We start from the raw sequence: 144,179 nt of genomic DNA on the forward strand, positions 1-144,179 counted from the left end.
CCCGAGGCTCGGGGAGGAACACACGGTTCAGATCCGAACGGAAGCGGGCCCCAATGAAAACCATGTCCTGTGACGGCGTCAGCTGACATTTGGGCAAGTTGATCAGAAACCCATGGGCCCGCAACGCCGAGCACACCACCTCTCTGGCCTCCAGCAACAGGACCCGAGATGGAGCATGGATCAACCAGTCGTCTAAATAGGGGTACACCATCACCCCTTGGAGATGAAGCCATGCGACCAAAGGCTCCACCACCTTTGTAAACACCCTTGGCGCCGACCGGAGACCGAATGGCAACACCATGAACTGGTAATGACGCCCCTGAACACAAAACCGCAGAAACCTGCGGGATCGAGGATGGACCGAGACATGGTAATACGCATCCTGAAGATCGAGGGTACACATGAAGTGACCCGGCAGCACCAATGGAATTACCCTCTGCAAGGTCTCCATGCGGAAAGGAATCTTGGCCACCCATTTGTTCATAACCCGCAGATCCAAAATCAAGCGGAAACCCCCCGTGTTCTTTGGAACCAGAAAGACCAGGGAATAGAAACCCAACCCCGTCTCCAACGGAGGAACCTCCTGAATGGCACCCTTCCGAAGAAGGTCCAGAATCCCGAGAGAAAGATGAGACCGCTTCACACGACTCGAAGGCCAAGGAGTCAGCCGAACACCCGAGTCTGGAGGAGGAGCCGTAAACTCCAGAACATAACCCTGGCGAATGATGTCCAACACCCAGACGTCGGAACAAGACTGAACCCAGGCATCCAGGAAGAAGCGCAGCCGCCCTCCAACCAACAACCCGGCAACCACCGCCAAAGAGTCAGGAACGTGGCTTGGCAGGAGGAGGGGACTTAGCCTTACGGTCCCGACCACGGCCAGAAGCAAACCTACCCTGGCCTCTCACAAACTGCCTACGAGAAGCAGGGCGAAAGAAAGATTTGGGTTTAGAAGTGACAGGAGCAGTAGCGGAAACTTTAAAAGAAGAAGAATGCTTCTTTTCCTTAAATAATTTGTGTAATTTCGCCTCCAACTCCCCCCCAAACAACATTGTACCCTGAAAGGGCAACCTCAAAGCGCATGCTTTCTGCGCAGAGTCCGTCTTCCAGTCCTTAAGGACAAGACTGCGACGGGCAGCCACACAAGCCCCCCCGGACAGAGCAGAAGCACGCACAACGTCAAAGGAGACATCAGACAGCAGCTCCACCTGACGCTCAATCTGCTCAAGCAAACTAGAACAGTCCGTGGCATTATCCATAGACTGATAGAGAGACTTCAGGTCAGACAACAGGGACTGCGACACATAAGTCCCGTAGATGCCCGCCCTCAAGGCCAGGTGGGAACCAGAATACACCTTACGGAGCGCCACATACGCCTTCTTGTCAACTGGATCCTTCAGCACAGCATCTTCAGCAAGGGAAGTACGCCCCACCAAACTAGCCACAAATGAGTCAATAGGAATTGTATCAGGCAGTTCAGTAGCCATATCCTGCAGAGGATAGAGTTTAGCCATGAATCGAGGAATCAGAATGCGATCAGGATCAGCCCACTCGCGCTTCAAAACATCCTTGATGAAGGGATGGACAGGTACATCGACAGTGGCAGCACTCTGAAATTGTCGCAACAAAGGGCCCCTAGAGGTACTAGGCGCGTCCTCGTCAGGGAACCCCATGTTCTCTTTAACATGCTGCACAATAATGGTCATAGCATCCTTGTCCACATATTTGCCCTTCAACTCTTCATCCCCCAAACCAGCAGACTCATCGCCACTAGAGGCCGAAGAAACAGGAGCAGGACACCTGCGACGGGAACCAACATCACCCATCTCAGTCAAGGTTTCCCTGATCAAGCGCTTAATATGCGCATCAGCACCAGCATCACGGCGCCTGGACCTGGCAGGTGAGGGAGACCTGGAAGCACTAGAAGAAGAGGAAGACCTCTCCCGGTGATGTCTTTTCCTGGAATGCTTTCCCATCGTAAAGAACACACCAACAACAGCAAAATCGCCAGAGATAACAACCGCTATGCGGTACTCACCCCAAACGCTTGTTATAACGAGTTTCCCAAAGCCGGTAACCTCGAGGCGCCTGACTTCCGTCCACACGATCAAAAACCGGAAGTCAGGCATGACGACTTCCGGCCGGGGAAGGAGCTCCAACCAATCCAGAGGAGCAGCTCGGCCGCGCCCCCCAGCAAGCCCGGCAGGCCAGGGGAGGCGGCATCGGGCCAAGAAGAAACCAACGCGGTATTACACCGCCGCGAGGTTTACGAAAATGGAGAGGCCCGCGCCACTCCCCCCAAGCCCAGCAGGGAGGGAGAGGCCAACAACGAAGGGCCGCCGGCACCAGGTAAGAACCAGCAGCCACAATGCGATATCCAGAAAGAAGGCAGGAGCGCCCCCGCTCCTGCCGCGTCCTCACACCGTCAGGAAGACAGAAAAAGAACAGGAGGAATGCTGGGACGGTACTCCTTAAGTACTTCCAGTGGGAGGGGGAAGGGTAGGTCCAGCATTCCTTCGTTCTTTTTCTGTCAGTGAGATAGTTACATCTCACTTGTCCATGACGGTGTCGAGGACGGAGGGACCTGGGGGTAATAGTCTGCAGTTACGTGAGGTACATTCTCACTGTCATGATACCTTCCTGTAAGATCGGCTACTGCATGGTATGTACCTAGAATTGACTCAGGGCCTTAATAAAAGTACAACGGTCCACAGGACTGACGTACTTGCACTGGCGGTCCAACCACCGCCACGCTGCGGGCCTGCCTGCAGTATTATGACTGGGGCTGTCGGACCACCAAAGGACCTCTGTGTCCGCTGGGGATCCAGGATCCTGCAGCGTCCGCGCAGTGGTCAGGAGCAGGAATATGCTGGCATATTCTGCGTGGCCCTCTCACCGCCCTTTTCAAGGCAGTGAGCTGCCATGAAAGGGGTGGCAGAGAGACAACTAAAAGGGCCCTAACAAGGCCCCGTGCCACTCCTGGGCCTGGGGGGATCATGCATGGAGGCACATACTGTGCCCCCTGGAATTGTACCACTGTTTCTGCACGGTGTGGCATGCATACCACACATTGCAGGTATGTGATGCAGGCGGTGTCATGGCGTAAGGCTGTATGTTAGGTTCTTCTATGAGCCTAACAGCCCACCGCCATGAGACCGTCGCAGCCTCACCCACCCGACCAGGATTAAACTCCTAATCAGGTGGGAGGGCGTACCATGGCATTCGAGGTCCTCCAGCAGATGGCGCAGTGGTGACACCGCTGGAGGACCTACAAAGTTGTAATAAGGCACTTTTACTAAAAGAAGCTTTTGTTACTATTCACTGTAGAGTCAGTACTAGCCCAAATGTATTGCTAGTTCCTCAACCAATGTTAACCCCTATGGTGTCTTGGTTTGTTAGTTGATAATATATCAGTTTAAAAGGACCATCACTGAGTGATCTAACAACAGGTCTGAAAACTGTGACCCCACTGGCTGCTGGACAGGGTTGCTGCCACATGAGAGGGATAAGAGGCCTCTATCCTGAACACGTCAGCGCTGACCAGACACACTGCCAGAGAGGGTTGCTGCCACATTAAGGGGACACCAGGCCTCTATCCTGACCAGGTTAGCGCTGACCCCTTATGCTGCCAGAGAGGGTTGCAGCCACATTAAGGGCGGTCTAAATACAAAAAGAGGGGGGGGGGGTGAGGAGCTAAAAAAAGGAGGTCCAGTACCTGTGCACCCAAGATCATACAATGAATTCACTGAAGGGTAACTGGTCCTATAGTGAGAATCCAGACAACTAAGTTGAGGAATGTGTAGGAAGTGAAAAAAGTTGAAAATCACTTATCTAGAGTAGACCGGTGTTAAGTTGGATAGGATAAACAAAGGGAACTTCCTCTAATTTGAAGACTTATCATCACACACCCATTAAGGTGTCATGCTTCATCATAGGGAGTTTTTGCTCCTCGTGGGGTTGGCGCTTCAGTCCCCCACGAGCCCCACTAGAGGGCTCTTTAACAGAGATCTTTTAAGTAAAACCCCGTGTGCGGGTATGTGGGATCTGTATGAAGGTGAAATTAAAAATATTAAAAATGTTGTTAGCTGTTCCCCTAATAGTATTTTATTCTTGGATCCGTTCGGTATGGGTAAAAACAAGAAAGAACTGTCAGACCTTCCAAGGGGGATACCAGGCCTCTATCCTGAACACATCAGTGCTGACCTCAAACTCTTCCTGAGAGGGTCCCTGCCATATTAGGAAGAAAAGAGCCTCCCTCCTGAACGCATCAGCGCTGATCCCACATGCTCCCGGAGAGGGTTGCTGCCACGTTAAGGGGGATAAGAGGGCTCTCTCCTGAACAAATCAGCTCTGACCCTGAAACACTACCAGAGAGGGTTGCTGCCACATTATGGGGTACCAGGCATTTATCCTGAACAGGTCAGCGCTGACCACGCATGTTGCCGGAGAGGGTCCCGGACACATTAGGGGGATACTGGGGCTCTATCGTGACCAAGTCCGCGCTTACCCTGACACGCTGCCGAAGAGAGCTGCTGCCACAAAGAGAGTATACAAGGCCTCTATCATGGACAAGCAAAGCTAAGAGTGAGAAGAGGTGTTAAAGGGCAGTCCTGAGTAACACAAAAAGGTACCCGTAGCGTAGGCAGTGCTGTAAATGGGCCGGTACTGTCCGGTACGGCGTACGGGCACTTTTTTATTTTGAGAGGGAAAGTACCGGCACATCTCTAGGGTGACATAATACTTTTAATTGGAGAGGTCCGGCCGGCACTTCTTAGAAACAAGCAGGGACTCTGGTACAGAGTACCTTCACTTATATTTTTCCATTTCAAGCTCTGCCCGTAGGAGGTAGTTATGAGATTGCTGCAGCTTTGGTATCCAGAATCCCCGGTGAGTTGCTAGAAGGAGGCTAAAAGCACTATCTCCAGAGCCTTCTCAGGTACAGTAAGCGCTATATAAACGCCATTCCAGCAGTAGGATGTAAATTCCATTTGAGCGCCCACTGGACTGTTGACAACAGTGTGCAAGCCGTGCACGTGAACGTGGTCTCCCCAGGCCAGCATTCCCTTGGGACGGGAGCATCGATTCTGAATTCTTCGGGGACAGCTCTAACACTCAACAGAATCTGAGCTCATCGGCGTGAGATTATCCAGCGCGCGCTGCGCAGCCAGCCTGTACACAACGTGTACAGCGCGCGCTGCCCCGTGACGCCATTGCTAAAGGTGATCTGCAGCGGCACGAGGCCATGTGATTTATGGCGTCGACACGCAGAGCGTCACTTCGGCGGGAACAGCTCATCAGTTACCCTGCGCACAAGTGATCACGTGACCCCGTCAACACGCACGCAGCGGCTGCCAATGCACAGCTGTTTCCAGTTTATTTAAAACAAAAGCGAAGTCTCCAAGGACGGTCCGATCTAGAATGAGTACAAAAACTTTCCGGCTGCACTTGCCAGGAGTGTTGCTAGCTTGAAAGTATTGGTTAACATATTTTCTATTGCACTGTGACTTAACCCCTTCCCTGCTCATGACGGAACCGTTCCGTCATGAGCCACGGTTGTCGTGTGCTCATGACGGAACGGTTCCGTCATGACAATCCTGCCGGCGGCCGCTCCGCCTGCGCGGCGCTGTTTCCCCGCCTGTGCGGGGCGACAACGCAAATGGGCGGAGTCATGACGGAACCGTTCCGTCATGAGCACAGCTCAACTGTGGCTCATGACGGAGCGGCTCCGTCATGAGCACAGGCCCGCCGCGCTGCCCCCCTGCCCCCCCCAGCGCTGCAGCGGAATGTCCGCAGCAGCGAAGGGGTTAATTTGGTGTTTGAAATGTTTTCATTTCACAGCACATCACTAAACATATTTAAAAAGTAAACATGTCTGCACCCGGAAGCACCAGTTCTTTCTGTGAACACTGACAGTCAAACATACAACGTCCTGTAAAACAATATTAACGATGCAGCAAGTTTCTGGATTAATTCAATACTTACTTTAAGTGTAGAGACTCAGGAAAACTGGGGAGTGTGTAAAAGAAAGTTTAAAACATGGTAACAGAAAAGGCCTATGTTCACTGAACGAACAGGGTCTGTTCTGTCTGCAAACCACCCGACCCACAGATTGGTCCATGTACTCATCACCATACCTGCCAAATCACACTGTGCCACCGTGTGAAACACAATACCAGCTCCCATCAGGCGCGCAACACCCATTGGACTCACAGGGCTTCATTCCCCCCCCCCCCCCCCCCAATGCCCCCTCGTGTGTGGCAGCCCGAGATGAGACAGCTTCCCCGACACACACACAGCCGCACCAGTCAAAACACTTCTGTACCCCTGAGCCGAGCCCCCGCTGAACTATTCCACGTGGGCTCATTTGCATGAAATCTGGGTGTTCACCATCAATTTCTGTTGAAATGCATCGAGGCAGCCCGGTGACAATGTAATTGAGAAAGCCATGTGAGGTAAGGAGGTTAAAATGGCTTTAAACCCACCCGATTCTTTTGTGCAAGTGTCTGTTTATGTGTGTCTGTTACCTGTGCGTGGTTTTGCGTGAGAGAAAAGAGGGAGGAAATCGAGACACTATTGGGTGAATATTAAAGGAAATGTGTGGAATGCTTTGTGTGCACACATCTGTTCGTTTCTTTCTGTGTATGTGTCTGCATGCTCAAGAATTTATAGTATTGTGCCAAGTAACAGCAAATAACAGTATTCAAGCTACAAATATTACAAAACAAGGAATTGTTAAAATATCACTGCGTTTGTCTTTTGTTTTGTGTAACTATTTAACCTATTTTGTTCATAGAAACCATTTCTCATGTGTTTTGGTATGTGCTACAGCTAGTATAGAAGTCAATAAGTATGTCATGCCTTGCCTTTGGCCACTCCCCTAGCCCCGCCCACTCGCCACATTTAAATGAATACCTGCACTAATTTCTTCCCATTTAAAGCACTGCCGGTGGGGAGCTGTTGTCACACGGTGGCGGGGAAAACAAGCTGAAAAACACTGTAAATAGTGTTTTTTCAGCTTGTTTTCCGAGGCTTTGAACTGCCAACGTTTATTTAGGGGTGTGAAAACAAACCCCAGGACATGGACACCAGATGCCTCAAGCTTTCTGGGAAGAGGTGTCTCGCGGGCAGGGTAGGATTCAAAAGTGCCTTGCAGGTACTTCTCGGCACGAGGCCCCGCCCCCTTAAAGACCCCACCCCCTCACACAGTGAGATTGTCCTTCAAGTTGGCAGGTATGCATCATTCCTTATCAGACCCCCCAGTGGAGGAGAGAACGTGGGTGCTCCTCACCTGTACGAAAGCTGGCGGTGAGCGAAGGTGAGCGGGATAAAGGATGTTTTTGAAGCACCGCAGGCCCCTGTACTCTACCATGGAGCCTATCGTGGTGTAGCATATCTTAGTGTGGGATAAAGTAGCTTGTTAAAGCCAGTGTGTAGCCAGCTACCACATTGTCACATTTAAGCCATGACTCTACTAAACAGGTGGCTGAGCAACAAGACTCTCCCGTTCATCCATGGGACCCATATGAACACATACAAGAGAAGCGTACCCCTGGATGTATGAGGTGCCTGCCTGGGCTCAGCAAAGGCTTCTGGGACTTGTAGATCCAGTCTTGTGTTCGAACCAATCCTTATCAGCTCGAATGTGTGGGCAAGAGGGCATTGGGGCTGAAATGATTTTCAGGTGTCTGATTGATGTCATAGTGACTGTGAAAAATCTAAGCAATGCCACACAAACAACAGTGTTTGCAAATGTGGAATGCCTATTCCACAGGAGAGTGGTAAGGGTGTAGTATGTAGCCGGTGGTTCATTTTGGAGCACATTTTCCCAGATATATGCCTACAGCATGGCGCGATAGCACAGCGTCATTGACAGACAGCATATTTTATATTGAAATGGTCTCCTGAAATAGCCACCAAATTTGCATCAGACAAGCAGTTTTAGTGAGAAACCTATATGATGCACAAGCAATGTGGATAATCGGGTTTCAGCTAATATTGATTGTTTGCAAAACACACAATTAAAGTGTCTTGATTTGTTTGGTCCTATCAAATCTACCATTCTTCACAATTACGAAAAAAACAATGTTCCCAATTTATGCTTTCCTTGATATATTTTGAAATATTTGAAAAGTTCAACGACAACGTCACCAGCCGACTGGACTACGGAAACACCCTCTACGCCAGAACCACAGCCAAACTACAGAACAGACTCCAGCACATACAGAACGCCTCCGCACGACTCGTCCTGGACATCCCCCGACACAACCACATCTCCGGCCACCTGAGAGACCTGCACTGGCTCCCCGTCAGCAAGAGGATCACGTTCAGACTCCTCACCCACGCACACAAGGCTCTTCACGACCTGGGCCCCAAGTACCTCAACAACCGCCTGACTTTCTACACGCCCACCCGCCAGCTACGATCGACCTGCCTCGCCCTCGCCGCCGTACCACGCATTCACAGAGCCACCGCTGGAGGAAGATCCTTCTCCTACCTGGCCGCCAAGACATGGAACTCCCTCCCCATCTGCCTTCGAATGACCCAGGACCATCTCTCCTTCAGAAAGCAACTCAAGACCTGGCTATTCGAGCAGTAGCGGCCCCCTCCCCCCAGCGCCTTGAGACCCTACCGGGTGAGTAGCGCGCTGTACCAATGTAAGGATTGATTGATTGACAAGTATTTACATTTTGTTGTGTTAGAAAAAATGTGACTTCCTGTAACCTTTTCTTTGACACCCACTGCACCTCAGCAAGATTGCCACAAAGCTCACATTACAAAATCCTCTTTCTTTGTAGTCAGAGAAAGTAAAGAAAACTAAATACCAATCTCCATCTTAAAACAATAGGAAGCAATTTACAAGAAGACATCGCCTGGCATTGGACTTCTGTTTTAGATACATGTGTCAAAATGTAAAGGCCTCTTAATTGCTCATTCACCTTCCGAACTCCATCATTGCTATTTTGGGGGTGCTGCATCCCTCCTGCACCCCTACTTCCAGCTACTATGCAAGACAGAGTCGACGGTGCCGATGGTGTAGGAAGACAGAAAGATGTTGGTACCAGTGGTGGAGGATTAGACTTTAATCATGATCATCATTAAAACTTTATTCAGTTAATAAAAACCATTAAAGTACACTGCACATATTGAAACAGTATGATAAAACAAGTGCAATTCATCAGGGAAAGAGTAACAGATCACATATCATAGATGGATTAAACGTCACGGGGAGGGGGCACATTATAGTCCAATCAGGCGTGGAGATCAGTTCAAGCCCTTTCCGGGTCACTAGGGTGGCTTCCAGCACGAAAGAAGCCTTCTCGACATAAGAGACTGATTATAAAAACATGATAAAAATACAGTACAAAGCTAAGACATCATAAAACCATAGATGAGGGAAGAGCTCAATGTTCAACTATCACTTAGGACAGATAACTGTGCAGAAGTGCATGGACACTAAAGTGCAGGTGCATATACATATTTACAAAAAACTACAACCATAAGGAATTTTAGAATTACATTTAAAAAAAGTGCCTGTTTATACCATGCACCCTGCAGATATTTCAAAATATAGTATACAGCAAATGGGTGTTGACCTTTCTTAAAGGCCAGCCACGCAGATGTTCGATCAAGTGGACCCAACTAATGACATGCAGGGATTATCCAAGAGAACATGTTCCTCAGTCTCATTAAAGGAATCGCGGGCCCAGCATGCAGCAGAGCTCCTGGCGTTGGCTGGCCAACTGCTTGAACATGCTGAGAGGGGAAGGATGCTGTAGCGAAATTTTTAAAAAAAAGGATGCTGCAGAAGAAGGGCAGATTGTATCAAAAAAGTTTTCATAGAAAGGAGCACCTTTAAAAGCTATGGAAGATTGTGCTATCACACCTGCAGCTCCAGAAGCAATATGTTTGGCATAGTGCCTTTCCCAAAACCTTTTAACAGTTCCAAGGAGGCATGTCCGATGAGGTCAGGTGAGTTCCAGAAGTCTTCCAAACCACGCTCCATCAAGTTTGCCTTGATTTTTTTTTTTTTTAATAACACTTTATTTTTCCCAAATAAAGAAAGCAATTCACATTGCATTACATATAGTTATCGCACACTAAAAAAGGAACACATCGTACCTGACAGTGCATACTACAAAAATGGAAGGAAAGTATTGATTCACACAGTGGCCACGCCCATGGCACCAAATTTCAACACCCCTCCCTAGCGTCCCGCCCACCCTCCCCATACCATCTTACAAAGTTTAAACAGTCGCCTTCCCGTGGAAATACTAGGTCGCAACCCCACCACAGGCTTACGCCATGTCGTGTTGTGTGGAAGTGTGTGGCACCTGTCTCTCAGCCCACTCCCTCCGGCACTATGCCATCGTTCATTTGTGAGGCAGAGGCTAGCCTAGCCGTATCCAATTATGCTCGTAGAGGTCCCCATATGTCTTTGGGACGGGACGTTGGTGGCATCAAGCTGTCGTATAACTCTGCATTAGTGTTGCAATACACCAGGCTACGCAGCCAGTCTTGTAACTTGGGAACTGTTTTCCTACCCCAGTGGATGGCTACCTCCCTCTTCGCCAGCAGCAGCCCCAGGGATGCCAATCTCCTAGTCTTCTTGGGAATCTGAACTGTGTAGCCCAGGAGGGCGATTTCAGGAAGGGGGACTAGAGGGATCTCAATGATGTTCCCCAATACTTCGTGTATCTCCGCCCAATAGGTCTGTAAGCGAGGGCAGGTCCAGGCCAGATGAAGGAAACCAGCATGTGGGGCGTTACATCTCAAGCAATTGTGAGGTTTGGAAGCATTGATTTTGTGGGCCATGGCAGGTGTGTAATAAATGCTGTGGAGAATTCTAAAAGGTAGTAACTTATGACGACTGTTAAGTAAGATGTCCCCGGTGACCCCACAGCACTTCTTCCATTAGTCATCTGTGATCGCCCCGCCAACGTCCGTCTCCCACTCCCTCCTGACCCTGGAGTCGTCCACAGGAAGAATCTGAGCGCAAGTCCGGTACATTTTAGCAACTAGGCAAGCACCACCCATATCCTCTAGGACCAGGCTGAGCAAGGGGGAATACCTCCGGCTCTACGGGAACGAGGGAAACTCAGCTCGTAAGGCAGCCCTCAGTCTGCACATGAGGAAGCGGGTCATAAAATTGCAATCTAGGAATCTGCTGTCTTCGTCTATTGAGAAGACATGCCCCCCTGGAAATAGGTCACCTATCTTAGCCATGTCCGCTGTTGCTAATGTGCGCTGTATTATCCACTCTCCAGTAACTGGGAACCATCTGGTGTTGGGCAAGGGAAGGGTAGAGGAGTATAAAGATGTGGCCCCCATATGCCTGCGCAGTCTGTCCCAGGCCCAGGCAGTTGTTGACACTGTCTGAATATCCTGCTTTTCCCGAGGGAAACCACCTGGCAGAATCTAGCTCAATTTGTCTGGGAGAACCAAGTCTGCCTCCGGTCTAAGATACGGGATGCGGGCGTCGGGGTGAAACCAGGCATGCGCGTAGCGGCACTGTGCCACCAAATAGTACAATTGAAAGTCTGGGACACTGAAACCTCCTCTGTCATAAGGCAGGGTCAATGTGGTCCAGCGAACTCGGGGGTGTCTGCCACCCCACACCAGCCGAATCATAAGTGACCGTAAAGTGCGAAAGAAACCATCCGACAGGGGCACAGGGATATTATTGAACAAATATAGCAATTTGGGGAGCACCACCATTTTTATGATGGCCACTCTGCCAGCTAGAGACAAGGGCAGTCTTAGCCATCTGTCCACCTGCTCCTCTAGTTTCTGAGAGGTCTGCCCATAATTCAAGCGTATGATTTGGGTGGTGTCCAAGTGTATGTGAATGCCGAGATATTTCACCGAGTCTTGGCACCATTCCAGAGGGAATTCACAGTCCCATCGGGCCGTGGACTCTGTTAGTGGGAATATAATAGACTTGTGCTAATTGATGCCCGGCCCTGAGAAACTGCCAAAGGGGATTATTTCCCAAATTAAAGGAGCCAGATTTAGCTGAGGCTCCCGAACATACAGGATTGTGTCATCTGCGTATAGGGAGGCCAAAAGCGGGCCCGTCCTGAATTGTAAACCTCTATGCAGATGACGCTCTTGGAAGTGCCGGACTAGTGGGTCCATATCTAAAATGAATAATCGCGGGGAAAGAGGACAACCCTGTCTAGTCCCACGGTGCAGATGGAACGGCTGGGACAGAGTGCCGTTGAGGCGTAGTCGGGCCGAAGGGCACTGTACAGCAATGAGACAATCGCGATAAAACTATAAGGTAGGCCCATGCGCTGCATTACTTCCACTAGGAAAGGCCACTCTAAAGAGTCAAACGCTTTCTCAGCGTCCAGCAATACAGGAACTTCCGGTTGGATTCTGTGCAATACAGCGAACAGTGTACGGAGGTTCAAGGAAGTAGAGCGTTTGGGTACGAAACCCGACTGCATTGGGGAAATGATAAACTCCATCAGCTGCGAAAGTTTGTTTGCAAGCACTTTCGCCAGGATTTTGTAGTCCCAATTCAGCAGGGATAGCAGTCGGTAGGAGCCGCACTGTGTAGGGTCTTTTCCCTGCTTTGGAAACAGAATAATCACCGCTTCGCGCATCGTGGGAGGAAGGCTCTGATTTTCCAATTCCTCAGCGCACACTTCAATCAACTGGGGGGCCAAAATATCCCTAAATTCCTTATAGAAGTCCCCCGTGTAACCGTCCAATCCCGGGGCGGTGGAGCCCAGCATGGAATCTATGGCAAGGAGAACATCTGCCACGGAGATTGGCGCTGCCATGAAATCAATCATATGCTTCTCAAGGAAGACCAGTGCAATTTCGTCTAAGTATGCAGTCTGTGCCGTACCATCAGGGTTAGCCCTGGAAGTGTATAGAGTGGTGTAGTAATTTAGGAATTTATCTTGGATAGACTCCGTGGAAGTAAGGGTAGTGCCGCTGGCGGAGTGTAGTTCTGTGATATAGTTCTTGCTGTAAGGAGGCCTCAGCAGGACTCTGCCAGGCCGCTCCCCCTCCCCGTACCGTCTAGCCATGTTGTATTTCCCCATGTACAGGATCCAGCGCTCCGCTGTGTCCCTATACTCAGACAACAGGGTCAGTCTCGTGGCCCGAGCCACTGTGTCCGGGAGCATTGTAAGTTGGGAGTCTATCCCCGCTATTTCCTGCTCAATGCGAGACATCGTACGTCTGAGATCTCGTAGCACCCCCGCCTGCTTGGAAATGCACACCCCCTTATCGCGGCCTTGAAACCCTTCCACAAAACCGCCGCGGTGTCCACTGATCCAGTATTAATTTCGAAATAGTTTTCTATCATTTCCCTGACTTAGGCCTTGAACAGGTCATCTTGAAGGGCTCTACCCGCTCTACCCGGGAAGCGCCATTGCCTCTCATATCCCTCTGGGCGTGGGAGTTTTAAGTGTAATACTATCGGAGAGTGATCGGAGTACGTGCAAGGAAGCGTGGTGTGGTATGCAAACCAGTCCACAGCTGTAGGAGAGATCAACCAGTAGTTAATTCTTGACCAGGTGTCGTGTGGGCTAGAGTAATGGGTATAGGCAGTAAGAGCAGGGTTGCTCTGCCGCCAAATGTCAATTAAAGTGTGTTGTTCACAGAGGGCTCTCAAGGCACGTCGCACGCGTGGCTTGGCGTCCGATGCCCTGGAGGTGCTGTCCAGGGCGGGGTGAATCAGTAAGTTGAGGTCACCTCCCAGGAGTAATGAATGGGGACCTAATTTTGTAATCCGTGCGTTTAGGTCATGGAAAAAATCTGGGGCATCTACATTTGGTGCATACACATTTACCAAGGTGACCGTGTGTCCATGCAGGGTGCCCGTGACCATCACGTATCTACCCTCAGGGTCGCGGATCACGTCTGTGAGTGTGAAAGGGACCCTCCTATGGATCAATATGGCTGTGCCCCTGGCGTAGTTGCTGTAATTGGCAAAAAATCTATGCAGGCCTCAGATAGTGCCGAAATTTGCAGAATCAGTAACGGGGAGGTGTGTCTCCTGCAAGTATGCAATGTCAACCTTATGCTGCATGAGGTAGTGGATCACCTGCCGCCGTTTGCGAAAGTTATTAAGCCCCCTGATATTCCAGGACATAAAAGTGACGGCCGAGGTCCCCTGAATGTTACCTAACCGTGACATTTGGCCAGTGTATGAGCTCTAATCTGTCAGGACGTGTTCTCAGCGTCAACATAGCAAGCGATGTTCCAATAAAGTGTGCAATATAACCACAACAATGTGTATTTGTACTCCCTTCCCCCCCCCGCCCAGCCGCCCTCCATCCCGAAGGTGGCCTACCCTTTCAACATTCGCCTGCCCGTTGGTCATAGGGACCTTAAGGCTAACGACCTGGGGACCAGAAGGTGGACCCTTTGTATGTACTGAGTTAAACACTTAGGATACACTCAGAGGGGGTAGCAGCTCTCGAGTTAAGCCAACCAAGTGAAATAACAGCATGTAACGTTAAACCGTGCAAAATCCTCATCGCAAATAAGAAAAACAGTAAATGCAATAAGCAAGTCAGTAAATGCAATCAAACCCTCAACCAGTTCCAGAGTTCGAAAAGAGATCAGCGCTAGCATCTGATCCGCTGTGTGGAGGTGAGGCCTGTACGCCTTCCGCCGAGGTCTGTGTGTTCCGCGCCCTGTATGTGCGACAAAATTCCTGAGCTTCTGTGGGGGTATCGAATATTTTGGACCTGCCATCAAAATCTATCTTCAGCCTCGCCGGACATAGCATTTCATATTTCAGCCCAAGGTTGCGAAGCTTGGCCTTCACTCCCAGGAATTCCCGTCTCGCCTCCTGAACCATTGGGGTAAAGTCCGGGTAGAACAGCTTCGATCCCTGCCATTCAATTACTCTGTGTTCCCTCGCCATTCTTAATGCTGCATCACGGTCACGGAAATTCAGGAGCTGTGCAATGATAAGCCGCGGGAGGGGGGCCTGGATTTGGTCTTGGGCCGAGTGATCTGTGCGCGCGTTCTACGACAAATCCGGGCATGAACGCCTCGCTGCCAAACAGGTCTGTAAGGAGCTTTTCCACAAAAAGGTCCATCCGGCTTGTTGGTGTCGTCTCAGGAACTCCCATGATGCGGACGTTGTTGCATCGCCCGCGTGCTTCCAAATCCTCATTCTTAATGGCGACTTCCTTGAGCAGGCATTCCGTTCTTTCAAGGCGTTTCAACGATTGGGCGGTTCCATCTTCCAAATCCGATACTCGAGCCTCCACCACATCCAGCCGTCGGTCGTGGGCCTGGACCTTGGTGCCCAGCGATGAGATGGTGCGCTCCAGCGAGTCAAATCGAGAGTCCAGCGATTGAAAACCTGCCCTCATCTCGAGCAGCAGCGATGCTGTAGAGGTCTCAGGAGGCTCCGGGGCCTCCGCTGCATGCGTCTTGTCCGCCATCTCATTGGGGGGAGCTGTGGTGCCTTCCGTCGTCTTCCCAAAAGACAGGGTGCTCTGCCTGGGATCTTTGCGTCTCATGTCTTCAAGATGGTGCCGTGTTCGGAGTGAGCCCCACTGAACTAGAGGGTTGTGGATATGGCGTGGACTAGTTGCTCTGGCCCCGTACTCCGCGGGCTCCAGGAAGAATCTGGGCTGTGTGGCAGCTGTAGTGCACAGTCTATAAAGGCCTGGACTGCGGAAGTGCGCTGGAGGCCAGCTGGAATGGTATCCACAAGCAAACGGCGGGTGCACCACATGCAAAGTTCCCCTGTGAATTTTGGGCAGAGCTGCACTGTTCACCGTGGCGGTGTGGTGCTGTCAGCGGGGTGGTCCGATCCTAAAGGTGGTGTGCCGCAAGTCCAGTATTCCGCAGTCTGCGGTGCCACCGCCGCACGTGTGGGTCCCAGTGCATCTATTCCAGCGAGGCAGCTAGGGGCATCGCGTAGTCTCCCTCCTCACCCCCACCCCACCGGCCCGCCCGCTACCTCAGGCCAGCGCTCCAGTCCCGATAGGTCGGGCGCAGGAGCCCTGTCCCCCGCCGCGCCCGATTTGTGCTCCGTGTTGCAAGGGGGGGGAGGAGCCACCAGCCGAGAGAGTGACTCGGGAGTCAGCCGCCGGCCGGCAGAGGGGGGAACCGATGTAAGCCGCCTACCTCTTGCAGCCTCCAGAACGCTGAGCTCAGCAGCCGGCTGCAGGGGAGAACATACAATGCGGGCCTGCCCAGGCGCTCGAGGAGATCGCGCCGGCAGGCCCGGTCCCCGCAGCAGTCGGTGTTTGCGAACTGTCCCGCTGAAGCTGGAGCGCTGGTCTTAACTCCGGCGTCGCAGCGCTGCATCAGCCATCAGTACCGCTCAGAATGGGGCAGAATGCATCACCTGGTTCTGGGTCGGTCTAGCAGGGAGAGCTTCTCTAACAGGCAGCCATATTCGCCGCCGGCTTGGCCACACCCCAAGTTTGCCCTGATTAATCTTAACCAGATCTTGCTTGAAACTTCAGGCCTTCCAAGGATATCTGCTAGGCTCTCCCTATCTGGTTTAGTGCATCCAACTTCCAAATACGTACCAAATAAGCTAATGGGCGCAGCTTGGCTGCCAGGCCCAGGGGCTTTGATCTAAGGTCAAGTTGTACAGGTAGAAAAGAAAGACTCTGGGGGAGTGATAATAGTGACTGCACAAACTTATTTTCCTCGCAACCCCGCTAAGTCAAGTCAGAATGGGCCCATAACTCGCTTCCATAAAGTACTGCAGTTAAAATATGTGCCCTGTATATTTGAAGGGGCTGTTAATAGGGGAAGACTTGGCTAGTTTTGGAAATATAAGGAAGGCTCGTCCCTGTGATTTAATGTAGCAGCACTCTTGTGCAGGTCCTTCCACGAGTTTTAATCTGATATTTGAATATCAAGATAATCAAAGTCCCTCACTCTATTAAGGGAAACTCCTTGCAGCGATAACCTCCCCCTAAATGTTTTGCGGGTGTACCACGTACTTGGTCTTGGATGTATTCAACTCAAGCCCACGCTGTTTACAAAAGAGGGAGAATGATTGCAACAAAATAGTCAACCCTCCATCAGTCTTTGACAAGAGGGTGTCATCAGCAAACAACAAGTTGGGAGCCTCCGTTCCAGCTAAGGTATGGAAGTCGTTCTGGCAATCAAGTAAGAAATCCACACACCCATTGATGAATTATAAAAACAGGGGGGGTGCAGGAGACAGCCCTGACAGACCCCTCTTTCTACAGGAATACACCTCATCAATTCCCCAATAGGGCCCCATATAACTTATGCATAGTACCCTCATGTAATCTAATTAAATATCCAAAAGTTCATGGGGCAACCCCGCTCCTTAAATACAACCCACATTTTCTCCAGTGGCGTAACAAAACTTGAGGGCCCCCCCTGCAAGGTACGTGAAGGGACCCCCTCTGTACTCAATCAGGAGCTCTCTGGCCATGTACTGTTCTGAGGGGGCCCCTTGGAGTTTGGGCCCCCCCGCACTGCAGGGGACTGTGTTACGCCCCTGAATTTCTCTCTCTGGACCAAGTCAAAGACAGAGAGGAGGTTGACTAAGGTGACAAACAAGTTTCCACCACTGTTGTCCACCATCTTCCACTTGGCAACCAAGAATCTGAAGGTTTCAATCAATCAATCAATCAATCAGTACTCTTATAAAGCGCAACTACTCACCCGTGAGGGTCTCAAGGTGGTAAGTGGAGGGGTCTGAGGTTTAGTCAAAGAGCCAGGTCTTGAGGTCCTTCCTGAATTGTTGCAGCGATGGTGATTGCCTCTGGTCCAGAGGCAGGGAGTTCCAGGTCTTCATCGTGAAGTAGGAGAAGGATCTTCCTCCAGCCATGGTCCTGCATATCTGTGGTATGGTAATCAGGGCCAGTTGGGTGAAACGGGGATGTCTGGTGGTAATGTAGAAGGCGAGGCGGTGATTGAGGTATGCAGGTCTGGTGTTTTGGAGGGCTTTGTAGGCGCTTGTGAAGCTTGAAGGTGATTGTTCTGTTGACAGGTAACCAGTGAAGGTCTTTCAGGTGGCCGGTGATGTGATTGTGGCATGGGATCTTCGGGATGAGTCTGGCTGCGGCGTTCTGGATGGTCTGCAGTTTTTTTTGCAGAGTTTTTTGGGTGGTGCCGGCGTAGAGTGAGTGGAGTTCGTTGCCATAGTCTGCTGCTGATGAGCACATGGGTGACCGATTTCCTGGACTCGGTGGGGACCCACTTGAAGATTTTATGAAGGAGGCAGAGTGTTTGGAAGCAGGAGGATGAAACAGCATTGATTTGGCTGTTCATTAAGAGCGAGGAGTCCAGGATGATAGGGAGGTTTCATGCTTAAGACAAACTTAAGACAGACTTAAGACAGACTTAAGACAAACTTAAGGCAAACTTAAGACAGACTTAAGACAGACTTAAGTTAGGATTTTGTCTTGAGTTTGTCTTAAGACAAACTTAAGACAAAATCCTAACTTCTGTGAATACCAAAAGTGGTAAATTTAGGATTTTGTCTTAAGTTAGTTCTGTGAATCGGCCCCTATCAAACTAATGGGATGATATATGTATGTATGTATGTATGTATATATGTATATATGCACACATATGTTGGTGTGCTGTGTGGCAACATATGGCCACTCAATAAAGACGTGTGGTGTATAACGTTTTGATGATCCATAAATATATATATATAAATATTTTATATATATATATGTATATATATATATATATATATCAGTTAACGCTCATAGATGCATGCAGGCACCACAACGAGAGACAGACACTCCAATACGCTGATTCTGCTTATAAAGATTTCGTTTTTTATTTTTCAAATATTAGCGGAGAAAGCGGTCATTACGCGTTTCGGCCAACCCAGTGGCCTTGATCACATGAGCGCATGACGGGTAAGTAAAACAAATTTATTGGATACCAGTGTACCCCGTGATAGACTGTCAGCTGACACCATAGACATAGTAAAAATACTCAGTATGGTAAAGGCCATAAACAAAGAATGCACTTATGAAGATATTCACTTTAGCCAACATATAAAGATCGTAATCAAATGCTTAAACCAGGTAAATTAGGAACAAATGTATTTTCAAGACATTGGCAATATTACCATGACATAAAAAATTTAGTCATGGGTGTTGTATCTAAACCCAACCAGCCTATAAGACTTAAGCTGTAAAGTGCACAAATGCAGTAATAAATTAAGTAAAAGTCAAATACATATACATGTTACCCTTGAATTTAAAAACAAGTAGTGTTAAAAAATTCTAAAACCACCTGGTACTAATATTAATATGTGCAAATATGAAAGGTACAAATACTTCTTATAGTTAGCAACAAAAAATACACACAAAGTTTTCTATTTCAACTAAGTGCATAATTGATAAAACATTTGGCCGTTCTGAAGTGCAAAGTGCTGCCATTTCCAATATCAAGTGCAAAGTGCAAAAATAGTGCAAAGATACTTCTGGTGAAAATAAAAATGAAAGATCTAGTGGAAAAAGCAGCATATATAATAACGAATGTACATAAAATCCATATATACACCAAATTTGATTATGTACTGTCTGTCATTCTGCAACAACTATATACAATATAGAGTCTGCTGGAATCTGGGGAGCCCCCCATATATATCCGTAATGTCATTCTAGATAATGACAAGTCATTATGTTGAAGTTACTGCTGAAATCCTAACTCGTTGTTAAATGTAAAGTATTGAAACTGGCTTTATAACGTGATCAGTATTCAATCAGTGCTAATGCATTAATAAATCACTTAAAACCAAAAATTCATATGTACACACCTAAATTAATGGTTAAAAGTCATAAAATTGAATTGAATGAACTGCATAGTTAAAAGTTAAAAGATAGGCAAGCATGTGTAGTTGCTGTGCGGCTGGGCAACTACAGGTAATAATGCAGATCCTCACAAATGTTCAGACCTCGGGGAGCTTTAGTGTCGAGTTCGATAATGTACTGGGTTTCCAACTGTCTAAGCCTCTTCTTCCGATTTCCTCCTCGTTTGTTGATGGGCACACTGTCAATGACAAAATACTTGAGCACATTAAGATTATTATTATTATGATCCAATTTGATGTGTCTCGCTACGGGATACATAGGATCTGAATTGACAGTTGCCCGGAGGTGTTGCAATATACGTGTGAAAATGTGCAGTTTAGTGCTTCCGACATAATGTAACCCGCAGATACATTTTAAAACATTGACAGCGAACTCGGTGCGACATGTGAAGTGTCCATTGATCTTGATGGGAGTATCCGAAAAAGCAGTGGAATAGGAAGTGGTATTCACCCCGAACTTGCAAGCATGGCATGTGCTGTACTTGAAAAAGCCTTTATTCGGGGTGAGCCAACTGCTTTTAGTATCTAACTCAGGGCTAGTTTTAACTAAATCACTGCGCATTGAGTAAGCTTTACGATATGTAAAATTGGGTTTTCTGGGAAGTATCTGTTGAAGTGTAGCATAGGTAAGCACCATAGGCCATTGGGAATTAATGATGCTTTTAATGGCATTGGGCTGTTTACTATAAGTCGAGATGAACCTACAGGATACATCACTCGACCTACCATCATCTTCTGTGTCATCAGTATCTGGATATGGAGACATGGCTGCATTGCTAAGCTTATTGACAGGTTTCAATAGCTCTTGTCTATCTTTGCCATTGGCTTTTTTTATGGCTATGTCCAGTTTTTGGGAATCATAGCCTCTCTCCATTAACCTTTCTTTTGCGGCCTGCTGTGCTATCGCTAGAGTAGTATTGGAAATGCACGCCCTTTGGATACGCAAAAATTCGCTGTAGGGAAGACTAGAAATGGTGTGCTGAGGGTGGAAACTTGAGGCATGCAATAGTGGGTTGCCTGCTGTCGGTTTCCTATATAAACAAGTTTCAATAACACCCTTCTCAATATACACTGTGATATCTAAAAAATTGATGGTTGTGGGATCAATATGTGCCGTAAAATTGAGGTTATGATCGTTCTTGTTGATGAAATCAATAAAATTACAGGCTTCAGCATGTGTTCCCTTCCACACAATAAAAACATCATCAATGTATCTCCACATGTTAACCACATGCTTGTTAAAAAGTGCTCTGTGTTGGACCTTGAGGACATGCTCCTCCCACCAGCCTACGTAAAGACGCGCATAGCTGGGGAGAAGCATGCTCCCATAGCCACGCCCTGTTTTTGTTTGAAAATCTTGCCATCAAACATGAAAATTTTATTATAGAGACACCAGTGTATCATTTTTACCAACATTGCATTGTGCTTATACATTGAAATGCAGCTATGTTGTAAATAGTAACCTACAGCATTTATTCCATCGCTGTGTCTGAGGCTCGTATATAGAGCAGTAATATCTAATGTTAAGAGCAGATATTCATTAGACCATTGCACTAAATTCAGTTTCAATAAAAAATCATTTGAGTCACGTAGGTAGGAAGGCAAATTAACCACATGATCTTAGAGGTAAAAGTCTACATAGCTCGAGGTGCAGTCAAATGTACTGTTTTTGGCTGAGATTATCGGTCTTCCGGGCATGGGGTTTGTGCCCTTATGAACCTTGGGGATTAAATAAAATGAAGGAATGGTCAGAAATTCCTTGTACAAATATTTAAATTCATCTTTGGAGATGAGACCTTCCCTCTGCCATGCAGTGAGCTCATCCTTGAAATCTCTGTTCATTTTCCTGACAAAAGAAGCATTCGTTTGCTCATAGCATTCAGTGTTGTTAATATGCCGATAGGCTTCTGCTCTGTGTAGATGCTTGTCCCACAGAACAATGTTGCCTCCCTTATCGGAATTGTTGATGACCACAGTAGCATTGTTCTTTAGCTTGTCCATAAGTTGAAAATATTTGTTGGTCTTGTTGCTAGAATTGTTTCTGTACCTGATGGATTTCCGGTACAGTGTTTTCAATTTGTCTGGAATCCGATCATGGAAAATATCCAGAGCATCTCGCGGCATGATCGGCACAAAGGAAGACGGTGCTTTGAATGGACTGTGGCCAGGAGACAAAATGTTGATGTCTTCTGCTAGAGCAATGTCTTGTGTATTGAACTCGTCACCACTTGTTTCTGTGGCTTCATCTCGTAGAGCATGTAGTGTCGTTAACAAAGGTACTTCTCCAGCTGTGAGGCCACTGCCGGGAACTCGGGTATGAGGGACTTGTTTCGTTTTGCCATGGTTTTTGATCGTGAAACATTTCGGCAGTTTCAGCCTCCGAATAAATTTATAGACATCGACTCTTGTCTGCGTGTAGTTAAAATTGCTCTCTGGACAGAAGCTTAGACCAAGAGCCAAAAGTTGGTTTTCGACATCGTTAAGTTGGATGTCTGTTAAATTAACGATTGTTTGGTTTACTGATGTTGTTGTAAATGCCAATTTTTCTTTTTCTGCTGGCCCCTGCCTCTTGTGTTTACAACACTTGCGCCTCTCGCGCCTTCGACGATTTCGTTCTTTGTTGTGTAGGCGTGTTTCTCGGGCATAAGGATTGTTTTCTTTGCTCCCGGATAAAATCCAATTCCTCTGCATATGACAAAGCGCCCAATCTTGGTCTGGAATTGCCCTCTGCATTGCTACTGAGATCGGACTCTGTATCACTAGGTATCGTGCTTATATCTGAGGTAGAGTCAGTGGCATTATCGCGAGTATTCACATGAACCTGCTGGTTATGGGACTGAGTAAGCACTTTCTGTTTGTTCACGTAATCTTTTTTTTCGTGCAAACGTAAATACTTGCCCCTGCTCGTAATCGTTCATTGATCCGAGCAAACTTGAATACTTTTTTGGCTTTTATGACATCCTCCTGTTTTTTAATTCTGTCATTCATTTCCTTAATGCTTTTGTCAATATAGTCTTTGTTGTTAATGGTAGTGAGAAGCTCAAGTTAATTTTTGATGCGTGCTACCTCTTTGATGTTATCTTCCCTATCGATCCTTGCATATTTAACCAACAAACAAACGAGTCTCATGGAAGCTTCAAGGTTACTTTCTGCCCACTCTTTAAGAAGGACTCTCGAAACTGGGGGCAAGCATTATCCGCAGACCTCTCGGCACCCGGCCAGCCTTGTGGTATTTTTCTAAAGACTTCATTTCCCACCACTTCGTGAGCTCGCTTCGACTGTTTTTGTCCAAGGATTTAAGTAAACTTTTGACATCTGGGCTTTGTTCCGATTGTATAGATGTCTGGTTACTGTTATCAGAAATGACTGGCAAATTAGTAAAAAGTTCTTCCGCTGCCTTTTCTCTTTCCCGCAATGCCTCATCCGACATTGCACCCTTTGTTATTTAACTTTATCAAAAACTTGTTCAAGATCCTTCGTGGAGTTTAAACGTTCAAGCAGATTATAGCACCTACCCACCTGCAACATGTGACACTGTATTTCCTCGACTTACTGCGTGTTTCTAGGTGTCTCCACAAGTCCTCCAACCCTCCGGGGTCACACACGAAACTGCAAACGGGCTGATTCTCAGTAACGGTCGTACAGGGGGCTGTCCATGAGAAAGCTTCAACGAAGCTACCATTCCGTGCCGGCCTGAAAAACAATGGTCAGCCCCTTGTGAGCAAGGGGTCCGTTGGAGGAAAACCAAGCCGATTTTTCCAGATGAACATCAGTTAACGCTCATAGATGCATGCAGGCACCACAACGAGAGACGGACACTCCAATACGCTGATTCTGCTTGTCAAGATTTTGTTTTTTATTTTTCAAATATTAGCGGTGAAAAGCGGTCATTACGCGTTTCGGCCAACGCAGTGGCCTTGATCACATGAGCGTATGACAGGTAAGTGAAACAAATGTATTGGATACCAGTGTACCCCGTGATAGACTGTCAGCTGACACCATAGACATAGTAAAAAATACTCTGTATGGTAAAGGCCATAAACAAAGAATGCACTTATGAAGATATTCACTTTAGCGAACATATAAAGATCGTAATCAAATGCTTAAACCAGGTAAATTAGGAACAAATGTATTTTCAAGACATTGGCAATATTACCATGACATAAAAAATGTAGTCATGGGTGTTGTATCTAAACTCAACCAGCCTCTAAGACTTAAGATATAAAGTGCACAAATGCAGTAATAAATTAAGTAAAAGTCAGATACATATAGATGTTACCCCTGAATTTAAAAACAAGTAGTGTAAAAAAATTCTAAAACCACCTGGTACTAATATAAATATGTGCAAATATGGAAGGTACAAATACTTCTTATAGTTAGCAACAAAAAATACACACAAAGTTTTCCATTTCGACTAAGTGCATAATTGATATATATATGCTCCACACTTGTTCAGGATAACCCACTGCCTCCAAATCAAAGGGAAAATCAACATTGAGGTCCTCCCAAACACGGTCCAAATGAATTAACCACACTTCCAAAGCAGAAAAGTCAACGCCGTGTCTATGCGCAAAATATTTTAATGTCAGCTGGTGATGCTAGACGCATTTCGTCTGTCCTGCAGGCTTGTTCACCAACGCGTCTAGCATCACCAGCTGACATTAAAATACTTTGCGCATAGACACGGCGTCGACTTTCCTGTTTAGGAAGTGTGGTTAATGTATATATACTATAGACACTCACAGAACTGTTTATGCAGTGAACAAGGCGGTCCTGCCGCCGAAACGCGTCTGACCTTGTTTGAATAAATCGCCTCTGTGCCAGAATTATTCAGGGAGTTGGTGCCTGTTTGTTGAAAGACTGTCAGGATGGAAATATATATATATAGGTATATATATATATATATGTATTACGTACTGGCGGTCGTCAGTAGGTAGTTATAGTTAGGACCGTGTTTCTATTCAAAAAGTGTTTTTTCTTTTGCCAATATCTTTGGCGCCGTTTGACTAATCTTCCTGAAATTTTCAAAACTAATGGGGCTGTCAGGTCAGCTTCTGTGTTGAAAGTTTCCGGGTGATTCGTTCAGTGAGGGCCAGAGAAAAAGTGGATCTCAGAACGCGTTTTCTCAATGTTAATTTCCATTGTAAACTTTAGACACAGTTACAGCCCAAACTGCTGAACGGAATTACATCAAATTTGACAAAAAGGCAGCTCTTGGTCCATAAAGCACTCTTTCTGTTAAATGGTGTAACTCCGTTCAGTAGTTGCTGAGAAATTTAAACATTTCTTAGATATCCATATATCTCAAGCCTGCGATCTGATTGGCTATGAACAGTTCTAACCAGGAAGTCTCGGCAGCCATCTTGTGACTCGCTGTAACCAAGTCACAAGAAAAAAAGGTTAAAAAAGAATAAAAAACAAGAAAAGGGGCAGGGTAGAAACACCCTGAGCCCCTAGGACTGCTTAGAGGGCCCCCCAGGGCCAAAAAAAGGCATTTGAAAAACATTTCGATGGGAGTCACATAGGGTGTGAGAATCTTACCAAAAATGAAAGCTGCCAAAAATTTTACGAAAAACGAAGTGCTGGCTCTCACGCTTCGTTTTCCTTAAGTCTCCGGGTGGGCCAGATCCCTGGGGCAATGTCAAATAATAATGTGAGGGCCTGCGTGGGCCCCAGCAACTCCGGGGATCACCACCTCACCAGGGCTATGTACTTTAAATACGGGGGGGCACGTAGGCCACGTGGCCCCCACCACAGCCCAGGGGACCGCAACCTCCTCAGAGCTTTTTTTAAAATAACATGCGTGGGTGGGGGCATGGAGGCCTGCGTGGGGCTATATTCATTAAGTGTGGGCCCCCCAACCCTGGGGACCACCACCTACCCTGAGTTATCTTAAAAAGTGAAGTGCAGGGGGGCTCGAGGACCACCACCTCCCCGCGGCTACAAAGAAGATGCCAGGAGCCCTCATGGCCCTGGGGACCACCACCTCCCCAGGGCCGGCTCCAGCATTGTCCCGGGGTGCCACCCCCGGAACACTGCAGATTGCTACGGCATGGCGGGAGCACCGCTCCGGCCATGCCATAGCAAACACTGCTTCGCTTCATGTAAGCGAGAGCATGGAAAATGCTCCCGCTTCCATGATGCAAAGCAGAATTGCTTTTGGGCTGAGGGAGCTGCATGTTTGCAGCTCCCTCTGTCCAAACGCAATGCCGGCTCCTGCAGGAGGCGGGGATCTGGCAGGAACCGCAGAGCCTTGGGGATGCCCGCGTGGTCCCCAACGAGAGGCCAAGCCCCGGGTGATGGGGCTCGGGGACGAAAATGGGCCGGTATGGGGGCCACTCGCCCCCTCTCTATTTAAAAAAAAAAAAAAATTAAATAGCCGGGCCCGGGGGATGAAGTTCCCGGGGCCGAAATCGGCCTGGGGAGGGGGGCCGTGCGGCTCCCCCTCATTAACAAAAATAAATAAAAGAAATGGCCTAACCCTGGGGGATGGGGTCCCTGGGGCCAAAATTGGCCTGAGGAGGGGGGCCGAACGGTTCCCCTCCCCTTTAAAAAAAGAATACACATTAACCCCCCAGCCCTGGGGGATGGGGTCCCCGGGGCATATATCGGCCTCAGGAGTGGAGCCACGTGGCCCCCACCCTTTTTAATTTATTAAAAATAAAAACACTGGGCCAGGCCCCGGGGGATGGGGTCCACAGGGCCTAAACGCGCCATGGGAAGGGGGGGCCACACAGTCCTCTTTCCTAAATTAAAAACAAATATATGAACTGGCAATTCGCCGGAGGCCCTGCCCCCTTCTTTCAAATACTCTGAAAACGCGCCTTCTGGCGCTCTCGTGGTTGGGGGATGTGTGGTGCTTACTGGAGGTACCTGGTGGGCTAGTTGGCCTCTAAGGACCCCTAGCAGCGAATGGAACTTCATCCCCCAACCAAGAGCGTGCCAGTAAGCCTGTTTACAGAGTGGTGGACAAAGGGGGCGTGGCCTGCTATCAGAACTCAGCAATCCTGCTGTGTGGGACTTACTGGAGGTATTAGGAGGGGTAGTTGGTCCCCAAGGACGTCCTTGGGGGGCAACTAACCCTCCTGTTACCTCCAGTAAGTCCCACACAGTGGGATGGCTAAAAGGTCTTCGGAGGCCACGCCCCTTTGTCCACCACTCTGCAAACGTGCCTCCTGGTGCACTACTGGATGAAGTCCACTTTATTCCAGAGGGGCCTTGGGGGCCAAGAAGCCCTCCTGATACCTCCTGAAAGTCCGATGCAACAGAATTCCTGAGAGCTGGTCGGATGCCCAGAACCCTTTCTCCACCATTCAGCAAACGTGACTGCTAGTTAAAAAAAAGTCGATATTCACTGAAAAAAACACAGGTTTCAGGGATGTTATAGTTAGAAATTAGCATTTAAAAAAACCTTAGAAATTCTTTGAAAAATCACAGTTCTCAGGGAGGTTATAGTTAGAAATTAGAATTTAAAAAACCTTGGAAATTCACTGAAAAAACCCCATAGGTTTCAGGGACGTTATAGTTTGAAATTAGCACTTAAAAAACCTTTGATATTCATGAAAAAAACAAAGTTTAGAAGGACGTTATAGTTAGTCTGACATTTCACTCATACAAAACCAGAGAAATTCAGCCGTTATAGTTAGCTGAGGTAACTATAGCTCGCGCCCCCGCAATGCACTGCTTATTACCTCATATATTACATCACTCATGACATGGTCAGTGACATCACTGATGATATCACTGATGACATCTCAAATGACATCACTGATGACATCAATGATGATATCATCCACAGCATCTCTACCGCACCCACTCACACCACTGTAGAATCTTTTATACACCCACTGCCGCTCCCATACAACCATACACAAACCCGTTCACAGAGCCATACCAGTACTTACACACACACCCACTCACTGATTCATTGATCTATATACACATCCAGTTGCTCACTCATACTGCCACTCATAGACCCACTCACTCAATCACTAATACAGCTATTGACATTTCCACTCATACAGGCATACAGGCGCTGACACACTGAGTGAGTCAGCCATAGAATTACTCACACACCTAGACACTCACCCATACAGTTAATCATACAGCCACTTAATCGCCCAAACAGTTACACACCCACCCACTTACTTACTCATACAAATAGGAACACATACTCACTCAGCTATACAGTCACTGACGGAAGCATGCACTCATCTATATAGCCACTCTCACATTCACACACTCGAGCATACAGTCACTCATATACCCCGTCACTCATGTATACTGCCTTTCACAAACTCAGTTACTCACCCATGCTGACACATGCACTCAATCACCGACACAGCCATAGACACTCATTCAACTTTTCACACAAGCACAGTACCTCATGCAGCCACTGACTCACCCACTCACTGATCTATACAGTCACACACATCCTCACCCACAAACAGACACCCAGACAACCATAGATGTAGTCAGACAACCAATCAACCACCCATATAGCCATTCACGTATCCACTAACACACTCATACACCCACTTAGACATTAACTGACAGACAGATACATACATTCACACAACCAGTCACTCACCCATACATTCTCTGAGACACCTAATCACTCACTTATACAGTCAGTCACACACCCAATGAGTCATCCATACAGTCACTCATAAACCAACTGATTCACCAACACAACTTGGTACATATATTGAATACTCCTAAACTTTTAAAAAACACTCACAGACACTGGATGATGTCATCACTGATGTCATCAGTGATGTCATTTGAGATGTCATTAGTGATGTCACTGACCATGTCATGAGTGTTGTAATATATGAGGTCATAAGCAGTGCATTGAGGGGCGCGAGTTACAGTTACCTCAGCTAACTATAACGGCTGAATTTCTCTGGTTTTGTACAAGTCAAATGTCAGACTAACTATAACGTCCCTCTAACATTTGATTTTTCCGTGAATATATGTATATTATATATATGGACAATCTCTTCACCTTTCCAAGTTTCAGGAATAGGAACATACAGATTAGATCAAAAAAGGTTCACAGGGATTTTATCCTGACCAGCAGCCTCACTCTTCCTTTGTATGGTCACAGCCTTCTTCGTATCAATTAAAGAAAAGTGTAGAAAAGGTTTGGGGTGGGAGCCGCTACACTCAATTCAATCAAAGGACTTGAATATGTACCTGAAACTACATGTAGATCATAAGTCGGGGAGCAGGGGTGCTATTTCCATATAAGGATTTCAAGCGATTCTCCACTACTTAGGCCTGTATAGGGATTTCTGGGCGCATTGCAATGTGTGAGGAGCCATGCTTGACAATATGCCAAAATGTTTTAGCAATTTTGCTAGGTACAACATTTAAATATTCAGCCCATAATTTATCATTCCAATTTACTTGGGCTGTCCTGGATGCAGTTTTATATTGTGCTCTATCTAACGGAATCACGCTTCTAGTACCTTCTTTGATAGCTTTAAGTAGGGCATGCTTAGCTTCCCTGCATGCAGAGTTAAACCAGAGAATGGTTTTAGCTGGTTTCCTAGCAGACTGAAGTCCTTAAAAAAAACCTACTCGAGCTCAGTGAAGCAAACTTTATGGCTAGCTAGAAGGAGTTCACCATTTTCTAGCTTATCAACTACTGGTTTTAATGTGAAAAACTGACTGTAATCATCCAGGACTGGTCACTACAACTGGACATGACTTGAAACCAGGCCAATTAAAGCCTCAAAATTGCCTGGGGTTACTGACTACATGGCAATGCACTGTAATAACCACAGAAGATACCCATAAACCTAAGGGGCTTGGATATACAATAAACATTGAGCAACAAGTGCTCCTTTATGTTTTATTTAGCAACATAAATGTTTAAAGTATTTACTAGGCTGGGTGGAGTTCGGCTACGCGGCACTCTGCGAAGTACCGAAAAAGTTCTAATGTTGGGGCATCGCATGTTTACACAGTATAAACATTTTAACGAATAATCATAATAGTTTACATAGTTCGGCATTGGATATGAGTATGCAATACATTATTCACATTTAAAGTAGTACTCTGAAATAGTCTGTTGAGCACTATTCTGATTATACCATTTATTTCTCGGAGCCTTCCTCATGTCGCCTCAGGGTTGTGTCGTTTTTGACTTATCAATGCCTGGTGTAGGGGTTTGCATGACCAAGTGTCCAGAATAATGTCAATTGGGTATGAAAAGATATATGTTTGAAGAGGGGTCCGTATATCTCTGGGGTGCGAAGTTAGTGGAAGGAGCTCAGCGTAAGTGTGTATTTGATATTGCCAGAATATCAAGGGGCATATTATCAAGAACGGCGTTACAATTATCGGCGCTTTAGCGGCAGGAAACTGACGCTAAAGCGGCGATAATGGGCTTGATAATATGCCCTTGAGAATTCCAATAGAAGCCCAGGTTCACACCAGAACATGGGCTTCTATTGGAATTCTCAATGGCATATTATCAAGCCCATTATCGCCGCTTTAGCGGCAGTTTCCTGCCGCTAAAGCGTCGATAATTTTAACGCCGTTCTTGATAATATGCCCCCATGTCTCTAATCCAGTCCTTAAACTAAGGTGCCCTCCCACGTCCCCATCTACATGCAACTTTCCGTTTGGCTAATAAGAGCCCCAGGGAGACAAAGCGTCTATATCCATCTGTTATATTTGCTGAATATCCCAGGCTTTCAAATCTACTTAACATAGTCCAAGGGTATACTACCAATAAAAAGATTTTTTTTTTTAAACATAGTCCAAGGGGGTTAATGTGTGGGCCTGCCTCTATTGAAGATGTTGTTACATCTCCAATGATCTGCAATACCTCTGTCCAATAATCATATATGCACAGACAGTCCCAGGCAAGTAAGTTGGCAATCTGCAACTATATTAATTGATTATATTTACCCAGTAAATGGACCACAGAACCTAGTGCTGATCACTTTTCATACTCTGTACTCACTTGCACTGTGGGATCAGGTCACATCATATAGCACCATTGTTGTTTAATGTAGATCCTTTGTGTACACTATCTGCTTAATCTTGATACATAAATGACTCTAGTACTGGATACAGTCTTCGCTGAAATTCATTTATCTGAAATTGTACTTTTTGCAATTGTAAATACTTCAAATATTGATGTTCCTAAATGAAACCTAGAGGGGTATTTGTTGTTGAATGTCTATAAGCCAATGCAGGCAGCTTGGTCAGCTGACATAACTAGCCCTGTGGTGTCTTCATCCAACTTGTTCCATCAGATGGGTGAATATAACTTTGATCTGTGTCTTGCAAAAGCAATTACAGCCAGCTGGCAGGCTGGCCGCCATCGGCTTCAGCAAATGCCCAATAGTCGGTTAGTGGGGCCGCACAGGGCTCTTTTTTTTACTACCTCTCCTGTCACTCATTGGCTTTATGCTTGTCTCTTACCCTGTGTAACACTTTGATAACTTTTGACTAGGTTCCTGCTACAGAAATACCACATACATAGACACATTCAGAGGGAGCATATCCGCAGAGTGCCAAGAAGCCATCTCAGGAGAGCTGTGTAGGTCAGCAAACCTTACCGGAAATGAGACCGTGTCAGCACACCGATGCAGCTGATCTGGGGCACTGGACATACGTTAGGAGGTGGGATTACAGACCACCATCATGGATGGTTGGTGAGCCATGGCAATGAACTCAACACCTGTGTAAGCACAAGAGGTGAACTGGGGGCAATGTGAGGTCAAAGGTGACTTACGGGTTATTGAAGGGGCATATCCTTAGTCAGGTCACTACTGCCAACTCCTTATGTTTATTAATGCTTGTTATTGCTGAGTGATGACACGTAAACTACACAATAATGCTACAAGAATGTGCTTCCTACGCCATCACTGGTAATTATAAAGATATACTTACAAAGCTTCATAGAAGCTACATAGAATCAAAAACAACTGGTAAATGCCCTCGAGCACAGCAGTCAGATACTAGACCCACACACCAGACACCGCCACCCATAAACAGACAACTAGAACACAATACACAGCTCATTGAACGACACTGCCTTCCAACTACAGACAACACAATAGCCAGCACATTGACCATAAGAGCATCATCTAACAAGGTAAAGATCAGAACACAATACCCAGCTCTTTCAACATAAGAGCATCATCCAACCAGACACAGAACACAACACCAGGCTCATTGAACTGGACACCACCACGTGACTACCGATGACAACACCATACCCAGCACATTGAACATAAGAGCATCATCTAACAAGGTAAAGACCAGAACACAATACCCAGCTAAATTGAACATAATAGAATCACCTAACCAGATACAGACCAGAGCACAATACACAAGTCATTGACCGACATTGCCACCTAACTACAGACGACAACACAATAGCAAACATTGAATATAAGAGCATCACCTAACAAGATAAAGACCTGAATACAATACAAGGCTCATTGAACTGGACACCACCACCTGACTATAGATGACAACATCATACCCAGCACACTGGACATAAGAGCATCACCGAGCCAGATACAGACCAGAGCACAATACACATCTTATTAAACAGCCACCCAACCAGAGATAGATCAGAACAAATAACCAAGCCTATTGATAACAGAGACTGAGAAGAACGTAACGCCCAGAACACGTCATCCCAGGACGCTCCAGACTTGGGTCTGCGATGGAAACGATGCCACTGCTGCCTAGGACACCCCGACAGCCGAGTGCAGTCCAAGGCCACACGAACAGCAGATTGCCGATGCCAACAACGTATGTATTCCACTCGGGCATATTTTAGTGCGTTGCTTATATTAGGGATATATTATATACAGTGCATATATTATAGCATTATGCATTGCGAGTAATAAATAAATGTAAGTATGAAAGGGGTTAAAGTGCTATAGGTTTTGTCATTATGCTGGGCAGCCGGAGGGGCCCTCATAAATATATCCTTGACTGGCCCCTCACATTAAAGCCTGAAGCTTGTTCAACGATGCTCGCAACCCCAAAATCAGATTTCTTTTGGGGTTTTCTTGCACAGCATTGAAGTCGTCTCCAGCACACAGTACGAGTTTGATTAATCCTCCTCACATTGTCAAAAGCTTTTTTAGAAGAGTTACAAAAATCTGCTGACAGAGGAGGCCCCTTGCCTCGTCAGATGCGGAGGCCAGTCGGTGAGAAAGGCGGGCCCCCTGGCCCCCGCAGCGCGTTTCACAACTCTCGCGGCCAGTAATGATGCGGTCAGGACCGTGAGTGGGTAATGATAGCGCAGAGGTGACCAGGCCTCTTCACAGCGCACTAACAAACACAAACAGATGTTCCTGTGGTTTCTCTGGGAAAAAAAACAAGCACTGGCCTAGCCCGCAGGACTCAGAGATTGGCTTGACGATGTTTTTTTCTTAGCATTAATATGCTGAATGGCCGCCACTGCGGCTTCACGCACAACAATATGCAATTGACTGTGTCCACGAAAGCGAACGCATGGCTCGCTATTTCAGACTGGGTCTTTTACTCAACAAAAGCTATTCCAAGATGGCTACCCATGCATCTCAACTCACGCAACCTTGCGTGACCCTGTGTGGCTTCATAAATATGGAGTAAAGCAACGCAGCGCAAATAGCTGCATTGTCTTACTCTGCGCAATGGCGATGCTCCTTGGGTGTTGCTTGGGTGTTCTCATACCACTCCCATGGTTTTTGACATATTCCCTGATTTACCAGAACTGATAAACCTGGGAATGCTCCAAAAAGATATGCCTTCCTCGGGGAGGCGTAACTAGGAGAAATATCGTAAATTCTCCTTGTTACTTCCTCTTTCTCCGTAGGAGATTCTGTTAGGAAACCACTGACCCATACATATTATGTTTGGATGATGTACAGTACTGTTTGGAATATGGTATAGTGAGCTACGAGGGAGTCTGTTGGTATTTTGGTTGGTATCGGTTAGGTTACTAGAAAACAATGAGATTGGCAAAGTTGGTAAACAAATGAGATTTTGATGGCAGTTTTGTTAACGACCACGTGATGTCATGGAGTTTTTCGTAAGGGACGCATTATAGGCACGTTGGTGATTTGTTCTGATACATTTGTTGGCACACCATAGTTTTGTTAATGACCACGTGATGTCATGGAGTTTCGTAGGGGATGCATTATAGGCACGTTGGTGATTTGTTCTGATACATTTGTTGGCACACCATAGGCTTCTTTTGGAGATGGTACTGGCATACTGTAGGACCTACCTTCTGTTGGAATCGCATAGGGTTTTGAGATGATGTTCTCTTGGAACCCATTGGGCCCTAATAACATTTTGCTGGAACACTGTGGAGTATAGATGGAGACTGAATAGAGATGCCTTTGAGATACTTTTAATATGCTTGGTAGGGCTTCGTTCAAGGGTCTGCTAGGATATACGAGAGCTTCATTTGCATTTCTTTTGGTAAAATATCGGGTTCTGTTGGAGATTGTGCTGGGTGTCGACAGTTCCTGTTGTGATATGATAGGGTCTCAGGAGATATTTTACATGGATACTATTGAGTTTCTGTAGACATTTAATAGTAATGCATAGAGTTCTGCCGGGATATGTATGTTCCGTATGGATGTGTTCAACATATTGTCGTGATACACTCAGGTTATGTTAGAGATTCTATTGGGATACTGTAGTGATCTATACGAGATTCTAATGGGCTAACCTAGTGGTCTGTAGATTTAATCACAACGCCAGTGGTTCATTTGCAGATTCTGTTGCGATAACGTGGTTGTACACATTGTGTCAGGATAACTTAGGGTTTCCTTGGGGAGCCATACATATTTATAGAGATTTGATCTAAATACAATAATGTTCTGTTACAGATTGAGTTAGGACACTGTAGACTTCTGTCAGAATATCTTATGGTGTTATGGATATTCCTTTGCAATACTGTACAGTTTGGTAGAATTGTTTTGCGGCTACTGTTTGGTTTAGTGCAGGTTGTACTGGAATACTGTACAGTTTGGAATAGATTTTATGGGGATACTCTTCTGCTTGCTGCAGATTCAGTTGGGATATGGCAGAATGCGGTAGTGATTCTGTCAGCATATCATAGAGTTTTGTGGATAATCTGTTTGGATACTTTAAAGTTTGGTTGCAGTTTTCCGGGGATAGTGTTTGGTTTGTTGCAGGTCGAGGTGGGATGTGGTAGAGCTTGGTAGAGATTTGATCACAATACCAATGGCTTGTTTGCAAGCCATTCGGATATCATAAGGTTTCGTGTAGATTCTGTACAGTTTGGAAGAGTCTTCAAGGGGATACTGTTTGTTGCAGATTCAGTTGGGATACATAGAATGTGGTAGATATTCTATCACGATGCCACAGTATTTTGTGCGTACTCTGTTGGGATATCCTACAGTTTGGTCGCAGTTTTATGGTAATGCTGTTGGGATACGGTAGAGTGTCAGGGATCTGATCACAACACCAATAGTTTGGTTGTAGATTCTGTTGTGATGACGTGGTTGTACACATTCTGTCAGGATAACATAGGGCTCTGTTGGGAAACCATACTTTTTGGTAGAGATCTGATCTCAATACGTAAGGATGCTGTTACAGATTCTGCTAGAATACGGTAGAGTTTAGTAGACATTCTGTCAGGATATAACAGGGTTTTTTGCAGATTTTGTTGTGATACCGTACAGTTTGGGAGAGTTTTTATGGGAATAGTCATCAGTTTGTTGCAGATTCTATTTGAAGGAGTACAGTTTGCTGAGTTTTTCCGGCGATACTGCTTGGAGTGCTGCAGATTCTGTTTGGACACCATGGAGTTTATCAGCGATTCTATTGGAATACCTTAAGGTTTTGTGGTTCTGTTGGGATACCATGTATTTTTAACATTTTATTGGGGTAGTGTTTGGTTTGTTGCAGATTCTGGTTTAATACGGTAGTACATGGTAGAGATTCTTTTGGAATACCATACTGAATGATTGTGCTGTGGATGGCTGACCAAAATATTGAGGGGCACATTTATCAACAAATCACGCAGCGCGGCAAGCCACCTTGCTGCAGTGCAGTGCGTGATTGGGAAAGGGCAGGAAAGCACCACACTTAACATTATACGCCACATTCCTGTCCTTTCCTTTCGCTGGTGCACAATGTGATTCCTAGTGCCATTGGTGGCACCCTTGCACCATGGTGCAAGGAAGCCAGTGTTGTAAGTAGGATTGTTTTTGCGCAGGAAAGGGTATCTTCCTTCACAAAACAATCCTCTGAGGCATCTCCCTCTTTCTATGTGTGCTGCAGGATGCAACACACATAGAAATAGGAAACAACGAGGAGAAATAAGGATATTTCTCCTCGTTATGTCTCACCAAGGAAGATGTAGCATATTGATGCATCCTCAGGTGTACCAGTGTTGGTAAATCTGGGAATGCGCCAAAATCCATCTGTGGATGCTTGGGATCACCCACGCTCCACCCATGGAATGCTTCCCTAGGGCAAAGTAACACAACGTAGCAATTTGCGCTGCGTTGCATTACTCTAGATTTATCAAGCCAAGCATGGTAGCCTTGAGTGGCTTGATCAATCTTAATTAGTAGGTGCATCGCCCTTATGCCCCGTTGTGTGGCGCAAGGGCGACACAACTACTTGATAAATATGCCTGTTTAAAATTTTGCTTTTGTTGAAGAAAAAATGGTCTATGTTTTTAACGCTGATCTAAAGCCACTGGGAGCACTACACCAGCCAACTTTTCAATAAATGTGATTTGGGTATTTCTTGACTCAATAAAAGATTACTGGGTCGTAAGCAGTGCTGGAATGTTGTGGGAACACGCAGGATTCCTGTTCCAGCAGGAAATATTGCTTGGAACCGGGGGCCTCATTTCTGAGCAATTGGTTTAGGGCAAAGCCGCAAGTCTTCTTACTGCACTGCCCTATGCCAAGGGGAAAGGGCTGGAATGCACCGTATTTCTGGGTGCATTCATGTCCTTTCCCCAGCGCTGGCACCCAATTTGCTGCCTAGTGCCAACGTAGGCACCATGATGGTGCAATAATGCCCCTATTCATGCAGAACTTAGCGTGAAAGTGGTGGGCAATGGGTGTTGCAGTGGGCGTTCTGCTGCACCACCCATTGCTGCGCCAAAAATACCGCCAGGGAATACCTGGTCTTAAGCAGGCGATACAAGGAGAAATGTTTTATTCCTCCTCGTATTTTGCTCTTTCCACGTGTGCTGCATTCTGCAGCTCACATAGAAAGAGCAAATCACCTGTAAATATTGTTTAGGTGCAAGAAAGTGTCCCTTCCTGCACATAAACAATTGCCCATTGTGAGAAGCTGGCCTGGTATATGATGTACACTTATGTAAGTGGACACCATGCACCAGTCCAGACAACCCTTATGGTGATTTAAGAGGTCCTATACAACCAACAATAGCTCCCTAAGTGGTAGCTGTGGAAAGCAGCCTTCAGGCTTAGTCCAGAAGGAGTGTAAAACAGCTTGTTTTACCAGAATGCAAGCTTATATGTATAGATTAAGTGAAAAAGAACCACACAAGGTATTTTTAAAAATATGTATTTATTACATACTACTCTCTAACACATACAGATATCTCCGACCTGGAGATATGCACATTGTACACAATACTTTGCAGAGAAATCAAGTAAATAGCACAGAATACACAGTGGACCCCAGGGTGGGACCAAACTATATACTAAGAAAGTGGTATAAGAACCACGACTCGGGTGAAAACAATGTTGAGAGGAGGTAGAACTGCTGGGGACCCAAGGAATCACCCACGGTGAGTGACTAGGAAACCCACAGAGAGCATGTGCAGTGTAGGAACAAGACTGCATTCTCCGTACAAATCAACGTGTAAGTCGCAGTTGGAATTTTAAAGATTAAGGACCCTTCCCAGTGGACCCTGAAGAACCCCTTGGAAGACAAAAGGTTGGAGAGCCACCCCACCCTGGATACCCTAGTACCCACATAACCTACACCAGGGAATCTGGGTGCATAGGTGTGAAGTGGTGTCGAAAACCGCAATCGAACCCAATGGAGGACTTCAGGAAAGTGCTGCTGCTAGAGAAGGAGGAAGTGTCCAGTGGAATCCGAAGGTGGATTCTAGTTAAGAGGTACCTGCAAGCAGAGGGGACAGAGTCTATGTCACTCAAGAGTGACTAGGTGATCTGGAAGACAAATGCCCGCCGATGTAGGGAGTTGCAGGAGAGGTGACAATGACCTTGACTCTGCAGCTGTGAGGACCAGGCGATGCTGAGGAAGACCAGGAGACGTGCATGAGCTGTCTCATGTCGGATATAGAGAGTTGAGGGGTCGTGTCCAGCGGGAGCACCAACAAGCCTTGGCAACTGCAACAAACATAGAAGTCAAAGAAGGTGCAATATCAGGACCAGCAAGGTACAGGAGACTCACCACAAGCGGGGGGAGGGGGGGCTAAGCAATCAGGGGAGCCCAAAAGAAACAAAGGTGACCCTCAACAGGGCCCACAGGCCAGAGGCACTGGAGTTGCAAGAGGACCTCGAGCAGCTCACCAAAACATGCAGGCCATGGTGCAAACGATGTGGTGTGGAGGAAGACTTTGGTCACTGGAGATGCCTGTGGATGGGGCTATTCGGAGCCCGAAGATCTTGGTGGAAGGAAGCTAACAAGCCTTTTCAACTGCAAGTCGAGCTGTGTACAGGGGTTCCGGTCCTGCAGCTCCTACGAGGGATACTGGCCTCAAACTTGGAGTGAGGGCAGGGCAGGCCTTGAGAGCTGTGGAGAACCACCACATGTGCTGCAGAACCTTTTGGAGTCCGTATGAGGTCAGGATCAGCAGATTGGTCAGCTTAGTTATGATGCCTGCGAGTGCAGGGAAGTAACTCCTTCACTTCAAGGGAGATTCCTTCAGGTGTCTCTGATACCCACAGGCCTTGGAAGGTTCCTTTATGGTGCACAGGCATAGATGATGCAGCAGACTGGAAGGGAGACGAAGCCGAGCCAAAACAAAGTCCAGAGTGCCCAGACGGTGGAAGTAGAAGTGGTGTCTGAATTGAATCTTGTTCCACGACGAATCTAGGAACCTACAACCAGGTACGCCCTTAAGTACCCTAAAGAAAAGGTTGGGACAATTCAGGGGAGCTTCCCAGGGGAGGGTCTGGACAGGGTGGAGGTTACTCCCATGTCCTTTGCCCGGTTTCGCGCCAGAGCGGGAGCCAACAGCTCCCAGAGCTGATTTAAGCAGGACTATGCACGGAGGCACCAAATGTGCACCTCATGCAGAATTAGTAGCGCTGGCAAGCACACCCACCCGGCTCTAATACACTAAATCCTGTCTGGGAGGTGGTTACACCTCTCTGTGGCAGGATACCTATTTCTCTGCCTTTCCCTGCTCAAGCTTGGATCAGCAGCAGGAGGGCAGAATCGTGTCTCAAGTTGGTGGCAGCCATGTTGTGCTGTCCGGTTCTAGAGGACTGGTACTGGTAACACTGAGAGCCTAACAGAGGGCTCTTCCAGTGCTTGGAATCATACCTCTCACACTGTTTACAGTGTGGGGGTACGATTCCAACATGTTTGATACCAAACATGATAGGATTTGTTGCAGCTAATTTTGCGATGGTCATCACGTAATTATGCTGTGCCCCTCTATATGGTATATGGCTGCTGTAGGAAGGTGGAATATGACTGCATGGTTACCCCCACATTTTTTCCTGGTGTTTTGCTGGTTTTTGACTAGTCTGACTGGGATCCAGCTAATCAGAAACCCAGTTTATCTGCTTTCTCCTCTAAATTAATTGCATGTACTTTAGGTACACTCCAGATTGGATTCTGGGGTACCCTTATCAGTCCCTGGTATATGGTATACTATGTGTCCAGGCCATAGGTACCCCAGAGGCCTCCCAGGGGCTGCAGCATGTATTATGCCACCCCTGGGAGACCATTCAAAATGACACCACAGGTCTGCTCCTGCAGCCTGTGTAAGGTGGGTCATGCACCCCTTACTTACATATAGGTTCACTATATCTATTCTAAATCACTGCACATATAAACCTATCAGTCACCCCTATGGCAGGCCTTATCAATCCTGAAGGCAGGGTGCTGGGTTTTATGTGAGAGTGAGCAAAGCCTCTCTACAGCCTTCGGAACCTATTTTCTGGGGTTGTTTGTGATGCAGCCAACCATATATATTTAAGTTCATTATAACCTTGCGGTAAATGCTAACTTTAAAACGGCTGCATAGAAACATGTCGTGATTGGTGTCAAACACCTTGGAATCATACCTCCCCGCCAGTAACTGGCGGGGAGGTATGGTTGCATCCTCCTAAAGGGACATATGAGACACACCGGTATACCCAGTACCAGCTTTCTCGACCTGGGAATCACAAAATGGATGCTGCCAGCCACAGACACGAGTCTGCCCTCCTGCTACTTAACCAAGCTCGAGCAGGGGAAGGCTTGACAATAGGCTTCCTGTCACAGGGAGGTGTACCCACCTCACAGACAGGCTTTAGTGTATTGGGGCTGGGTGGGTGCACTCTGAGAGTGCTTTGATGTCTGCACTGGGGGCACATTTGGTGTCCCTGTGCATAGTCCAGCTCAAACCGATTGCAGGAGCTATTTGCTCCTGCTCCGTCATGAAACTGGACAAAGGACATGGGTGTAGCCACCTCTCTGTCCTGACCCTCGCATAGGTGGGTCCCCAGAGTTTGTCCCAACCCTTCCTTGGGTATAAAGTTGGAACCCCTGACTACAGGACTTTAGATTTTACCTGGACTAAACTCTGCTACAGAAATCAAGTACTTCGACAATCTGCACGATGCTGGATGACTGAAGAATCTCCATTGGAGTAAAGGAGTTACTCCCCTGCAAGGCAGGCACCTAAAACCCATCTAACTGGTTTGCATCTCCCGAGCTCCGGAGGACTCCAAATATTTCTGCAACACAAGAGGTGGGTTCCCGAGGTCACTGAGGTTGATCTGCGCTCTCAGCAATTCTGAGGCCCGTATCCCTTGTGGGGACCGTGCAACCCGAACCCCTGTGCACCGCGTACTTTTGCAGCAGCATATGCTTTTTGGTAATCCCTGAGGCTGTATTTTGGGCTACTTGTAGTCCAGACCCCGAGCAGTATTTCCACTGACGATTTCCGGCCTACACTCCACGAGTGATCAGTGGGCTGGTATTTCGTGATTCAGCCAGCGTGGGTTGCAGTTGCCAAGGCTTGTTGATTTTCAATCCGGAAACTGACCCCCCAGCACTCGACATCCTTCGTGGGGCAGCACACCTCCAGACTTTGGTCATCGTCGACGTTTCCTGGTCCCCGTGGCTGCAGAGTCAATCTTCACCTCTTCTCACCTGAAACACCCAACATCGGTGGGCATTCGTCTATCGTGCCCCTGGTCTCTGTGAAGTGACCCAGACTCTGTCCCCTCTGCTTTCAGGTTCTTCACACCTCGGATCCAGGTTTGCATCACACCGGACAGTTTTCATCTTCACAGCAGCAGAACTTTTCTGCATCACTCCATTGAAAACAACGAAGGTTTCCGACATCACTTGACCCATATGCACCCGGCTCCTCTGGGATAGGTAAAACGGGTATCTCGGTACTCTCAAGGGTGCTGGCCTTAGAACCTTCTATGTTTAACGGATTTGCTTAAAGTCCTCTCCGAAGTGTCCTTAATATTTAAAATTCCAACCGCGACTTTCCCATAGGATTGTACGGAGCTTGCGCCTGTGTTCACACACTGCACCCGTCCTCCGTGGGTCCCCTGTGTCACTACCTTGGGTGATTCCTTGGGGTCCCAGCGATTCTACGTGCTCTAGGCACTGTGTCTAGTCAAGTCGTGGTTGTTTTACCACTTTCTTAGAATATGGTTTGGTCTCCCCCTGGAGCCCACTGTGTATTGTGCTATTTACTGTCATTCTAGTGATTTAATATTGTGCGCTTTGTTCTCTAATCTCATAAAGAGGTTAGTAGACAGTGTTTAGTAATAAATACATATATTTTATATATTCCTTGTGTGGTTCTCCTTTCATTTGGTCATTCAGGAGGTTCTAATCTGGTAAAATAAGCTGCTTTACATTCCTTCGAGACTTAGCCTGAAGGCTGCTCTCTATAGCTACCACCAGGATAGCTTTCAATAAAGGTTGTCTTTAACCTAATCATCAATAAGGGTTGTTTGGACTGGTACAAGGTGCCCACTTTAACTAGTGGACAGCATATCCCAGGCCAACTTCTCACAGCTGCTTCACTTACAACCCGGAAGGATGGACTGCGTTGGCTGTAGAGGTGTCCTGCTCATGCAGGGGCACCCTCACACTTAGAACCAAGCACCCTGCCTTCAGGATTGCAAAGGCCTGCTATAGGGGTGACTTATAGGTTTTAAGTGCTGTGACTGTAGATATAGGAAACCTATATCTTTCATAAGTTTACACAGGCTGCAATGGCTGGCCTGTAGTTACAGTTTGCATGGTCTTCCATGGATGGCATAATGCATGCTTCAGCCCATGGGGGACCTCTGAGGTACCTATGCCCTGGGTACCTTACTACCATATACTAGGGACTGATAAGCGTACCCCTGTATTCAATCTGGGATGTACCCAAGTACTGACCACAACAATTTTAAAGGGAGAAAGCAGAGAGACTGGGGTCCTGATTAGCTGGATCCAAGTCAGACTAGTCATTACGAGCTTAGGTAAAAAGGGGGGTAACCATGCAGAAGGATGCTACCTTCCTACACCCCTGCAGCGCGGGCACCCTAGCAAAATGCCGCTAGGGTGCCTGTGCTGGTGCCAGGGGTAACACCCCTGCATTCTGGTGAATACGGCGCATCCCTGCGTTTGGAAACTGCCGGAGCGCGGATTATCAATTTTGGCATAACACCGTGCTCTGCCAGTTTCTTGTAAATATGCACTTAGGCTGCATAACTTCTGACTGCCGGGGCTGACTCTGCCTCCTTTAACTCCACGTCCACAATGTCCCTATTTTAGGGTTCCCACAGTTATTGTTTTCCAATTCCAGCACTGGTCGTAGGAATACTTCCTTGTAGGCTCGGTGGCAGGGAAAAAAGCTGCGCCCCGTTAAAGGGCGTCAACATTATGATGTGTTATAAACACACTTGCAAAGCCCTAAATGTCAGCCCCATAAGGGCGCATCCCTCCGCCATCGGGAACAAAGCGGTTTTCATTACACAGAATGTTTATTTCATTACTGGGTAAAGTAAACTCGCGCCTCGCTCCGTGGCAGTGTTTATTTGAAGAGTCGAGCTCTGCGATGCCATTTTTAAGTGCGTTATAAGTTAGATGCGCCTCCTGTCAGCTGTTTGCCCCGAGGACGTTTCATTTCCGGCCTCTTTTGGCCATGAAGTATGTGCGGCCATGTTGTCGATGGAGAAAATTATGACTATGCAGATTTGGTGTCGAGGCGCACAGCTGATCTTGGCAATGCTATGAAGGCGCTTGATAACGTGGAGAGTGCTCTATGTTGCAAACGCCTCTAGGCGCTGCAGTGATAGTGTTTATTATGGGACCGAGAAAAGCCAAGGTACTCCAGCATGTGTGAAACACTTTCGTATAGCGCCAACCCATTTGGCCTGTGGGCACTATATACGGTTTTGTAAAGAAACAGCTAATTCACAAGTTTCACTCAAAGTGTTTCCGCTTACATAGCAAGAGAGGTTTTGACAAAAATGTTGCGTGCCAGCTAGCCCAGCTTGCTATGATGACAGTGTGCAGCCAATGGCATATATTTTTTGTTTTATTAAATATTTAGGGGAAGTAGGAAAAACGAGTTCTTGTAATGCCTCTTTCCAGAGCCAGCTGAACTCATGCTCTTTGACCTGTCTTCCACATAGGATGCTGGCTCTGCTAGGTGGCATTATGACGTCATAACAGCCTGCCCTTTTAGTATGAAAAAGGCCGATTTATGGATAGGACCTCTTTGTGAGTAATTAAAATCCACACAAGACAAGGTTCAGGTTTGCAAACTACAACGGTTTATTAAAGTTTAAGAATCATTACAGAAGACAAAAATCAATGGTTAGTCAATCATTTCAAAATGCTCAAAATGCAATTATATGTAAATCGGCAATGGCAGTGTAAGCGGAGCCCTAATCTGTCAATATGCAGAACCAAATATGGCCTTTCACATAACCAATCATAGTCAAAGAACTAAAGACTGTTCAATAACGGCAGGAGGGAAGAACATGAGAAAATATTGTAAGTACAAATCATTAAACAGACTAACGTGGAGTCTGCTCTCTAAGGGGACTGGGAAAGAACGTGTCTTATAAAAGGAGAGTTTTTATACATTTGTAGAAAGAGAATTTGCAGTCACTATGGTTCATCATAAAAGTTGCCTATTATTAACCAATAGTAAAACAGAAAACCAAAGACATCACATGGTAAAATGACTCTTGCCCTACATCTATTCAATAATCCCTTATTATGAGTTTAACAGAAAGAAAAGCATATTCACAATATAAACAGCCTCTCCTTTCAGCCAAAGGAAGTTGCCTTCAATTGCATGCAGTTGAATTCCGTCCTTTCCTCAGGAACAACATGACCAGAAAATTATGTTTAAAAGATTACAGTGCAAGCTGCACTGAAGAGCTAATTGAATTTTGTATATTAAATAGAAAACTGAAGGTATGTTTTAGGATTGATGCACAGGCTGAGAAAAAGAAAACTTGAGAGTGTGCTCTGCATCTCACAAGCATTTGAAGTGTGACTGAAACTTGACTAGGCATACCCATCTCAACTATGAGTCCTTCATTATATTAATACACTATAAACATTGCATTTACTTCTCTCCAGTGTTAATTAAATGCACATAATAGCCAGCTGTGGAATTTGCTTCCTCAAAACTGAACTGTAATATCTTACTACAGTAATTTACAATGTTATTTCATTATTACGAGTGACTAGAGATGTTACAACTTGCCTGTAATAAGTACATTAAAGATGAGTCTTTATACATGGATTGCATGCTCTCATGAATTATAAACCTCTAAAGTGGAGGGCTTGTTTATGAAAAGCAATAAATCAATGCCTGGGAGTTTTTCCAGGGCTTGTGGGGCCATTACCCACTTTTTTTGTACCAATGCTATCCGTTTTGTTGCTACGGAGGGTAAACAGTGTTGAAATCCCAGCTCTAAATCGAATGGGCCTTCCAACACCATTGAGCTGGTTGTTATGTGGAGTATGGCATGTACACAGATGGTAAACTGATTTTTGGTACATGTAATGTTAATTCCCACCCTAGATAAATGTAGTTATCTAGTGAGCGACCAGAGATCTGGTAGATTCTGATGAAATTTAGTTATGCTAAAACCTAGTTATGCAGCCTACAGTAGCAGTTATAATTACATCTTACTAGTGTATTTAGCAGAAGCCCTTGCGTCAGACTGGGACGGGGTTTTGCGATAGCAGCATGATTTTGAAAATGTCTGCGCATGTAGAATAATGATCGTGCCAAGCGACATGTTAACCTGTACCTGAAAGACCCTTGCTCGCAGTTTTGCTGCTTCTCATGACGATTTCATTCCTGCACTAACTGCTTGGGGTATTGAAAATGCTAACCATGTCACCTTATCCTAACAGCTTATGATGATGGCAATAAATGTGTGTGGCGAGTGCCAGGGAGACTGCGGCTCAATTTGTGTATGATCACAGGTTTTAAATAAATACAGTTTTCAGACTCAACCCAAAGTCAAGTTTTCTCTGATAATCTTGGTGTCATGAACAAATGGACGGTTCTCCTAAAAGAGCATGCTAAAGCCCTAAAATAGTGTCAAGAATTCCAGATTGGAGGCCATAAAGAATCCAGACAAATCCAAACTACAGGATTAGCCACAAAGATTAGAACTACAGTTACCTGTCCAACTGCACTCCCACCTTTGCACCTTTTAACCCAGGTTACTGAGGAGATTAAGGAAGACGATGGCAAAGATCGCCTACATGTGTTTTCTGATTCCTCCTCGACTGTGATTTCCTACCTAATCGGGCGGCCAACTACTCCATGCACATTTTTACCATGGTATGTAAAACAGGGTCATTGATCCAACATTATATTCATGGTACACCCTCTCCCTGTCGTGTAGATAACATCTCTAGCGAATCATCTTTAAAGGTTTCTGATATCTCTTTCCTTCCTCTCTCAGGCAAACTGGTTAATGCATTTGGCATTACTATGCAGAAAGTACCCCAAATCTTTACCTGCCCAGCACTGGCCCTTGCAAATCATTTAGGATCATTTGTAGAAAATTAAACTGTACTTTGCACTGTTCTCCTGATGGTGTCTATTTAAATGCTCCTGTTGAAAAGGAAGATGCTGTTTTAGCTTTGTGAAGTGATTGCCCTCCATCCGATGTAATTGGAATTGCCCCGCCCCCTTCTGAGGATTTAGCCACTCTTTTAGAGTAGGATCCCGCATCCCTCTGGTTCCATCATTCTAGCAGAGTGGAATGTATTTTCACTGCTGATCCTCTCATATGAACCTCATGAAAAAGCTTCCTGTATACTACTATACCCTGAGCTCATGATCTGAAGCTGAAAAATGAACCCTCTTTATTCTGTATGCACATTATTAAAGAAGGTATGAAATGAAACAGAGCCCTAATAATTTCCATTAGCTGAGATTAATTCTGGCATTTCACCCATCACGTTTTAGTTTACCTCGGTGTAACACCCTATGTGCGACAGGCCATATTTGGGTCCCTTGTTCACTACGTCACTGGCACTATGCTGCACCCAAGACGAGGCCCATATTGACTGAAACCAGTTTGGGGTCGCTCGTGTTCCAATACAGAGGGGAACTTACCTGGGAGTTCAGGCTGTTCCTATTGAGGCAGTACCAGAGGCGCAACTAGAGCCAAATTTCAGGGGAGGGGAATGATGAAAATTTCAGGGGGGGGGGCTGATTCTTCCAGCCATAGGCAGAGCCTCGTTAACAAGTGAATGGTCTTTTAAAGACCTGTGAAGTACTTGGGTGCGGCTGGCAGCTCAAAAACTGTCAGTGTGTGTGCCGGGAAGCTGTCTCAGCCGGGGCTGACACACACAACAGAGGGGCTGAAGCCCGTTGATCCCAATGGGCGTTGCGCACCTGAGCAGTACCAAGACTGATTTGCGAACAAATGATGGACTGGAATGTGGCTTTAGTAATTACCAGTGGCTGAGATTAATTCAAGCTTTCCACCAATCACTGGATAAATCCTGCACCATTGTTTCCCACCTCGGAAGAGAGTGAATCCCATGATTGATCGCCTCTGCCCGGCTCCCTAAGCTCCAGAATGACCTTAGAGATGCACTGATAATGAACTTTGATACTGTGCATTAAGTTGACAAGTACCACAGCAGAAAGAAAATGTTGGAAAGCTGGTGGCAGGTTATGTTGTGTGTATGCAAATTCAAGTAATGGGAATTAGAACATTGAAATGTTGAGTGCTCCATTGAAAGCAATGGAGTGCTTCGGGCTTCTAATGGATGGTAGAAGCCCAGAGGATCAACATTCCAATGTTTAACAAAGGCCTCACGGCGCTGGAGGGGATTTAAATCCCCTTGGTCTCTGTGAGGCTTTTGTTTTATAAATTAGTAAATTTTGCGCTCTAGGGGCGGAATGTTCTAATCTCCTTAGAGCCCTTCGTAGCAGGCTCTACCGGCCATTGAAGGCCCGTTCCTGTGTTAAAGGCCTACACCTTTGGCTCAGGTATTTAACGCTGGAGCGTGCCTTTGATGGCTGGTAGAGCCAGCTACGGTGGGCTCTACCGGCCATTGTAGATGTCTTTTTCAGGTTTACTTTGCCCAATGGGCGAACTTATTGCCCTTACTAGAGCCTCTGTCCTACCTGAGATCAAGAGTGTCACCATTTTTACTGATTCAAAATATACGTGATATGGAGACTCATGACTATAGGGAGCTCTGTCTGTAAAGGGGTTTTCTCTAGGGGTGTGTGATATGTGCTTTCGGAAATACAATGAAATTAGTCTGGTGTAATTTATATTTTACCCATGCCTAGTTTCCTCCCATGTGATCGAAAATTCCAGCTATATAAAAACCTACACCTTGATTGATGTTTTGCAACATACGAAAGAGGTAGCTGTGGTACAATATGCTGCCCACCAGTCACTGCAAGTTGAAGTGTTCTGCGGGAATGAGTTTGTGTCTTGAGCTCCTAACAATGCAGCCATGTCGCCCAATCAGAGTGTCACACGAAGCCCCGATTTCCTTATGCCCATACTGCATGATCTTGACGTCCTGTGGCCCAAGCATTAGAGAAAGAGAAAACATTTTGGAGAAAGCAGTGGGTGCCTCCTGCATCAGCAAAATAGTGGCAGTCAAAGGATGGTAAAATAGTGCCTCCCCCCTCTGGGCTCGAACATGTAAGCATGGATGGAATGATATAGGCTGTTATCACTCATTGGTTTGCTCCTCATACTCCTCCGTCTGTCATGCATGTGCTGTCAGGTATACAATGCTGGAATAGATGTAAACAATTTCACATTAGTTCCATCCAGCCCATGGGTCCTTAGATGACTGCTCAGATACAGTTTCTTCAGATGCCTCAATGCTGTTCATACCAATATGTATAGGTCATGGGTAGGTCCTGTGAGGAATTCAAGACTCATCCTTGGTAGATTTACTCAAGCAGTAAGGCTTGCTTCGGAAAAAGCAATGTGGCACACGTGGAACTAGCTAAAACAACACTACAGTTAAGAAATGGATTAAAAGGGTTAAGTGAGGTATTATGATAAAATGTAATGACTAAAACATCACAAAATAGAGAAAGTTCTATGTTTTGAGAATATATTGTATCAAATGCAAAAGCCATCCTATAAATACATTAACCTGGATACCCTTTGTGGCTGGGCAAAAGTTGCTGGTTTTACCTCATCAAAGGTTTTGTGTTCAGACTTAGAAGCTTTTCTGGAAGATGCACATCTTCAGTGAGACATGGCTGAGTTCTATGGCTGGGAAGGGCACAATTAGGTCAGATATACCCGTTGACTGGATGTCAAACTTCACTCCAAAAAGTTCCAACTAAAAAAATGATGCTATGATGACCCTCTTGAGCTTATCTTTTTTCGGTTTGGCGTGTGAGGGGAGGTGCCACAGAAAGTAGAAAGGTTCAGTCCCTTTGAGCTCCTCTATGGCCATCTTGTTAGGGGACCTCCAAGCCGTACAGGGTTTCGGCTGAAGCATAGCACTGAAACGCTCTATTGGCGGTCGTGGAGGAGGCTAAAATAAAACTGGATCTGGGAGTTACTGTAGCAATCATCCTCTTAGACATCAGTGCTGCCTTTGACCCAGTCAACCACAGGACCCTTATTTAGAAGACAGGAGTGTCGGGTCTGGCTCTTAACTGGATCAGCTTGTTTTTCGAGGACAGATTCTTTCAGGTCTTTGACAAAGCCTCCACCTTGGATACTTTTCCTTTGACATGTGGGGTTCCACAGGGTCATCTCTTAGCCCCACGTTGTTCAACGATTACATGCGCTCATTGACCAACATTGTATTGCACTAGAGGATCTCATGGGTTCCCTACGCAGAAGATACCCAACTGGTGTTCTCCTTCACCCCGGATGGCAAACACTGTGCCCCCTCCCTTGAGACTTGCCCGGAGAGTGCAGCCAAATGGATGGACAACTCATGTCTTAAGCTCAATGGTAATAAAACCGAGCTGATGATACTAGGGAATAATGTCCATCCCCACATGTCCATGGGATGGCCCGCGTGGCTTAGCCCTTCCTGCCTCCTAAAGTGGCACTGAAAACTTTGAGAGTATGGCTGATCATAACCTCTCCTTGGAGACACCAGCCACAAAACTTTCCTTCAGCTGTTTCCGGATTCTAAGAATGCTGAGGAAAATCTTGCCCCTGATCCCTCCAGTCTCTAGGCAGCCAATTGTCCAGGTGTTGATTCTCTCTCGCCTGGACTACGGTAACTCCCTCTACTTGGGAGCTTCCAAAGCTGTGAATGGCAAACTTCAGGTGGTACAGAACGCGGCAGCAAGGACACTGTTAAACATCCCCAGACATCATTCGGCACGTCAGGCCCTGTTTCACCTTCATTGTCTTCCGATCAATCAGAGAATCATTTTCAGGCATTGTGCAAAGCACATTAAGCCTTACCTTTCAAGATCGATGTCCCTCTATCACCCAACAGCTAATTACACCTTACAAACCTGGAATATCTCTTATGTCCTCTCATACCATGCTGGCTGATTACCGCCCGTGAAGAGGGCTAGAAAGGGAGGAAGATCTTTTAGGTACAATGTGGCTAAACTGTGGAACGACCTGTCCCTCTCCCTGAGAACAATTGATAATGAACTGGCCTTCAGAAAATGACTAAAAAACCTTTCTGTTTGTGAAGTAACCCTCGGGAGTTTAAGTCTACAGTCTGTGTCCTCAATCAGTGCTGGGATGCCTTCGGGTGACCACACAGTATACAAATTTCTTTAGCATAAAACAAAAAGCTTGAAACATGTTCCTGATCCTCTAAAGATGAACATTGTCTAATCCTAACTTGTACAGCACAACTGTGGCACTGATAGCATGATGAAAGGTCTCAGAATCTTGAGGACTGGTTCTTTATACCCTGGCCCCTGAGTTTTTCCACAAGTATAATACACATTCAGACTGTTCAGTTCCAACATATCCTTAGGATTTCACTGCAGCACAGAAAATGTCCTCTTTCCACGAGACCTTCTGAACCCTCAAGCCACTGCTTGGAAGTTCCACCGGGAGGCAAGCAAAAGAAAATGTTATAACAGGCCGATAGTCTTCTTACAGGCAATGCCTTCCTCTGTTACTGACTCATCTGCAACTTCCACCCACTGCTGAGATGTTCCACAGGGGCAAGTAAAAGAAACAGGTAGGCAAACTCTTCCTCTGTTATAGTACTTTCTGCACCTTCCAGGCATAATATTTAAACTCCATATGCCAAGTAGGCTTTTATGTTCAGACCTCAAGCCCCTCGAGTCAGTGATATCAGCCTAAGACAAGTGCCATTAGACCCGGAGACAGTATTCGGCCGAATAATACAAATCAGTAGCTGGAGATGGATCTCTCCAAAGTTCAGGCAGGAGTCCTCCGATGCAGCAATTGAAATGTCTTTTGTTGACAGAGCTTTGTTTCCCCTGCTATTTTGCGCCTATAGGTATTGGTGTTGATTTTAATAATGTTATAGGCAGCTCTGACCTGGAAGTAGGCCAAGATGGGTATTTCAAAGAGAAAATCAAGTACCTGATTAGTGATGATTCCTGGAATAGAGTCCCCAGGCTTCCCTCTCCTATTTATTACTTCAGTGTGCTCCAGTTCTGTTCTCAGGACTACGCCTTCTGGGAAGGGTAATCCCGACATGCTCTCATTAGCATAGGGAAATTAGTGATAGATAGGAGTAACCTTAGTAACATTATGAACAGTTAACATGGTTGATTTTTTAATAATTCTAACAATGATGTGTCTCCTCATCCTCATAATAGCAGTTCATGGTTGCCTCAGAACACCAGATGGACTGTCACGCAAGCCCTCACAACCAGCAGGCTGGACTACGGCCCCACTATGCACCAACATCACACTGCACCTCAGGAAGCTTCACTGGCTCCCCATTCACAAGCGCAATAAATTCAAACTTATCACGCACGCATACAAAGCTCTACACAACCTAGGACCAAAATAGCTGAACAGCACATTACACGTTCACCAACCCACCAGACGCCTATGCTCTGCCTCACTCTCACTCGCACACATTCCCTAGAACAACAAAAGCAAAAATGCGTGTTGCTCATTCTCTTACATCGCACCCAAGACATGGAACGAGCTCCCTCAACACATCAGAGCCTCCTAATCACATCTTGAGTTCCGCAAGAAGCTGAAGACCTGGCTCTTCATTTAAGCACCTTGGGGAACTCACACCTACACACCTGCCCAAGCGCATGGATACCCTTCTCTGTGATTAGCACGCTATACAAATCAATAGAACATAACATAGCATGTTTTATTTAGAAAGGTTATAGCTTTTCAATAAACGTTTGAAAATGCGAGATTGTATTTTTTTTTGTGGCACTTGGGCACGCAAAAGTGATTAACAAAAGGGTTAAATCTGTTTCCACGATTTCCTTGGAAATCTAATGGTCATGTTCTAGGTTACTGACAACAGCTGTAACTCTGCAGGTTTAGGGGTTCGACGTGTGGTACTGGGAGCTAGCCAAACAGACCAATAATTACTAATTATATATGAAAACTCAGTCTCTGTATTATAAAGTTTTGTCGCTCTATAAACACAGTCCTACTAGATTTGTAGGAACCGTATAAGAATATGTTAGATAAAAGAGCTACTTACAGGGCTGTTTTCCCCCCAGGTAGATCATAATTCTTGTTAGCCAATTTGTTGAAGCTCATATTTTTCTTTTTGCATAGTATGAGATTTTGTAACAATTGAACCTCTGGAAAATGTGTGTTATGATACACGTGCAGTATATGCACTGGGACATTTGTTTACGAGCAAACCTGGGTATAACAAACATTGTTTGCGCGTCTCCACTATTGGAAATATACTAATGTTTACGAGTGATCTCAACAACTCACTTCACTAAAGCTCTCCACTAGCATGCACCACCACCACCAACTATCAAGGCGTGAACACAGTGGTCTTTCCTCTCCTTTTTTTCTGATGGACTGAAGGAAAGAACACCCTCGTGAATATGGTGAAAAACACATAAGGAAAAAGCTCAAAGATATAAAAGCCTAGACACAAGATCTAGGTGAAGACAGTGCAAACCAGAAGGAATCAACGAACATCATGAGAAATTGTCAGCAAAAAAGACTCAACACCGCAGGCTTCGCAAAAATGTCCCGGCACTGACCGGAAGATAAAGCAAGAAAGGCAGTAGGGAAGGTACAAAGATCACTGAGGGAGATTTGGAGACAGAAAGGCTGGAGATATACGATGACTGCAGAAACAAAGAACTAGAAGAATTTTTAATAAATTATTGTACATATTTTTCTTTTATATTTGTGAATAGGATTTCCCTCATGAAATGGTGATGACGTTTGAAGAAATCCTTCTTGGTATGGTATCCTTTCCTAATGCATAGTCATTTTGGATGCCTAGGAGCATGGCTCCATGACAAATTACAATTATTATGAAAACCACCAACAGATACCCTAAATGACTGCTCCTCGAGGACCTCAAGAACAAATTGACATGACTTCAGCTGACATATTGGGTTATGTAGAGCAGAAAGCCTTGTGCTGTGAAAAGCAGCAGCCCCTTGATCATGAGCATGTTGGCACTTAGCACATACCCTGCTAATATCCTGCCGGACACCATAACACCAGTATATGTATTTGTTTGTTTAGTTATTTGAGTATTTATGTGTTGCAGGCCTAGCTTCATGGACAGCAGAGCACTTTACAGGTAATTAATATGATGAAGAGAGGGGATATCACAAGGGTTTCGGATAGGGTAGCACTTGATTACAGGGTAGTGCTGAGTTTCCCATAGATGTGAGTATAGTGTCACAAACAGAGGTGAGTGTTCAGGTTCCTCTCCTGTGATAGTAGGCTCTCAATGATCCTTCTGTCCTCAGGCAGGCCATTCCAGCGTCCAGCGGTCAGACAAGAGAAGACCTGGTTAACTGTCTTGAACTTTCTTACTTTCGGGATCCCCAGAATCAGTCACGATGGTTTTTCTGGGGCCAGTGCACTGTGCAGCCTGTGAACAACTGCACCATTTTGTGAAAACAAAAACAAAATATTTCACTGTAATTTTCTTTTTTTCTTACTTTTTGTTTAACATTGCTTGATCAGAAGCAACTGGTGAAAGGACCCTTCTTTCGCATATTTTGCACCACAACTTCCATTCAGGGCAATCCTTGAAATTAGCGTAATCGTTGATATTACCACCCCTAAAACACTTTATTGCACCTTTTTAAGACATCTTAAGATCGTCTTTCTTTATACCACTGGATCCGACAAGGTGGACATTGTCTCCATCACCCTTCTCCAAAACGACTTTGTCTTTTTTTGATTGTTTCTACACAAGTTACACATGGGAGCTAGTTTTCGAAAAGAAGTTATACATTCTACTACTGATTCATCTACCCTTTGCATCCTGTTACCAAAATAATATAGTTCCAAAGTGATGCTCACCTTGGGACGATAATAAATATCTAATTTCTTTACACAAATTTCAAATTGATTCAAGCCTGTAGCGTCTTCATCAAATAATTCAGGTAAATGCTCAAATACATCCTGACCTTCCGTCCTAAACAATGCACCAACAACAAGGTTTTTCTTTCAGTGCTCCATGACATCTTTTCCACTTAGCCCACGGTAAAATGGGTTCACCTGGGGAAGATAGAAAAAAGGGAGGAGCACTAACATTCTGCATTATATCTTGGTGCTAATATCACGCGATACAATGACAAAATTAACATAACAGAACAGTCCAAAATATACGTTTAAAATATTTAATTAGTCTTTTTATTGAATTTAGAAGTTTTTTTCCTTTTTTCCTTGTATTAGTCTCCTCCCATTTTTCTGAAAAGACGAAATGAGAAGAGAAGAAAAAAAATATGAAGGTAACAAACAAAATGCGATAAAATTATCACCGGTATTAAAAATGATACCCGAGAATAGTTCCGTAAGCACCACGGTCCTCTGCAGTGCAGCCCATTAGAACTGAAGGGCAGGGTGCGGCAGGAAGAGAAATGGCATCCTGAACCAAGATGGCTAAGCCTTAACAGGAGTCATTCAGAAGGGAGATAGTAAACATCGTGGTGATGGTGAAGGCCGTAAGGGACATGCGTTACAAATGACAGAGAGCGTATCTTGAGCGACTGCTTTGTGTTCATTACTGTGACTGCTTTGTCCTCACAGCTTAGCGGGTGAGGCAGCTGTGTCATGCGCACAGGGCTGATGGGCAGCTATCTTACACTTCTTGCAAAAGACTGACAGTGGTGTTGCTCCTCTTTTCTCAAGATATCGTTGTTAGAAATGCGGGTCTCCAGTTGGCAGAGTTAGGTACCTTTGCCAAATAGGGACCCTTCCTTCTAGTCAGGGTAAGGGGGATACACACTTTAGACAACCCTTGCTTACCCCCTTGGTAGTTTGGCACATACAGACAGACTTTTCCCAAAGGCAAGAAGTAAAGTATTTGTACTAAAAACACAGTAATAATACCACAAATGGACACCACTCCAGTTTAGAAAAATAAAGTATCTTTATCTAAACTCAACAAGACCAAAACGACAAAAATCCAACATACAGGTAATAAGAATATGACTTTTCAAAGGTTTCAGGCAACTGGGTCCTTAGAAAACTATGGATGCGTGATTCTACATAAAGTACCTGTAGGTGCGTCAAAATTAACAAGGCCAAACAGCCGCAGAGAAGGGAAGTGTCGAGAAACATAGAGATGTGTCAGTTCCTGAGTCCTTGAAGAGGCGATGCAACAGTTCTGCTGCATGCAGGAGAAGTGATGCATCAAATCCGGGCTGTAGGGGGAAGGGATGCGTCAACTCCAATTTGGTTCTGGTCCGCGGGTGATGAGTGGCGAAACTTGCTGCACAGGTGCAATGCATGGAAATCCGGGATGGGTTGCAATCGATGCATTAGTGACAAGCAGCACTGCGTCGGTTTCTTTAGCCGCGATCCCACGATGCACCGGTTCTTGCAGCCACGACAGGTGATGCATTGTCTCTGCAGCAGGGCATGAATATTTTTCTCGCACAGGAGTGCCGCGTTGGGAAAAACAGCTGCAAGAAGAGCAATGTGTCAATTTTCTCATCCAGCTCCCAACAGCAGGAACAACCTCCAGAGGCCCAGAACTGGAACACACAACTCCTGGCAGGTCAGAACTCTCACAGCAGTTGAGGGTGAAATCTTTGTGTCCCTGAGACTTCAGAACAGGAGGCCAGCACACACAGGTCCTTGGAGAATCTTTTTCAGGCAGGTTCACAGCAAAGTTCCAGTCTAAGTCCCTTCCTTGGCAGAAACAGCAACTGCAGGCCAACCCCACACAGCACACAGCAAAGGGGAAATACTTCCTATCAATAGTGAAAAATGAAATTGGCAGTATTTCACTATCAGGACGTCACTCACACCAGTACATGTCCTACCTTTCACATACACTGCACCCTGCCCATACGGGTACCTTGGGCCTACCATAGGGGAGTCCTATATGTAAGAAAAGGGAAGGTTAGGGCCTGGCAAGTGGGTGCACTTGCCAAGTCGACATGGCAGTTTAAAACTGCGCACAGACACTGCGGTGGCAGGTCTGAGATACCTTTTCAGGGCTCATGTGGGTGGCACAAGCAGTGCTGCAGGCCTACTATTAGACTTTGATTTACAGGCCCTGGCACACTTAGTGCATTTTACTGGGGGCTTACCAGTAAATCAAATATGCCAATCAGGGAGAACCGATTGTAATCACAATTTACACAGGGAGCACTTGCACTTTGACACTGATCAGTAGTGGCAAAGTGCCCAAAGCGTGTAAGCCAGCATAAACCAAATCCAGCACAGCATCAAAACACAGGAGGTACAGGCAAAAAGCCACGGGAAACCAAGCCAAAGATGCCAAGTCTAACAATCGTTAAAGGCAGCACAGTACGGACCTTGCAGTGTTGGCGTCTTGTTACCATGGGATTACGGTGTATATGAATAAACAGTAGACGCAACAAAGGTTACACACACATCAAACGCATACTCAGGTTGCTGAGATCCGGGTTGTTTTCCAGTCCTCGCCAATGTGAATAACCGACATTATAACCATGAGTTGGTAAAAATCATGAAACACAAGGAGGTCCAGAAGGAATTTATTTAAATATTGGATTAAGCTCAGAGCAAAGAAGTCATCCAGCCAATCAGCTCAATGGCCGATTCCATTCTCTGTCACATTCCCGAACCCCCTCAGCACATTACAATACTACATTCCATCCCTGTCATCAGCTAAATACCACACCTAGCGTTCTGTTCTTTAAAAGATGGGTCAAGAAAAATCATTCCCCCACACAGTAAAAACTGGCTTTCTGATGCCACAGTCTATGGTCTAAAACTGGTTTGTACTTGCCAACCTGATTTCCAAAGCACGTACAAAAGAAAGCCCAGTTTCATTACTAGTACATAGCCATAGCCAGTGCATTTAATTCAAAACTAGGCTTCAACCTGATCTTGTATCCAGGGTGGTACCACAAGGTTTTTACTTCCCGAATCCCAATCCTTTTATTTAGTTTATACCTATTGAATCTGTTTGATACAATTCTGAAAGTTAATGCCATCTATGTAAATGTGGGCAACACTCATATATCAGAACTTTTTTTTATGAAGTTGAAACAATTATTTGGCCACAACCTGAGTGGGTCGGGAACTTTAGCTTGGAGGGTTAGAACACTACTGAAATAATTACTTTGGTGTTAATCAAGCAACAAGGAAATGTATGTTCTTTCGCAAGTGTGGTCATATTCAGTAATGCCACCAGAAAATGTTCTGTTCAACTTTTATCTAAGGCATACATTTCCTAGGTAGTCTTATCTGGTTTACGGCACTGCAATTCAACGTGTGGGAAAAAACGATGGTTGGATAAAACCAGAGGATTTTTGCTTAAAGAATCATTTAACGTAAAGAGGTCTATCCCCATCAAATCGGTCGGCTTCGAATTTGGAATCCATTCCCCTGCAGTGACAGGTCCAATCAATTATTCCCCTTGCTGAAATGGATCTGGGGTGGCTCTTGTTCCTAGCAAAAAGGTCATGGCTTCTTTTTTTCTGCAAACACAAGACTGCTTTAGATTTTGTCCATCGCCTTCTGTAGGACCATAGACAGATGAAGGAGGGTGGAATGGAACGTTACTCAGAGGATTCCCGGTGACTGAGAAGCATTAGCTCAAGCATTTTCATTTATCAATGTTTGGAAGGGATTATCGATGGAGCTTCTGTCACTGAATAGATCAATGTGATCTTCTATTACAGGGTTTTCTATGAACATCAGCAATTTGAAGGATCTGTTTTGGAGTGAAAAAGCATTTTCTATTCAAAATGATACATCTGATCAGGCACTATACTGGCATAAACCATGAATGGAATATAGGCACTGGATATGCTTTGAATGATAGATCTATGGACAGAAACGCTATATGAAATGATAGCTTCATTTTAAGTTATATTTCATAAGAATGTTTTTCCACACAAACTAGGAACAGCCATTGGAACACCATGAGCTCCTTCATATTCACATTAGTATATAGGTGAAAACTCTGTTCAAGAGAACAATGGGCTCAAAGTGTCTCATAAAGAAAATATCTTGCGAGCCCAATTTATCAATCCTCTGTTTAGACTTTAGGATTATTCCAGGGAAATGCTTGGGGTGTATATGGATAATCTGAATCACAAAGATAGAACCTCAATATCCCCATTGTGATGAATGGAACATAAGCTCCTATTCTAGATCTTACTATTACAGGAAGAAGACAGGTTAGAAGCACAGATGTTCAGGATGTTATCTGTATAGACCTATAAATAATAAAATTAAGATAATAAAGAGTCATTTTTTTGTCTTGCATGATACGTGGAAGGTGGAGAGTGTTAGTTAAACGGTTTAACGGTGCTACACCAGTACATCAGTCACTCATTTGTTCGTTTATTAATCATCATTCTCATCATAAACTAACTACTGGACGAAAAGTCCAAACACGGTAAACGCTTAAATATACATCTTAAAGTACATTAGAGCTCGCAATCCCTGTATAAATTCTTGTCTCTATTTCCAAATTATAAGTGACTTGTGACGTCTTTAGTAATCTGTAATAAAGAAATTATGTAGCCGTTTAACTGTAATTACTTATTACAGTTGAGTCCTGATATCATAATGCCTTCTGCCAGCAGCCGAGGGGAGAGGTAGGACCTGGTGCATAATGTGAGGTGCATGTTGAACAGCAAAAGCCAAACCTGTTTTTTCCTTCTACTTTATTTTTCTCTATGAACAGTGATCAGTCAAAATGAGATATTTATGGCAACATGTTTATTTTTTTGCTTGCTTTGAGTAATATAGAAATAATTCTATATTTCTGCATGTTTCTACACATTCTGGGCAACAGTCTTGTTTTTAAATCTGACTTTTATGTAATGGATTCTAATATAGTCTTCCAACAAATATCTAACTATTTTTTGGTGTTTAACTTTCTAGTACAGATTCTACTTTTATTCTTCATATCTGAAACCATACCACATCTTTCTGATGACAGAGACACCTCGAAATTAAACAGTTTGAGGGAAGGGTGATGGAGGGACCATGTATTATACGGAATACGGTACCCCCCTGATGCACATTATAGGACACTGCAAGACACGTCGGAGTTCCTTAACCAGACCCAGCCTGGCTGAACCAGGCATCTGGCATTTCCCTTGGGAGGCTAGAAGGGTGGGGGTGGTTTTACAGCATGGGGGGCTGGTTTGTTATTGGGGGCCGGTTTTGCCCCAAGTAACAAATGCAGCAGTGCCTCACACTTGCGCTCCCCTCCCGCTGGGGGCTGGTCCGACAAAATTGCCTGGGCTGCTTTGAGTTCCCAGAGGATCCCTGTCCATAACCTTATAAAGGGTCTCATTTCAGCCTCGTTCCTCTATATGGTCACAGAACTCCTCGAGACTTTAACGTACAACTTGAGTCTGGCTGGTAAAGTGTCAGCAGCATCTTCTACGAGACCTCTGAGCACGAACGAATAAAGTGAGGCAAAACTTTGATATCTCTAGTACCGTGATTATGAGTGGGTCGGTGTTTCCCGTTCGTGCAGGGACTGGAATTCTGTGTTGGGTGTTATTTAACGCACGCAGTAACGACTGGGTGTGATAAGTACTTTTGGTTCATTTTCGACAGGTTAAACCTGCTGAAATTTAACAGGGGAAAAGTGTATGGTATTTACCGTCACATGCGTTGTTTGGTGGATTAAATACCAAAATCTGCATGTTATTGACCAAAAACTCGGAAGAGGTATTACTTATCACACCCGATACATAACGCATCCTGAGATGTAGCTGTTTATGAGGTAGAATAAATAGCGCCCCGATTCTGACGCACTCTGAACTAGGTCTAGGCGTTATTTGAACAGAGGCTTCTCCTGTAGGCATTAAGTTCAAACAGCAATTGCATCGACCAACCAGTGCTAGAACATTGCAGTGATCAGTCTGTGAAAAAAATAATGTTAACTGTGTTTGTTTATTTGGCGTGGATGTTGTCTTTGTTCTGGTCTACCTGTGTAGATAAAGAAGTAAAATATATGTGACCTTTACCCTATTTTGGAATGGCAAGGAGAAGAGACAGAGTTCAAAATAGCAAGGACATGTGGAGACCTGAGACAAGAGAGAGAGAGAGAGAGCAGGAGTAGATAGAGAGGAGAAAGAAACAAGACAGGAGAGGGGGCAGACAGAAGGGGCGGCGAGAGGAGAGCAAATCAAACACAGAGGGAAAGAAAAGGCAGACATGATGCGAAGGAGAGAGAGATAGGGAGAGAGAAGAGAATAAAGGGATGTTGAGGAGACAGAGAGAAAAAACAGCAGAGAAGGGATAACATGCAGAGAGAGCGCTGGAAGAGAGACATTAAAGAGGGAGAGAGAGCAGAGAATGGATCAAAGGGAAGAGAAAAAGGGGCAGGAGTAGAAGGGCTAGGGAAGAGAGGGCGAGTCAGAAATAGAAGGAAAGAGGTAACTCACTAGGGTTGACCAATGAAACAGAAAACGAGTAGAGTGCTGGGAGGGACAGACTGTTAGAGCACAGAGAGGGGGGTCACAGAGCAGAGTGGGGCGGAGGATTGAGAGTGCGGCAGTGTGAGTGGTAACCGTGGGCCGCGCCTGTGGTAGAAGTGGGCAGGGGCTTCCTTAGGTACATTTCGGGCAGTGAGTCAGTGACACTTCTGTATTTTTACAAATGAAACACTGGATGGAACACTCCTGCTGCTGCACAGCCCCCTCCATTTTTAAACGTCACCCGGGTCACACATCACAAAGACTGAAAATAATAGTGGAGTAGTGCGTTGTTACTGTCTGTGGAGAGTGACAAAGGCCCTGGGGGGGGGGGGGTGGGGGGGGGGCTCAAGGGATCCGGCCCAGCAGGAAATAAAAGGCCTGCCCGGCCCTGCTCCTTTACAATACTTCGTTGCCTCCAGCAGCTGTATATTGAGCTGTCTCTAAATCAATTATATACTAATATGCTAAATTAACAATTAAATACCGTTCAGGTGTTTCAAGGTAGTTCAAACAGTCCGTCCGACAGGGGCGTGTAACAGCGAAAAACATGTTTTTCTTGAATGGATACGAGGCGAAGCAACTATAGCGGTCAAACCACCTCACCTTCAAAAATCAGTTTGAGTTTGTCGAACCCAGAGTTATTATGGTTCATTAGAACGATGACCAATGCACCCCCCAGAGAGGATGAAAGGCGGGGTTTGCCTTGCTGGCTCATGACCACACCAGATGTCAGCAGTAAACGTGTGACTCTCTGAGCCATGTTGTGATGCCAGAGAGGACACCATGACTGTTCTCATGTAGGAATCTACAGAGCGCGTGTTCACGGCTCTCCGGCCACGTGCAGTGATGACAGTGCAGGAATGAACAGGCGCCTGCGCACACTGACTCAGGAACTGTGAAGTCATGTCTTCGAAGTCAATCAATAAGATATTTGATAGAATATCTGCAAGTAATCCAAATAATATTGACAGGTTCGTAGAAGGGTGTGTTATGTAGCGCATAACAAATGCCCATACTAAGACCTCCAGCCTCCGTAAGTGTGTGGATCTGCCCATATGACGTCACTAGGGCAGTCGGCGCTCCGTTTCTAGCGCTTTCTAAGGCGCTGGCAGCCACGAAGCACGTTCTGCCTGTTGGAACAGCCCCTTTCCCCAGTTGCTGCAGAACTGAGTAAGTGAATAAAAGGGTGCAGCTGTCATTGCTGCAGCAGGTGCAGTCGCACCGGGGCCATAGGGTGACAATGGCCGATTGGGACTCAATTGAGGCTTTTTTTTACTATCTTACCATGGGGTGAGGAGCCCATTTCCGGTGCTTGCGTCAGGATCCGTGGCCCTCTGGCTGTACCTCTGTGAGAAGGACACTTCAGCACTACCGGGTCCTGCTCATTTTAGATGTCCCATATGAAGCGCCTCACTTTGTATTTGCATTTCTACTGAATTCCCAACATCACGAATAATCACATTCAACTATAAATGAATGATGCCAGCTTAGTCAATTTCTGAACATTGCTTAAAAAACATATAACTAATGTGTTAAAACATGTAAGAGCTTAGAAGAAAGCAAGCAAGCAAATTAAATTTAAAAAACGGGCTGGATATGTTAGAAACTGTGGGAATAAAAGTCGAACATTGCGTAACCTCGCTATGTGCCGCACACGGCTTCACATTGTTCCCCTATAGCTGCCACATTTGCTTCCTATGGAAACCTTTCCACAAATACACAACTAGGGCTCCCAGTTTTATGATCTTTATCTTCTTTACATTCCATCTGTATTTATCTATAATTAACTTTTGCTCATTTTATCTGCTTTTTCCAAATGTATTTTGTGCTTTAGTGTGAAAAATGAACCTGCAATGAGTATATTTCCGTGTTTATTTAACCAACAAATGTTTACTCATGTTTGAATGTCCAATGAGTTTTAGCATTTACAGTACAATGTAGTTATCTGACATCATTTGCATTGTACAACAGCGTAAACAGCTGGACTGTCGCAATTATTTAGGCTTCAGCCAAAACCCTTTTTCTGTTTTTTTAACTCCCCTACCTGTCAGTGTGCACAGCTATTGCCCCGCATGCATGACTGACAGTAGGGAGAATTGCGCTGAAGAAAACCCATTTTCTGTATTTTTCCATATTTAAAAATATTCGCAGACAAGAAAATAGATTAGTTTTCTGCCTGCATTTATCTGTAAAAATCAGTAAAAACGGAAACCTGGGAGCAATATGCATAAACCATTTGCATTGTTTTTTTCAACCAATCTATTGATTATATGATGGAGCCCCTGACCCTCTCCATGGCACTGTATCAAATGTCTTTATGAAGCCCATAATGTGACATTCACCTTGTTTCTCAAAGCCACATTTATACTGTAGCATCCAAAACACCCCTCACTAGTTTACAAGACTCAGTGCACCTCACTCTGCCCTAAATCCTGCTGATGGACCTCGTTTATGCAGAAGTGCGACAATATGTACATTAAAAAGGAACTCCAGTATCTTTCCTAAAACAGATGTTTGCTTGTTTGTCTGCAGAGAATAGATTCTGACTTCACCCCTTCTCTGATACTGGCATCACATCTGCCCTGCGCCCCTCACTGGCACTGAACAAGAGGTTATTGATTGTTCTACTGTTAAATATAGCCGCCCGGCCAAAAAAGCACTTAGCTCTTTAACAAACCTTGGGTGGCATCCAGCTGGAGCAGGTCCATTATTTACATTAATTGCCTAAAGCTGTTTTTCTACTTTTCCTTAGTAAGCGGAATCTCATATACAATGACTTTAGGACACACACCCTTAAATGTTCTATCAGATGCCAAAAGAGATTCATCTGTAAAAACCACTGGAAAAACATTAGCAACGTTAGCAAATTCTCTTTTTTCCCTATCAGTAGTTAGATCTTTTCCTTCTCTGTGAAAAAATGGTTGAATAGTAACTTTTCTTAATTGTTTGTGGTTTATATACTGTGAACGAAACATTTGGGAACGTATCCGCCGCTCCGTCATTGCTTACCCTAGAATGCTTCATAGCCCTTTGTAGTTCCAAATTTATTCATGACATTGAGCAAAGATTCTCAATCTTAAATTCGATCTGACTTAAAGTGACATGCACTTTTAAAAGACCACCCACTCTATAGTGTAATTCACTAAATCACACGACTGCAATAAAAAGCTGCACGTTTCCATCGTTCCAAGGAAAGGGGAGTATATGCAGGGCTTGCTTTCTACACCCGCCCAGCAGTTCTGAAGTCTTCTAGGGAGCTCAGTGGTGGGTGACATCACCAGATAAGGGTTCTGTGCAAAAAGCTGATCCTACAAGACGAGTCTGTGAGGCTTGTGTCTTCTCGTCGACTCATACATTTCCATTAACTGCTGCAGAATTGTAAAAAAAGGCACTTCTGTGGTGGGACTCAGTGACCCATACTGAGGGTCTTTCCTACTCCTTTCAACTTGTTGGAGGGAGGCAAGAGGGTTCCTCTGCCAAGGGGACACTTCCTACCTTCCCTAGAGCAACTACAAGGAATTCCACAGGAAAAGGGATTCCACCAATCGGATTACAGTATCTATGCCTTTTTCCCACTCCATTAGTTTGCCAAACACTCAACGTGGTCTACCAGCTCTGGTAGCCCCTTGACTTTCCCTCCCCATACCTCCTACACATGCAGTACCAACCTTAGAAGGATTCCACGTTTGCTGCTGTGCTTGAAGGCAGTACACTGAGGACTTCTGAAGACTCCCCCGTGGCCACACAGATCTTTTCCTGGTACAGCTTCCACCTCGGGAAAGACCATGGACGTAAGCATGATAGTGCTTGATGTGAGTGTCTACCCACGACTCTATACCCAGGGCTCCCCATACCTGGCTGGAAACTCTACTGGAAGAGAAGCTAGGATTAGGCCTAGGTAGAGGCAGTTTCTCTGCCCAGATCAAGAGATGGCCTACGTATTGTAAAACTTATGTCTTCATCCAAAGGCCTAATTAGTCTGACCTTCCTAATCCCCCACCCTCTTATCTCCATCTATGGCTGCTGAAAGCCTCAATACCACTGAGAGTTGAGAGCTGGAGGGGTCTAAGACTTCAAGTTCAAAATAGTTCTTAGGCGTGTAAAGGATCATAACTCTGAAGATTTATTTCCAGATACTGTTTGCCACAGGTGACACAATTGGTCTCCATTGTGGTGGAATACATTAACTATAAAGTTGACGGGGGTGCCAGAGAGCCCACGGAAGGATGGCCACACATTAGTGCAGCTCCCCCGGCTGGGTTCCATCTATCCATTTTATGTTCCGCCTATCCTTCACTAGCTGCTATGAGAACACCCCCTAAGCAGATTTTATTAACTTGGCAAAGCTTGAGTGGGGAGAAAAAGGCCTGATGCCAGATACACAATGCTGTGGTGCAGTGGGGTGACGATGTGGCTGCGATGGAGTCTGGATGTGTTGCTGCGACCAATAATGAGCTGCGATACTGCCCCCGAGCCTGCGATCGTGGTGACGGAGCAGGACCTGCCGTGTGCTCAGAGAGGTGAGCGGGCATCAGAAATTGAGAAATTGAGTCTGCAGACTGTGTGGTGGGATTTCCGGCGGCGAGCTGCGCTGCAGACGTGCAGCAGCGCTGCGGGTGTGATCAGATCCCCGTATGCAGGTAGAGACCTGGAGCCAAGGGTAAGATAGACGCTACCAGGACACAATAAGTGCAAGAGAACACTGGCTGGCACTTGGCAAATCCATCGGGGAATGGTGGTTTGAGCCGACCCCACTATCCACTGCCTTGGTCACGTGGGGCCAGCGGAGGCCAGAGGAGCGTCAGACCGCCCTACCGTAAGTCCAATAAGACTCTTTTGGGCCACATGTACCTAGATAGTCCTACAGACAGTGCGAATGACAGAGAGGCACATGTTTAGGCAAGTCTGAGGTACTAGAGAGTGCTGAGACTATATTTTGAACTCACACCTTGGCGCACCAACAGCACTTGCGGCGAGTATCACAGCTGTGGAGTCCTCAAGACCGTGATAAGCAGGAGGGGGGAGGAAACCCCAAAACACAAGAAATATCATTGCTGGACAAACGAAGAAGGGTTGAGGAGCTTGGCAGAATACTCACTATTGGGAAAGGTGATAAAACGCAAGCACGTCTCACATTCGAAACAAGAGGATCAGTGAAGTAACCATCCAATGCATGTGCTGAAGGGGGGCAGTCCATAGGGCCTGTAGAGGGCAGCATCCTTGAAACAATGCTACTAGCCATGCAGAGCAGCCTGCTATCCATAGACGTCAAAATCGACTCTTTAAGCATACGAATAGACAACATAACTGTAAAAATGGATAAACAATCTGCACGCATTATCGAGATGGAACAGAGAATATCGAAAGCCGAAAATGAGTTGCAGACGGTGAGCTGGAAAAGCCTATATATAGAACGAGTCTTGGGGATCGTACAAGCGAAGAATGAGGATTTAGAAGCGCACTCACGTCGCAATAATCTACGTATAATTGGTGTGCCGGAGTCTGTTAACACTGGGAGGATGGAAATCTACATTGAGGATATGCTGAAGATGCTATTTGGTGCTAAGAACATGTCTCCAATGCTGGTGGTCGAACACGCCCACCATGCGCTGATGGCGCGACCTCCGCCGGGGGCCCCACCGCGCACCATAATGGCAAAACTCTTGAATTATTGTGACAGACATACTGTTTTAAGGCTGGCCAGAGAAAAGGATGAACTCCAATACCAGGTCAATCAGCTTTCTTTTTACCCATATTTTACGATGGCAGTGTAGTCAGCCCGGAGAGAATTCCTACCCGTTAAGAGAGAATTGCAAAAAGCAAATATCCAATATGCAATGTTATACCCGGCGCGTCATCGCGTGTAGCATTGCGACAAACAACAGATCTTCACGACACCCAAAGTAGCCAAAGAATACTTGGAAACTATACTCTCCAGCAAACAGACTCGGAGTACGCCAGACATAGATGAAGAAGAAGTCTGAAGACCACACTAGATCGCTGATGAGACCCGGGATTAACTATGCACCTTGGACACTTCCTGAATGAACATGAGACTAGTGGAACAGGTAGGGGAGGAGTCTGTACCTATTTGGAAGGCGTAGGACCAAACAGGTACAGACGCGGGGCAGGACCCTTGATGATTGTTTGACTACAGTCCTCTTGACGATTTACCTCTCCCAGAACGGGATGGAGAAGAAGGAATAATATCCTTAAATACTAAAGATAAGTGTGTCTCTATTTTCACAAAAGGAGCAGCTATCTGCCCTTTTTCATAGCGTGATAGATATCTTCTGCTCTTACCAGGGAGGGAACTTCCTTTTCTATAGCCCTGAAGAAAGCCTGGGCTGAAACATGTTGGCACTAGGGTCATAGGTCCACAAACATCCAATTGACCCTTTTATATGCTTAACTAATTTTCATATCCCAGACTGTTCCAAGAATAATGGGATACCAGGAACAGTTATAGGATTTTTAATCTGTAAGACCCCCTGGCCATATCTTCAAGGAGCTCACTGAAATATGGTTGAGCCCACCCTGACTTTTAGGGGACAGGGTGACCCAATGATGAAGCATGACACCACTAGGGTGTGTGAGGGTAACTAAAACAAAAGGAATTTTTTCCTTTCCCACAACCCGATGAGTAATATCTAGGTCGCTTCATGAATCATCTTCCCAAGTTCTTACCATTGTCAGATGCTGCGGCAAAAAGGGACACATCCCCGCTACTCATATTCCTTTATCACCGACTTAGAGCAGCGGCGAGAGCGCACAACCCACGTTTACCCAGCGAACCCCCACTCTCACGGCACTACAGACTTTACTGTCCAGCAAGACTAGACAACACCTTATCACTAAACTATATGTTGCGGCACAAAAAGATGAGAACTCGGGCGGTGAGAAATTGTTGGAAAAATGGAGCGCACTGCTGGAGCAATCACTGGGAGAGGACGAATGGGGGATTTGTTGTGCGCAATTAAGTATGCTGACATTAAATTGTAAATTAAGGATAATCCAGTTTACATTTATACACCACATGTATTATACCCTGATGCAGTTATATAAGTATGGCCTAAAAGGGGACTCCAACTGTCCATTGAGGGGCGGAGGGGGCTGATTTCATACATCTGGCCTGGTGCTGTCCAAGAGTGCAACACTGCTGGGTGCATGTCACGGATGTATTATCTGAAGCGATTGGGGCACACCAGAGGTTTGTCTACTGGAGCTGCAGGGTGAATTTAGATTGCTCAACAGGAATCTACTGCTGGTGTGCTTATTAGTGGCGAAGCGCAGAGTGGCACTGCACTGGGGGAGCAAAACCAGCCCCAAAGGCTGCATGGCTAATAGATATAGCGTATTGTAGAACTCATTCGGAATTGTATGCCGAAGAACAGCCGTTGACATCAGGGCCAAAAGACTATTTGGGACCCTTGATGGCTTACCTGCAATCAAACACTGGGAACGGTGGATAGGGTGAGATATGGCAATACTAGGTAATTAAATGGTAAATGGGATGTATACTGGTCGCCGACAACATCAGATATGTATAAGATGATGTGAGATAAACTGGGGTAGAGGACAACCTTACGGAACATACATATACCTGAATATAGTAACTTAATGTGATGGGTGATGTTGATAATTGTTATGTGTTGATACTGTGCTATGTATGACATGTTAAAATGGCAAAAATAAAGAAATAAAACTATAAAGCCGTGCCAGTATTCCAAGAACAGATCCTGCCTGCCAAGCACGAAGGGCGCCCATTGATATAGACAAACCACTTGATCCTCCTGTTTCAAAGACGGGGACATATTGACAAAGCGATTTGCTGTATCCTGTTATCTCTTAGTTCCCTGCTGCTCGGTGTGTATGTGATGCAACAGAATGTTCGTGAGTGCATGGTTTGTATGAGTGGTCAGTTGGAATGAGTGGGGCTGAGCAGCAGGAGGCTGCTCCCAGTGGGGCATACTTGCCATCCTACTTGTAACTGTAACTGAGTCTGAATAAACCTGTTCTTATAGTCTACACTACTGGTTACTTGGCTGATTACCTACAAAGGCCTTACTTTGTTTACAAGAGTGGCGCTGATTTAGAAAAAGAACCACGTGGGAAGAGCTAAGAAACTGCACAAGAAACTAAGAGAAGCTAGTTGGAGTCTGAAAAGAAGCCCGATCAACGCCCTGGTTGCCCTCTCGGTGTCTTTTACAACAGACAGCCTAAAGAATTGAAGTTTTGGGCCTTTGACCGTAGTGGCTTTAAGTCTGACAGCCTGCAGTGTTGGGCATTTTCACAAGACTTTGGTGCCAGCGTTACATCAGAAGGTTGCTTAGAAACCCGGCAGAAATGGCAGAGTTTAATTTGTCAAGGGGGTGTTGGCAGTCTAGGTGGTGGTGCACTTATTTGTACAGGGATTTACATTATACTGCTGCTGACTGCTGAAGTGATACTAGCCACGAACTGGGCAAAACCATCAAAGTGAGATGTAATTTGTTAAAACATTTGTGGTGATGCTGTGAACTATGTGCGAGCGATTCAGGATGGCACTCGGGGGCACTGATCGACCCTAGGTGTGGAAATAGTATGGAGGCACTTTGGGGGTAATTTTGAGCTCCGGTGTATGCAAGGCATTTGCAAACTGATTGTGTCCCTGTGAAAATTTGAAGGACACACTTGTTGGGTCCATTAACGGCAACGTCATGGCTGCGAGACCCATTTGTGAAATGGGGGGCGACAATCTGGAAGCAGCACTATGGGCGCAACGTCGTGGCTGCGAGAGTCTGCTGTGACATGGGAATGCAAGAAAACATTGTCCACAAGGAACTTGTTATATATACCACATTGTCAATCTCTCTTGCCCTCTCTTTGTTAATATCAAAGAGAGGGCAAGAAAGACTCATCACATTACTGGAAGCCTCTCGTTGTTTTGATGACCTTCTGTTTCAATTTCACTTAAATTTCACTTCTTAGGTCACAATCACTTCACTGGGACTCACTCTTTCACCTTTCACTATATTGTGCTTGTAGTAGTATCATAAAAAAGTTACTGTGATAAGATTTTCTTTCCTTTTTAAATACATGAAATAAAACTATATTTGCTTCGGCTGAAGTAAATAACCTTGCCTGGGCCTCTCTAATATTAATGTATAATCATTTATGGTAATTGATTGTTGCCATCAGTTGTTTTGATTTGAGACCTCAACGTATCTGAAAAATTCCTTTTGATACAATCAGATGAGAGTATTTGTTTCTCCGTATTGACAATGTGGTATATATAACAAGTTCCTTGTGGACATTGTTTTCTTGCTTTTCGCAAACACCCAGTTCACAAGGACATGTGGGTCGCTCTTGTGTTTTGAAATAGTGACATGGGAATGGCCATTCTGAAAATAGCACTGTGAGCGCAATCCAGCTGTGACGTCAGTGCGTTCCTCTAACAAAAGCTCATTTGTCATTGAGGCCGCGCAAGATGTTCCTAGTGTAGTGACTATAGCGCCATATCTTAGATATGCTGATCATGTCGGCCTAAGGTGCTGGTGACGTCAGCATGAGTAAGAGATGTTCAGCAGCAGATTACAGCACGGATGTTTGATGGATCGTCAGCAAGAGAAGTATCGTCACAAGGGCTGATGCACACAGCACTATATGAGACGGGCATGTTGGTCTGAGGTCTGTCTGCGCATTTACTTATTACTAGAGCTGGTGATTTACTGCATGCAAGCCTGCCACATTTTTTTTAGGTCTCGCCTACGCAGCGCACATGTGCTGCGTGGAAAAAGACCTATAGAAATCGCTTCGGCTTTTCAGCCAAAAACGTGCACGCATTGCATTGCTTTCAATGGCAATGCGTGCACGTATGGCGATTCCCTTGCGGGAGCGAGCTTTGGCAAAATATGTTTGCTCGCTCCCGCAAGGGAATCGCTGTGTGTTCTCTCGCACTCCCTGCCCCCCTCCCATTTGTTGGCCCAGTAGTTTCTCTTTCGCGGCCGCGGGGCCGCGTTTTTGTTTCAGCGCTGGTTACCTTTGAAATGTAAATCTAATTGTCCCAGATAACTGTGGGAGGCGGTGACAGCGCCGCCGCCGCAGTGCCAGCTCTGTTTGAAGAAGAATAAAAGGTTATCTTGTGGTTCCGTGGTTTGAGCAGAGCTTGTGCTTGTTTTTGATTGGTATATCACCAGGAGGTGGTGGATTCTTGGTTATTGCCCTTTAAACCTTTTGTGTTCGGAGTAAAGTATTTTCAGGCTGAAATCTGCCTTCCTTGTTTAAATGTGCAACATCGTTTCATACTCAGTTAGTCGAATAAGTATATACCAGGTGAAGCTGGAGTCGAGGAGTCCTTTTAGAGTGAGCGCGTCGGTGCCACACCCTCCCATGTGTGTGAAGTGAGGGAAGAGGGCGCCAGGGACTAGGAGTGGGTACAGAGGGACATGCAGCGGTACCTCTTGGAGAGCACAGGAGGGCCACAGTCTACCATGGTATAATCTTCTTTAGCCCCGTAAGTAAATGGATCCCCTCAAATGTACGCGGACCACTGCTCTATCAGGCCATCGGGTTTGCGCGGGCAATACATGAGGTGCTGTGGATTAAGCTCCTCCTCTTCCTATTCACTTTGCGCACTTCCCTCTAGGCATTCGATCATGAGTAAAAATGTAAACAAACATCAGACGTCAAAGAAAAAAATCAAATGTGGCAACCACGAAAAAAACATAAAAATACATACCATTTGAAAGAACAGGCAGGGGCGCACAATAGTAAAAAGTTTGAAGGCCGTTAGTTTTGGAGGCCTACAGTAGGATGTTGAATTCAGCTTTGAAGCGACACAAACATAACACGGAACACCTAGCAGGGGACTTGTTTCAGGCGTCGGGTCACTTGAGCAGGAAAGTATGTGGGGTCTGCTAGAACGATGAAACTCGGAGCAGGACGGCACATGGTTAGGGCATCAAGCCTTGTGACGTTACACCGCACCATCGCCCTTCCATTTTGTTGGTACCAGCTAGTGTCCATCCAGTATTGCTGTTTGCTGCATTTTATTTGTTGTGGTGGCCAATGTTGCAAATTATCTCCCATATACACTTGTGTTCCACCGAGCACCTCTTTAGTTTGCTTTCAGTGTCTGGACCTCCTGTAAAACGAGCTGTGTATTTTCATCTGTGGGCAGATTTACCAGGCTGCAATGGGGTTTTGCTCACGCCTGAACAACAGTCATGTTTTCAGGAATTACACAAAGAAGGCACGAGTATGTCAAGCCACGCCAGCGTTATTGCCTTTTGGGCATGTGCTTCTGATAAAAGATATAGGTATTCATTGTGGGTTGAAGTGCGCTGGGCCTGACCTGAGGCTCAGTCTGACCTACGCACATGCAAAGCACTTGACGCGTGATGTTAGTTTATTTATTCACCATATTAATAGTTTTTTTTAACTTCACATATCTGATCGAAATATACCTAGTTGTTAAAGGCAAAACTGATTTTATTGGCTTTTATGGTCATGGAGTTCTTAAATGCCTCCTTCCACAGGGAAACCTAACACAAAAGCACAGTAATCCATGACACTTGTGAGCATCCTAATTTAAACCATTGAGGGTCCACAGCGTCATGAACAAAAAAACGCGCTTCACAGTGGCTTCATGACATGATCACAAGGAGACCAGGCCTCTAAAAGAGGTCTGCAAGGGCCAGTTATATGATCTTCAGCATATCCACATGGGACCTGTTTACATTCAATGATTCGAAATTGACCTCATTTGCATAACCAATGGTTATCCAGTAATCTGCCATGGGTCCAGCCCTCGTGGATCAAGGCCCCACTGATGTTTAGAAACATGTGTGAACCGTAATCTAGGAGAGAGGGTGTAGCCTTCCAGTTAGAGCTGTCGACCTCGAAGCTGGGGAACCGGGTTCGTGTCTCGGCAACGACGCTCAACATCCTGTGATCCTGGCCAAATCTCTTAATCTCCCCGTGCCTTACAATAATGAATGTGTCCGCCTGTGATGAAACTGGTGCTCATGTAAAGCACACTGATACACGATGTCTCAGGTCTAGTTCGCGCTATATAGAACTCTAAAAAAAAAAAAAAACTTCAAGCAAATGTTAGTGTGCTCTGGCATGTTTTACATTTTTGGGTGGTTTGCATGACCAATCTGTAAATTATTTTTTTCGTTTCAGAAAAAACTGAAAGCCGATGCAAAGAGGGCTATTGGACAGCTTCAGAAATGCACATCAAAGCAAGGAGATGTGGTAAAATATAATAATGCATATGTGTTCACAGTGTGCACTGGTTAATGTTAAAGGTAGCTATGAAATCTGTATAGGAATAATATAGAAGAGAAAAACTTTTTGCATCTACTCATTGAAGAAACTCGCTGTCAGCTAAAACTTTTAAGGTGTGTAGTCCGACCCAATAAATTATGGTTGGAAAGGTAAACTGACTATAGATGCCAATTGTGGGTTGGTGGTGATAGATTACCTGAAGTTGTTACATCATACGTAGCTATCGTAGAGGGATGCAAACTCCATAAAGACAGCGGCACTCCTGTCTTAGACATTGACATGGACATGCGTTGAGGGGCTGCCTCAGACTTCAAGGTGAGATTGTCAACAGTACTCCCCTGGAAGCTTCTTAAGAGAACTGTGTAGAGATATTTAGTGCTGATGTCATAGGATGGTCACCTAGCTACGGGTAGAATGTAAACGAAGAATGGTTCCAATGGGAGCAGTTACTGAAAGGAAGATTGAGATGTTGAGGCTGTCTTTTGCTGGGATGCTGAACTATGAATAAACCTACATAAACTACAAGAAGCCTTTGAAGGCTCTTCTTTTCATGGCGACGAGTGGTCTGCGCAAGGAAGCAGAAACCAGCATCTCATCCTTGGACTATCAAGAAAAGATAAAGGGAAGATAAAGGCACGATAAAGGCAAGAAAAAAAAACATAGCGCTCAACTTTGTGAGTACTGTATCAAATTTCAGCTTTTCAAATTCAAAATTCAAAGACTGTGCAGCTTAGGAACTGTGAAGGATTTATAATACCTAAGTAATACTAAATTTTAGGAGGTATTATCTAGTATTGTCAAGCGCGAGTTGGAAACAAGAAAAAGACCAAGATTGATAACAACTTTGATGCGTTTAATGACCAGAACTACAGCTCTGTCTATCGCGTTGACTCCAACACTGCTGTTGCGTGCCAAGAGTGCCCCTGTGTGCAAATGTGAGAAGCGCGTTATTTTAAAGATTTATTGAATTGACTTCGGTTGTGGGCTTGGCTTTTGGACTTGCATATTTGCCAAGTTATGAGCGGGATACTCGCAGAGTTGTGAACGATAGGCAAACTTTTAATACGCCCGTTCAGACGCTCGCGCGTCTTGTTTATAATTAAACACGAAGGCTCGCGTGCATGGGACAGAGTGCGTTCGTCTCTGCATCGCGTTCGGTTCACTCACAAATCAAACAAAGAGACCGAGCGCGTTCGTGTTTCATCGCGCGTTCTGTCTACTCGCAAATCAAGGGCTGAAACATCTCGCATATGCAATAAAAGCTACAAGAACACTCTAAGGTGTCTAAAACATCATTAAAGTACTCACGTTTCAAGGATTTTCGTCTCGTTGGTTCTTCACTCCGTGTTCATTGAAGGTAGCAATAAAGCTGAAATAAACAAAGAGAGAGGACTAACAGTTACAACAAAATCAAGGAAGGACTATTTCCTTACATCAAACATCAAAGAAAGACTACTCCACTAAAAAGAAATTGGAATTTGAAATATTAATTTAAAAGATAGCAATAATAACAATTTATTAAGCCATTGTTCAAGTTATTATTTTAACTTATAGTTTTAGATTTTTATTTTAAACTTAACCTATTTTTCCTTGCAGGGGATAATGTCAGACCAATCCATGTCATCTCCACCTCCCTTTTTAGTGTCTCCTGGGGAGCCGTCTATACCATGGTTACAATGGAAAAAAGTATTTGTAACTTACCTTTTAGCCATTGGGGGAGACAAATATGGTCCTGTTAGACGACAAGCAATCCTTTTGCATCATTTGGGAGTAGAAGGTAGAAGAATCTATGAAGAAATACCAGAAATATCATTAGGCATGGGAGATGGCCAACCTACTAATATATACGACATGTCTTTACAAATGTTAGAATTGCACTTTAAACCAAAAACGAATGTTGTACTTGAACGTCATAAGTTTTTTTCCAGGAACCAAAAAGATGGTGAAGATATAAAATCATATGTATCTACCTTGAGAGGGTTAGCAGTGACATGTAAGTTTGAACAGCTAAACGATTCTTTAATTAGATTGGGAGAAAGCTATGAAGAGTGATTCAGTGTTGGAAAGAGTGAAGTCGAGAATTGTTCAAGGTTGGAATTTGGATGATTGCAAGGATTCTGATTTGATAGAGTTTTTTAAAGTTAAAGAAGAATTGAGTCTTTGTGGTGATAACATTATGAGAAGATGGCAGATCATACCTCCGAAGGAGGTAAGGAAGCAGATTTTGGAAATAATCCATGAGGGTCATCCAGGTCAAGGGATGTCTAAACGAAGAATTAGAGAATCATTCTGGTGGCCGGGGATTGATAGTGAAGTCGAGGCCTTGGTGAAAGATTGTCAATTTTGCTTGAATAGTGATAAATCAAAGATTGTACGTCAACTAATCGAATTATTATGGAAAACATACAATTGTCACTTGCTAATGGATTGTCGTGGAGAAAAGAGTTGAGAAAAATGGTGTGGGTGCACAGAATTACTCCCCATTCTAGTACAGGAGTAGCTCCTTTTGTGTCGCTCAAAGGAAGGGAGCCTGGGAAGAAAGAGTGTCCTGTATGGCTGTGTAAGAAGGAGAAGATATGGGTTGACCGTGAGGAAGTGTTGAAAAAGGTGCAAGGAAATCAAGAAAAGATGAAAGGGATATATGATTCTAGGAAAGGTGTAAAACAAGTGTGTGTCCAAAGAGGACATTGGGTAGTAGTGCGGAAAAATGAGTGGGTCCGCAAAGGTGAAAGCAAGTACCTTGGACCTTTTCAAGTCAAAGGTGTGAGATCCAATGTTGTCGATTTGGAAGATGGTACAACTTGGAGTTTGGGAAATATTTGTAAAGTGTGTCAACCATAAAAATGTCAAAGGTATAGTCAAGATGATGGTCAGTCACGCAATGTTAACTATAAATGTATTTGGAATATGTTAATATGAATTTAAGTAGTTTTAAGTTAAATACGTTTTAGGGATGAATTTAGAGATGTATTTGTGTGTAAGCTTGGATAGAAATTAGTTTGACTAAATATTGTATATAGTTATTATTTGGTACTTCGTTTTTCCACCCATCTTATTAATACATGTTTTTGTATTATTATTTGTTGTAAAAAAGGAGATATGTAGAGATATTTAGTGCTGATGTCATAGGATGGTCACCTAGCTATGGGTAGAATTTAAACGAAGAATGGTTCCAATGGGAGCAGTTACTGAAAGGAAGATTGAGATGTTGAGGCTGTCTTTTGCTGGGATGCTGAACTATGAATAAACCTACATACACTACAAGAAACCTTTGAAGGCTCTTCTTTTCAAACTGGTATAAAAATAAATCTGGAAGGTGTACGGTGCCATGACGGGAGTCACTTTTGTTCACTTTGCAAACGTGAAATTTTTTTAGTACAGTTAGGAAACATGGAGGGAAGTCCTGTTGCCACTAGAGGTGATCACCTCCATAGGAAGGCTGATTCAACTTATGTACCTATCAACGGCCTGCTTCTGCTGTACAAGCACTAGATTGTACCGAACTGAATGCATTCGATTGTGGGACTGCTAAAGATGTTGGTGATGAATCTAGTGACATAATGTAGGCTGTCTGAAGATGCACCAAGATAGAGAAGATCTGGAGGGACATTGAGAAGGCTTTCTCAACTATTAAGTTCTGCCCATTCACACTAGGGTCAAATGGCACTGCGTGATATTTGGAAGGTAGCAGCGCACTCAAGACAGCTCAAGGCACTAATTGCCCTGATACTGCTGGTGAGTGACAAGCCATGCTATAGCTGCAAAATAGAATGAACGTTTCGCAATTGTTAATGCAATATGCGTAAGGAGGATGGGCTAGTGTTTGGAGCAGACGCATTTATTTATTGCAATAGGAGATTTCACCTTCACTACGGACATTGTTACCATGCCAACAAGAATGAGGATCAATGGCTAAACAAAATACATCATGCCCTTGCCGGTCTTATAACTTGGTTAACCCCTTCGCCGCGGGGCTAATTCCCCCATGGCGCGAGGGGGGACGCGCGCGGTGCTCGTGACGAGCCCAGCTCGTCATGAGGCACAGTGGAGCTGTGCTCATGATGAGCTGAGCTTGCCACGACCCGGCCCACTGATTGATTCTCCCGCACAGGCGGGGAATCAATCGCGCGTGGGCGGGCCACGGATGTTATGACGAGCCCAGCTCGTCATGAGCACAGCTCCAATGTGCCTCATGACGAGCTGGGCTCGTCATGAGCATGCAAGCGGGTAATGGCTTGCTTTCTGTCTGTAAATTGAAAGATAAACCCTTCAACCGATCTATACAAAGTGATAATGGTAACAGATTTTTCAGCACATTTTTTTAACATGCCATTGCCTTCTCCTTATATTAGACCTACAAAGTGGAAGATTGGAAGTATATGAGATATGGATGTAGCCTTTGTGTCTCAACCTTGGTTAAACACATTACCCAACTGCCCTTAGGGTTTTTTAAACTGGCACTTCAAGAAGTGTCGTGTTTGCCCTTTGCAAATATGTGTTCTTGGCATAGATAGCCAGAAATAGACCTCTAAGATCCTCACTGAAGAAGCGCTTCTGTGCATCTTAACCTTCCCTTGATTTGGCTTTGTGCTGTCATTTAAATAACATTTTATTGTTGCTATTATGGTGTTTTATCTCATATGCACTTCACCTGTTTTGCACTGGTACATTTTTATCCTTCCATGTGTCATGTGCCCTCCATGCATTGCCTGTTTATGTTGTCTACGAATGCATTTGTTGCTGCTTGGATACCTACCATAAAAGGGCGCTGGCAAACCCTAAACCACACAACTCCCGAAGTAGTTGTTCATTACCCTGGTTGACCTTCCGTTGATCCACTTTGGGAATGGGCCTAGACTACATCAGCCTCCCAAGCCCAACCACTACTCTTGGAATCTATGGATATGATTTATTGTTGTCTGTTCGCTACCAGCATTTGCACTATAATTCGGCTTGTCTTAGAATATCGTTCGCACACCCTTTTTATAATGCATTTGACATCTTACTTACATTGCGTCTTAATGTTTGTGATGTGTTTGTCTTAACTTCTTGTACTTTTATGGTCAACTGACCGACATAGAGTAAACATAAATATGAGATGATTCCACCTGAGGGCCTCTCCGCATGTTGGATATTTGCAAGCCCCGTTCTGCGAGCTGCCCTGCCCTGCTAAAGCGCCTGCCCAGTCATACGCCCCGTAGTACTTTTGCACTAAGGCGCTGAAAGGTCTTTTGTTTCTCCGCTTTAACCACCCATTCACTGTGAGAGAGCAATATTTGTAATAAGGAAGGGGAGCAAAGCTCCAGTTTCATATGCGTGGGTGTTAGTATGGATGACCTTATATATTAGACTGGCCATTTTAAAGATTGTGCTACTGTTTTGGGGGACCCAGTGCAAGGACATCTTGATAACATTAGTAAGCACTGTGCCTTATTTTCCATTTCTATGTTACCCCAATCCTACCTATGGTTATCCAATAGCCTCCCATTTCTAATGCCAGACCTCTCAGTCCTATGCACTCGTTCACTTCCCCCGAAAAACGTTCTTGATTCTTTCTAACAACATTCTTCTCCTTTTTTGGCTGATTTATTGCAGCGTAAGGGTAATGCAGAGTATTGCAAATACATTTTTGCGTCCAATCTTATTCATTTTCAACGTAAGCAGCACAGGTATGAAGCCAGCAGTATATTAGACTGTACATTGATGAAGTACAAACGATTCCTCAGTAGTTAACATAGGGACCAACCAAACAAACTAAAAAAAAAAGAACATTATCAAAATGACACAATTAAGCGATTATACCTCAAACTGTCCAATAAAGTGCTCTAAATTCCTCCCGCCCACACTTTACCATCCACCCCTGCAATTGACCCCGAATCTTCTTCCTCCTTTGCTTCTCCAGGAACCCTAAAACATCTCCCATTTTCCACGTCCTTCCTATATAAATCGTTCCATGCGCAGTATCTCTCTACTTTTAACCCATTGTGAGATGCTGATTTCTGTCGTCTTCATTTCCTGTCCAAACTCCTGGCGCGAGCAGTCCTGCTCCGATGGGTTTTGCGAATCACAGACAAGCCTATTGGTCATGGGCGTAACGAGATTCTGGACCTTCTCCCAGCTCTTCATTTCCCAAGTCCAAAGTGTTTCCTAAAGGTCTACAGCACAACCATCTCAGATGGAAAGAATCATGACTCTAGTTGACTCTGATGGAAAGCCATCTGCACGCAGATCTTCTCAATTCCTTGCAAACCTGCATTAGTCAGTCCTTGTGCAGTATTTTCCCTGCTGGACCACTAATCTCGCGGCCATGTCCATCTTGCCTTTCTGTTACATACATGGAAGCGATCTAGAAGGGAGTGAACAAAGAACTCATTCCATAAAAGTTCCTTTACCCTTTAGGGTGGACATGACCTACTCAGCCTGCCCTTTGAGTCTCATTTTAAGAAGCAATTTTCTTCTTGGCAGACCATTCTGGATTATAGATGTGCTTGTCCCATACAATATAACCGCGGTACTCCTGCTGCTGATGTAGGCTGGTCCCGCACTTGCTTGCTTTTACATTCCTTCATTAAAGGGTTCCGGCTTCCTGCCACTGTGAGGGTCTCCTATTCATGGAGAGAGTTCTCATTTATGATTTTGGACCAACTTCTGACACATAGGGTTCTATACTCAGAATTCGAATTAAAGTCTTTACATAATTGTAATTTAAGACTGATCTAAACAAGCGTTTAAAGTAACAGGATTTGATGTACGTTTTGCACGGATGTAAATGTGATATTTGGGAAGAACTTTTTTTCATGAACTAGCTACAGCTAATATGAGGTACAGAGAATGCCTCCTAAATAAAATAAAACAAGCATTGGCATAGCCAATAGGTCTCGCCTTTGGGCCCTTATAAGTGTTTAGCCATGCAACAGTTGATGATGTTGCACCAAGGATATTGTGCTGCATAACTAAATACTTCTAAGGTCCCAAAAGCGAGACCAATTGGCTATGCCAATGCTTGTTTCTATTCCTCCCGGATTGTCCTTTCACGTTGTTGGTGAGCGCTATCAATACTCTTTCCCAGGTCAGAGGTGAACACATACCGGTGCTATTTTGGCAATAGGCTTTGGTGAGAGGTTGCTCACTGAACACTTGACTGTTATTGGAGGCTACTGTCATGTAACACACTAACGGGCATATTAGCAACGCTTTGCGATAAATATCGCAAAGCGCGCTTGGCGCTCATTTTTTTATCGCTGGATTTTATCACCGAGATAGCGCGTTATTGGCAAAGCGTATCTCCAGGGCGATATTAAATCCAGCGATAGCCGTGATAACATGCTGTATCGCGGGAAAACAAGCGATGATTTCCCTGCGTTACTGCAAACCTTGCTGATAGACAGGCATTCACTCAGCCATGCAATCCACCTCCCATGTTAAAGATGGCTAAGTTGTATTTTTAGCAGGTGTTAAAAACCTGCGATAAAGGGGGCTTAGCTCGGCTTACAAGCTCACATCGTGGGTCTTGTGCAGCCTTGCTAATATCCCGAAGCTGGGTTAGCGAGCGTTTGCAAAGGAGTTGTGTGGGGGAACGTCCACTTTGCATGTCATTAGCGATAAATATCGCTGGCATGCAAAGCAGCACCAAAACGGTTGTTTTCGCCATAAAGCTGTCGCTAACAGCTGTTAGCGACAGCTTGTTAATAGGGCAGTAGGAATATCGCCGCTTTAGCGGCAAAAAGTGCCGCTAAAGCGGCGATACCGCCCTTGCTAATAGGCCCCTAAGTATTGTTTTTTCTAACGCAATGCCACTGCATATTGTCATGAAGGTCATATTGTATTTATTGTTTTGCCATGCTTAATGTTGTCTGCTATACTGAGTGTTGCATGTGAGCGGTGTGTGGGAGTGTGTAGCACTTTTGTTTGGTTCAAATGTCTTATGCTGTATGAGGTGCGTATTACATTTTGGGCCTCATTACGATGTCAGGCCGACTCACGTCCGCAGTACACCATTGCAGAGTTGGGATCGACTGACCTCCGGTCGGCGGTCCCGAACACAGTATTATGATGCAACCGCACACAGTGAGGACGCACACTCCCATTTCTCTATGGGAGCTTGTGCTGTGGTCAGAAACCACCCGCAGCACAAGCTCCTATAGAGAAATTGGAGTTTTTGTTAATCCCTGCACCGAGTTGCGGGCACCACACAGTGCCTGCCAGTCAGTGCAGGGGTTGACAGAGTCGCACCCAACCGGAGGCCACAGTAGCAGGGTCCCTGCTAGGGGCCCCCAAAATCACTTTATGACAGGCTTTTCATGTCGGGAAAGCCCAACATGAAAAACATGTGGGAAACTGACATCATAATCCAGACAGCTGAAACACCTTCCTTAAGGGATTACGTGCAAGTTCTGAGTGGCCAAAGGGCTCCTTTAGCCCATCAGAAGCCAGCCAGAATGACCGGCCGGCTTCACTTTCGACTGCGTTATTGTAAGATGCCAGTCAAATGTGAAACCGAAGATGTCGGTCGGAAAGCCTAAGACCACAGGTCGGAGGCTTTCCGACCGACATCAAAATGAGGGCTTGAGTTGCACTGTGAAGTTTCTTTATGCATGGAAGTGGGTTTGGGTTTAGGTCATATGTGAGACCGTGTGTGGTGTGTGGTTGGAATATAACCATTGCATAATTCCCTGTTAGTGAAAATGGGTTGGATTGGAAGATACCCAGAGTGAAGATTTCCTGTTAGTGGAAATGTCCATGGTTGTAAGATATCTACAATGTTCAATAGTGGGAGAACATTTCCTTTGCCTAACAAGGTATGCAGTAGTGGGAGTGCATTAGTTCCTTGGTCCTGCAACATGTTCAATATAGGGAGAGTGTCACTTCCTTTCTGATGCAAGGTGTGCAGTAGTGAGAGTGTGTTAGTTCCTTTGTCCTGCAGTATGTGCAGTAGTGGGAGAGTGTTACTTCCCTTGTCCTGCAATGAATGCAGTAGTGGGAATGTGTTAGTTCCGTGGTCCTGCAATATGTGCAGTTTTGGAAGAGCATCACTTTCTTTGTCCTACAAGATTGCAGTAGTGGGAGTGCGTTAGTTCCTTGGTCCTGCAATATGTGCAGTGGAGGTAGAGTGTAATTTCTTTTGTCCAGCAAGGACTGCCGTAGTGGGAGTGCATTAGTTCCTTTGTCCTGCAGTATGTGCATAAATGTGAGAGCATCACTTCCTTTGTCCTACAAAGTTGAAGTAGTGTTGTCCTGCAAGGTAACTAGTAGGGGGAGTGTGTTAGTTCTTTTGCCCTGTAATAGATGCAGTAGTGTGGGAGCAAGTGAAGCCTCCACGCTACTGCATGTATTACATGTCATGTAGTATGTGCAGTAACTGGAGTGCGTTGGTTCCTTTGTCCTGCAAAGTATGATGTGAGATATATTTATAGGATGTATCCTATTACATATATCTCTGGGGTTCCCTTGTGGGAGCAGAAGATATATAGAGTGTGGTATGTATGATTATGTTGTATAATGTGATTTTCTTTACAATGGAATGAGTGAGATATATATTTATGAGATGTATTCAGCTATATGTATATCTCAGATGTTCTCTAATGGGAGCAGAAGGTATATAGAGCGTGATCTGTGTGAATAATATGTGATGTGATCTTTCTTTACAATTTATGGAATGGATGCATATATTTATAGGATGTATTGTGAGTGGATTTTTTCCAACCAGTGTCCTGTCATCTTCCATTGTTTCTCTAAAAGGAGGAGATATGTTGTATCCTGTTATCTCAGTTCCTTGCTGCTCAGCCAGTGTGTATGTGATGTAATAGAATGTTCATGAGTGCATGTATGAGTGGTCATTTGGAATAAGTCGGGCTGAGCAGTAGGATGCCCTGTGGGGCACACTTACCATCTTTCTTTGTAATTGTAACTGAGTCTGAATAAACCTGTTCTTATAATCTACACTACTGGCTATTGGTCTGATTACCTACAAACGCCTTACTTCGTTTACAAGACTATTCAAAATGACAAGATGATATCGATAAATTTAGGATGATAAAACAACCACATTCAGAACTGTCATCATTCAGTTTTAAAAGCATAGTGCAACTATGCAAATACCCAAAAATTACATATCAAAATATTCTTTAGCTTCATAACATTTAATTACAATCAATTATTTTCCTAACGAATAATTTCACATCAATCAATACAAATTTCAAACCCGATTATATCTCAACAGTCTGTTGCCCAACCCAATTTTAATGTAAGCAGTCAACAAGTGTTTCACAGGAAACCCCGCGTCTTCAGGGCTGCAAGAAAGATTAATAATACTACATAGTGTATTTGACCTTACAGTTTCATCCATTAACAAAATAAATAGGTCCTTTCAACTATTTATCAATCAGTCTGTTCCCTTAGGTTTGAAATATTCACTGCTAGTGTTACATAAAAGACAAAAAAAGACAAACACACAACTCCTATACAATCAATGAATGAATCAATCAATCAGGGGTTTGTAAAGTGCGGTTACTCACCTGTGAGGGTCTCAAGGCACTTGGGGGTGTGGGGGTGGGGGGCGTGGGCTGCAGATCCATCTGGGCACTGGGTTCATTCGAAGAGCCAGGTCTTGAGGTCTTTCCTAAATTGGGACAACAATGGGGATTGCCTGAGACAGAGGGGCATGGTGTTCCAGGTGTTAATGGCGTGGTATGAGAAGGATCTTTCTCCGTTTCAGGTCTTGTGGATCCGTGGGACAGTGGCCAGTGACAGTAGGCGGAGCGGAGGGGTCTGTTGGGTGCGTGGAATGAGAGGCGATGGTTCAGGTATGCTGGTCCGGCGTTGTGGAGGGCCTTGTATGCGTGGGTGAGGTGCTTAAAGGTTATTCTTTTGATGATTGGGAGCCTGTTGAGTTCACGCAGGTGTTGTGTGATGTGGCTGTGGGGCAGGATGTTTAGGACCAGTCTGGCTGCTGTGTTTTGAATGTTCTGGAGCTTACAGAGGAGATTCTGGGTGACGCCGGCATAGATTGCGTTGCCTAAACCGAGTCTGCTGCTGATGAAGGTGTGGGTGACCTTCTTCCTGGATTTGGTGGGAATCCATCTGAAGGTCTTTTTGAGAAGGCGGAGCATGTTGAAACATGACGAGGAGACAGAGTTGATCTTGCGGTACATAGTGAGCGAGGAGTTCAGTATGATACCGAGGTTGCGTATGTGGTCCATGGGTGTAGGGGGTGTTCCCAGTGCAGTGAAGTAACAAACGGAGGGGGTGGATCCTAGGATGAGGACTTCTATCTTTACTGAGTTGAGCTTGAGGCAGCTGTCTTTCATCCAGGTTGCGATGGCTTCCTCCCTTCGTGAAAGTTGTTCTTGGTGACTGTGGGTACATTAGTGAGGGAGAGGATAAGCTGGGTGCCGTCATTGACGATGTTCACTCCGTGGTTTCTGATGATGGTTGCGAGTGGGGCCATGTAGACGTTGAAGAGGGTGGGGCTCAGGGAGGAGCCCTGGGGTACTCCGCAGCTGATCTCTATAGGTTCTGAGTGGTACAGTGGTAGTCTGACCCGCTGTGTTTGGCCGGTGAGGAAGGAGTGGATCTAGTCCAGGGCTTTGTAGTTGACACCGGCGTCATGGAGTTTTGTGCTTAGGGTGCGGTGAGAGACGGTGTTGAAGGCCGCCAAGAGGTTCAGGAGGATGAGGGCCGTGGTTTCGCCCTGGTCGAGGATGGAGCAGATGTCATCAGTGGTGGCGAGGAGGGTAGTCTCGGTGCAGTGGTTGCTTTAGAAACCATATTGGGAGATGTCCAGGACGTGGTTGGCTATGATGAGCAAGGCAAGCTGGACGTTGATTTTTTTTCGATGAATTTGGCTGTGAAGAGGAGAAATGAGATGGGCCTGAAATTCTTCAGGACCATCAGGTCTGCGGAAGGCTTCTTCAGCAGGGGGTTGATCTCGGTATGTTTCCAGTCATCGGGGAAGGTGGCGGATTCGATGGGGTAGTTGATGGTGCGGCGTAGCTTGGGTGCGATGGCAGCTCTTTGAAGATGTGGTGCGGGTAGGGATCTGATGGGGCTCCGGAGTGAATGCTCCTCATGGTCTTGAGGGTCTGGTACGTGGTAAGCAGGGTCTAGCTGAGCAAGATCTGTTGTGGGCGGGGGCTTTGGTTGTGGTTGCGGCAGGATGGTCTTGGGCATCGAAGCTGTTGTAGATCTGCTTGATCTTGTGGTGGAAGCAGGTGCCAAGTTTGTTGCAGAGATCTTAGCAGGGTGGGGCGTCTGTGGTCTCGCTGTTGGGCTTTGCAAACTCTTTAATGATGGCGCATAGTTATTTGCTGGTTTGTGCGCTGGCTTTGATTCTGTCTTGGAGGGCCATTTTCTTTGTGGTTTTGGTAAGGTAGCGGTGTGCATAGGTGGCTGCCTTGAATGCAGCATTGGGTTCCAGGATTTTGTTGTTCCTCCAACTCTTCTCAAGCTGTCTTGAGGGGTTTCTGGGCTCTTGGATGGCGGGGGGAAACAGCATGCTTTCTTGATGTGTTTTTTCCTGAGAGGTTCTAGGGGGGAGCCAGGGTGTCAGAGCAGTTGGCGATCCAGTGATGGAGGTTCCGTGCTGTGGTGTTGGTATTTGTGGAAGCCGGTGGGGGAGTTCTGCGGAGGAAGGTGGTGAGACATTCTTCAGTGACTTTGATCCAGCTTCTGTGGGGGAAGCGGTGGGTATTGTAGTGAAGGAGAAATGAATGCAGTGGTGGTCGGTCAAGATGAGTTAGGTGGTGTGGCTGAAAATGATGCTGTTGCTGATGGTGAAGACGGGGTCAAGCGTGTGTTCTGCTGTGTGTGTAGGCAAGGTCAAGCTGCTTGAGTCCTACATTGGTGAAGTTCTCTAGGAGGGATGAGGTGTTCTGGTCGCTGGGGTTGTCAAGTTGGAAGTTGAGGTCACTATGTAGGGTGTAATCAGTGGATGCAAGGGCCTGGGGTGCAATGAAGTCGATGGAGGGAGCCGGGGGGCCGGGTGGTCTGTAGATAAGGGTGTCACAGAGGGTGGTGGTCTGGTTGGTCTGAATCAGGAAGTGGAGGTGTTCCATGAAGTTCGTCAGGTCGTCTCCGTGGGTGGTCAGGCGAAGGGTGTTTTTGTGGATGATGGCAATGCCTCCCCCTGGTCAGTTTGTGTGGTCCTTGCGGATGATCTTGTAGCCATCGGGGATGGTGGAGGTGATGTCCGGCGCTGAGCTGGGGTTGGTCCAGGTTTCCGGAAAGAAGGCAACGTTGGGTGAGGTGGAGTCGAGAAGGTCACAGATCTCTATGGCGTGTCCGCGCAGAAATCGAATTTTAAGGAGGATACAGTTGAGGTGGTTGGGTACGGTGAGGGTCGGCCGGGCAGTTGGAGGAGATGGAGTGCGGAGGTGGGTGAAGGTGTAGCAGCAGTGGCAGGTGAAGGAGTTGTGGGTGTCGTTCAGCGACGAGAGCTGGCAGGCAGTGTTGTGTCCAGGGCCGGCTTTAGATATGGTGGCGCCCTGTGCAACAATCTCTGTTGGCGCCCCCTCTCCCCACACATCAAACTATGCATTTCTTTCTTTGGTGCGGTCTGTAATTTCACAGCTGTGTACCCGCATAATTTTCCACAGAATCATAATTTTAGTTGGCCCATATGTGACCATTATTTTGTCTCCAGAGCTTTTAGCCATGTGCAGTTGGCAAGTGCTCCAACTGAACTCCTAACAGGGAGGGCAGTGGACATGGGATGGATGACTGAGTGCAGGATGAGGAGGGAACACACAGGAAAGGGGGGGCCCCACTGGCCCATATGTAACCACCTCCATCTCCCTCTACTTGCAAAGAGGCCAAGGAATAGATGAACATGTAATTTGATACTTTTCTGACCTAGTGACAGGCACTTACAATGACATACACTGGTTTCAGTCTCAACTCCAGAGCTCTAAATCATGTCCAATCCTCAACATCTATTCACACTTTTAAATCGCACTATACAAGGATCGTTGAATGAAAACAAGAACTACAGAAACTCACCAGAGAAAAAGAAATACTCCTACAGGTTAGGGGTGCATACCATGCAACATGCTCTAAAATTAGTGAAATATAAAACAGAACTGTGTGGCTGCCTTGAATTACATCTAGGGTACTTACAGTCTTTGCCGAGAACCAGATCAGAGTTTTTTATTTGTAAAGTTAAAGACTTCAATATAATACAACATAGAATCACATTTCGATGGCAGGCTGTATTTACTGTTGGTGCGTACCATTAGCAGGGCCCTTCCCTGCACACAGCACAGACTGACATTTAAAAGTAAATGCTTATTTTCAAGATACAGGTCTATAACTCTAGTGTGCCCCTTCTCCCTCCCCCTTTCAGTGTTTCAGTGGGATGGAACAGGTATTGTGGGGGGGTCTCAAAAAGGATCATGTCCAAAGAAACCTAACAAGAAATCCGTTCCAAAAAGAGGAGGTCTGTTCAATTAATTTTGTGACTTTAAATATTTGAAGTAGAATCCTGTTCTTTTGATAGAGTGCTACCTGTAAATTATTGTGTGCCTCACTGAGTTTTATTAACTGTATCCAAATATATCACACAGCAACGAACAAGTGCCTAAAACAAACCTGGCCTATTGGCTTTGCCAGTGCATATTAACAGTCTCACATAAATAAATAACACCATGTGAATAATTAGAATTGAAAATCCATCAATTCTTAAAATATAAGACTGTGATTTAAACATTTGCAAGTTCTTTGGAAGGAGTTTCTTTCGAAGTAAATCATTTACTCCAGTTCTTCCTTCCGTACCATTTTCCTCTGCATTCTCTCATTCTGCTATACACTTAGACCCTCTTATTCTCTGCATCCTCTCTCAAATCTCCTTCATCACCCTTTTCACTTAGACCTTTCTCATGTAATTCCTTACGTTACCTACTCCACCATACCCTTGCACGTGTGTGTGCACACGCACACACACGCGCGCACGCACATGCACACACAGACACACACATTCATTCTCTCTCTCTCTCACTGTCCCTCATCTAGAAATACAGATTTTTCTTTTCCTTTTTGTCCTAATGCCCACAACTGTGCACCTCCATCACCCACTTTCACATAAATTAGTTATTACTATCAGCACACAAGTAAACATTGATCTGATCTACTGACGTGCACTGTGATGTAACTCGTACCTCCTTCAAGTCGTATCCCGCAATCACCCAAACACCTAAACGTGACTCAATTCAGCTTATGCGTGATAACAGTAATTTGGGACATAAAAAAACTACAAAAACACACATCTATAAAATACAAACATTGTAGAAGATGAAAAATAACTAAACCCTAAACAGGGACTGCCCCGCTGCCATGGATTACCTTAAGATTTCTTACAATATTGAGAAACAGATCGGTGTTTGAGAGAGCAAAATGAATGACTTGAACATATTGCCGAGAATAGTCTTGTTTGAAAGTTATTTTCTTAACAGCTGTGGCTCTCCTGATCGTTTTTCTCAAAGACAAACAAATTCCCCATGGTAATGGTGCAGCCACAAGGGCCTCCTGCTCCCATGACAGGCCTATGACACCTCTGACCCTGTTCCGCACAGAATGTCCATGCCATGCTGCACACCAGGAAAAAGAAAAGCAAGCGCCCGTCTTTTTAAATGACAATCTGCTTTCGTAATCTTTCTCCTGGTGTGAGGAGTGGCGCGCGCGCCTCTAAGCTCAAGGTCAGAAATATGTGCGAACAGGCACGCACCTTGCTAGCTCCAAACCCTGCGTGTTGTAAGCGCCCACCCGGTGCGGTGGCACCGGCCACACCGCCCTAAAGCCGGCCCTGGTTGTGTCCCAGGTTGAGTGCGTGGAGGGTGCTGGAGTAGTAGCGGTTGCGGGTCTGAGGACTAGGATCATTGGTTCTGAGAACAGTCCAGGCACGGACGGGCACTGACGGGCTTCCCTTTGGCGTGCTGAGCGTTTGCCATTAAGTACTGTGAGTGCTGGACAGCTGAGAGGTGGGAAGCGGGAAGGGGGAAATGCTGCGCTGGAAGGGGGCGGAGTCGCGGGGGTCCACAGTGATGCAAAAAAGGGTGAAGTGAAAGTGGGAAAAGTGAAGAAGAGTATAGAGAAAAGTGGCAAAAAGAAAAGAACAGAAGAAAAAAAGGTGGCAAGAGAATGGAAAGGAGTCAGAAAAAGAGGGAGAGAGGGCAGAACAGAGATGCTCTACCACTGGACCACCAGGAATGAGGTGCAGGCATGAGCCTGCAGGTGAAGAAGGGCCTCAAACTCATTATCCAGCAAGGGTCAGTGGGTCTGCAGGGCAACAACTACTTGGTGGAGCTGGGTGGGAGGGGAGCAGGTCAAAAACATATTCTAATTTATTTGTTACAACTGAAGTCATACACAATTATATATAATAACAACATTCTATATACATAATTTCTAATTCAAGAAACCAGTACGTCTTATTAAGCGTCAATCTTATCCCTCAATAAGATAAACTCCTCATAGAGATGGTAATTCTTGCAATATAGGCGACAGATAGTCATATAACCCAATATCAAGAGGATATCTTAAAAGTATTAAGTACTTAAACACAATCAATATATTTTCCAATACAATGAGACATCATCATGATTTCCACTCATAATGGTGCACCGATTTGCCAATGAGTTCTAATTGAATAGAGCGAATATTACAGAAAAAAGAATACACTTTTACACCTCAAAAGGCTTATCTGAAAAATATTGAAATTACTTCTCTGAAACCCATTAATTCACAACACTGTTAACACCCTTATATGTCTATTAGGTCACTAGTACAGCAAGGAAGCAGGTACAAACTAAAACAAAACCAAAACTATATTAACTATAAAATTAATTAGGGTCTACTGTTACAATTTGAGTGAGCAGGACATCTGTTTATATTCATAAAATACTGTTAGACCTGGCATCCTTGGCGGGCTGCCCCTAACCTTTTGCCTTCAGACCTCTTGTTTTGCTTTACTTTGTTTTTGCTGACTCTGCAAATTATACCACTGCTAGCCAGTGCTAAAGTGCTTGTGTTCTCTCCTTAAACCATCATAAGACTGGCTTATATCCAATTAGCATATTTAATTTACTTGTAAGTCCCTGGTAATGTGGCACTCCCTGTGCCCATGGCCTTTAAATAAAATGTTACTAGTCGGCCTGCAGCACTGATTGTGCCACCTACATAAGTAGCACTTTAAACGTGTCTCAGGCCTAACATTGCAGCCTGTGTGTTCAGTTGTAAACTGCCATTTTGAACTGGCAAAATAAACCTTTTGCCAGGCCCAAACCTTCCTTGTTAATATAAATAAATCACCCCTAGGGTAGGCCTGAGACAGCCCAGAGAGCAGGTGCAATGTATTTAAAAATGTGGACATGTACGTGTAGGGAAATTTGTTTTTCATTACTGCAATGCCTACCTCTGCCTTATTACATTTAATTAGCTGTAACTTCCAAATGGGAAGAGGTAATTCATTCCCGTTTGGTGTCTTTGAAATTGTAATGAAAAATCCTAATTTATGATGACATCGGATTTTAAAATACCATTTAGAAAATGCCACTTTTAAAAAGTTTCCTTCCTTAGCTATTTGGTTCCTACAGCTTGTCGCTGGGTCACACGACTGGGTGTAGTAGAGAGTTGGGCTTTGTGTATTCCTCCTAGACAGCCACACACAATAGGAAGTTTAGGTGTGCATGGATGGGCCAACATTGGCAGGATGGGAGGGAGAATCTGGGCACAGCCCCACTTACACTTGTGTAGGCTGTGTTATACCTCCAGACAAAGAACTGTATCAATCAATCAATCAATCAATATATTTTTAAAGCGCACTACTCTCCCGTGAGGGTCTCAAGGTGCTGGGGGGGAAGGGTGCTGCTACTGCTCGAATAGCCAGGTCTTGAGGAGCCTCCTGAAGGTCAGTAGGTCTTGGCGGCAAGGTGGGAGAACGATCTGCCGCTGGTGGTCGCTCTTCGGATGACGGGTACGGTGGTGAGGGCGAGGTCGGCAAATCGGAGCTGTCGGTTCAGGGTGTAGAAGGTAAGTCGTCTGTTGAGGTATGTCAGTCTGGTGTTGTGGAGCATCTTGTGTGCATGGGTGAGGAGCTTGAAGGTGATCTTCTTGTTGACGGGAAGCCAGTGCAGGTCTCAGTTGTAGTGTGATGTGTCTTTGGCGCGGGATGTCAAGGATAAGGCGAGCAAAGGCGTTGTGTATACGTTGTAGTTGTTTCAGGAGTTTGGCCGAGGCTCCTGCGTAGAGGGCGTTTCCGTAGTCCAGCCTGCTGCTGACAAGGGCCTGGGTGACCGTTCTTCTTGTTTCAGTGGGAATCCACCAGTAGATCTTGCAAAGCATGCGGAGGGTGTTGAAGCAGGAGGATGAGACGGCATTGACTTGCTTGGTCATGGAGAGTGTTGAGTCGAGGATAAACCCCAGATTGCGTGCATGGTCGGTGGGTGTCGGTGCTGCTCCCAGTGCGGACGGCCACCAGGAGTCGTCCCAAGCTAAGGGGGTGGAGCCGAGGATGAGGACCTCTGTCTTGTCCGAGTTCAGCTTCAGACGGCTGTTCTTCATCCACTCGGCGACAGCTTTCATTCCTTCCTGGAGGTTGGTTTTGGAGGTGAGGGGGTCCTTGGTGAGGGAGAGGATCAGTTGGGTGTCATCGGCGTAGGAGATGATGTTGAGGTCATGCAGTCGGCCGACGTGGGCGAGTGGTGCCATGTAAACGTTGAACAGTGTCGGGCTGAGTGATGATCCTTGGGGTACGCCGCAGATGATCTCAGAGGCTTCGGAATGGAAGGGGGAAAGGCGGATGCTCTGGGTTCTGCTGGAGGGGAAGGAGGTGGTCCATTCCAGGGCCTTGTCTCGGATCCCTGCGTTGTGGAGGCGTGTGCGTAGGGTGTGGTGGCAGAAGGTGTCGAAGGTGGCTGATAGGTCCAGGAGGATGAGGGCCGCGGTTCTGCTGTTTTCCAGCAGGGCCCTGATGTCATCGGTGGCGGCAATGAGGGCTGTCTCGGTACTGTGGATGATGCGGTACCTGGACTGGGACGGGTCCAGGATGTTGTTCTCCTTGAGGTAGCGGGTCAGCTATCTGTTGACGTCCTTCTCGATGACCTTCGCCGGGAACGGGAGCAGGGAGATGGGCCGGAAGTTTTTGAGGTCCCTCGGATCCGCCTTGGGTTTCTTCAGTAAGGCATTGATCTCGGCGTGATTCCAGCTCTCGGGGAAGGTCACGGTCTCGAAGGAGATGTTGATAGCCTTGCGGAGGTGGGGTGCGATGGTGGCGCTAGCTTTGTTGAAGATGTGGTGTGGGCATGGGTCTGATGGAGAGCCGGAGTGGATGCTGTTCATGATTTTGATGGTGTCGTTGTCGTTTATGTTGGTCCAGGTGAGCAGGGGATCGATGTGGGTGGTGGCCGCGGGGTCTGAGGTGTCGGTGGTTGTTGGGGCGGTCAGGTTGTTGAAGCTGTCGTGGATTTCTGCGATCTTGCGATGGAAGAAGGTGGCGAGGGAGTCGCACAGGTCTTGCGATGGTGGGATGTTGTTGGTGTTGGAGCTGGGGTTGGAGAGTTCCTTCACGAACTGTACACCCCTGTAGTTAGTTTAGAGCCAGGGCAAGGCAGGCAGGGCAACTGTGAAGTTCAAAGGTATACCTCTAGAAGCTTCTCCCGCTCCAAAGGCCGAACTGGGTATAAATATTTATTTATTTATAGGTTTTATATACACTAGGTAGACCAGAAGGTATCAGAGCGCTTTACATATAATGTGAGATCGTGTGAATGAAGTACATGCATTAATACAGACAAAGAAAATCATTAGGCCGCAAAGGTAGTTACAATATGCAGACAAAAGAACAGCATGAGCTAATTGAGTCCAAGACATAGTAGACAGCTGAAACAATGAAACTACTGCTGCAACAGGTCACGTCAGAATGGTTGTAACCTTTGGGAACATAGCTCAGTTTGCGTGTGTGTTAAAGTATTTGTTGAGCAGTAGGTATTTAAGGTCCGTTTAAAGCAGGGTAACGAGGGGTTGCAGCGCAGGTCTTTAGGGAGTAAGTTCCAGATCCTGGGAGCATTTCCAGAAAATGAGCGTTTCTGGGAGGATTTCTTTTTCAGTTTGGGAGGTGTGAGAAGAAGTGGGTTGGAGCTTCTCAGAAACCTGGCTTTTGAAAGGTTTTCATCCAGATTGTTGGCGTTATGTGTGTGAAGGGCTTTGTGGGTGATGCAAGCAGTCTTGTAGATGCAGCTTCCTTCGATGGGGAGCCAATTGAGGCTCTTGAGAGCCGGTGTGATGTGCGCAAACCATTTAAAACCTGTTAGTAGCCGGGCTGCCATTTGAGAACTGACCTTAAGGGGGCAAGGCGAATTTTTGGAGTTCCTGTGATGATGGTGTTACCATGAACCAGTTTTGAGAGAACTAGTGATTGAACTACCATCTTAAAATCTTCAGGGGGAATGAAAGGTTGGACTTTCTTGAGGTGTTTTAGTGTATAGAGTGCTCCTTTGGCTGAGTTGTTGATGTAGTCCTTCATTGACATGTTTTTGTCCAAGGTGATGGCCAAGGACTTAACTGAGTTGGGCAATGTTAGAGAACAATTTAGGGCGTGTAAACTCTTGAGCCAGACTTGGATTGGTAGAGGGTTGGTTTTCGGGGAGAAAAGTAGTAGTTCAGTTTTGTTAGGGTTCAGCTTTAAGTGGTTGATATTAAGCTATCTTTGTATCTTGATGAGCGTGGCATTCAGATGTAGGATGTCACTGGGTGATTTAATTTTGTAATAGAGTTGGGTGTCATCAGCGTATAGATGATATTTGACCCCTGATTGGTTCAGGATAACAGTAAGGGGTCACATGAAAAGATTGACAAGGGATGGGGAGAGAGTTGAGCCTTGGGGTACACCATGAGGAACTAGTGTAGGTTTTGCGAGACAGTTGGACCGCAGACATCAAATCTTCAGTACACGTCTGGACCTGTGAATACTCTGCCAGGAAAAATGACTGCTGTGCTGCGACTCTTCTGGAACTGACACAGCGCTTCGGCTGTGCGACACATCTTCGACATGGACCCTTGCAACACTCCACAAACCGAAATTAAAGGTATTTTGTTCAGCAGGCCTAAATAGATCCCTGTAGCCGGCCCTCACCCTCGGCCTGAACTTGTGACTTTGTCCTATTCTAGTGTGACCAGACATCCACAGTTGACCTTTTGTGCTTGTTTTGCGCTGTTTTCACTGAAATTCTTAACATTGCATAGCTTTAATTCCACTGATTAGATTTTTGTTGTTTTGGTCTTGTTTTCTTTATTAAATATAACCCTATTTTTAGGTCGAGCCTAGCGCAGCGTAAAACGACCTGTTGGAATCACTCTGGATCTTTCACACACTCGTGCGTGTGCTTTTTTTCTATTGGCCTTTGCGTGCGAAGAAAGCACGCAATTGGGCAAAGGCGGGTGCATGTCCCACCTTTGATACTATGAAAAACTCTGACTGACCTATATTTCTTTAATGAATAGCCTAAAGCTTATATCTCCCCCCCAAAAAAGCAACTTTTCCTTTCGCAGAATAACCATATAATGAAAGCCAAGTTTATTAAGAAAACATTTATTATTTTTCAATTTTTGCTTTTTAAAGTGAGAATGCGTTCATAAAAGTGCTAAATTTGTAAATGACAAAAGAATGCATCATGAAAATATTTCAACATAAATTAGACTTAAATACACATATGAGATCAAAAATGAGTCAATTCATTTTCATTTTAAAGATACCCTCCCCCAAAATGTTATTACTAAAACAACATACTCCATATCATACCACTCATTCATCCTAACAAATGACATAAAAATAAAAGTACAAATATCATTTAGGAAGTTTGTGTTTGTGCCTTAATTGTTGTAAGTAGCACGCCGTGCGTAATTTTTATTTCCTCCCCAATGCAAATCGCTCCCATGTTGCTCTCTGTTGCCTGGCCCCCTTCCTGTAGTGCTCCTCCTTGAGCTTCGCTCCACCGCCGACACCCACCCTCCCCCATGTTGCTTTCACATTAATCCCCCACCCTCTCTCGTGTTACTTCTATGTGAACTCCGCCCCCCTACCAACACCCTGCCCCCCCCCCCCCCCAGTTATTCCCCTCCACCATCACCCACCTCTATTCCCCATTGCTTCAGGAACACTGCATTGCTGTTGGAAACAAATGTTGGAAATGATAAAAGGGAATGGTCTAAAGTAAACGCTTGGCTGCAAGGCATAGCATTATTTAATCCTTTAAAATAAATTGCAGCTAAGTTGTCAATTTTGTTCCTCCAAACACGTGCGTGTCCTCCAGCAAGAATCACTTAGCATGAATATTTATTTCTTGTACTTTACGAGATAGTCGGCTACCGCGCTTGCGTGAACCCCAGCCATGATACCAGTTTTGTTACGTTCTGGCCAGCTTTTTCTCTGTCCCCGTCTACCGTTTCCTAGGGCTGGTGCCTCCAGGGCATGCACTGCAGTAAAATGGAATGGAATGCTGCACATGTACTCAAAATCTCACAAGAAACATCAAAATAAGGACAACAAAATATGGAAAAAAAACATTGTGCTTATAACCAAAATAGAACATACTTTGTTCCACACCACGAGGTGAAAATGTAGCAGATACTCGAGCTGTTCGAATTCTTATTCATTTCATATAGAAAAGTTGCTCCTTGTTTTAATTAATTACAGATGCCTAGCAACATCTACCTGAGGCTATGATGATCCTAAGGGAAGTCAAGCTATGTAATGTTCTTGTTTTTTTTTCTTTTTCGCAAGCAGTACATATTAATGGGGACTTGTTTTTATATGGCCCTTCTCCTGCCCAGCACAATCCCTCTTGCATCATCATCATCTCGCACAAAACGCTCTCTGAATACACTGGGTACCAGTCACTCTTGGTGCCTTTTCTCCCCAATTATACACTCCTCAGTGTTGGCCTACAGAAGTATATGTCACTCTGCGATTGGCCACGCCATGTATTTATGTGCTGCATGGCTAAACACATATAAGGACCCAAAGGCAAGACCGATTGGCTATGCCAGTGACATTTGGCTTCTCACTATCGATGATGCTGCGCTCGGGATGGCCGCCAATCCGCGGGGGGCATCTGGACTCTCCGGGAATTCTCTTTCCAGGTTCCCATCGAACCCCTTTGCTGCAGGGACCTGTGTTTTCACAGGAATTCGTTAAGGCCTAGTCAAAGAAACAGAGGATGAAGGAAAACCTTGGTTGAATTAAATACTTTAAACAGTCGCCAAGATGGAAAATAAGAAGTGCGTGTCATATTGTTCATACCGAGACTCATTCGAGACTCCCTGTACAGTCTCATTACAAGCGTTGGTTAACTCTCGATAAGGCCCAGTCTGAAAAGGTTCAGCCATCTGGCTGTGCAGTGCAACTACTGTCACATTTGAGGTGTACTTACTCTACTGCGAGGTTCCAGGACTGTTCCATTCAGACTCTCTCTCTCTCACTAACTGACTCTCTCTCTCTCTCACTGACTGCCTCTCTCACTGACTCTGCCTGCCTGTCTCTCTCACCCTGAAAGACTCACTCACTGACTGAATCTCTCACTGACTGACTCACTGACTGACTCTCTCAATGACTGACTCTCGCTCACTCTCTCTCTCTCTCACTGACTGACTAAATGACTAACTGACTCGCTCTCTCACTGACTGACTCTCTCTCTCTCTCTCTCTCACTGACTCTCTACCTCTCACTGACTGACTGACTCTCTCACTCTCTCACTGACTGACTGACTCTCACTGACTAACTGACTGACTGACTCTCTCACTCTCTCCCACTCTCATGTTTATGTTTATGTTTTTTGCGATTTTTATAGCGCGCAACTACCCAGGGGTGTCTCGGCGCTCAGTATACAGAACGATAGCTATGACAGAAAAATTATTGTGAAAAAAAACAGGTTTTTCTGATGAGCGTTGGGGCCGTTTTGATGTAAAGGGGAAGTGCGTTCCAAAGTTTGGCTGTGGAAATCGTGAAACATCTGTTACCCCAGTTGGCCTTTTTTGTTCGTGGAACTTTAAGCAGATGAGCAAAGGAGGAACGAAGCGTTCTTGGATTTTCAAGCGGGCAGAGGGCATCTTTGAGAAACTGTGGGCCTAAGTTTTTAATGGCTTTATAGGCAATGCACAAAGCCTTAAACTTTGTACGGCTCCTGACTGGGAGCCAGTGCAGTTGTTGGATATACGGGGAGATGGAAGTAAATTTAGGAATGCCTAGTAAAATTCTGGCTGAGGCATTCTGAACTAGCTGTAACTTGTTAAGGACTTTTTCCTGGGCGTTCAGAAGGAGGGCGTTGCAATAGTCTGTTTTGGAAAAAACCAAAGTGCTAATTAAGGTTTTTCCAGCTGAGATGGGAAGGTAGGGCAGTAGTTTTTTGATCTTTTTCAGGACGAAGAAGGATGAGTAGACCACGGAGTTGACATGATGAAGAAAGGTCAATTTATTGTCAAACGTAACTCCAAGGTTACGAACCTTAGTGACAGGTTCTGGTAGAACTTCCATCTCAGTCGGCCACCATTGAGGGGACCAAGTAGGTTCCAGTTTCCCGAATGTCATCACCTCTGTTTTGTCGGAATTTAATTTGAGACAGTTTGATGACATCCAGGAACTGATTGCCAGCATTCCCTCTTGGAAGTTTGCAGCAACTGATGCACCATCGTTGTGTACAGATAGTACCAATTGGGTGTCGTCGGCGTAGGTCGTGAGGGCGATGCCGTACGACCTTATCACCCTCGCTAAGTCCAAAACATAAATGTTAAACAGTGTCGGACTTAGCGAGGAGCCCTGTGGTACTCCGCAGGGAAGGGTGAAGGTATGGGAGGTGAAATTGCCCATTTTTACTGTATGTGAGCGGTCAGCTAGGAAGGAGGCGAGGAGGTCTTTGGCCTTATTCTGAATGCCCATTGCTGAGACACGGTCGATCAGGGTGGCATAATCGACCGTGTCGAAGGCTGCAGAAAGATCTAGTAGTATTAATACTGCCGCGCCTCCTTTGTCAAATGTCATCCTTATTTCGTCTGTCGCTTTTATTAAAGCGGTTTCGGTTCCATGACCCTGTCTAAACCCAAATTGGGTTTCATCCAATAAGTTGTTTTTATCTATGAATGTGGAAAGTTGTATATTCATAGTTTTTTTGAAAATTTTTGCTGGGAAAGGTAGACATGCGATGGGTCGGTAACTAGCTGGGAGGAGGGGATCAAGAGTAGGTTTTTTGAGGAGAGGCTTAATGATAGCCTCTTTCCAAACTGAGGGATATATGCCGGAGGTAAACATAGCATTACAGATGTTCGTCAAAGAGGGGGAAATGGCTTCTGGGATGAGATTGAGAATGGCAGGAGGACAAGGATCTGAGGGTGATCCAGATTTAGTGCCAGAAATTAGTCGTCGGACTTGTTCCTCCTTGGCTGCTTCGAAAACCGAGAAGACAGACACATTAGTGGGTGGTGGTTGATTAGTAACGGTAGTGGAGGGAGAATGGGTAAAGGCTGAGAAAATGGAGGTGACTTTGTCTTCAAAGAAATTGGCAATGGAGTTGCAGAGGGCTTGAGATACATCAGGGCGAGGGGCGGGGGGGTTAGAAAGTTGAGTGACCACCTGAAAGAGTTCTCTTGCAGAATTTTTGGCCTGATTGATTTGGGAGGTGTAATAAGTGGTTTTTTCTGAGATGATAAGATCTTTATATTTGGAGAGGGCGCTTTTGTATGCGATTTTGTCGGTGGGGTTGTAGTAGCGGCGCCAGTGTCTTTCTGAATTTCTGCAGTGTTGTCTTTGAAGACGTAGGGATTCCGTGAACCAAGGGGCCGAGGGGAGCTTTCTAGTACGATGGGAGGTTTTTAAAGGTGCTAATTTGTGACAGGCCATGTTTAGGCTGTTGAGATAGTTATTGGAGGCAAGTGACGGATCCGGTTCAGTAGTGATGATGCTGTCGGATAGCATAGAAGCAAGATGAGATGTATTGATGTTTTTCCAGTCTCTGAAGGAGATAGGGGAAGATGATACGATAGAGGATGGAAGGGATTTAAGTTTTATGGAGAAGCAGACTGCTGAGTGATCTGTCCAGATAAGAGGGATCACATCTGAGACCAAAATGGGTGGATTACTGGTGAATATCCCATCAAGGGTGTGTCCCGCTTTGTGGGTAGGCTGTTTGACAGTTTGCTGAAGGCCAACTGCTAATAGATCGTTAGTTAGCGCCATGGTATCAGGGTCACAGGTGTATTCAAGATGGAAATTGAAGTCTCCCAGTATGGTAAAATGTGGAGCTCCGGCTGTGGCCTCGATTAAACTATTAAGGTTGTTGAGGAATTTGGATCTGGACCCAGGCGGGCGGTAGAGTAATATGCCTTCGAATGACTGATTGCCCGAGAGGCTGATGGAAAAGGAAAAGGCCTCACAATCATTATAGTTAAGATCAGTGATTTTAACTTTAAGGTGGTTCTTATAGATGATGGCTATACCTCCACCCTTTCTTTTGATTCTGTCTAGTCTGCGTATGCAATAATTATTGGGGGTGGCTGCTTTAAAGTCCGGGCCGGATGATTCATCTCCCCAAGTCTCAGTAATGAATAAGAGATCTATGTTATGTGACTCGATAAATTCTGAGATTTCAGTTTTGTGTTTGGGAACGGAGCGTACATTGATAAGTGCTGCTAAGCCCTGAGAGGGAGAGTTAGCCGAAAGGGTAGGGGTAGTACATGTTGGACATTTATAAGGACCTATCATAGGGATTGTATATAGCAGGTATTGTAAAGAGTGTGGCAGGTTTGCCGGAGGCTTAAGATTCTGGAGTTGATCTGAGGTGTATTTGAATACAGTCGGAGTTTGTGAGGTGCACAGCGCAGCAGGGACAGGGGGGGTGGCCCTGGGCCCGGCCTCGGCGCGGACGAGCGCACACGAGCTTGCCTTAAGCGCGCCTTCGGCACGCAATCATCGCGCCCGCTGCGCTCGTCCACTGCGCTTCCGGAGAGTATACATGTTTTATGGGGTGAAGAGGATGTTGGGGGGGGGCGTTTCCAGCACAAGTGGGCGTGTCCCGTGGGACCTGCGAATGGCGGCAAGAAGCACAAACACTCACCCGCGGCAACGATCAATCGGCTGTGCGGGAATGCCTGTGACTGCAGTGAATATGTGCCCAGGGGAATAGTGAGTCTAAAAACACACAGTATCACAATACAATTTTTAAAAAGTTAAGCTGTGGTAGCTCCCGGCTTTTCGCCTCAGGAGGATCCTGTAAATGTAGCGCTCGCACTCAGCGCGTGTTTAAATGGCCTGGTGGGGGGGGCGTGTCCAGCACAAGTGGGCGTGTCCCATGGGACCTGCGAATGGCGGCAAGCAGCACAAACACTCACCCGCGGCAGCGATCAATCGGCTGTGCGGGAATGCCTGTGACTGCAGTGAATAGGTGCCCAGGGGAATAGTGAGTCTAAAAACACACAGCATCACAATACAATTTTTAAAAAGTTAAGCTGTCGTAGCTCCCGGCTTTTCGCCTCAGGAGGATCCTGTAAATGCAGCGCTCGCACTCAGCGCGCGTTTAAATGGCCTGGTGGGGGGGGCGTGTCCAGCACAAGTGGGCGTGTCCCGTGGGACCTGCGAATGGCGTCAAGCAGCACAAACACTCACCCGCTGCAGCGATCAATCACAGCTTAAAAACATAGGCAAAGTCAATATCTCTTGCTAAACACTTATAAGGTCCCAAAGGCGAGTACTATTGGCTTTGCCAATGATTGTTCTAACTTGGCACTGGATCCTTTTGGTGTGGAATTTGCCACGTTATTACTATTTAAAGTGCCGCACAAATACTTTACACATTGCCTCTAAGTTAAGCCTGACAGCTCTTTGCCAAGCTACCACAGGGTTGAGCACAGGTTAATTGTGGGTTGGCTTGTGCCTCACCCAGTTAAGGATTGTGGTTGCTGCTTGACCAGGGCTCACACCCCAGTCAACCAACAAACTGTTTTCTTATAAACACCTTACTAAAATGGCTCTAGGTAATTCATCTATTTTATATTGAAGCCCATACTCATGTGCAACATCACACGAAAGGTTGAGTTGTGAGATAGAGGTTTCCCTAATTGTACCAAATACATCGAGATATAACAAGGCAAATAAAAACTTAGGGCCAGATGTAGGTAAATGCATGTTTGCGATTCCTTAATAGCAATTTTTAGGGAATTGCTATTAAGGAATCGCAAAATGCCATGTAGGTAGGAATCGCAATATTTTTTGCGATTCCTTAATATTCCTTAATTGTGAATCGCAAATTGCTATTCGCAATTAAGGAATAACTTCTCATTCATTCCTATGGGCCAAGAGGCCCATAGGAGTGAATAGGAATTGCTCCCACAATTTGCGAGTCACCAAGAGGCACTTGCAAATTGCAGGAGCAATATCAAGGGTGCCAGGGTTCCAAAAGGACACCCTGTTGCACCCCTGAAATGTGCATGTGTGCACATGTGGCGCACATACATGCCATAAGGGCATGAATGTGTGCCACATGGCACATTTAAAAAAGCAAAAATTGCTTTTTTAAAGGAAATCGCTAATTACCACCAACTTGAAGTTGGTGGTAATTAGCGATTCCTTAAGGCTAAAGTGCACTTTCTTTTGTGCTACTTACATTGCATTTAAGGAATCACAATTTGCGATTTCTTAAATGCAAGAGCAAAATAAGGAATCGCAATTTTGCGATTCCTTATTTTGCTAGTAGGTTTCAACTTACCTACATTGCTCGCTGCCAAATAGCGAGCGCTAACGCTGAAATTCTGTGAATTTAAGCGTTAGCGCTCGCTATTTGGCCACCTACATCTGGCCGTTAATTGTTATACCGGCTATCTAAAAAAATGCAATATTTGTTAGTTAAGAACTACTTTCTCAAATCTTCACATGCAGCGGTAAAAGGCAATGTAGGTTCAAGTAAGCTTACTAGAAATAATCATCAATTACCTAGCACTGTAACATTAGCATACCCCGGCTGCCCAGATGTACATGCCACTTATATATTCAGTCCTCACATAAACACTATGTAGACGTCCAATGTCTCTCTGCTGTAAATAAATCGTCAACTGCAAGAAAGGCGTTCGAACTGACACGGCACACCTCACTTGTTTGGTTTAACTTACCCATCACAATGGCGGTGAGGACATTTTTACAATGTGTGTCGTCCTTCTGAATCTCAAAGGGGTTAACGTTCCCCCTATAATCGCTTTCCTTATAAGTGCTCTTCGAAAACAGCAAATCAACTAATTGATCTCACAGTCCCAAGACAAGGTTGTAATATACATTGGTCACATCCTAACTGAAAACTCTACAACTTGACGTCTTCCATGGCTACAAACCTAGAATAAGCACCAACCTCTTCTCTCGACTGGTTTAAATTCGGGAAACACATTCTACTAGAAATTAACATTTTTGAAATGTCCACCCAGCTCACGGAGATAAGCACAAATAAACCATCCAAAAAGATTTTTAAATAATAATGCTTTGTGGCAAAGAAACACCACTGGTAGCATACACAAACCCCACATGACCCCAAGTTGTAAGCAACTTCTATCAATACGGAACGCAAGAGAGACACGGGCTGAACTAATGCACAAGCCATATGATCATTCTATAAGTAACACACCCTTACTCTTCAATATCATAATCTGTTAAGCACATAACATTATAACCTCTCATATTTAAGGATTCAATTTCAACTTATGTGAACAAATATAACAACAAAAGAAAAATTCTTCGATCCGAAAAAAGTATCGTCCATAACAAATAAACAACACGAATATTGCGTGTGAACCCCATGACGCTGCAGGTTACAATTAGGGGTGGGTTAAGAATTCCGCTCCGCTGGCGGAGTCCGCTGAGTTTTGACCCACTCCATACGGAGCGCATAGTTCCGCAAAACTCCGCAAAGTGGCACAGAGCAGTTTTTTCTATTGCTCGGCTCGCCAACTTTATGTTGGCAAGTGAGAAAAAAGTTGCGTGCTAGACCTCTTCCTGGCAAGATTGCTCAACAAGGGTGGTGGCAGCAGGTCGCGACCGCTCACGCTGAGAAATCTGCAGCTTGCGTTGAGGAAGCTGCGGCTCGAGTAGAACATCTACTCGAGCGGCAGAAAGAAGCAGCACCCTCTGGCTCGACGCGTAGTGCCATTCGCTCTGATTTTGCAGCGTGGGACAAACTCCTGGCACTAAAAATCAGTGCGAGCAGCGCGACTTACCACATGCTACCGCACACATACCTCTGCCTATTTTTCGGCACTTTCCGGAGTTCCACGGAGCACAACTCTGCAAACTCCACCCAGGCCTACTTTAATAATCGTCAGTCAACGCATATCACCACAAAGACACTGGCCAGATTTAAATACAAAGATATAATCTATTTAAAAAAACTCATGCACCCTTGCTTTCAGTAGCATCTATGAACCCCACATCACCTCAGGTTACAATTGTCCTCTACCAGTGAAAAACACCCTAGGAGTGCAGGTCAAGGTGCTGGACAATATAAACAATTAATCACAAGGGCCTTATGTCTTTGCTGATATTCTAAGAATTGATTAACTCTGTTTTTAACACTTCAGAGAGTACAGACAGCACAAAGGAACTGGGAAAAAAACCTGTAAATTCAAGCATTAATTAAGCCACTACAAAAGTAGCACTGATAATCAGACCTTTGCCCATGTTAGTTAGGAGGACCTTTTCCATGGTTTCGCTCACTTGTGTCCTGTCGCAACCTACTCTCAACAAAGGGTGACTCCATTAATCCAATCTGTCCCTCAACTTACTCAGTTGTCACTAATTCAGCAGAAACCATACAATCGCTACACTAAAAGGAAAGCTACTTATCTCCCATCAGTACAAGTTCTCAATTCACTGTCCTATTGTCTCAAGGCCGATAACAGCAGAGCTGTAACTCTTAGGGATGTAAAGGGCACAAAACCATAGTTCATTCTTAACTTGAACCAGCCAAGTGCTCTCTCAGATCCTTTATTTAGGTGTAGTATGTAATTCAAGGTCCAAGTTCCAACCAACATCAACAGTTCTAAGTGTGTTGATCTGTTAAGACAAAATTCCATTCCGCACCGCACTAAAATATAATGCTGCATGTTTATGAAAACATAAGCTTGTGTTCCTTTTGCTTTAATGTTATTGCTCCATTGCACCTCTATATCTCAACATGCACTGATATGTTTTATAATCAAATGTGAATATTGTTTTTGTATTCCCCTGAAGTGCCACTTAGCCTCAATATGTCGACCTAGAAGCCATTTTAATCGCAGTAGTACACTTGCACATTTCCTGCATCTTATAAAAGAGCAAAGTCTTTCGGTGCTGGCAACCAGTCATCAGAGCTTTTATGAATTGTATTTCAGTTTCAAGAGCGTCTCACATTTTCTCAGTGAAAATATTCTGCGATCTGCATCGTAATACATTCCTATCAGGTGTTAACACTACACAGACTCGTACTGAGGGTATAAGAACTATTCAAATGTGCATACATTTTAGTATTACACACTCCTGGTGGCCCCCGCATCATTCTGGGCAGCCAACTCTCCATGAAACGTCAGGTCAACGCCGTCTCCTCAGCCTGCTTCCACACTCTCCGCATGCTCCACAATGTCTTCAAGTGGCTCCCCATCAGCACCAGCAAAACGGTGACACAGGCCCTCATCACCAGCCGGATGGACTACGGCAACGCACTCTATGCAGGCACCACCACCAAACTCATGAAGACTTCATATTGATCCTCAACCTACCCAAGAGGACCCACATCACCCAGCACCTGAAGGACCTCCACTGGCTCTATATCCAGAAGAGATGCCAATTCTAGCTTCTGACCCACGCCTACAAAGCCCTCCATGACCAAGGACTCGCTTGTCGCCGTCCAATTGTCCTCGGAGTCGTACGATGCTGTAAGGGGTCCACCTCCCGATAACCCCTTGGTCTGATATATATTTGTAACAGACACAGAAGGGCGATCAGGCGAGGGAAGGAAAGGAAGGGGACAGCAGGGAGGGAGATCTGGAAGAGAAATAACAGTATGCTGTTGTTAGACCAACCCCTAGTTTCCTTAACACAGTGTTCCCCTAACTCCCATATTATACCTGGAAAAGAAATAACGAACTCCGGAAATGGGAGACCTGGAGGAGCTGGTATCAGGGCAAGCGTGGATCCTACAGAAAAGACACTAATCAGCAAATGTTTTGACACCCTCTCATAACACCCCCTCTTTATGAGCTCCTTAGGCTAACATACATACCACGAGTCCTGGACTCCACTCTGTACAGGGGGGGGAAGGACGTATGCCAGCAGTCACCTTTCCGCCCCTGTAGCGAAGTACAAATGAACAAATGAAAATGCAGCAGGGCACTTGAATCAGGAATGTTCCACTCGCGCCCTTCAAGTTTTAGAACGATTCCTTTTGCACTGTCCCAATACGTCTTGGGAAGTACTACCGAAGAAGCAAGGATGATGCCTCAAGGTCACTATGACGCGTCCATACTACACCGTATGGATAGCTACCAAGGCAGTGTGAAGACCTCACTCGTAAAATTATAGAACAACAATCCGACCTATAAGAGTTGATTGGCGGGCTCGAGCTGAATTGCGTTACACCAGAAAAGCAGTCCCACTGAACATGCGACCCCGCAATGCCTCAGGGAGACCTCCAACGGGGCCACCGAGAATCGACCCACCAAATCACCACTACACAATGACAAGGCTTAGCGAAGATTTGTCAAGACCGGAGTATCAAAGAATACGGTGCGATTGAAGTCAGCGAGGAATACTGAGTTGGTGCAGAGCACCCCTACCAGAACGCCGCACTCCTTCCGCACACCGACCTGGAACTCAAAATAACTGGCACCCGGCCGATGCCGGATGTTCCTTTTCTTCGTCTTTGCGCAAGGCGCGCTGAAGTCACGAGCGTCAGTGCGCAATGCGGCATGGGAATTGTAGTTCCCTTTACCTCCGTCTTCCGAGGGTTTGTTGCGCGCTGACAGACCGTGCTCTTCTGTGCCCTCCTCTGTGGGCCACAACATCGCTTACATGAACCTTCCAGGAACCTATGCTCCGCTTACCTCACCCTCGCACAAATACCAAGCATCCGCCACTGCGGCTCCAGAGGAGGCGCCTTCTCCCACCATGCTGCCAAGTCCTGGAACACCCTCCCCTTCCACCCTCGCACTTCACCCTCGCTGATCCACTTCAGCAAGGGACTCCTGCGCTGTTTTAAAGAAGTTCTTCTGTTTTCCAGAAACCGCCTGGTAGTAAGGAAGAAGGAGACATTAACCCTGGTGAGCCGTAAGATGATCCACAGCCTCCTGCGCGACTACACAGCACTGGATGGATCAGACGAAGACAGCGACGACAAAACCCCTTGTACCCTTACATGGGGGGCCCTGGAAGGCTCAGGCAACGAAGAAGACGACGACAGCTAAGAACCCAAAGGGGTCTCCCAACCCTTACCTGGGATTCCCCGGAGGGGCCACTAACCTGTTTTTTGTCCTTTTTTTCCCCCATGCTCAGGAACTGGTCAGTGATGGGGGAAAGGAGAAGGCGGATGAAGACAGGTGGAGTAAATGTAGGTATTTACTGTATGTATTTGACTAACGTGACCTTTTTCCTTCACAGGTAAAAGGTCAATGGGATAGCCTGTGCACCTGTCAAATTTGTTACCAACGACTTACAATTAAAATAGGGCTTTTTGGAAGGTGGCGATTTCCGTATCTGAACCAGAAAGGAGGCCATAACAGGGGCTTAGAAAGAAAAAGAAAAAAAAACTGGTCCAAAGATGCTTATTTCGGTCCGGGGAGAACCCAGCTTGGCAGTTCGGGCTGGACTGTTCCCAGGAGGAGCAGGGTCAAGACTGATTTGCATATGGCTCTTGACTGGGGGTGAATGTTTGATTGATGAGCATTCCGTCCAACGACAGGGTGCTGCTATAAATAATTAAAGGTTGAAGGAGACAAGATGGCTCAGCGTGCTGAATGGTCTTTGCCAAGATATGCTGTGACTTGCAGTCCAACTAGCTCCTATCATTCTGAGGTCGGCAAATTGATGCCATTGAAGTAGCCTCGCTAGTTTCATCTCTTATAAAATTGTTAATATCACAACAACTTGTCCCACGGGCTGCGGTGGGTGCCACAGATCTCTACTAAGGCCAAAGGCACGCTTTTTCCACCCTGAATTCGGCTGGCTCAGGTCGAAACTCCCAAATTAAGTCCACGCATCCTGCACGCACCACAGCAGTAAAATGCCAAGGCACGGCGTAAATACGGGGAAACGGCACAAAATGATTGCTGAGCCGGCACGAGACCTGATCCAGACGGGCTGACAAAGAAGCGTGTGTTGCCTCAAGTGAATTACTCGCACCGAAATGCTTTGTGACTCGCGTTTTCTTAGCAAACAAAGGCGGCCATTGAACGCCAGCTGAGCAAAGTACACTGGCGTTTTTTGACCTGCCCTCCTCGAGCGAGGAGGCTTCGAGGAACTACCAATCCGGATCGCCGAATCTCCCTCGTGTCTCTCTGCCTGTACACGCCGTCAAGTGTCATGTTTTGTTTTCGGTCTCTCGAGGGCTGACAGGCCCGCAGATTCCAGCCCCTGCCTGCGGGTGCGGGGGAGGGCTGGAAGGTTTCGGGGTTTTTTGTGTGTGGCTTTTCTTCAATTTCTTTCACCCTGGGCGAAACCATCGTGTCTAGACCGAGGGTTCTCTGAATGCGAGGAGGAGTGCAGGGAGCCACTGCTAATTCCTAGAGAGCTTTTCGTGCTGCCAATTAGGTATGCTAATTACAACCTTTCACCTTTGGCCTCTGCCAGGGGCATCACTAACTGCTCTGCCTCTCTGAAAGAAGCCCGATTCGTTGCAGTTTTACATCAGGTGGAAGAAAAAGTAAATAAACATAAAATAGAAAGGGGCGCAGTGAAATGCACTGAAAGTAAATGCCTGCATTTTTAAAGTTACAAAAACAAATATTTAAGTTCGTTGTTAGAAAATGCAAAAAAAGATAAAATATTGTAGGCTTTAACAAGATTACTGGCAGAGAAGGCACCGAAAGTCTTTCACTACTAAAATAGCTCTGTGGGTTGAGTTCCTGCTGGAGGGATCTGCGCTTACCTCGCTTCTCGTACTGTAGTAGGCTTAGATTCGTGCAGGGAGGATTCAACCTTTTATGTTTTCAGTGTCGATAAAGTTAGCACCGTTAAATTGGGGTGGCAATAGCCCCTGGAATTTTATAATTCAGTTCGTGGGGCCTCCTGCCCCCATCCCACCTTTACAATAATGCATAGCAAGTCACAGTGAATTGGACAACAAGCCCTCTCGAAATACCGTAGATTCATTCACTCTTGCCAGCCCTTAAAATGTATAATTGTCATTATATTTTTGTATTTACTAAGCATTTGAAAAATATTATAACAGGTTATTTCAAATGCCACAAAAGAAGTTTGCAGTGGATGGTAACAGAAAAGCAGTAACCTGGGAGTGGGTACAGGGAGTAGCACACGTTTGGCGATGAGGCTGTAGTGCCTGCCGCAGATGTAGAGCGCTGCATAGGCTGTGAAGGTCATCTCTGATTTCAAATTAGTGTAGTATGGAAATGCTCAAGGCAATGGCAGCTTGCAGCCAGGGTGAGATGGTAAGTTTAGTTAGTGGAGAACGTCTTGAAATAAAACACAAAGGGGCCCATTACAATGCCGGTCGGACCCTCCATTGTAGCGGAAACGGGACCGCTCGACAAGGAGTCCGCGGTCCAGCTTTCATTATTACGATTCAACCGCCTTCCTGGCGGTCAGAAAGTGTAGTTTTTCTATTGAGGCTTGTGCTGCGGGCTGCAGCACAAGCTGCAATAGAACAAATTCTGACAGCCTTTCCATGTCGGAAAGGCTGACATGGAAAGGCTGTTGGAAAAAGACATCATAATCCCGACGGCGGTGCCTGGGCACGCACCATCGCCATTTGGGAATTATTTGTCCAACCGACGCCCTGACGGGATCTCCGATCCTATTGGAGGCCTCGGACTTTCCCCGAGGACGCAGCGTTCTGACCAACTGCATCGTAATGCGGAGGTCGACTGCAGAGTCTGATTTTCGGATGTCCCACCTACGACAGCCTGTTGGTGGAGACCCGCCTTCATAGTAATGGGCCCCAAAATCCTTTGTGGGGAAGTGATTTAAAGGCAGGGTCGTAAGAGGTGGTTAGGGGGAGAGGGGTCATACTTCTCAAGGACCACCCTTTGTGAGGGCCACACCCTCGCTTTAAAATGAAAGGGTTAATCTTTCTGAAATAACTGGCAGCTACCACGTCTAGTGCCGCTAGGTGGCACCAGATGCTGGTCAGCTGTGTTTTCGCGTTTTCAAACTTTGAAACAGGTTCTCTTTGTATGAAGGACTCCGCTTCAGTTTGATGGCCTGGGCCCCGCGGATTGGTGAGACAATGTTGTAGTTGTTATGGAAGGAGATGGCTGGGAGTGTAGTGGTAGACAGGCAGCTTCATGGACAGGGAGTAGAGACAAAGCCTTGGAAGGATTTCACTACATGAATGAGGAACTCATGAAGACACCTGTGGTCCCATGAGCCAGTCGATCGGGTATGCACACAGTGACTTAGATCCTGAGTCAGTGGACTGGAGTCGGAATCCCACATCTAGGGCTTCATTGAACGGATAGAAAGTGCAGCTGGGGGGCTGGCCGGAGGCAGGGGCGTAACAAAGGCCCCGCATCCCCCGCAGTGCTGGTGGGCCCGAGCTCCTGGGGGCCCCCTCAGCACAGTACCATGGCCTGATAGCTCGGGAGTAAGTCCGGAAGGGGGCCCCTCCATTCACTTTGCAGGGGAGCCCCCTCAAGATTTGTTACGCCACCGGCCGGAGGATGCTACACAAGCTGGGCTGGCTGAGGAACACAGAATTAATCAAGAGCTTTGGAAACAGAGGTGTGTTGTGGAACATTTGGTCTTTATGGAGCAGGAGATAGTGGGCAGGCATGAGGAAGTGGGGATGGGTGAGAAAATGGGAGAAGAAATTATTTTACGAGTTATTCTAGCCACAGAAGTTAACACATAACAATTACACCTGACCATCCCATAATTCCATAATATATCTCTCTGGTATTGTGTAGTCATTGAAACAATACCAGAGGTACTGGTGGCATTATTGAGAGAAATATGAATAAAGATGGTGGCGGGTTAAGCTAGTCCTTGGCACACCTGTTGTTTTACATACATTGCCAATAAGTCACCTAGAGGTGTCCTTTTAATGACAGAGGAATTGAGGGCAGTCTAACTTAAAATATTCCTGATAGGACTGGATTGTAAAACTGGATGGAGAAGATACGGGAAACTGTGACGTCTCACAAGATATTGCGACATGACATAATTGTTTTTTTAGGTCTCGCCTGACCCAGCGCATGCGCTAGTCTGGCGAGACTATTTGAGAGGGCTCCAAAAAGTGCTACCAGGGCAGCCTAGAGCTACAGTGCATGTGCGCGGGCGCGCGCGCCACTTTTACCGCGTTTACTTTCACTTTAGCGGCCGCATTGCCGCTTTGATCCCTATCGCGATCACTTTCACTTTTGCGGCCGCACGGCCGCTTGGCATAGCCAATAGGTCTCGTTTTTGGGACCTTATAAGTGTTTAGTTATGCAACTGTTGCTTGGCTAAACACTTATAAGGTCCCAAAGGCGAGACCTATTGGCTATGCCAATGCTTGTTTATACTTGGGAGGTATACAATTGGTGAATCGAGTGTTCAAGTGTGTGCAGATATGCTGTGGCATTGTAAAATGTCACTATTTATGAACTTTCATTGCGCTTGCCCAGTACTATAGCTTCATGTTATGAGCTCCCAGCAACCTGACTACCTTTGATGGATGGAATGATGCAACGAGATTTTGTGTTGTCGTTGCTGCACAAACTATTATCTTTTGAAAAAAATCTTTTTAATGTGACAACAATTTTGCCTTCACAATGACTTACTTTTACATCTCAATTATATTATGAAATATGATTTCACCAGTGGATAATGTACTGTTAATGTACAGTAGCTGGTTTATCTCTCTTCACCCCCTCTCCACTCTTTCGTCTCATACATCTGGATATTATTGCCTCTCGATCTTGTCTCAGTCGTTCAACAGGTCCTCGATATTTGTTCCGTTTTCCCCAGATTTTTGTCCACTTTATGTGGGCAGCCTCTACTCTCATAAACTGCTCTCTCTGCAAGTATCGACCACTCCATATCAGCCTTCCATTCTTTTAGTGTCGGGACCAAAACCGCTCTCCACCTTCAGGCAATATTACGTTTTGCTACCATGAATCCTAGCGCTACCCATAGACGTTCCTTATTGGTGAGGTCTGTTGCCCCCCATATATTCAGCAGGCACCATCTTGGCAACTTAGTCACCTCAACCTTATATACTTCCCTCTTATTTGTCAGTATCGCCTCACAGTACTCGTGGAGGAGTTGGCAACCCCATATCATGTGGAAGAATGTGACATCTTGTCCGCATCCCCGAAGAGCAAGGCAGTGAATCAGTTTTCCCCACCTTCACCAGAGTGGTGCACGCAAAGTAGGCTCTGTGTAGGATCTTTAGTTGCACCAAACTGAAACACGAGAGTATGGCCACCTCTTTAGGCGAGGCCATTGCCTCTAGCCATTCCTCATCTTCAAGATAACCTATTTCCCCTCCCAGCGAGTTCGGAGGACCGATAGTGGTTCCGGGGCGTTATTCATAATCTTATTTGTCAGTATTGCCTCCCAGTACTCTTGGAGGAGTGCGCAACCCCACATCATGTGGAAGAATGTGCCATCTTGTTCACTTCCCTTAGAGCAAAGCGGTGAATCAGTTTTCCCCACCTTCACCAGAGTGGTGCACGCCAAGTAGGCTCTGTGTAGGATCTTTAGTTGCACCAATCTGAAACACGATCGTATGGCCACCTCTTTAGGGGAGGCCATTGCCTCTAGCCATTCCTCATCTTCAAGACAACCTATCTCCCCCTCCCAGCGAGTTCGGAGGACCGATAATGGTTCTGGGGCGTTATTCATAATTTTATGGTACACTTGGAAGATTGCTTTCTTGTCTAGGTAGTCATCTAGCAATCTATCCTCCAGTGGGGAGGATTCGGGTAACTCTGACCCCTTCGGTATTGCTGCTCTCAATGCATGGCTGATCTGGAGGTATCTAAAGGTCTCTGACTGCGCCAGAAGGTATTCTTTTTGCAGATTTGAGAACATTTTTACATCTCCTCTTTCCCACAGGTCTCTGGCCCTCGAAATTCCAATCAAATCCCACTTGTCAAACCCTTTCTGTTGCACCAACAGACCAAATCTCGCAGAGTCCCACAATGGGGTCATTTGGGTAATTCTATTTTGCCAGCCCAAAGCTCTTGTTCCCTCTTGCCAGATTTGTAGTGTGGTCGAGCTCAATAAATGGAACAAGCTCGTCTTTTCCACCATTCTGAGGTAGCCTCCAGGCTGCATGTTGTGACGGTCCATTCTGTACGCAGGATCATCCGGGGGTCTGTGTACCCAGTGATTGCTCACTGTGAGTTGAACCGCCCAGTAGTATCTTTGGTGGGAGGCAAGCGATATCCCTCCGTCGAACCAACCCCTGGCCAATTTTGGAAGTGAGATTGTTGAAGCGGCTCCATCATACAACCATCACTGCTGCATCTATTTGCTGAAAGTAGGGTGGGAGCACCACATAGGGTGTATTGTGAAGCGCATACAGAAACCTGGACACTGCCATCATTTTGAAAAGCGCCGCTCTACCCAGGAGGGTCAATGGTAATGATCACCAGTGCTGGGTGTCTTTTATACAGAATTGAAACACCATGAGGCTGAGTAGAAAGAGTTTGAATATAAATTGACAAATCAGATTAAGCACTAGAAGGTATGAAATTAGGAAATGAATCTAAAATAGAATTGCATAAAAGTTCACATTTGAGTAAATCAGGGGAAGGTACATTACATTTTTGCTTTAGAACATCAAAAAAGATGAAGCATTGTAATAAATATCTTTGGGAAAAGATACCAGCCTTAATCCATGAATGCCAATATCTAACATTTTTAGTAAGTTTTATGCTTGAATTATACCATAACAACATATCTTCAGTAATGGACATAGGTGATTGAAAAATTAAATCGAAATCATGTAATATTAACTTACTGGATTTCAAAATAGCAGATTTATTAGAAAAATATTGATTTATTGGACATAGTTAACAAAGAAGGTAGGGGAAACGGATCCATTAAACTCTTTTCTATCGAAAGCCATGTAGGGGGATTAATCAAATGAGAATGATTAAACTAAAGAGAACTTTGCTTTAATATAAAAGCTTTGTGATAACAAAAATAATCTGGTATAGCAAAACCTCCATTATATTTAGGTAATTTTAATTTTTTATAACTAATACTTTATTGCTCCAAAGAAATTTAGTAAGAAGCCGATCTATATCTTTATAAAACTTCATAGGAAATTGGGTAGGGATCATGGCTAGGGAGTAAAAGATTTTTGGTGCTATAGTCATTTTTATGGATTCCATTTTCCCCCACCACGAAAGATGAAGTGGAGACCATTTAGATATTTTATCTTTAATATAACTTAAAATAGACTCACAATTTAATGATATTGCAGTTTTCATAGAAAATGAAAATAAAATGCCTAGGTACTTAAGTTTTTCTCTTTGCCAAATTATATCTTTCATGGGTAACATATCTGGGTTGCAATGAATATTCATAGGAAATAATTCAGTTTTATTAGTATTTAACTTATAACCAGAAAGTATGGAATACGATGAAATAATCTCAAATAAAGGAGGAAGTGATGAAAAAGGATTACTAATAAATAAAAGCACATCATCTACATATGCTAACGTTTTAACATTAACCTCCCTAATTTTAATACCATTAATATCATTACATTTCCTAATTGAAACAAGCAAAGGTTAAATTACAAGAAGAAATAGGAGTGGGGAGAGGGGGCAACCCTGTCTGGTACCTCTGAAAAGAGAAAATTGGTTTGAAGTTTGGCCATTAATAAATAAACGAGCTGTAGGAGTAGAATAAAGTGCAGATATCATACGAATAAATATGTCACCAAAATTAAATGCAAATAAAGTACGAAATAAAACTGCCAATGAACTTTATCAAAGGCTTTTTCAGCATCCAATGCTAACCTTCCTGCTGGTTAAGGTAAATTGGACCCTTGTTCTACAACATGCAATAACGTTCTTGTATTATTAGCAGAATATCTATTTCTCCTAAACCCAGATTGGTCTGGATGAATGATAGAATCTAAAACAGAGGTTAACCTAGTTGCAAGTATTTTGGCATAGAGCTTACAATCTTGATTTAATAAGGAAATAGGATGGCAATTTGAAACAAGTGTAGGGTCTTTATTAGGTTTAGGTAACACAACAATTAACGCTTCAGTAAAAGAACCTGTAGTAGTCCCTGTGGAGCAAAAGAAGGTAAATAATTTAAATAAATGAGGAATAAGTTGTATTTGAAATTCCTTCTAAAATTCTGCTGGAATGCCTCTGGTACTGGAGATTTTTTTTGTTTAAGAGATTTAATAGCTCATCTTCAGTAATGGGCAGATCTACTTTATTTTTAGTTAAAGGGGACATTTTGGGTAATCCACATGTAGATAAAAAGGAATCAATTAAAGAAGAATCATCAAAGTTAGGTTTATTATATATTGATATTGATGCTTGTCTGCACCTCCAGCATCCCCTCCAGGAAATCCCCTCTCATTGTTAATAGTCTAGAGGCCAAGGGGAATGAATCATAGCTTTATAATGCCACCCATAGAACAACACGGGATTCCGGACTGCCACCAAAGCCACACTTCCATAAACACAAACTCTGGGGAACATTGACTTTGGTGGAATTGGGGAGGGGAGCCAAACTTTTTTTATCAAAACATATTTTAAACCCCTGTTACAAATAACAGTTTTTAATTATTTGTTCTAGCTGCAATATGATAAGCACTTTTACTGTAATGATTTTAATTAATTGCACAGTTAATAAAATATTGGATATAAAGTAGTGTAATAATTTAGAAATTCATTACCAATATCATTTTGCGATATGACAATTTCTCCATTGGGACCATGAATCAAATTTATTTGGGATTTATCTTTTTCAATACGTAGGTACGTAGGTAATACGTAGGTAATTAGCTAAAAGCCGTCCAAAATTTGGCTTTAGAGAGAATTGATTACCAGCTTTTCTACTAAGAATGGAATTAAATTCATATCTAAGTTTTTGTAATTTCAACCTATACTGAGGGTCAGTAGAAATAATAAATAGCCTTTCAAATTTTGCAATTTGTTTTTCCAATTCTTTACTTCTTATATAAAAAGTTTTATTTTCATGTGCCATGAGAGAAATGGAACCACCTCTAATATAAGCTTAAAAGCGTCCCATCTATTCACCAGAGATGTAGAACCTTCTGGGTTAAGATGAAAGTAATCCTGAATGGCATCACAAAATTTCAATTTATTTTGTTCATTAAAAACAACATCAGTATTCATTCTCCATCTGGATTGTGATTTAAAATGTAAATTAAATTGCAAAACAAAAGAAATTAAAGCATGATCTGATACATCAATATTACCAATGGTAGGGGTAATCGCAGAATTAATTAATTGTCTGGAAATGAGTAAATAATCAAGTCTCGAATGTGATTAGAGAAAAAGGTAAACATTTTTTCTGTAGGAAAAAGTAATCGCCAAATATCAATTAATTTTATAGTTTTAAGGAAAGCTTTAAAAGTAAAAAAAGCTTTTGGAGGACGAACTTTAGTAAGAGATGTTCTATCCAATAAATGATCAGAAATAAGGTTGAAGTCTCCTCCAACTATAAGAGGAGCGTTGTAGGAGAGTAGGGTCTGCAATCCTATGATCACCCAGATTTTTTGCTTTTGCTTCATTGGTTTACGACTTTCTCCGGCTGTGGGCCTGCCAATCAGACCCACAGCCTAGCTGTTCTCTCTCGAAATTAACACACATGTACATTAGGTGCATCCACTAATTGGAACTGGGCCGCCTTGTCAGTCCCTGTCTCAGCATACCACAGGTATCCAGGGCATCGGTGTACCCAGGGCCTACCAGGGGCTGAAGCATGTATTATGCCACCCCTGGAATGGCCGCCCAAATCTGACACAACTGGCTGCACGACAGCTGGGGCCACGCGGTGTAATCACCCGTTGCTGTAGGTGTAGTATTCCTACACCTAAACCCTAAAATGGACACATGGATTCCTATCAGTCACTCCTATAGCAGGCCTTATCAATCCTGAAGGCAGAGTGCAGGGAATCATGTGGGACGGTGCTCTGGCGCGAGCTGAGCCCGCCGACGGCTTGCGGAACCAAGTCCTAATAGCCGTTCCATGGTGACGCGGGCCAACTACTTTTAATGCATTATAATCCTTGCGGTTATTTGCTAACTTTGGCCTCACATCACCTACACATGTCGAGTAAGGTGTCATACGAATGGGAATACGAACCCCTCGCCAGTCCTGGTGACGGGGTTAGCATTCCCCCCTTTTAGAGGGACACGACATGGAAGTAACCTTGAACCCCGGTTAAAGTTGACTCAAGCCTCAGCATCACAAAATGGATGCTGCCACCAGACACAAGTCTGACCTCCTGCTGCTGGGGGACCTTCCAGCAAGGGGAGCTTGGACAAAGGGTTTCCTGTCGAGGGCGGTGTTAGCACCATCCCAGACAGGGTTTGTGTATCCCAGGTAGGCAGGGCTGAAAGGAAGGTGATTGCAAGTGGCACCCCGGTGCTCACTGTGCATAGCCCGGCTCAAACCAGTTTCGGGGGCACACCAGCCCCTGAGCTGGCGCGAAGCCGGACAAAGGATAGGGGTGTAACCACCCCCCTCCTGGCTCCACCCATAGGTAGAACCTAGTCACGGGCCAGCCCCTTTTCTTAGAATAAAGGTAGGAGCGAGTCCCCTTCCCAAATTGGATAATCAGATAATCGGATAACTCCGAATCACGAACCACTTTCCACGAAAGGAACTCTTGACTATTTCTGAAGACTCTCCCTTGTGGCTAAGGAGTAGCCACCCTGCACCAGCAGGCACCACCTAAGCGCTTGCGGTTTGCTGTACGTCTCCTACGGATCAAGACTGCCCAGCTCGACGAGACCCGAGTTCCCTGCCATCTCTGACCTTTTACCTACCTCATCAGCCCAGCTGAGAGTCGTAGGTGTGACGAGACCTGCGGGACCGGCTATCTTCAGAACCTGCACGACGCTTATCTAGCACGCCCACCGAGGGACCCTCGAGTGAGTGCACCTAGGGTTTGAGAAGCCCTAAACCCTGAGCAGCTCCAGCATCGAAGTCTGTCTCCCCAGCATCCACGAGATCTGCGTGGGGGCCCTTCCGCTTCTTGCTGTTCCCAGCGTTGTCCGACCACTTGCCGACCGGCTTGTGGCCCTCTTCACGACGCTCCAAGATTATTTGCATCCCCGGTCTGGTTGCTCCAGACTGGCTCTTGCTCCCCTTCGACAGAGGAGCACCACGGACCCTCCTGGTCCACTCCCGACGCCATCTTGACTCCCCCGCTTGGGTTGCCACTGCCAAGATCCGCTGCCCCTTCCTGGGCCCAGCATCATCGACAGCAGACACCTTCGTGGGACAGCTCGCCCTCCATCCTGGTCGCCGCCGCGCCTCCTGGTCCGAGGAACAGCCGAGTCCGACGTCACCCACTCACCTGGTTGAGGTGACTTCAGCCGGTACCCCCCTGGTACCCACACGATCGCTGGCTAGCAGTTGAGAACTGAGTCCCCTCTGCTTTCAGGTTTCCTTCATCACCGATCCAGGCTTGGATCGCTCTGAACATCGTCACTGGTCGCCTGCCAGCAACTTCTTCTTTCAGGCTCCTGAGACTACACGAGGACTCCCGACATCTTGCCGAACTTCACGCAGCCGCAGCCTCCGGGCTAGGTAACTCGAGCATCTCGGTGCTCCATCGCAGGTTCGCTCTACAAGTGTCCAGTTCCTTTTTCGTTTAGTCCCACTGATCGGAACACTCCGGAATCAGTACCTCCAGACTCTAACCATTCGCATTTCACTGTTAGTGTAGATGGTTTCTCGTGCCCCTCGGGCATTTGTGTAAATTGTGCAACTGAAGTATTTTCCTAAGAGTTTTGTAGTGTGCTTAGCTCCCTGACTCATAAAGAGCCAGGGTAGTCTTGTTATAAATAAATATCCTTTTATTTTCATAACAACTTGTGTGGTGTCCTTTCACTTGGTGTTCAAGGGGTATATGTGATGGTAAACAGCTGGCTTAACACGCCCTCTAGAGTTTAGCCTAAGACTGCTCGTATCCACGCTACTAGGATAGCTGGTCTATAAGGTTGACTTACAACCAATCATCAATAAGGGTCGTTTGGGATGATACACAGTGATCACTAGAATAGTGAGCACTACATATCAGGCCAACTTCTCACATTGGTGAGCAGCGGTTGGGATTTGAGCTTGCTGTTGTTTTACCACACACAAATCCTAAGAATATCGCAGTGAAAGATCACATAAGTACCCAGGTACATATAACTTAACTTAGAATACTCCGAGTTCTACTGAACCGGCTGTTGTAGTGTAACAGGGCTTAGCACACCCTGACTACAACTCTTAGCAAGGGATCAGTAGGTAAACACATAGTGTAGGTAGGTGCATCACTTACACCTCACTAGAAAAGCATGTCGGTCCACGGAGAGTCTTCGCAGACTCCCTTAGTGGTCAGTGACCCTCCACAGGTCGTGTCACGATATGCAACTCTTAGCTTCAAGGAGATGAGACAACTGTGTGCCTCCAGGAAGCTAAACCAGGGTTCTAACCCTACCATCGCAATACTGATAGGTCTCTTAGAGGCGTACGATGCTAGGAGGTCCTCTAACCCAGGTCCCCCCAGTGCAGATGGGAACATGCCTCCCTTAGAGGGAACCCTCGGTGACCCAGACCTCGACCTCCACACAGAGGAGGAGGACGAGGACGAGTTATCGGGAGACGAGGCAGACAAAGGTCCAGTGGTAGTCGGCAGGCTTACAAGGACCAACTTAAGCAGGCATGAGAATGGAACTGGGGGAGCCCCGGGCCCACGCTCAAGCAGGCTTAACCTTGGGAACGGACGAGCTAGGTCTCTCTCCAGAGGCTCTGGCAGATCGGTTCATACACATGTCTCTCAGGCATCTTCTCAGAGAGGAATGACTTCCCCTCAGAGGAGGGAGCATGAAGCGAAGATGCGGGAGGTCAATCTGAGGATCGAGCGGGAAGAACTTGCCCTCGCCAAAGAAAGACTTGCCTTGGCCCGAGAGCAGAAATTAAGTGGGTTAGATCCCACTGGTGGCAGCATTCTCAATAGAGAGAAAGACAGGGGTATAGACACTAGACACCTGAGTAAAATAGTGCCCCCCTTTAAACAAGGGGACGACATCCACAAGTGGATAACTGCCTTGGAGAGGGCCTGCACTGTCCAGTGCGTCCCCCCAAGTCAGTGGGCAGCTATACTGTGGCTTTCCTTTGAAGGTAAAGGAAGGGACAAGCTCCTCACTACAAGAGCTGAGGATGCTAACAACTACCAAGTCCTGAAGAACACACTGATTGATGGGTTCGGCTTAACCACGGAACAGTACCGGGTGCTGTTCCGGGACACCCAGAAAATTCAGTCTCAGGATTGGGCTGACTTTGTCGATTGTGCCACTAAGGCTTTGGAAGGCTGGTTGCTGGGTAGCAAGGTTACTGATTACACAGGATTGTACAATCTTATCATGCGAGAACAGATTTTAAACAACTGTCAGAACCAATTGTTGCATCAGCACCTTGTCGACTCGGATCTGACCTCTCCCCAAGAATTGGGAAAGAAGGCAGACAGATGGGTCAGGACAAGGGTCAAGCAGAACCAGAATCAGAACCAGGGTGGTCAGAAGAAAGCAGACCAAAAGGGTAACAAGAACGAACAAAATGACCAGAAGTCTTCGACAGGTCCCCAACAAACCAAAGAGGGTGGGGGTCAGGCTTCACAGAAGAAGAAGACTCAAGAAGGCCAGTCAAAAAGGTGGTGCCAATACTGTAAAAGTAAGACTCACTGGTTTAGTGAGTGCACCAAGAAAGGAGGGCAAACTCCTGCCACTGCAGCCCCTAAGGCACCTGCGCCCCCTAGTACAGTCAGCAGTGGTAGTGCGCCTCCCAAGGCATTAGTTGGGTTAACCTTGGGAACCGAGGGGAGTGACGACTTAGTCGGCACGCTCACTCAGGCCGTCCTTGTCTGTACAGGGGATATGGATATGTCCCCTGATGCCAGTCCCAATACTTTGGGCAAATACAGACAGACACCTTTGATAAATGGAAAAGTGGCTCAGGCCTACAGGGACACGTGTGCCAGTGTCACCATGGTGACGCCTAACTTCGTGGACCCTGGACAGATCATGCTAGGTACCAGTTACCTAGTGACCAATGCCAGCAACGTCACTACCAATCACAGTATGGCAGTTGTTGATTTCTCCTGGGGAGGGGTAAGTGGCCCGAAAAAGGTTGTGGTTAGTTCAGACCTCCCCGTAGAATGTCTGTTGGGCAATGATTTGGAAACGTCACAATGGTCAGAAGTGGAGCAGAGGACTCACATGGAGATGTTAGGCTTGCCAGCACATGTCCTTGCTGTGACCAGGTCACAGGCCAAAAGATGCCCCACTGAACAGGTGCTGGATCCTGGAAGAACGGACCAGACACCTTCCAAGAAAAGGAGCAGTAAGGGTAAGGCTTCGCCTTCCCCCTTGCCCCAGGTCGTGGATCAAGTCTCCGAGGAGGCTGACCTTAAAGAACTGAGGGAAACTGAGCCGCAAGAGCTTGAACCTGGTCAGGTTGAGTTTCTGGGCTCAGGGGGACCCTCCAGGGAAGACCTGGGGAAGGCACAGTTAGACTGCCCCTCACTTGAACCCCTCAGACAGCAGGCCGCTGCTGAGGCTGCAGGGAACGCCACAGGTACCCACAAAGTGTACTGGGACGATGGACTCCTGTACTCCGAGGCAAGAGACCCCAAACCTGGTGCGACCAGGAGGCTGGTCATCCCCTTGTCTCTGAGAGGTTTCCTTCTCACCTTGGCCCACGAGATTCCCCTTGCAGGTCACTTAGGCCAGAATAAGACTTGGGACAGAATTGTTCCACACTTTCACTGGCCCCACATGTCCGAAGATACGAAGGAGTTTTGCCGCTCCTGTGTCACTTGCCAAGCCAGTGGTAAGTCAGGTGGCACGACAAAGGCCCCCCTCATACCACTACCAGTGGTGGGGGTACCCTTTGAACGAGTGGGGATCGACATTGTCGGACCAATGGAACCCCAGACAGCATCAGGGCACAAGTTTATACTGGTGGTGGTGGACCACGCCACCAGGTATCCTGAAGCTATTCCCCTTAGGACCACTACAGCACCTGTGGTGGCACGGGCCCTACTTGGAGTGTTCTCCAGAGTGGGCTTCCCTAAGGAGGTCGTCTCAGACAGAGGTGCAAACTTCATGTCGGGATATCTGACTGCTATGTGGAAGGAATGTGGTGTCAACCACAAGTTCACCACACCCTATCACCCACAATGCAATGGGCTTGTTGAGAGATTCAACAGGACCCTAAAAGGGATGATTCACGGACTACCTGAAAAGCTTCGGCGGAGATGGGATGTCCTGATACCCTGCCTCTTGTTCGCCTACAGAGAGGTCCCGCAGAAGGGGGTTGGCTACAGCCCTTTTGAGCTTCTGTTCGGACATCCTGTAAGGGGACCCCTTTGTTTGGTAAAGGAAGGATGGGAGAGACCTCTCAGAAAGCCGGCATCAAACATTGTGGACTATGTGCTCGGTCTCCGCTCGCGGATGGCGGAGTACATGGAAAAGGCGTCTAAAAACCTGGAGGCGAGCCAAGAATTACAGAAAGCTTGGCACGACCAAAAGGCTGTCCTGACTGTGTACCAGCCTGGACAGAAGGTGTGGGTGCTGGAGCCAGTGGCCCCAGCAGCACTCAAAGACAAATGGTCTGGGCCCCACACGATCATTGAGCAAAAGGGAGAGGTCACCTACTTGGTAGACCTGGGAACTCCCTGGAGCCCCCACAGGGTGCTCCATGTAAACAGGCTCAAGGCATATGTCGACAGGGAGGGCATGGGCTTGCTCATGGCCACAGATGAGGGACAGGAGGAGGAGAGTGACCCTCTCCCAGACCTGCTCTCTCAGAACCCTGACGATGGATCAGTAGATGGTGTTGTCTTTTGTGGCAGCCTCTCTGGACATCAACAAGAGGATTGTAAACAGGTTCTTCAATCCTTTCGACATATGTTCTCTCTGACACCCAGTCAGACCAAGTGGTGTACCCATGAGGTCGACACTGGGGACAGTCTACCCGTAAAGAGTAAAATCTATCGGCAACCTGATCATGTCAGAGACTGCATCAAGACAGAGGTGCAGAAAATGTCGGAGCTGGGAGTCATTGAACCCTCGGACAGCCCCTGGGCTAGTCCCGTAGTGCTCGTGCCGAAACCTCACACCCAGGGCGGTAAGAAAGAGATGAGGTTTTGCGTGGACTACAGAGGTCTCAATGCGGTCACTAAGACTGACGCCCACCCGATACCAAGAGCAGACGAACTTATCGACCGGTTGGCCTCGGCCAACTACTTAAGTACGTTTGACCTGACAGCTGGGTATTGGCAAATCAGGTTAGCTGAGGAGGCCAAGCCCAAAACAGCATTTTCTACCCCGGGTGGGCATTATCAGTTCGTGGTAATGCCCTTTGGTTTGAAAAATGCACCTGCCACCTTCCAAAGGCTGGTGAATCGAGTTCTCACTGGGTTGGACGACTTCTGTGCGGCGTATCTGGACGATATCGCTGTCTTTAGCTCCACCTGGGAGGATCACCTGGTCCACCTGAGGAAAGTGTTAGAGGCCCTGCAGAAGGCAGGCCTCACTATCAAGGCCACCAAGTGCCAGATAGGGCAGACACAGGTTGTATACCTGGGCCACCTTGTAGGTGGAGGCCAGGTTCAACCATTGGAGAGCAAAATACAGGCCATCCAGGACTGGGCTCCTCCAACCACCCAGACTCAGGTTCGAGCTTTCTTGGGCCTGACTGGTTATTACCGGAAATTTGTCAGAAATTATGGATCCATTGTGACCCCGCTAAACGACCTGACAAGTAAAAAGATGCCAAAAAAAGTTCAGTGGACAGCAAGCTGTCAGAAGGCATTCGATGACCTAAAGCAGGCCATGTGCACAGCACCTATCCTAAAGAGTCCAGACTACTCCAAACCATTCATTGTCCAAACAGACGCTTCGGAGCTGGGTGTGGGAGCTGTTCTATCGCAACTGAATTTTGATGGTCATGACCAGCCCATAGCTTTTATTAGCAGGAGGCTGACCCCCAGAGAGAAGAATTGGTCAGCTATTGAGAGGGAGGCCTTTGCTGTGGTTTGGGCCCTGAAGAAGTTGAGGCCATACTTGTTTGGCACTCACTTCAAGATTCAGACCGACCATAAGCCCCTCTTGTGGCTAAATCAAATGAAGGGTGAAAACCCCAAACTACTTAGGTGGTCCATTTCCCTACAGGGGATGGACTTCACAGTGGAGCATAGACCTGGCACTGATCATGGCAATGCAGATGGGCTCTCCAGGTATTTCCACTTAGAGCAAGAAGACTCACCTGGTCAAGGTTAGCTTATTGTCCCAAAGTTTGGGGGGGGGTCATGTAGGAGAGTAGGGTCTGCAATCCTATGATCACCCAGATTTTTTGCTTTTGCTTCATTGGTTTACGACTTTCTCCGGCTGTGGGCCTGCCAATCAGACCCACAGCCTAGCTGTTCTCTCTCGAAATTAACACACATGTACATTAGGTGCATCCACTAATTGGAACTGGGCCGCCTTGTCAGTCCCTGTCTCAGCATACCACAGGTATCCAGGGCATCGGTGTACCCAGGGCCTACCAGGGGCTGAAGCATGTATTATGCCACCCCTGGAATGGCCGCCCAAATCTGACACAACTGGCTGCACGACAGCTGGGGCCACGCGGTGTAATCACCCGTTGCTGTAGGTGTAGTATTCCTACCACCTAAACCCTAAAATGGACACATGGATTCCTATCAGTCACTCCTATAGCAGGCCTTATCAATCCTGAAGGCAGAGTGCAGGGAATCATGTGGGACGGTGCTCTGGCGCGAGCTGAGCCCGTCGACGGCTTGCGGAACCAAGTCCTAATAGCCGTTCCATGGTGACGCGGGCCAACTACTTTTAATGCATTATAATCCTTGCGGTTATTTGCTAACTTTGGCCTCACATCACCTACACATGTCGAGTAAGGTGTCATACGAATGGGAATACGAACCCCTCGCCAGTCCTGGTGACGGGGTTAGCATTCCCCCCTTTTAGAGGGACACGACATGGAAGTAACCTTGAACCCCGGTTAAAGTTGACTCAAGCCTCAGCATCACAAAATGGATGCTGCCACCAGACACAAGTCTGACCTCCTGCTGCTGGGGGACCTTCCAGCAAGGGGAGCTTGGACAAAGGGTTTCCTGTCGAGGGCGGTGTTAGCACCATCCCAGACAGGGTTTGTGTATCCCAGGTAGGCAGGGCTGAAAGGAAGGTGATTGCAAGTGGCACCCCGGTGCTCACTGTGCATAGCCCGGCTCAAACCAGTTTCGGGGGCACACCAGCCCCTGAGCTGGCGCGAAGCCGGACAAAGGATAGGGGTGTAACCACCCCCCTCCTGGCTCCACCCATAGGTAGAACCTAGTCACGGGCCAGCCCCTTTTCTTAGAATAAAGGTAGGAGCGAGTCCCCTTCCCAAATTGGATAATCAGATAATCGGATAACTCCGAATCACGAACCACTTTCCACGAAAGGAACTCTTGACTATTTCTGAAGACTCTCCCTTGTGGCTAAGGAGTAGCCACCCTGCACCAGCAGGCACCACCTAAGCGCTTGCGGTTTGCTGTACGTCTCCTACGGATCAAGACTGCCCAGCTCGACGAGACCCGAGTTCCCTGCCATCTCTGACCTTTTACCTACCTCATCAGCCCAGCTGAGAGTCGTAGGTGTGACGAGACCTGCGGGACCGGCTATCTTCAGAACCTGCACGACGCTTATCTAGCACGCCCACCGAGGGACCCTCGAGTGAGTGCACCTAGGGTTTGAGAAGCCCTAAACCCTGAGCAGCTCCAGCATCGAAGTCTGTCTCCCCAGCATCCACGAGATCTGCGTGGGGGCCCTTCCGCTTCTTGCTGTTCCCAGCGTTGTCCGACCACTTGCCGACCGGCTTGTGGCCCTCTTCACGACGCTCCAAGATTATTTGCATCCCCGGTCTGGTTGCTCCAGACTGGCTCTTGCTCCCCTTCGACAGAGGAGCACCACGGACCCTCCTGGTCCACTCCCGACGCCATCTTGACTCCCCCGCTTGGGTTGCCACTGCCAAGATCCGCTGCCCCTTCCTGGGCCCAGCATCATCGACAGCAGACACCTTTGTGGGACAGCTCGCCCTCCATCCTGGTCGCCGCCGCGCCTCCTGGTCCGAGGAACAGCCGAGTCCGACGTCACCCACTCACCTGGTCGAGGTGACTTCAGCCGGTACCCCCCTGGTACCCACACGATCGCTGGCTAGCGGTTGAGAACTGAGTCCCCTCTGCTTTCAGGTTTCCTTCATCACCGATCCAGGCTTGGATCGCTCTGAACATCGTCACTGGTCGCCTGCCAGCAACTTCTTCTTTCAGGCTCCTGAGACTACACGAGGACTCCCGACATCTTGCCGAACTTCACGCAGCCGCAGCCTCCGGGCTAGGTAACTCGAGCATCTCGGTGCTCCATCGCAGGTTCGCTCTACAAGTGTCCAGTTCCTTTTTCGTTTAGTCCCACTGATCGGAACACTCCGGAATCAGTACCTCCAGACTCTAACCATTCGCATTTCACTGTTAGTGTAGATGGTTTCTCGTGCCCCTCGGGCATTTGTGTAAATTGTGCAACTGAAGTATTTTCCTAAGAGTTTTGTAGTGTGCTTAGCTCCCTGACTCATAAAGAGCCAGGGTAGTCTTGTTATAAATAAATATCCTTTTATTTTCATAACAACTTGTGTGGTGTCCTTTCACTTGGTGTTCAAGGGGTATATGTGATGGTAAACAGCTGGCTTAACACGCCCTCTAGAGTTTAGCCTAAGACTGCTCGTATCCACGCTACTAGGATAGCTGGTCTATAAGGTTGACTTACAACCAATCATCAATAAGGGTCGTTTGGGATGATACACAGTGATCACTAGAATAGTGAGCACTACATATCAGGCCAACTTCTCACAAGCGTTACCTAACTTGAGTACTTCAGTAGTTATGTTAGACCAAAACAAAGGATCATCAGCAGTTGGACCATAAACATTAATTAAAAACATAACAGAATCATACATTTTAATTTTAACTATGACATATCTACCTTCTGACTCTGATGATTTACTTAAAATTTGACAATGAAGTCTTTTAGCAAAAAGAATAGCAACACCGTTTTTCCTACCTTTATCAGGAGAAGAGACTATAGTATCAACCCACTTTTTTTCATATAGTCAAATATTTTATCCTCAATATGTGTTTCCTGAATAAAACAAATATCAGCTCTACAACTTCCTAAATAATCCAAAATCTTAGTACGTTTTACCGGATGTCTTAAACCCCTAACATTTAAAGAGATTATTTTAACATTATGAACATTAGCCATAATAAAATAGAGAGAAAAAAGAAAGATTTAAGAAGAGGAGAACATGTTGAAGAAAAATATAGAATATAGTAGTTCTAGAACAATGTGTGAGGAAAAGAAGGGAAAAGAAAAGATACAAACATAAAAAAGACAACCACAAAAAAACATTAATAACAGATATGAAACGCACTCGCGCTTTACAAGCATGACCGACCCGTTGGAGCCCAGCGTGAAGAGAACCGCAAAATTAGTCAGAAATACATGCTAGAATACTATTCAAGTAGCAGAGTCATGTGTATCCATAGAGTGCTGTGAATACTGTGAATGCTGCTCCAGGAACAATTTTAAATCTTCCGGACGATGGAAGGATTTAAAAAAATTATCTTTCCAGATTTGCATCGTTGAAGGATCAAAGAGGCCATATTTAAATACAAGACTTCTCAGTTGAGGACGCATGTCAGTGAATTCTTTACGAATCTTAACAGTCTCCTTGGCAAAGTCTTGGTAATTAAAGATTTTATTGCCATTAACCATTAAGGATGGAATTTCTCTTGCCGCTTTCCTTATCAAAACCAAATGATGGTGATGTAGAACCTTAAAAATAATTTGTCTTGGCTTAGTATGATGAGGATTGCGATGGGATGGAATCCTATGCGCTTTATCTATTTTAAATTTCTCTTGAAATGTAATATTTAAAAGACCAGGAACAAATTCTCAATATATAGTCTGCATATCCAGCAGATGAGCAAACATAGGAGAAATTTTTGCCGCTAGTAGTGTAAAGGCGTCCATTTTAACTTTATCTTTTATTTTAATGGAATTATCAGAAACTTTCATTGACATACTAGCCATATCTTTACATTTAAATATACTTTGCGAGATATACTTTTTGTGCTGCTTGAAGAAAATTGCATTACACAAGTTGTGCTACTCAACCCCTTCAGAGCTGCAATACACATCCTTGGCTGGGAGAGTTAACCATTCTGGCTCAACCAACAATAGTCTGCCTCTAAGCCCATGAAGAAGACAGAGAAGGGTGTTAACTACTGTCCACTTGGTAGGAATCAGGTATATGGGAGTGAACAGGAACAGCTGGCAGAACTAAAGACAGCTAAGCACTACCTTTTTTGACTTGGCGATGCTATGGAGGGCTTATCCTATTCATTCACAGAACCCTCATAAATAACCAGGCTCCAGTCACAGTGGCAGAAAGAGCCTATTTGGACCTTGTTAGGTGGGAGGAGCAATCATCTAAATAGTAGAGTGGCCAAGGAGCGGAAGGCAGGCCTGCCTAGAAACAAAAGGGTTCCGTCATATTGAAAACAGGGCATCCTAGGTTTGTTTTACAGTTTTGAGTTTTAAGTTTTAAGAACTGCTGCAAAAGGAGGCATGGCCTGTAAGAAAATAGTTAGAATTGGGTGGTCAGAAGTGCTCCAATCACTCTTAAATACACAGGATAAATCTGACACCTCAACTACCACCTCCCCAGGACATTCCTATACCTGGGTAGACTCCACCTGAATCATGTTGGAAGAAGATGACTCACTCAAAGATTCTTGAATCCTGTTGGCACCAAGGGGCTGGAACTGTTCTCCAAGTGTCAGGTCTTTGGGATCCTGTTTGCCTGCTTCAGGGAACGAGAAAGCAGAAGGAGGCCTGACTCCAAGAGGGCTGAACTATCCCCAGATGGCTGCATCATGCTGGATGCCTGCTCCAAGGAGTCGGGGCTTTAGGACTGACCAGGAGGAACTTTCCCATGAACTTTTCCAGGAGGGGGAAAAAAGCGGGACTTCGTTATTGTTCCAACTCCAGGGGACCAGGGAAAGGTGCTGAAGCTTGCCCATGAATGTCACACTCTAGCAGGGCAAACTAGCCAAAATCTGCCATTTTGGCGCTTGTTGCCAGGCTGAACAGTGGTTCGGTTGGACCTCACAGCAAAGGTATCCAGCATTGGGGTGCCCTGCCCAGCTATAGGTTCCAGCCATGGATGTCATTTAAGGGTCACCAGGGATTGCAGCTGCGACCTCTGGCTTGCTCCTTGCAACCCCTGGCACTGGATTTCTGATCCCTTGCCTCAGGAGTAGGAAAATCAGTGCAAAGAATATGCGAGGGCTCCACATTCCTTATTGTTGCCTGTTTTTCATTGTGTTAATAGTGTATAATATTTTATTATTCACTATTAGTGTAATAAAAAATGGAGCATACTTAGGACATATGGTGGCAGCTGTAGTAAGTAAAAATGGTTTTAAATATGTATTGTATGCGTGCTTGTGGGTGTGAGCATATTTAAGTGAGAGAGAGCATGCGCATGTGTGAGAAACATTTTTATATGTGTAAGCATGTATGAGTGAGTGAAGGTGAATGAGAGTCAAGTGAGTGAGATGGTGTGAGATTGAGGTTCAGATTTACTGTTCTTTGACACAAATAAATGCGCCAACGCACATACCCTTGAGCCAGATTGCAAGGTGTGTGCATTCATTGAAGCATAGGTTTTGTACTGAAAGGGGACCCTTCCAGTCCAACAACTATGCTTTAATGCGTTTCCACTTTGCATGTGTGCTGTACGATACGGCACCCATGAAAAGTTAGAAAAAATTAGAAGAAATTTAAAAAATCTCCTTGTTACACCTGCCTTGAGGGCGCATAAGGATTTGGTGCAATTTCCAATATGCCAATGTTCGTAGATAGAGTTTTGCGACAAAACCCATGGGTGGGTGCATGGGAACTCCCATGCACAACTATTTTAATGCAAAGCAGCATGTAGCACACCTTTGTGCTGCTTTGTGATACTGTCCTACGCAAATCCTCAATTGTTGCGATGGTAGATCATATGATATGCATCCTGGAAATAATCAGGGCCAGGGCCAAATTGGGTCAAAGGGTATGTGATATCACTACTGCTACCCCAGGCATTTTGTGAATTACGCCCATGGTTCCAGCCCTGCCTCGATTGAGGCTTTCAAAAAGTGAAAGAGCATGGAAGCCTTAGCCAAGGGCAAGGTGGAAATCTACTCAACCTGCCAACCGACCTCAGTCGTTATGAAAATCTAGGTTTGCCCATGCTGAGATTTTGGTGCTATAACCAGTGGCTTCAGTGGAAGGTCAATGAAGATGTATCTGACTTCAACAGTCCCTCACTGGTCACAGCCTTGAACCTTGTTCTGCCTAAAGCTTTTGATTTCCATTTCAGAGACAGCGAGAAGATAAATTCTTTGACTCGGACAACCTACTTGGTGTATCTGACCATCGGTCCATCGCAGTCAGCCTGAAATCGCAACTGAGTCCCTGTCAAACACAAACAGTGACTTTTGATTAGTGGTTTCATTTTTCTTGGTTCTTTGTGCCTTCCAACTTTAAACAGTCACATCACTGGTTTCCCTTAACCTAGTTTAATGATCGTGGTGTCTTTTTTGCTAATTTCCAATTACTTTATTTTTCTGAATTAGTTTAGAAATGTATAAAGTTTTGTTCTTTACTAATGGTTTGTTCTTTACTTAAAAATTCACACTGCTTGAACTCAATACTGTCTTCTGTGGGCATTGTCTGCTAATTTTCCCGCAACCCCTGGGGTTGAGCAGAGATTCTCTCAGAGCTGTGTTTGCCTTACCTAATGTGGATTTATTACCTTGGTAGGGGTACCTCACTCCTCAAATTAGTAATCTAATTTCTACCTGTGTGTGTCTGTGTGTTTCTGTGTGCATGTATGTGTTTGAGAGAGTACACATATGTGAGTAAATGTGTGTGTTTGTGAACAGGTTAATGTCTGTGTGTATGAGTAAGGAGCAAGTGCTTTACACACAGCCTCTACTCATGAGATGCCGGACCTGGCATAATAATGGCAGCCTTCACATGTACTTTCACCAATTAATTAAAATTCGCGTCTGAGAGTTTTTATAAAGCTGCTTTAGTAAAAATAAAAATTCATTTGGGAAGCCAAATTTTTCTAAAATCGAAAACAGTCAACTCCAAGAAACCAGGTCGAATGCTTTTCCAGCGTCTAAAAACCAGACCTGGGCCTTAATCCTGTTTGTATAAAAGAAAAACAATGCCTCTAATAAGAAATTCGTATTAGCATGAAGCTGTCTCCCCGCTATAAATCCACTCTGAGCCATTCCTATAAGTGAGCCCATCATTTTATTTAATCTATTGGCGAGAAGTTTAGTAAAAATGTTATAGTCAGTATTTAAAAGACTTATAGGTCTGTAGGAGTTCACATTCTCACTGTCTTTATCTTTTAAAATACTGACCACTACTGCAACACGAAAGGATGCTGGCAGATCCCCCCCATGTAACAGATAGTTTGCAAGTCTTAAAAATTCAGGGCTGAGTGTTGTAGAAAATTTCTTACAAAATTCTGTAGGCAAACCATCCTCTCCGCTAGCTTTGCAGTTAGGCAGGGAGCTAATAACTAAATCTAATTAATCTTTTGTAAAATCAGCTAATAACATTTCACAAAATTTCTTATCTAAAACTGGGATTGGCAACTCCCGTAAAAAGTAATTGACCATGTTGTAAATACTGTATTCAAATCCAATAAATTGTATAAAGGTTTAATTTAAGCAGCACAGCAACCAAAGGTGACTGATCAGCATAAGCCAGACAGAATAACTGCCCAGAGTCTCACAGTCCCTTAAGGTTCCATATGGAACAAGAACTGTTTCTCATAAGATGCTACAGTGCCATGACATAACAAACATTGAAAATGTAAATGTAACAGACCGCTTCTAAGGGAGCCTGCTGACATGTCTGATAAATATCCTTGTAATGCTTGAGAAAGGTTTCGCCTATCAGCACCGTTGTCTTTGGGTACGTATTAGTTGCTTCATTCCGAATGCTCGCTATTCTATTTCGCACCTGCTTTTCCTTTGCTTGCCATGCTAAGAGCCATCCTGTATATTCGCTGTCTGTATAGCCTGTCTGGAGGTAGGTCCTACTTGCCATATCACCTAGTTCATAATAAAAGTCTCTCATTCTCATTTTGGCTTTTAGTACTTCCTGCTTAGTGCTTGAGCTCCTATTCCTAAAGTACTCTAGATTCGCAGAGGCAAGCTTGTTTTCTATCGTGATTCTCTCCTCCTTTTTTGGCCTTCTGTTGTGGGATATTCTTTGAGGTTATTATACCTCTTAATGTGGCTTTAAAAGCGTCCCATGTTACATTTATTGGGGCAGAGTCCTTTTTTATATTAAAAAGGAGCTAATCTCCTTCTCGGTATCTGTACACCATTGTTCTTCTGCTAAGTTAAGTTTGTTAAAATACCACCTTCTGGATACTCCTTCATCTGTCTTTCCTACCATAATTTCTGTTTTGATCAGCGCATGGTCTGAGAAAGCATTAAAAATGTGTTCATACTTACTGACTAAAAGATCATGTGAAGCCAGGAAAAAGTCTAAACTTGATGCTGAATCATATTTTGCTGAATGGCAGGAGTACCTGCGTTCGGTTGGGTTATTAAAACGCCATATATCTATTATATCTAAATCTGTTTTACAGCTGGATAGAGCGATGGCTACTTGTGGTTTATTTTGCCTTCGATCTGTCTTTATTGAGTCCAGAGTCGGGTCCTGTAAAAAATTAAAATCGTCTCCCGATATAATTTGTCCGGGTATACCTGATAATGCTTGTTTTAATTGTAGAATAGGGAGTGGATCGTCTATCACAAGTGCATAGATTGTAGCAAGTATAATATTTTCCTGGTTTATTTTCCCATGGAGAAACGTCCATCTACCTCCCGAATCTGAGTGCGATGCTTCCACGTGGTAGTGTACGTGTTTGCCTAAAAATATGCCCACCCCCCTCTGGGCTGCGCCTGATACAGATGCGCAGTGGAAGCCCGCCCATTTTTTTTATTTTTTACTAGCATCAGACAGAGTTCGAAAGTGTGTCTCTTGCATAAAGACAAAATCAGGGTGGTGTCCTTTAAGTCAACTTTCTATTGCAGAGGCTTTACGTCTATTATTTAACCCATTGACATTGAAGGACAGAATTGTCAATTTGTTCCTATTCATCATAGGTCTTTAAAAGCAGAGAGAACTGATTTGCTTAGGACGCCTATCTCAACCTCCACTAACTAAAGTGCGACTTGTGCTTAAATGTGCAAAGTTACGCATGTAAACAATGACATCTGAATAATAACCATAGATATCTTTTCCTAATATCAGTAAGACCCAAAGAAGAAAAGTAAAAAAGCAGATTTTGCTGCCAACTAGCATGCTAACCATTCATATTATGCAGATCACGCAAATAAGACCAATATGCTATAGTGCAAAATATGCCACTTTGTGCAAAGTATGCATTTAGCAGCCTATAATGGTGACCAAAGTCCAACTTATGTTGGATGTACAAATTGCTTATGTAAACAGTGACTCTAAATAGCATCCCAATAAGTTATTTCCCTAACAACAGTTGATTAAAGCTAAAGGAATTCTTCCTAGTAGGAAAAGAAGCAGACAGTATTGACAGTATACAGCCCATTCCCGTCGTGCAAATCACATGAACAGTAAGCCAATATATTATGGTGCAAGTTGTGCAAATTGTGCAAAATATAGAATGCGCAGCATACAGTAATCAATAAATAAGTAAAACAGACATAGAAATTCCCCCCCGATCTTCCATTAATTAGACAGATTACACTGTGGCTTATATCCAAACATATTAGAATATTAAGATTCTCCATGTACTTTTCCCTCTTGACTGATATCGTATGATCCCCATGTATCGCTTCTCTTCTAACTTATTCTGAAACATTATGAACATTATAATTTCACCTGTGAACTCTCTTTTTCCAACTGCTTCACCCCCACCACCATCCCCCCCACCCCACCATCAGAGGGAGGGAAGTCCCAACTAATCCCACTATTTCCTCCTTCTCCCTCTTTTTACTGGATGCCATCTTGTTGCATCCTTTTGCGACTCCTGGTTCCCCTCATGTCCCCCTCCCCGGTTATTTTTAGGAATTACTCATGGCCCCTCCTTGAACCAGACCTGTTATAGTACAAAACTGCTCATAACTAAAGAGTCTCTTTTTCTTATGTGTCCTTTAGATCCTTCATGAGTTTTTGGGCTTCTGATACATCCGTGAACATAAAAAAAATTCCTTTGGCTAGGACTTGTAATTTAGACTGTTGTACAATCATAGCCTGTACTCCTATGGCCTTAAAGGAGTCAATCATTTTCACAAAGTCCTTCCGTCTGTGAGCTGAAGCAGCTGACATATCAGAGAAGATTTTAAAATTGTTGATCTCAGCAGTTGAAAATGATCTCTTTAGTATTGCTGTACTTAAGATTTTTTCCTTAATTCTGCAATCAGCAAAATTCATTAGAATTTTACGTGGATATTTAGTGTTTGAAGGTTTATGTGCAGGGACCCTATGGGCTCTGGTGATTGTAAGATCCCCTTGCAGCTCTGGAATTGCTTTCTTAAGTAGGGACTCAGTCCGTTTTACCACATCCGCATTTTCCTGGCCCTCTGGTATTCCAACAAGGCGTAGATTAGACCGCCTGTTATAATTTTCCAGGTCTTGAAGCTTTGATTCCATTAAGATCTTACTCATATTTAATGCACTGAGGTCCTTTTGCATGATCGTAACATTGTCCTCCAGAGCTGACACATGAGTCTCTGCTTCAGATATCCTTTTAGGTAATTACTTAGATTTTCCTCGAGTTTAGTTAGTCTAGCATGCAGCTGTGAAATTTCGAGAGCTTGTGAGAGCTTGTGAAGCCTTAAAATCTCGTAATTCTTGCAATATAGCATTTTTTTAACTGAGGGCTTTTCTTTTAGAGTTTTTATCGACTCCCGATATGGGAAGATCTAGATCTGTTTCTTTATCTGGTTCTACTTCAGATGTAGATTCTGAATCCGACTCCCAGGGCTCCCGTCCCGTGCCGCATGCTGCTGTCTGTTTTTTGCATTGTCTGTAATGATTGGACCTCACGAATAGTTGAGTGGTTAGCCAGAGTAATTTCTAGAGGACATGGATGATCTGGCATTAGGGTCTGAGCTGCTTGCTCTTGTAGTGCGGAACTAAGCACAGATCTTTGATCTTGACTGTCACCATGACCTTGGCCATCTTGAGACTGTTGCGCATTACACTGTTGCACATCTTGCCGCTGCAGTTGGCCTAGATGGCCTATTTGCTCCTCGGTTTGCTCTTTGGTTCTCAGGTCCTCCTTACATATGACAGAAGGAGAGCTGTTAATTTTACTCCGTGGAGCAAGTGGCTTACTGAAAAGGGGGTATTGCTTAGAGTTTACCCAGTTGTTAGCATCTACACCAGCTCCTGTAAGGTCACCTTCTCTCTGTCCCTCATCATCCCCTTCTTCCCCTTCATCGACTCCTAGAGTCAGAATACTTGCGTCTACTGAATGCTCCGAAAGACTTTCCTCTTCCTCCGATAAATCATCAGGGACGCTTTTTCCTGGCTGCTTAGTTTTCTCAGATGATGCCAATACTTTGGCTTTTAATTCCATTCTCTGTTGGGCATTTCTTCGCCCTCTACGAAGTCCTTTAGGGGCCTGCATTGATGATGTGATTGGTGACGTTAATGGTGATTGACCAGATTGACCAGAAGGTTTTAGAAAGTCTTTTCCTGTACCAACACCAGCTTTAGTCTGCTTATTCCGCATATTTCTTGGTTCAGTCTCTCTGAGCACTAGTATGCCTGATTATAAACAGGTACAAGCTGGAATCAATAGCAGCCAGTAGCAGAATGCTCAGAGTGTCAGACACTACTTAGGTTTGTCACTCTTCATCTGGATGACACCCTCTAAGTATAAGATAGAGGGGAATAGGGATAGATTGGTGTCCTGATATCCTAATATCCTGTGGGCATGGAGCGTGTGAATATCCAAGACTAAATGGCTTAGGAGCTTAAGAGCTTAAAAGCAGCAAGCAATCGGATCCTACCAGTCAGCAGTTCAGGGTACGGGGGTCCACAAATCTCTGGCTTTCCGTGACTTTCCGTGGCCTTCCATGCTGTCACGTCGCCCTCAGCTCAGCGCTGCTTTTCTGCGATTCCGCGGCAGCCGGCGTCTGGGAGCGGGAGCGGCGTCTCTTTGAAAATTGGTGTCGACTGTCCAACTTGCTCACGGTGCCGCATATCGCTGCTTAAAATAACACTGGGAACAGCTAAACTCGGCTAAACTCATCCAGGAAAAGCGTGGCGTGGCAAGACGTATCCGTCAGCATGTTGGTCGGATCCACTGCAGCCATGCAAACCGTTTCCCTTCGTGGGCGGGGCAGAGACGAACCAGGAGCCGCTACGGCAGCGTGCGTGGGTCACGTCAGCCGCATTCCGAACATTTTTTCATTACATTTTTAAAAACAATTATTTATACTACATATTTTTTAAAACATGATCCATTCGTTTTTAATTTGGATATATTGTTTTCATAAATAGAATGTCAATTATGTTTTTAAAGTAACCTTTTACATTTAATTCATGTAGCCCCCTTGAAACATATTTTTAAAATATATTATTATATATTAGATATATTTATTAATTGCAATGTTATTTTGAAAATATTATATTTATATTTGTCATATACAGTCAATATGTTTAGAGTCAATATTGTTACATTTTACATTACAGCTATGTTAACTTAATATTTTTTTTAATTGATATTTTTACATTCATATTTTAGGACAACGTTGGGAGACATTAATTTTCTGTTCCATATTGTGACATTCAAATGAAACTAAGAGCCTGATTTAGAGTTTGGCGGGCGATTTACTCTGTCACAAATGTGATGGCTACCCTGTCCACCTTAATACAAGTGTACTATATTATATTCAGTTGTAATATGGGATATCGGTCCCATTTGTGCAACCCATCTGCCAAAACTTTAAAACAGGCCCCAGGTTATGCCACTTCATAAGCTATCTTTACAACAATGCATTAAACCTCTTTCAATGTGCATGATGTTTTAGGAAATCCTTCTGCTGGTCCGTGTTACATTCTGTTATTTCTTTGAAATCTTACAAGTGGAAATGTCTCGCCCCTCCTTGCGAGCGAAAATATCATGTTTCATCAACGTATTTATAAACAATTTATTTCATGGTTCAATACATATATTGCTTTTTAAAAGAAATTTCATAATGGCTTTATCATTCCATAAAAGTTCTATCCTTCTAAAGATTCTTATTCCTTGTAACATTCATCATTCTCTAATTTTAATCAGATCCAGTGCATTCCTCTAGTTATCATCAACAATATTAATGTTTCAAAATAAGGATAGGGAAGAAATTAAACATATATCATACATTTTAGGACCCTTAAATACTTCACATATTTTTCTTTTTCATAATACCCCTGATTCCCATTCTATCCGATCATTTCTATAGCAGCAGTCTGATTATAGAAAACCTCTACAGATGCCCATCTGTCCCAGTGTTATCTTGGATGGTGATTCACTTTTGTTTCTCTTCTCTTCTGTCATTTTTATTGTGATATGCTTCACCTTCCTGTGTCCATACCTTTCTTCTATGTCCATCATAGTTTTTTGGAAAAACAAATTTTGTTTGGATATCCTTTAATCCATGTGGACTCAAAGTGTCAAGGCTTTCTATCCAAGCCGAGAGAGATTGGTCTCACAGAGACAGGCTGGAGCCACAGTTTTTGGTCTACATTTGATGATATGGAACTAGATCTCCAGCTGTGGGATATGGTTTCAGGGTTGATGTAGCAACACACCATTTTATAGTTTCAGATTCAGTTTATTTAGGTGCTGTCTCCTTCAAAGACTGATGGGATTGGCGCTCTGAACGTCTTTAGCTTTCCTCTCATTTCCAGTCAAGCTAGTGAGATTGCTCAATCATTAGGGCACTCATTGCTGAAATATGTGTTCGACCTGCAGATCAGTAGTCTGGTTCTGAGGATGATAAATTAGATAGCATTAAATTGGATAAAACTTCTAGCCTCAGTCTGTGTTCTTGAGTGCCAGGACAAAGTTGGATAATAATACCACTCAGGGAAATGCTCTGTGCTTAATATGTAGAAGAAAAAAAAGATAAGCACAGGTGCACAATTTTGTTCTTGGGTGGCTTGTGGCTGGTACACTCAGTTCCCCAACTGGCATCACTCAGTGCTTAATTTCAACTGGTGGTTGTACGTGGGGCCCACCGGCACTCATTTATTTGGGGACCAACACTTATTTTTCTTCGTCAGACATTGACCTTGGGCAAGAGATGGAAAAACACACATTTGTGAAAGAAGGAGGAAGAGAAAGATGGACCAATTGTGACAAAGGGAGAAAGCATGAACCAAAGGGCATTCACAATATATTCCAGTATTGTCATGGTTCAGTTTGGGGTAGGTCAAGGGCTGGTGTATGTGAAGCAGTACGCTCCCCTGTGTTCTATTCCTCACTCGTACAGCACATGCTTAGACACTGTGACCAAATTTAGGATAAGAGCAGCATGGGGCAATAACACAAAACACCAACACACTTCCACATGTGCCACATTGCACTTCAACACTCTTGCAACCAGACATCCCCCCCACAGTGTACTGTGCAACATCCCTGCCAGTGCGCTTAAAAGCCTCTTAAGGGATGTGAAGCGCTGAAAAAATGCCATTACAATGAAGTACAATCTTTTGGATTGCATCTTTTCAGAGCTTGCATAAGTATAACACACTGTCCAAAGCATGAACCTGCAAGAGTGAGATAAAGGGGCAGGGAGTTTCTAGAGAAGGATTAAAGAGGCCTGAGGTGGGATCAAGACTATGCAACCTTTCTATTTGGCACTTCAACATTCAAGAGATCCTGCTGCAGGCTTCTGAGTAAAGCCTTGGGCCCAGCAAATCTTGGTTTACAAATTAAGCACTGGAATCCCCTTCTTCCCCTGCTGGCTCTGCTCATTTCCAACACTGGCCCAGGACACTTCATGCATGTACACTGCACAAAGTTGAAGTTTATGAAGCAAAGCTCTAAAAGGGTACCTTCAAAGGGCATTCATGAAATATTCCAGTATTGTCATGGTTCAGTTTGGAGTAGGTCAAGGACTAGGGTATGTGAAGCAGTACACTCCCTTTGTTCTATCGCTCACTCGTTCAGCACATTCTTAGCTACTGTGACCTAATTTAGGATAGGGGCAGCATGAGGGCAATCACACAAAACACCAAAACACTTCAACATACGCCACATTGAACTTCAACACTCTTGGAAGCAGACATCACTTAGTGTGCAACATCCCTGCCAGTGCACGTAAGAGTCTCTTAAGGGATGTAAAGCGCTGCAAAAATGCAATAATAATGACATACAATCTTTTGGATTGCATTTTTTCAGTGCTTGCATAAGTAAGTAAGTGTCCAGCAAATAACCTTCAATGATCCTTCCAGTGTTTTATTCCAATTACACATGTGCAAATTGAGGCACAGAGAAGGCGACAGCTTAGCTAGTGCCTTAGATGGCATGAAAAAGGTATGGGGGATATGTAATAGAGTTATGTCATGTCATTTTATGTTGTGCTGTTCTATCTGTGTTATTGCTTGCTAATCACCCATGAGGGTATCCACACGCACTGTAGTGGGTGTGTGAGGTCAGCCCTGGAGGACTTACTTGAAAAGCCAGGTCTTCATTCAGCTTCTTGCAAAAGTCAATAAGAGAGGAGACGACTCTTATGTATTGTGGGATGTCCTTCCTGGCTTAAGGGCCATGTATGACCAGGCGCAACCACCTGCTCTGCTTTTGTGTATGTGTGCTAGTAATAGACCGGCAGAGCGGAGGTGTTTACAAAGTTGATGGAAAAGAATGCAGCTATTAAGATAGGCAGGGCCTGTGTTGTGGAGTACCTTTTAGGTGTGGGAGATGAGTTTGAAGTGTGCACACCTGTGTACCTGGAACAAGTGGAGTTCTATAAGGTGTGGTGTGATGTGCGCTCAGCATGGTTGAGGACTGATCTGGCTGCTGCATTTTTGATGGTCTGGAGTCTTCTTGTGATCTGGTTGATTATCCCTGCGAACATGTTGTTTGCATAGTCTAATCTGCTGGTGATGAAAGATTAGGTATTCGTTTCCTGGTGTTGCCCGATGCCATTTTGAAGATTTGTTTCAGCCTCCTTAGTGTGTTGAAGCAGGATGAGACCACTGCATTGACGTAGGCGGCCAGGTACAGTTTGTTGTCTATGATAATTTCAAGGTTTCTTGCTTGTGAGCAAAGTATGGTGGTGGGTCCAAGGTCTGTGGGCCACCAAGTAGAGTCCCATGGTGAGGTATTTTCCTGAAGGCCACTACTTCCGTCTTGTCTGAGTTCAGTTTGAGGCAGGTGGATTTCATCCAGGTGGCCACTTCAATCATGCATGTTGTGAACTTGGTCCTGGTGTTGGGTTGATGTCTAAGGGCCTTTTCAGTTGTGCGTTATTGGTGTATGTGAAGATGTTTATGTTGTGACCCCGCATTACTGCGGCCATGTAGATGTTGAAGAGCGCCAGCCTGAGTGAGGAGCCCTGCGGGACTCCGCAGATTAGATCTCATGATTCAGAAGACTAAGGGGGGCATGTTGGCAATTTGGGTTCTTCTGGTGAGGAATGAGCAGAACTATTCCAAGGCGAGTCAATGGAGGCCTGCTTTGTGGAGTCATCGGATAAGAATGTGAGATCGTCTCAAAGGTAACTGATAGGTCTAGATGGATGAGGGCTGCGGTTTTCACCCTGTCGAGGATCATCCAGATTTCATCTGTTACATACAATGAGGGCGGCTTCCTTGCTATGATTGGGTCTAAATCTGGATTGTGTGACATCAGGAAGTTAGTTTTTGGGGAGGTGGTTGGAGATGGCTTTTCCAAGACCTTGGTTAGATAGAGTAGGAGGGATATTAGTTGGACGTTGGCGAGTTTGGCCAGTTCGGCTGAGTGTTTCTTTAGGAGGGCTTTGACGGCTGAGTGTTTCCATGCTTCCAGAAAGTTGGTTGTACTCATGAAGGGTTGAGAGTGAGGGCCTTGCTAATCGGGATCACTCCTTTGTCAAAGGCGTGACGGGAAAGGGTTCCACTGGCACCTCAGAGTGTATGGTCTTCATGATTATTGCTGTTTCTTATGTGCTAATGGTTCTCCATATGGTGATTGTGTTGTCTTTGTTCATCACTTGGAGACTACTGGAGATGGTCAAGGGTCTGGTCTAGGTTGCCACTAAAGAAGCATAGCAATGGATGCTTTACAAGTGGCATGGCCTGTGTAATTTAGGACTTGGTCTAAAACTTTGACAAATACATAAATAATGTGGGATTCTGAAAAGTAGGAAAACATAAGAATGTTACATCTTCTCCACTTCAACATCATTTCTTGCACATGTGGATGCATGTGCAAACACACACCTTCCCCACCTGCAGTCGGTTTCCCTTCGCCACTGGCAATAGTTCAACAGTGGCAAACCTCATTCACACACTTCCCCACAGAGTACAATTGACACCTATGTGTCCATTGGTGCTCTGTGCATTCTTCAAAGAGGACCAGGTTTGGATAGGCACGCAGTCTGAATACCTCTATGACCCACTGACGGGTATTGTAAGTTAATATAATTGGTACGTACGTGACCATCGCTATGTGACCTCTGCAGACAGGCCAAAGACTGTCCACAATGGGCATGTACTCTGAACACCTCTCTGATCCACTGACGGGCATCGTGAGTAATTATAATGGGTAGGTATGTGAGCATCGCTATGTGAGCTCTGTGGATAGGGCAACGACCATCCATAATGGGCATGTACTCCGAACACCTCTCTGACCCAATGACGGGCATCGAGATTAATTATAATGGGTACGTACATTACCATCGCTATGTGACTTCTGGAGACAGGCCAAAGACTGTCCGCAATGGGCATGTACTCTGAAGATCTTTATGACTCACTGACAGCCATTGTAATTACAATTGGTACATTAGTGACCACTGCCACATGTGCTCTGCAGAGCAGAAGAGGCAGCAGAAGGGTTCCGCTGAGGCCAAAGAGACAGCAACAGGGTTCCACTGAGGCAGAAGAGACAGCAGCAGGCTTTCATTGAGGCAGAAGAGACAGCAGCAGGGTTCCGCTGAGGCAGAAGAGACATCAACAGAGTTCCACTGAGGCAGAAGAGACAGCAGCAGGGTTCCGCTGAGGCCAAAGAGACAGCAACAGGGTTCCACTGAGGCAGAAGAGACAGCAGCAGGGTTCCACTGAGGCAGAAGAGACAGCAGAAGGGTTCCGCTGAGGCAGAAGAGACAGCAGCAGGGTTCTACTGAGGAAGAAGAGACAGCAGCAGGGTTCCACTAAGGCAGAAGAGACAGCAGCCGTAGCAGAAGAGACATCAGCAGGCTTGTACTGAGCCAGAAGAGACAGCAGCTGAGGCAAAAGAGACAACTGCAGGCTTGTACTGCGGTACAAGAGACTTCCGCTTAGGCAAAAGATGCGGGGGGATCGTAGTAATGGACAATGACAAATACGATCTTGAGATCAAAAGACAACTCTTGAATACTGCCCATTACCGCAAACTCACCCAGGATCCCCTCCCAGACCTGAGAAACAAAATTCAATGCATCACTAGGCAAGCACAGACCAGAAATATCATTTCCCCCAAAGAATTCACCTTCCTCAACAACCCACAACCCCGCACACCAGTGATTTACGTTTTACCAAAGGTCCATAAGGATATCACCAACACACCCGGAAGACCAATCGTCTCGGGTTGTGGGTCTGTCCGAGAACCTTTGGGTAAATATATAGACGCAGTGATTAAAGAATTTGTCCCTCTTACAGATACCTTCATACGAGACAGCATGGATCTGATCAAGACCATCGAAGACAGACCAGAACTGATGGCGGGTCTTGAAATAGAATCTCTATATACGAACATTCCTCATGACGAGGGTCTCTTAGCCATCAGTAAATTACTTGAGAGCAGACCAAGACCTACATTAATCCCCACAGACTTCATCATGGACCTTCTGCACATTGCTCTGGAAAATAACTATTTTCTTTACCAAGATGAATTCTACCTACAAATCAAGGGTGTTTCTATGGGCGCTTGCTTCGCCCCCAATTTTGCCATCCTTTTCATCCATAAACTAGAAAAATGTCTCATACTTACTCCAAACAACCCGTTTAGATCACACATTTCCTTGTGGCGACGCTACATTGACGACGTCCTTCTATTATGGAAAGGTAGCGCTGAGACTTTAACATCATTTGTCCATTGGCTTAACAACTCTCAACCTCATCTTAAATTCACTTCTGAATACAGAATCAACGACCTACCGTTCCTAGATCTGACCATCCATGCCGAAGAAGGAAAAATTGGAACAATGCTCTATCGTAAACCCACGCAACGTAACACTCTACTACACTACTCGAGCTACCATCCTCGTGGACTCAAAGACGGTTTGCCAAATGGCCAATTTCTGTGCATTCGTAGGAACTGCAAGTGGCGCAAGGACTACTTCAGGGAGTCCGAGGTCCCACTCAAAAAATTGATCGCCAGAGGATATACACAAAGACTGATCTCACATGCACGCAAAGGAGCTTGGTACTGCCATCGCAAGTTCTTACTCACACCCCAACCCAAAAAAACAAACTCTCGAATTCCATTTGTATCTAAATTTAGCCCTTGCAGCAATCAAGTGAAAAAAATCATCTCATACAACTGGACATTACTGAGAACTAACAAATCCTTCCAAGAGCCACCACTTTTTTCATTTCAACGAGGGAACAATTTATCCAACCATTTAGTTCATGCCATCACTTGGCCTACCAACCCCATCAAATCCAATGCCATCACTGCCGCCTGGGGTTTACCACCTGTGCTCGGCCATCATAAATGCCAGACATGCAGTGTCTGTGAACCTCCAACACCAAGGAGTTCAGATACAACAACAAATCATACACCCTAAATACATTCACCAACTGTCGCTCCCAAAATGTGATTTACGTCATTGAATGCCCGTGTAACCTTAACTACATTGGTCAGACAACACAGATGGTTAAACAAAGAATTATTCAACATAAAAGCAGAATACACTGCAAAATCGTTACAGCCCCCCTGGTATCTCACTATCTTGAGATGAATCACAATGAACTTGACATAAAATGGCGAGTAATTGACCAACCTCGTCTTCCACTTCGAGGTGGCAATCTGCAATCTCTACTGAATAAAAGCGAGTGCAAATGGATAACACGCTGCAATTCTGTTAACCAGGGTCTGAACACTATTGATGAGTGGAATAGCACCATTCAACTCCCAACCTGACACCCTTTTCATCCTGATCCGATTTACCCTTGCTTGATTATGATATGCCTGTTATCTTCATCAACCACGAGTTGAAGTTTTTTCCCCTTTCCTTTTTCCCCCGCCACCCCCCCCAACAACTGGCCTCGCACACACCTCCCTTTTCTCCCCCCTTCCAGTGCCTTCCTCCACTGGTTTCTTCATTATCTGCCGATCTACTCTCAGTCCCCAATGTACATCCGATGTGCGCGTTGTGGTAAATATTTCATTACCGGTACTATTTTTTATGCGGTAAAGTCTATTAAGAATAACTCAGTAAATATAAGAGGCAGAATCCGTGGTATTAGAGGTTTTAAAAGGCTTTATTCCCATACAAAGGAATACAATTCGAATTGTAGGCTTTCTATTCCATCACCACGAAAGTTCAGGAAGGAAGGGCATACATTATTGACAGATAATTGGTTTTATAGGAAATGCATTAC

This window comes from Triturus cristatus, chromosome 3_2 (genome assembly GCF_964204655.1).
Source record: "Triturus cristatus chromosome 3_2, aTriCri1.1, whole genome shotgun sequence".
Classification (NCBI taxonomy): Eukaryota; Metazoa; Chordata; class Amphibia; order Caudata; family Salamandridae; genus Triturus; species Triturus cristatus.